Genomic DNA, 144,179 nt, shown 5'->3' with positions numbered 1-144,179 from the left:
CATAATTATTTATGCTGAATGAGTTTATGATGGTAAGAACAGAAGATAGGAAATGCCACGTGTCCTAGGTCTATTGAGAAAAACAAGAGTGATTTCAGCACATGGGTATAGGAAGTAGAGCAGGAAGAAATGAGACCCAAGTTATCCAGGCAAGACACTTAGCTATAATCAATTTGAAGTATTGCAGAAGCCTGAACTAACACGGGAACAGTAAGTTTAAGATGGGTGTATGATAAGATGATTCTTAGAAGGCTGCAGTGCTCCTGTGGGATTTGGCTGCTGTAGTACCAAAGAAATGAGAAAAGACATCTCCTGGCTTCAGCCACTGAGTAAGTAAGCTAATAATTCTCAGACAGAAGATTCAAAAGAGAGAAGTCATTAAAAAAACACCATGTATTCTTTGTTGGTCAAATTGGCTACTTGATATCCAGAATCAAAGATAAATCAGGTTATTCGAGCTAGGGAAGTTGAAAAGACTCTTGTGCAGTGATATCAAAAAAATGTTTGGGCATGTGCTTCTCCTACTCCTGGGACATAAGAACATAAGCATATTTTTTCAAGAATCTTGGAAGTAAAGATTTGCAGGAACCTGGAAAATTATAATTCAATATAAGGGCAAGCTAAGATGGTTTAGAATGCTATTGCATGTTCACTTGTCTTGACTTCTCAAGAGGATGACACGGGAAGACACTAGGTCTCTGGCTCCAAAGAGAAAAGAGAAAGTTTTACAAATTATCATGTTTATCTGATTTATTTTTCTATATGACATCTGAATAATGATTAAATGCATTTTTATCAAAGCTGAAAACCAGTCAACTAGAAAAGTGGGAACATTGCTTGGAAATACTGCTCACTATCGGAGAAATACACAATTGTTTGTGCCTAATGATTAGGCCTAAAATGCATATAATAGACTGTCTGAAGTCAGGAAAGGGCTAAAGGAAAGTGTCTTTAGGAAACCAGAGCGTGTAAAAGTGCTAGTGTATATATTGGGGAATTTAGAAAAATTTACAGACATCTAGAGCAGTAGGTATGCTCATAAAAGACATGGAAATCATAAAATTTCACCACTGGCTGATCAATGTACTCAGTTTAAGCAGGAAGTGTGTTTTGACTTACAGAAGCAAAACTGTCAATATCTTGACTAAACATTTGAGTTTAAGCACAAAAGTAATCTGTAGATATGGAGAGGTATTTGTTGCTGTTGTTGAAGCTGGCTTTTAGGAACATTGGCAAACTTATAGATACAAAGCAAATTTCCACCAATCAAAAAAAGTACATAGACAAGCTCTCATAATAAGTCTCCCTGTCATTATTGGGGGGTTGGTGATCTAAAGATAGTGCAACTCAAAAGCTTACTACAAGAATTAATATCTAGAGCATACACAAAAAATCAAGTAAATGAACTACCCAATTAAAAAAAATCAAGCTACAGATTTGTTCAAAAATGCTGAAAAAAAGAAATATGAATGACTAATTAACACTTTAAAAAATGTTCAATAGATGTAACCATTTTTAAATTAAATCTACTTTGAAATTTAATTCACCACAGTCCAAAATGTTAATATGAATAAATTAAATCTTAACAAATGTTGGCAATGATGTGGGAAAAGTGGAGCCCTCATTCACTCTTGAAAGGAATGCAAACTGGTCAAGCCACTACAGAAAACGGTGTGGAGATTCCTCAAAAAGGAACTGCCATTAAATGCAATCATTCCACTTCTGAGCATATACCAAAGCACTGCATATATTACTGCCAAGATACTTGTTCATTCACACTTATTTTTGCTTTATGCAATCAGTGTAAATTTCTACCAACTGGTGCACGTGGTACGTGTACATAGCAAAATTTTTATCCAGATGTAAACAAATATGGAAATTGCAGATGCATGGGTGAAACTGGGAAAAAATTATACTGAGTGGGGTAACCCAGGCAGAGAAAAACAAGTGTGTGTTCTCTTCCATATGTGCATTTCAGCTTTATATCATTATTTTGTGAGTTTGTTTTAGAGTTCCTGTGGATGACAGAGTTGGGAAAAGACCACCGGGAAGGGGCACCTTAAGAGAAACAGGATAGTAGATCAGATCATAGGTAATATGCAAGCAGAGGGGGCAATACATGTGTCAGAAAAGTTTAAATTGAGAGAAGATGGGAGGGTAGTGGAGAGGGAGTGGGGAGGGAGAGTCAGCTAAAATGATGGGGGTCTGAAAGACCTACAATCTTACAACAAAACAAACCACTCTAAAATTAGTCTATAACACTGAACTTATTAAGTATATATATATTTTTCTTTTCACAGAAGTTTGAGAAGGTGGTGGCGAAGTTTTCATCAACATAAAATCATGAGATACAGCTTTCTCTAATAGCCAAAATTCCTCCAAGGAAAAGACATGTCAAGATGAAATCTTGCATAGCTATTCCTGGCTACAATAAAAACTGTAATCCCCCCAAAGGTTCAGATGTTGATTTTTTTTTCAGCAAGGACATAAAATGGATTATATACAGGCATCCAACAAGATACGACACAAGGTGAGGAGAAACACAAACTAGAGAGAAGTCTAGTGTGGGAGCAGCCTGCAGAGGAGTGACTTGAGAAAGAATGCTGCAAACTTTTGACACTTACAAAGTGCTCATAGGTTTGACAATAAACTTTCCAGCCAGAAAGTCTAAGAAGGTGAAATATGGGTAGACACATTGTTTTCAATTTTTAAAAGATTTGTTTTATTTTATGTGTGTGATTTTATGTGCTTGGATGCTTGTATGTGTATTGTGTACATACCTGGTACCTGCAGAGGAAAGAAAAGCGTGTCAGGTCCCCTGGAACTGGAGTTAAAAATGGTTGTACGTGGGTGCTAGGATCCAAACTCAGGTCATCTGCAAGAGCAACAAGTGCAATTATCCCTTGAGCCCTCTCCAGCCACAGAGACTTGTTTAATTTGCATTCTCACTATGGGACTGTGTAGACCATGCTCCTAGCTCCCTGAAGGTATGATGGTGACACTGTCTGCAGAAAATGGAACAGAAATAAGTACAAATTTTCATTAAGTTTTATCTTTTCCTCTCCTGGGTGAAACTGCAGTGAAGGACTCTGGAGCTCACATCCAGGTTAATGTTCAATTCCCAGCCACTAGATGTCACTGGCTTCCCAGTCCACTCAACAGTGTGCTCTGTCTGGCGAGTTAGGAAGTTCTATGACCTGTTCCGTTTGATGTTAGTAATAGATTATTCACTTGAAAACTGTAGTGCTCCAACACCACTTGATACTACTGAGTGATACTTGTGAATGGTCCTTAACAGTGTAAAATCTAGTTACATGAGAATTGTTAAGGAAAACATTTCTCATTTTTAAAATTCCAAGTGAAATTTTAACTTTTCTTAGACTATCACATGAGTATTGTATTTACATCATTCTTACCACTCCCTCTTCTGCTTCCAACTCTTCTCATGTTAGCCCAACTCCATCTCAAGTTCATGATCTCTTCTTTAATATATATCCTGCTGGTTCCATTTGGTATGGCTTCATTGTATATGTTTTTTGGACTGACCACTTGAGATTGGATAATATATCAGGATGCTTGACCCTGAAGAATACTGAATATCCTTCTCCCAAAAGTCATTAAATGCATGTAGCTCTTCATCTAGGCCTTGTGAGATTCTCCCCCTCATTCCCCACATATATTGGCATGTTAGTTGGTATAATTTTTCAGGTCTAGTTTAGGTAACATAGTGTTGTGATTTCATGGATACAGATTCTTTGCGGTATATAGAAGACACAATTTTCCAGAAGTCTTGCTGGTCCTTTGGCTCTTAACATGCATTCCATCTTATAAGATGTCCTTGAGTGTAGGGATTGTGTTTCAGATGTATCAATTGATGTTGGGCACCCAGCATTACTTGTTCTCTTAATTTTGACCACTTGTGGCTTTCTGTAAAGATCCCCATCCTCAACAAAAAGGAGATTCATTGAGGAGGAGTAACACATTCACTTATCTATGTGCACAAGTATAGGTATTTAGAATGTAGTTAGGAAGTAGGGCAGTAGTGGCAATAGTAGGGTTTCCTCTACTTGCTGTGACCCAGTCTACTACAAGTTCTTAACTTGGTTTAGCAGACATAAGTTCCCACCTATTGAGTGGGATTTAAGTTCAACTAGTTTGGTATTGGTTACCACAAATGTATTAGTGCCACTATCATGTGCTTGGGCATATCTTGCTGTGTTGGTCATTGTTGTGATTCATAGGCTTTACAGATGGATCTATTGATTAGTTTTCAACCTTAGCAGCTTATACAGAACCTTTAGATACTAAGAGAGTCCTCAGGGAAGAGGCTTTCAGGTCAGTTCCAGCTCAATCCCTCCAAGCCCTAGGTCTGATGTTTAATTTGCATTTCCCTAACAGCTAAGGATTCTGAGCACATTTTAAAGATATGTCCTAGCCATTTTTCCATTTTAATACACTGTATTAGCTTTTCTGCTGTTTTTCAAGACAAGATTTCTCTGTGAAGCCCAGATGTTCTGGAACTCATGTTGTAGATGAGACTTGAACTCAGTATAGCTGCCTGCCTCTGCCTGCCAAATGCTGGGATTAAACATATTTGCTACCATGCCTGACTGAATATACCTTGTTTTTTTAGTTGGGATGTTGGTTTTCTTGAGTCTTTGTTGAATTCTTTGTATATTTTGGATATTAATCCTTTATCACATATATAGCTGAAAAAGGGTGTCTCCCATTCATAAACTGCTTAATTCAACAGACAAGCAATTGGCAAACATTTGAAATGGAATAAGTTAATGAATAAATTTTTGTGACATGGCAAGAAATATGAACTTGCAAGCACAGGATTTTAATCAAAACGTTTCAAGGATTCAGAATTTCTAGCTAAGCAAGATGATGAAGTTAAATGAACTGCAAACATGTAGATCAATATCACCTGAGTGAGTGTACATCACTACAGCTTTATGATATTTGATGAAGATGCCAAAAATCCAGACTGGACAAAAGAGTACATCTTCAACAAATGGTGGTGGAAAACTGGATGTCCACACGTAGAAGGATGCAATTAAACCCATATCTATCGTCCTGCACAAAAATCAACTTCAAATGGATAAAGAGCCCTATGTGTACTTTAAATTATGTGTTTTAGCCGGGTATGGTAATGCATGCCTTTAATCTGAGCACTCAGGAGGCAGAGGCAGGCAGGTCTCTGAGTTCAAGACCTACAGAACAAGTTCTAGGACAACCAGAGCTGTACAGAAACCTTTCCTGGAAAAAGATAAATATAAATAAATAGAAGATATTTTAATATGTGTGTAAATGTACATTGGTTCCCAGGGAGGCCCAGATGAGTTCCCAGAGAGTGTCAGATTCTATAGAACTAGTGTGACAGGTTACTGTGAGTCTCTCAACACAAGTGTCAGGAACAGAGCTCATTTCTTCTGCAATTAGCAGCAAAGGATCTTAACTTGCTGAACCACTCTTTCAGATCACTGAGTTCATTTAAGAAATGGAAAGCAACAATTCGCTCTCTATGGATTGTGTTAAGAAACAAGTATAGTAAAAAAATCTCTCCTTCACCACTTCTTTTACATACTCCATCAAACTGGGCAACACTGTCCTCTGTTTCAAACAGCCCGGATGTGTTCATGATCCAACTATGTGGCATACTGTAATTGCCTGGAAGGTAGTTCAGAACTTTGAAAATATGAGAACTCCTTTAAAATTACTCTGACATCTTGCCAGCAGATGGCAAGCTATGCTCAGTTGCATATATACATGACTCTGTCTATATAAAGATTTCATAGGCAGCATATAGAAAGACCATTTATTCTTGTGCTGTTAGAGTGGGGGTTTTGTTCTGCTTTTTGCTTTTGTTTTGTTATTGTTGTTTGGGGTTTTTTGCCAACTTTAAAGAAGCTAGAGTCATCTGAAATGAGGGATCTGAAATGGAGAAGAGGCCTCCATCATATTGGCCTGTAGGTAAGTCTGTGGGGCTTTATCTTGACTAATGATTGATGTGAAATGGCCCAAGCCATTGTAGGCAGTGTCACCACTGGGCAGGTAGTTGTAAGTTGCATAAAAATTCAAGCTGAGTAATTCATCAAAGAGAAATATAGCAAGCAGCATTCCTCCCTGGCGTCTGTGTCAGTTCCTCTCTCCCCCTCCTCCAGCCCCCAGCCCTGCTAACCACATCTTTTTTTTTTTTTTTTTTTTTTTTGGTTTTTCAAGGCAGGGTTTCTCTGTATAACTTTGGAGCCTGTCCTGGAACTCACTCTGTAGACTAAACTGGCCTCGAACTCACTCAGATCCACCTGCCTCTGCCTCTCCAGTGCTGGGATTAAAGGCTTGTGCCACCAACACAGCTCCGCTGCTAACCACATCTTGCTGAGCAGAACATTCTCATGCAGCCTACTTGCAGTTTTGAGAGATCCATTGTTTTTAACGACATATAACAGATTGTTTTAGCTCAGTAGAGCTTTTAAAATCTTTGGTAATGGAAAATTTTGAGACTCCTGTCCCCTTTGCCCACCCCTGCTTCGCCACAGCTGTGATTTTCTAAACCTTAACTCCTGGATGGAGCGTCATTTCAGGCACCAGCCTGCTCTCCACTGCCGGCATATGAACAACTTGACCTGACCTTCACTGGGGGGCATTCTCCTGTTCCACATGTGGGTTTCTGATCTTCTGGGGGATGGAGTATCAGTTATGATTAGCAAGAGCCCAACACCACTGGATTGCCACCTCTGCTTTTTGGGGATGTTTGTTGTTGGTTACCTGGGGATGACAAACCCAATGTGATTAACAAGAGGCCAGCATCACTGAGCTGAAATCTTCTGGAAGTATTTCCTTCTGGAACTATTGTCTAGAGAGGCTGAATGCTGTAGCTCAAGCTGGCAGCCAAACTTGGTGATGTGTAGGAGCTGTAGGATTGAGCAGGTCATGCATAGCAGTACTTTGAGAGGCCAAGAGAGACCATTAGTGAACATGCAGCCTCAGTAACAGTGGAGACCCCAGAATTGAAGGAGTCATGGAGAGAAGCTACTCTTAGCACTGTGTGCCAGGATTGGAGGCCCTGCAGTGAGGGCATGGTGAATGAAGGTACAGCCTCAATTTTAGTGGAAGTCAAGGATTTGAAGGAATCCAATGGCAGGCATGATTACACTTATGCAGTGACTTAAACTCAGTGTGCACACCGTGATTAACAGGATATTGATTATCTTCAGAGTGAAGCCAGAGGATGCTTGACAGGACACTTGTGTTACTAGCAACAGCCTGAGGTGCTCTCCATTGGCCTTAGTGTACCTGACCATGCAGTGTGAATAGAGGAAAGGGACAGGGCTCTAGGAATCCCAATAGGTTCAAGCTGCACTAATTAGAGTGAAAGCTGAAGACCCAGCATATTTTCTGAGAAATAGAATTCCTGAGGGAGGAATAGGGATGGCTCCAGAGGAGGCCATGACCTGGCTAGCCAATAGCATGAACTGATATGAGCAGACATCTTCTGTGGGTTGGGCATCACTAGGCATCAGCTGATTCATTGATTCAAGCTTAAGTTGTGTTTAAGGATAAATAGACTTTGGACATTTGCCCTTCAGAATGGCTGTCATTCTCATTTTAAGTACTGGTTCACAGCTGGATATTGAAGGGGTTGCTACTGGGAACATTTTCCTAGGTATCTGAGGTAGCAAGGCTAATTTCTCTGCCAGTTTCACCCTACCTTTCCACATGTGGACACTGGGCACTGAGTAGAAAAAGACCTTTCTGGGCAACTTGGTCTGCTTCTATGCCTGACTCCTCTTGGCTACCTCAGGCAGTGGAACCATTATTTATCCCTAGTGCACAAATGGGCTTTGGGAGCCCATTCCCTATGGAGTGATCCTCTCAGCCTAGATACATGGACTGTGTGTCAGACTTTGATGATCCCCCATGGGAGGCCTCCTCTCGGGGGAGTGGATGGCGGTTGGGATGGGGGACTAGTGGGGAGCATGAGGATGGGAGGAAGAAGGAACTGGGATTGTTTTCAATTTAAATAAAAATTTAAAAAAAGAATGCTAAGCTAGCAGAGATGAAGGCTCCATCCTCAAAGCCATGGGCTGCTGTTCTCTTGTAGTTCTTTTGGTTTCCCCAGCAGCAGCAGCAGCAGCACCATCACCATCACCCACTCTCACTCGTCCTTGTTACCCCACCCCTGCCTTCAAAGTGAATACAGGGCATTTGGGATTGACAGGTGGGTGAGACAAGGATTTTTATTTCTTCTAGAGCGTTGTTCACAGTAATGACAAGACCTGGCCTCCTAAACAGGCCTGTGCCTATATTCCTGCCCCTTAGTAGGCCGTCCTTAACCTTAACTTTAACCTCTCCAAGACGGTGACCCTGGAGGCTGAGAGAAAGCTTAGACCTCTGTTTGGAGCAATATACCACCCATCTGTGTGCCTCAAAGGAAGCTACAGACAGACTGAGAGAGGAATCTCTTGAGATTTAGCAGCTGGGGTTCCAGGGACCAGTTGCTGGGATACCTGTCTGTGCATCTTCTATCCTGGGCTCCTGGACTCTCCCCTTCCTCCTGTCCTTTGTGCCTTTTCAAGTAAGCCAGTCTTTTCCTTCTGCAACACCTCAAGGTTGACCCAGCTTCCTCTGAAGAGCCTCCCATGACCCTGTAGGGCCCAGCCTGCCTTCTTCCCATCCCCTCAACCTCTCTCACTTCTTTGTCTCTGTTTGCCACTCCCTGCTCTTTAGTTCGGTACTTTGAATTCTCTTCTTAATATAGTGGCCTCACAGGAGAACAGAGTTTCAGAGGAGGATGGCCTGGTTGGTGGTAGATTTGGATAAAGAAGGAGGGGAGGGATCCCAGCCCTCTCCCTTCCACAGTTCTGGTTCCTGGAAACAGCAAGCCCATCTTTGTGCCTAGACAGGTGCTCTTGTAGGCAGGCAGAGTGGAAAGTGGAGAGGGTAGCTAGGCTGCGTCTCTCCACAGGAGATACTGTCCTTATGTCCTGTCTGAGCCTGATATGGCCTGTGCATGCTCGGTTCTGTAGGGAGTCACCCTAGCCCCGCCCAATAGCCCTGGGGCAGGTACCAGGTGGATCCGGGGACTCGCCCAGAAGGGCATGGTGAAGGAAAGCCGGGGTGACAGTAAGGGAGCTTCTTAAGGGGCTGCACGTGGGGACCCGGGGCCCTTTTGTTCTGGCCGCGCTGGCTGGGTTCTATAACCTAGCTCTGGCCTGTGTTTTACCTTGGTGTCTTCTGGAATAAAGAGACATTAATCTTACACGGTTCCATTGTGTCGGCATCTGGTTCTCTGGCTCTCTCTGCTCCTCCCTTACCGGTTCTCTCCAGGTGTTTGTAAACCCTTTGTTTCTGTTTCTCAGCTATCTGGCACTGTTGTGGAGACAAACCTCTCTTCAGCTCAATAGGTAAAGGATGAGGATGGGGTGATGTGGGGTTGGTAGGCAGGTGAGTCTTCTTTGGGACCGTTGCTTAGGTAACAGCTGATCCAAACCACATCCCCTTATCTCCCTAGGAGGCAGCTGCTGCCCCTAGGTTCTAATGGCATCTGAGTTCCTCACATTGAACTGCTCTGCTGCTTCAGCTGCCTGCTGGTCATGCCCTGTAAGCCCAATGCCACTCTTTGCTGAAAACTGCAGTTGTTCTTGCTCAGACCCTTGTCATACTGCTGACAACATCTGAGATATCCATGGCAATCCCATGTAGGGAATACCATAACCACGCCTGCTAGGAGCTGGCTACAGGTATGCCTGACCAAGCCTGCAAGGGCATGGTCAGGGTGAAGTAGGGAAGGTTTAAGGGGCGCACATGAGGAACTGCCTTTTCCTTTTCATTCTGGGCTTGCTGTACTTACTCCTGCCCTGCCGGCTGGCTAGGTCGCTCTGTAAGTAAGGCTTCTCCCTAATAAATACCCTTATATTTCTTCCTGACTCCGTATTGGTAATTCCCACATTAGTCCCATGACAGTGCATGAACCCCATGGGACCCAGAACATCCATGCCCACTGTGCATCTCTACCTTGGGACCTATTTGAGTCCATACCAGGATCCAGAACCCTCTCATATTCCACACCTCACTGCCCTGTTTTCTTATCAGCCTTAGACATAGTGTCCTCCCTGCAAACAACCCCATCATGACTCAGTTCTCTTCCTGGGGCTACTTGTCCCTTGCTCTTTCTGGGATTTTTTCTTTCTTCCTGGGATCTTAATGACAGAAGTCTCCTTTCATATCCATCTGGGTACAGGGTCACATGGCTTCTAGTTTGGTCACTTTCTAATGGGGAAGTGCACCCATTTGCCCATGCTTCTTGCATTCTGTAACCCCATCATGGTTGTTGCAGGACTGAAATGTGACCTTGTTTTTGGAGGCACATTGGTTTGGGGAGCCCTGTAGTATCTATGCTGGACTTGCATCCTGCTCTTGGGGAAGGGCCTTGAGAGGATTCCTGCTAGGGGAAATGGAGTTTAGTAGTCAAAAGGCTGAAAACCCCATGGATTAGATGGGTTAAGTAATATGAAAATTGCTCAGAATGTGCTCAGACTAATTGGAACAGCCACTATGCAATGCAATGCTAAGGAACTGCATTCTGGTTGGCAAACTTACACCTCTGTTAATTCCTTGGTTAAAATAGTGTTATGTAATACATGACTACGTTTTAATAAATAAAATCCAACTAGTCATTGTAAAATAGGCCTCATAGGATGTGTGTGCCCTTTTTGGTGCCTGCTTTGTGTTATTAGCTCTCAGGTTTCTGCCTGTAGCCTCCTTGTCTTCTATGGGCACAAGTCTCATGTTGCCAGTTCACCATTGGATTTTCTTTTTTTTGGGGGGGGGTTCAAGACAGGGTTTCTCTGTAGGGAGACACCCTAGCCCCGCCCTGGGACAGGTACCAGGTGGACCCGGGACTATAGGAAAGCGAAGGTGATGTAAGGGAAGCTTCTTAAGACGGCTCGTGGAGACCTGAACCCCTTTTTTGGCCGCGCTTGCTGGGTTCCTGTAACCTCTCTCTGGCCTGCGTTTTGCCCCTGGTATTTTCTTGAATAAAGAGACTTTAATCATCAGTTGGCGCCCAGCAACCCTGTGACCCGGGAAGAGCCCACTGGGTGCCCAGGAGCGGCAGGGAGCACCCCGCCGAAGCATCTCCACAGTGAGTTCCCACCGCGGGGCCACCGGCACCTCTCCACCCCGCGCTGCCGCCACGGTGCATCCCCCCCTCCTCCCCGGCCTCGCTCCCCAGCCTGCCCCTGGCGCCACGCTCGCACCCCATGCCCGGTCCTGCCCGGACCTCTGACTCCCGCTGCGGTATTTCCACACCGCCGGTGTGAGTCCCGCCTGCCCACCCGCAGGAGACCCGGCCCGGCCTTGCCTGGCTCCCTGGCCGCCTGGAGAGTTCTCCTGTGCACTCACTTTAGCTACGTGTGTGCGCTTAGGGCCTGAATGCAGGAGCTGCCTGCGCGCAGAGGGTTTTCAGCTTTCATCCACAGGGAAAGCACCCTGCCACCATTCCCCTGTTCCCGCCTGCCTGTCTACACCTGCGGCCACCGTCTGCTGGGCCAGACCCTGGCAGGGTAAGCTTTTCAACTCTAGCTGTGGGCACAGCCACCTGCCTGACGCAAATACCCGCCAGGTACATTCTAAAGATTTCCTTGGCGGAAAAAGCAATTTTCTGTGAGTCCGATCCTACTCTAGATAGATGCAGCTGCGCCGCCTGCTGGCCAGACATGGTTATTGCACCCGGAAATGGAATTACCAATAAATATGGCTGCATTTCCTTTGCAGTTAGACATGTATAGCATATCTTATGCTTATATGCATTCACTGCATATAAGGGAGGAAGGCAGACTCCTAGAACGGCAAGCCGCCAGGGACAGAGTTGATGCACCCCTCCAAAAAATCCTAGGAGAAGGTATTTATGCTGACCCACAGATTCAGGCTGAATATGACGACCATATGCTGTCCCTATGCAGGACAGCAGCACTAAATGCATGGGACAAGGTTCGTGAATCAGGAGAACAACTAGAAGCTTTTGCGAAAATAGAACAGGGACAAACAGAACCATTTAAAGACTTCTTAGACAGATTGACCAGAGCAGTAGACAAACAGGTAGCAGATCCAACGATACGACATTCAATTGTGTATAGCTTAGCTTATGACAGTGCAAACCCAATGTGCAAAAGAATACTTTTGCCTCTAAAGATCAGCTCAGCTCCACTAGAAGAATGGGTTCTGCATACTGCCCATGTTGACTGTAACATACAAGATGCTGGAATCTGGGCAGAAGAAGCTGTCCCAAGAGGTTTCAACAGACAACAGGAGATTAGAAAAGATAGCAACAGAAGGACTTGGGAAGGAAGAGCACCTTACAGGGGCTCACACAGGTATCGAGAGGCCAGTGCTCATTGCCACCATGACCCAGAGCCTTGCATAGGAAGAGCACGCTCCAGGAGTCCACGGAGGCGTCAGGAGAATAGATGTTTCAGCTGTGGTAAAATAGGACATATAAGGAGAAATTGTAGACAGAGAATTTCTAACGATTCCCCACGTGACAGGTCATTGCCCTCTGGGTTATGTAGGAGATGTGGTAAGGGCAAACACTGGACTAACGAATGCAGATCAACTAGGGATTTGCAGGGGAACTTATTGGCACTGGGAAACTCGGAAGGGGGACTCCAGCAGGCCCCTGCCCCGAGGACAGTTCAATCATTCCCAGTAACAGTGGAAGACAATCTCTCGCAGGACGAAAGATAGTTCCTTGCCTATGGTGGAAAATGACACTGCTCTAGAGGGTAGTTTGAATAGTGATGAAGAATCACATGTGACTGGTGAAAATGAGAAACTCATATTTTGGCAAGCTGCTATTAATGATAAAAGGCCTCAGTTGATAGTTAAAATTAATAATAAAGTTATTTCTGGCTTAGTGGACACTGGAGCTGACGTCACTATTATCACTCAGAAAAGTTGGCCTAAAAAATGGCCGCTTAAAGAAGCAAATGTACAATTTTTAGGAATTGGAACTCTATCTAGAGTTCGACGGAGTGTTAACTCGGTGGTCTGTATTGTACCGGAAGGACAAAAAGGAATACTGAAACCTTACGTAGCAGCTATTACTATAAATTTATGGGGTCGTGATTTATTACAGCAATGGAATACTCAAATTAACATCCCTCCAGTGTCAGATACGAATTCTAGACAATCGCTGGATAGTAGAAAGGATCAGGTAAGATGCCATGGAAAATGGTTACCAACTATCCAGGCTGTACAGACACTAAATACAAATGGCAGGCCTTCAGAGGAACCAAAGGCCCTGGCATTGAAATGGCTTACAGATTAACCAGTCTGGATAGGGAAATGGCCTTTGACCTCTGAAAAGCTTGAGGCTCTAGAAAAGTTAGTACAGGAACAGCTAGAGGGCTGGTCACATAGAGCAATCTACCAGCCCTTGGAATTCTCCTGTATTTGTCATCAAGAAGAAGTCAGGTAACTGGAGAATGCTGACAGACCTGAGAGCCATAAATAAGGTAATTCAGCCTATGGGCGCTCTACAGCCTGGAATGCCATTGCCTTCCTTAATACCTAAAGGATGGCCGATCATAGTAATTGACCTGAAAAACTGCTTTTTCACTATACCATTACAAGAAAGCGATAGAAGTTTGCATTTACAGTGCCAACTCTTAATAACTCACAGCCAGTTCGGTGATACCAATGGAAGGTTTTATGTCAGGGGATGCTAAATAGCCCCACCTTGTGTCAACAATGTGTACAACAACCTTTGGAAATAATTTGTAAAAAATTTCCATTATATGGATGATATTCTTTTAGCAGATTCTAGTGAGGAAACTTTGGAATGTATGTTTAAAATGGTGAAGGAGGTTCTGCCTAATGGGGTTTACAAATTGCCCCAGAAAAGATACAAAGAGGAGATTCTATTAACTATTTAGTATATAAGATAGACTTATGAAGAATCAGGCCTCAAAAGGTACAAATTAGAAGGGACAGTTATCAAACTCTTAACAGTCTTCAGAAGCTACTAGGAGAAATTTCTCAATTACAGATGATTATTGGTGCGGAAGGACATGACTTAAAGCATTTAAAAATGGCACTAAAAGGTGATAAGGACTTAAACAGTCCACGAGTATTATCTGCTGAGGCAGAAAAAGAGCTACAATGGGTAGAAAACAGAATATTGGATGCGCATGTAGATCGGATAAACCTTGATCTAGACTGCATTCTGGTTATCTTGCCATCCAGAGAATACCCTTCTGGGATTCTGATGCAGAGGGAAGACACTATATTGGAATGGATATTCCTGCCACATAAGCAGAACAAAAAACTAAAGACGTATATAGAAAAGATTTCTGATTTGATTTTAAAGGGCAAATTAAGACTTCATCAGTTGACTGGGAAAGACCCAGGAGAGATTATAGTACATTTAACTAATGATGAAATTTCCTCCTTATGGAAGGATAATGAATATTGGCAGATAGCTCTCACCGACTTTTTGGAAACAATTAGTAACAACTATCCCAAAACCGACAGAATTAAATTCATAAAAAAGACAGTTTGGATTCTTCCACGCATTGCAAGACAAACTCCCATTTCTGGAGTTCTTACTTTCTACACTGATGCTAACAAAACAGGTAAGGCTGGTTATAAAGCAGGTGAGGTAAGTAAAGTAGTTCAAAGTCCATATACATCTGTACAGAAAGCAGAATTATATGCAATTCTTATGGTGCTTATGGATTTTACGGAACCTCTTAATATAGTTACTGATTCCCAATATGCAAAGAGAGTCGTCTTGCACATGGAGACTGCAGAATTTGTCCCTGATAATACTGAACTAACCTCGTTGTTCTTGCAGTTACAGGAAACAATCAGAAATAGAAGTAACCCACATTACGCATATCAGATCCCATACGGGTCTGCCAGGCCCACTGGCACAAGGCAATGACAAGATCGATCGTTTATTGATTGGCACTGTGCTAGAAGCCTCAGAATTTCATAAAAAGCATCATGTAAATAGCAAGGGTTTAAAGAGGGACTTCTCCATCACTTGGCAACAAGCCAAGGAGATAGTGAGAAACTGTCCTTCTTGTTCCTTTTATAACCAAACTCCACTGCCAGCAGGATGTAATCCTAAAGGCCTTCGGAGGAATGAGATCTGGCAAATGGATGTCTTTCACTTTACAGAATTTGGAAATTTGAAATATGTGCATCATACCTTTGACACATTCTTAGGTTTCCAATGGGCTACTGCTCTCAACTCTGAAAAAGCTGATTCCGTTATTACACACCTACTGGAGGTGATGGCAGTTATGGGCATACCGGCGCAGATAAAAACTGACAATGCTCCAGCATATGTCTCCACAAAAATGGAACAGTTCTTCAAATATTATAACATTAAGCATGTCACAGGTATACCACACAACCCTACAGGACAAGCAGTCGTTGAAAGGTCTAACAGGACACTTAAGGAGATGCTCCATAGGCAAGCTGGTAAGTCGAAACCCCCCAAACATAGATTGCATAATGCTTTATTAATGCTAAACTTTCTTAATGCCAATGACAGTGGACAAACAGCTGCGGAAAGACACTGGACTACGGAAAAAATTGCTGAACTGAACCAACCAGTGTATTTCAAAGATATGCTGACCTTGGTATGGAAACCTGGGCATGTGTTACATTGGGGTAGGGGTTTTGCATTTGTCTCCACAGGAGAAGAAAATCTTTGGATACCATCAAAATTGATCAAGATTCGAGTTGAGGAAGACAACCCTCTTGACAAGGATGACTGACAGGTATTTACTGAGGAACCCTCCTCCAGAAGTCAAAGGACACTACATGTGTGGATACTTAAGGAAAGAACATAGCTATAACCATTGAACAAAAGGAACGTGCCATACAGTAAAATTTACAGCTGTCTCTCAAATAACTCTATGTCTCTTCATTTCCTAGTCCCTATTCAATTAAATCGATGCTGGATTTAGAGTTGGATTTGGCTTTCCTACTCTAAAATCCAAGCAAGTTATTTAACAACATTTAAAAGTTTCTGGTTATATCAAGAAGCCAATTGCTGTAATACAGAATAAATGAAGAATAAGAGGACTATCTTTGTCTTTTCTTGGCTCTTTCTTTCAAGGCCTACACCCTCTCATAATTGTTGTTCTTCAAAAATTGCCTTTCCCAGTACACATACATGAACAAGCGAACATTTCTCTGATGACACTTATGTTTGAGTCCCATATAGCCAACAAGAACCAGCCTGACAGCAATCCCTGCATGCTCCGGAAAAAGAATTGGACTATACCTCCCTGACTGCACAGGATTCAACTCACTCCGTTTCGACTGACACTCCAACCAGAACCTCGGAGTAATGACTTCAATCAAGTTGAGCATTTCAACATAGATCTTCAATCAAACAAATCTCATCTAACATGGACTAGACATAACTCATTAGAGACTTTCCCTGTGCTAGCATTGTTTTTTCCACAGGGCCCCCACATGACTATCATCGTCCCATTTCAGCAGGAAGTAACCTAGAAGATGCTACGCCCCCGTTCCCCATTATTGTTTATTAGGGTAGTGTAAGCCTAGTTAAGAATGACCTTCTTATTGTTTAGAGTTGGGATTGGAAGAAGGTGTTCAAGTAAGATACCTTTTCCACATGACTTTAAGACTTAGCTGGAATAGACATAGGATGTGCCATAGCAGATTATTGTATCTTCTTGTATTTCACCTTTATGATTGTTAGTTTTGGATATTTTACACTATTAAGTTTTAATCCTCTTTTTAGACTAAAAGGGGAATTGTAGGGAGACACCCTAGCCCCGCCCTGGGACAGGTACCAGGTGGACCCGGGACTCGCCCATAAGGCCGTGGTGTAGGAAAGCGAAAGTGATGTAAGGAAGCTTTTTTAAGATGGCTGTGGAGACCAGAGCCCCTTTTCTGGCCATGCTTGCTGGGTTCCTGTAACCTCGCTCTGGCCTGCGTTTTGCCCCTGGTATTTTCTTGAATAAAGAGACTTTAATCATCATTTCTCTTTGGCTTTGGAGGCTGTCCTGGACCTAGCCCTTGTAGACCAGGCTGGTCTTTAACTCGTAGAGATCTGCCTGCCTCTGCCTCCTGAGTGCTGGGAATAAAGGCATGTGCCACCACCACCTGGCTTCACCATTGGATTTTGACTTTGATTGCCCTCTTCACTTCTGGCTATGTAAATAGAACTATGTCAGGCTCAACATCTCAGGCAGCTATTTTTTTGGAGTCTTCTTTTGCCCTCCTGGCTCATACCCAATCTGTTTGGGAAGATCTGCTAGATGATCCTTTGCAATGAACCCGGAATCCGGCTTTTACTGGAAAATTGGAAGCTTCAGTCTCTTCCCGTCATGGCTGTCTGGTTCAGTGCTTGCAGCTGTCCCCCTCCTAGCCCCATGCTCCTATAGTGTTCCATAGAGATGAAGTCCTGAGCCCTTAGACCACTTAGCCTTTGGGTACAGCTTGTTTCCTCTGAGTGTGTTAATAGGAATACTGAGGCAAAGAGAAAGAAAACCATTCTGTTGGCAGAGAGAAAGAAAACCATTCTGTTGTTTTGAGACAAGATCTCAATATGAAACTTACTATTAGGCCCAGTCTGACCTTAAACATTTGTTCCCCTTGTTTCCACAGTTTGACCTCTAGGACAGCAGCCAGAACCAACTATAGAAATTTTACAGCCCTCTGTTTCACACATGTGCTCACTCCCCCCACCACACATACAGTTTCTATAAGCTTTTCCTTGAACAAAAACAGATGTTAAGCTCCTTGCCATGCTAGTCATTTTTCTCTTTCTAGCACATATTGTGTTTGTTCTTTTTTGTTGTTTTTAAAGACAGGGTCTTGCTATATAGCCCAGGCTAGCCTCAAACACATAATCCTACTGCCTCATTCTTCTGAGTGTTGGGGAGCTGTCTTCTATCAGAGCTTCCATGTGGGTGGGCTTTCTGTATCTCTGCAGCCAGGTCTTGGAGCTTTCCTTCTCCTGGTGATCTAGGGACGGATCCACACTTGAGTCTTCACCAGGAGAGCCACACTACCCCAGTCTCCTCCTGGACATGGCTTAAAGTGGGGCAAAGGTCAGATTTCTTTTGCTATAGAATTAGGCTGTGTGCCTTGGACCCTCCAACTGATGGACCTTTGCACTACAACTCTGACAAAAGACTAGAGTTTGGAGACTCACATCCTTTTTCAGAAGTGGACCACTTCTCTACCACATGCCACAACAGACTGCTTGCTTAAGCATCTCCTGGGAATATTGGGGGCAAATCTGCCTGGAATACTGGGGTGGTATTTGGAGGCAACCTAGTGTAGGGTCTTCACGAGCCCTCTCTCAACAGGTGACTCCTGCACCCAGTTCTGGGATGTAATGTAAAAGTGGGATGCCAGGGCTGGTGGACTTTGTAATGAATTTGGTTATCTTTTCTGCACCAGTATTAGCACCAGATGCTGGAAACAGCTTTTGGATGGCCACTAGGTGGCAGCTGTGCTGCAATGTCTCCAGGGCTCAGAAAGGACACCATGTCTATTTATTGCAAAGTAGCCTCAGACTGTTCTCCTGAGAGGTCTTCCCCTTGTGGCTTTTCTTGGAGACCAACAGCATTCCTGTACTGCTGGGAACTGCTTCAGCCCTTCCTTCAATGACTGCAAAGGAAGTTGGTGGGATAGAACCCACAAAGTCAGTAGCATGATCAAAGTGCTTAAATGCTGGGTGTGGACAAATGTTTGACATTCTGGTTAGGAACGTGTGTATGTTGGGGTATATCCACTTCTAGGGACCAATGACATTTATACGTCACCTTTGAACTTTGACCAGTAATGAACCTAAGACTTTTACCCTTCTTGCTAAGGAAGGCCATATCTTCCACAAGCCCTGCTTTGGGTCTGATAGCCTTGCGGAAGTAACACAGTTCTAAACATATTCCTGTTCTTGAAAATATTCCTACAATTTCCCTCTGTATCCTGAATGGAAGTGGTGGCTCTCTCAGTGTTTAAGCCACCAACCAACCAGGAAGAGGTAATGTGGTTTGCTAAGAAGTCAGACTCTGCAGTAATTAGGGAAAGAAGACGAACAATAGGGAGAAGTGAGTCATTTTCTTGACATGGTGGCTGGTCATCGGCGGGCACAATGGTTCTGAGTGGATTCTGTGCATGAGTGGTCATTGGTAACTGTTGGGCCCACATATGGTGCTAGCTACACCTAGTGGCCAACATGTCTCCTGCCCAGTTTCCTTGAAGGGACTAGGACAGGACAGGAGAGGTCTTCTGAGATCCTTCCTCAACAGGAATTACGCCCTACCACAAAAAAATGTGAGCAGGCTCCGAATTTCTTCAGGAGTCTACAATATACATTTGGGGGAGATTTTAGTAGGGTAGATTAGAGCAAATATTGATTGATATTTTTTCACTGTGCTTTCTTTATTTTTGCATAGTAGCCTAAAATACTTGAGCTTCATCAGATTTTAGTTGCTCATTCTTCTGTCATTTTCAAGCAGACAAAACTGGGTAAAGCTGAGATGTGGGAGTCCTTTGTTTTCTCCTTGTGGCGAGACTGACACACTAGTTTCAGGAAAGACATAGACATCCAGAGCATTAGGGCATCTTTGTTGATGCCCAGGATTTGATTCTGGGCCCAAGGTGTGTGTGTGTGTGTGTGTGTGTGTGTGTGTGTGTGTGTGTGTGTGTGTGTGTAGCTATTCTGATTTTGGTAGCAAAATCCTTTCACAGGCTTGGGGTGGGTTGGGAGAATAGATAAAAGCAAAGATAGTCCAAAACATTAGTTTTGATTCCTAGAGTTTCCTACATAGCAATAAAATACAATCTTTGCTTGCTTGTAAATGTACTTTGGAAGGCACTACAGGAACTAGAGAGTAGGAGGATAGAGTCAAAGGCAGCAGTAGAGGTGTGGGGTGGTACCCCAATGACATTTCTGGGGTCCCGTGTGTTCCCACCATTGCTCCTTTGGTTGGCCCTACCTTTTGTGCAGTTTCCATTGAAATAGAGGCTCAGAGCCTTGCTACTTGTCTTTGTTCTTTTATGAAGAGACTCAGAATGTAGCTTAGTGGCTGGTCTACATCGAATACAGTAATTAGTAAGTCAGGTGTGATTCCAAGAGAGTTAGCAACATGGAGCTTGGAGGAAAGGCTGTTCTTGGTCAGCTTACCTGAGACTGAGAAGGATAGGTACTGATTTAATTGTAGAAAGTATAGAAAATTTGGTTATGACCAAAACAGGACATCAAGCCTCCAGTTCTTTTTGGAGCACAATGATATCCCTGTCAGCACAGTGTATGTAAATGTTACAGCTCTAGAGGGAAAGGTATCCTAGCCACCAGAACCCAGGTCACACCTACAGCTCTGCCCTGGTGGGGGATGGTTTCTCTGTAGTAATGTAGCAGTTCTGCTCCTCTCTGAGAGAACCATTACTTCTCTGCTCCACTCTGCTAAGAGTTTCCCAGCAGAAATGTGGCAGTTTTGCTCCTGCTCCAGCAAAATTTGTTATTTCTCTGCTTGGCTCCACTCCTACAAAAAGAAGGATGTCCCTCCATCCTCATTCAAGATATTTGTTAGGAGGGAAGAATCCAGGAGAGTGGCTGCCTCTGCTAGGGGATGGAAAGGCAGCTCCAAACTGCACAGGTACAGGGGTTATATAGGGCTTCTTAGGGGTTTTCCCCTAAGAAGAAACACTCTGGAGTTTTCCCAGAGTGAAGATTTTCAGTGTGGGAATTGGTCAGATCTCAATCCTGAGCTTGGATGATCTCAGAGACTGGATAGATTTCATGCTCAGGGATTGATAGGTTTTTCTGCTCAAAGACTGGTTGATTGTAATGCTGAGTTTGGTCAGGGGCAGAGTGTGTTTCTTTGGCTCTGGTTTTAGGGTCAGAATGTGTTTCTTTGGCTCTGGTTTCAGGGTCAGGGTGTGTCTCTTTGGATGACTCTTTTACCTTACAGTGTATACACTACGGTACAGTCCCAAGGAAACAAGTAACTAACAGTGAGGGCCAGGCTTAGCTGGTATGGGAGGAATTTAGCCACTGGGACTAGGTTGTGGGCAGGACCTAGTAAGCAGGCCCAGATTGGATCTTAGAAGATCTGCCTGAAGGCAGGGCTTCTCTGTTGCAGAACTGCCCTCCAGCCTAGAGTGCTGAACACAGACTTCTTGGCCATTTTCTTCAGTCTTCTGTTTTGTTCTTTTTTCTTTTTTCATTTTTTTCTTTTCTCTTCAAATGCCACCCCATCACTAGCTCCTTGACAGCAGAGTGGGAAGGGCTCTTCTCTGGAGCTGGGTGCTCATTCTCCAGAGCAGCTGTGGCAGGCTGTGCTTCTTGCTCATTAGTGTCTGAAACTAGTACTGATGGTGGTGACAATGGTGTTGATGACGGAGAGGGTTCCTGGCCTCCAGACCTGCCACTCTTTGTTCTTGAACATTAGAGACTTCCTTCATCTCTGAGGCTACACAGTGGCCTTATGCCTAGAGGTTATGTCTTCAATTTTTCTTCTTTTGATGGGTTAAAAGTTGCCAGGGTGTAACTAGGATGGGAAAATAATTTTATTTGAAACAAGAGACAAAATGATTCTGTATTCCTTACTGTGCCCGACTTCCTCTTAGAAATAGAACTGAAGTTCTCTTTAGAGTCCAACCAAAACCCTGGTTGGACTCTCATAACTCTTGCCAACCTGGTGTTTGCATGGAGGTGGCTCATGACCACTGCTTCCTATGATGTTGAATCAGTATGGGCCCAGAGCCTTTAACATCAGGACCTCTGTCTATACCACCAAATAAAACTTTCAGGAGCTGTCTGCACCAGATGTTTGCTGTGTGTGGTTGTTAGGAGAGTGGACTTTTTTCATGACCTCATTTAATATTAGTCCTCAAATTCCAAGTGTTGGGTCCAAAGACACTAATGGTTTCTGTGTATATAAGAAAAAATATACATAGTGCAAATCTTACTAGTGACTGGCATGCCTTGGGAAGGAAGAGTTGGGGTATACTAATCACTAAATAGTTGGGTACATTGGCAGACAGTCATTGAATAACTTAAACATTCCCTTCTGCAGTGGGCTGCTTACAGTAAGGGATTCTGGAGCGCTGGTGAAGAGTGATCACCATTGGCTGGGAAATTCAACAAAATCAGTACAAATTCATCTGGCAACCCTCGCCTCGGCTGTCTACTGTTTCCAGTTTAACTGCATGGCAACAAGGATTATTGTGCCTGTTGTTCTTTTTGGTCCTGAAAACGTATCCTACCAATCCTATCTTCCACTAGCATTGGACTTCCTGGATCTGTTTTAGGAAGTAGCTCCTCTCCCTCCACCCACATTCACACCATTCAGGTCTTCTTTAATTGTTTTCTCCAATGTGTGTGGATCCAGGGATCTCTGGCTTGTACACAATTTACAATAGGAAGGTAGTTGGGTGGGGGAGGGTAAAGGGGTTGGACTGGGGAAGGGAATTTTCATTTTCAAACTTAAAATACTGTAAACATGCTTTTCAGAGACCTGTGGGATTTTTGCATAAACTACAGTGAGGACAAATAAGTGATTCTCTTCATCAGGGACTAGAGACCCAGGGACATTTGACTTTCTTATGGCTTAGGGATCAATTATATTTAGTGTAGAGGAACAAGCTTCCTCACAGCTATCCTAACAAACCTCGAAAGGATTAATTGAGCTGTCTGTCAGCAGCTGCCAGTGCTCTGGCTGGGTCAGAGAAATGGGATGGTCCCACCTGTTTCTCTTCAGGTGGCAGATTATCTGCCTGGTTTTCAACCCCCATAAGCTTCAGGCATCTGCCTGTCTCTACCTTCCCAGCACTGGGATTACAAGCACAGCTCATCTGGCCTATCTATTTTGCATGGATTCTGGGGATCACACTCAGGTCTTCATGCCTACTAAACTATCTCCCCAAACCACAGTTTAGTATGTTGTATAATATTCACTACATTCTTTCAGTTAAATATCTGGCATAAAATTAGATTTATAAAGTCATCTCCATCTTTTATTGCATTCACTTTCATACTTAAAATATTTTAAAATTATCATTCATTAATTTTTCCCAGCCTAGTCACAGTTACTCTTCCCTTCTTCTTCTCCTCCCAGTCTCTTCCCCCAATATCCTCTCCCATCCCTCTCTTTCCCCTTCAGAAAAGTACAGGCTTTCCGTGTGTATCAGCCAGACAGTGGGATATCAAGTTGCAGCAAAACTGGGTACCTCCTCTCCTATTAAGGGTGGATGAGGCAACTCAGCAGGAGGAAAGGGTCCCCAAAGCAGGCAACAGAGTCAGAGACACACCCCCAGCCACAAAATTGCAACATATGTGCTGAGTGCCCAGGTCAGTCCCATGTAAGTCCCCCGGCTGGCAGTTCAGTCTTTGTGAATACCCATGAACCCAGGTGAGTTGACCCTGTGTGTTTTCCACTGATGTCCTTGCCCCCCCTGTCTCCCATAATCCACCCCCTTCCATGGGATTTCCTGACGTCCACCTAACGTTTGGCTGTGGGTTTCTGCATCTGTTTCTATCAGTTTCTAGGTGAAGCCTCTCTGATGAACAATATATGAATATATAGCTGAATATCATTAGCAATAATTTCATTGAATTTTTTTGCCATTCATGTTTGGTTCCATCTTAGGTCTCTTGTCTGTTCAGCCTTTGGGTCCTCACCCTCCAGGCCATGGGTGGATTCCCTCTTGTGGTATAGGTTTCAAGCTGGACCAGTCATAGGTTGGTTATTCCCATAATTTCTGAGCCACCTTTGCCCCAGCATATCTTGTAGGCAGGGAAAATTGTAGGTCAGAGCTTATATGACTGAGTTGGGATCTTAATCCCTCTGCTGGAAGTCTTGCCTGGTTAAACGAGTTGGCCCATTCAGGCTCAATATCTCCCATTGCTATGAGTTTAGTTAGGATCACCCTCACAGATTCCTGGGAGTTTCCATTGCACTAGGCTTTTAGCTCATCCCAGAGATGCATCTGATTCTTGTTATGTTTCCCAGTACTCTCTGCCATCATCCTCCCCCCACCTGATCTCTCCTGTTCCCATGCTCATCCACTCCCATTCAGACTTCCCCCATCCACCTGGGATATCTATTCTATTTCACCTTCACAGTGAGATTGATGTGTTCCCCCTTGAGCCTTCCTTGTTATTTAGCTTCTTTAGATCTGTGGATTGTAGAATGGTTATTCTTTACTTTATGGCTAATATCCACCTATTAGTGAGCACATACCATGTTTGTCTTTCTGGGTCTAGGTTACCTCACTCAGGATGATTTTTTTCTAGATCCATCCATTTGCCAGCAAATTTCATGATGCATTTTTAACATATGAGGAATAATCCATTGCGTAAATGTACCACATTTTCTTTACTCATTATTTGGTTGATGGACATCTAGGTTGTTTCCAGTTTGGGGCTATTATGAGTAAAGCTGCTATGAGCAGAGATGAGCAAGTGTCTGCATAATGTTGTAGAGCATTCTTTGGGTATATGCCCAGAAGTGGTATAGCTGGGTCTTGAAGTAGATTGACTCCCAATTTTCTGAGAAGCTACTGTATTGATTTCTAAAGTGGCTGTACAAGTTTGCACTCCAATCAACAATGGAGGCATATTCCCCTTGCTCTACATCCTTTCCAGCATGAGTTGTCACTTGTGTTTTGTTTTTAGCCATTCTGACAGGTGTAAGAAGGAATCTCAGAGTTGCTTTGATTTACATTTCCTTGATGGCTAAGGATGTTGAACAATTCTTTAGGTGTTTCTCAGACATTTGAGATTCCTCTGTTGAGAATTCCCTGTTTAGATCAGTAACCTTATTTTAATTGGATTATTTGGTTTGTTGCTGTCTAGTTTCTTTATACATTTTAGAGATCAACTCCCTGTCAGATGTGGGGTTACTGGAGATCTTTTCCTATTCTGTAGGATGTGTTTTGTCCTTTTGATAGTATCCTTTTGTGGTGATATTTATTATTTTTTCCTTTTTATTTAAATTCTTTAATTTCTACTCATATTTATATATCCACCCCCCATTCCCTCACCCTCCCATCCTCCCATGTTACCCCCCAACCCCCCAACCCATCCCTCAACTCCTCCCTAGGGATAGTGAGGCCCTCCACTACGGACCTTCAAAGTCTGTCATATCATTTGGGGGAGGGCCTAGGCCCTCTTTGTTGTATCTGGATTGCAATAGTATCCTTCCATAGGGAATGGGCTCCCAAAGTCCATTTGTGCTCTAGGGTTAAAGACTGGCTCCTCTGTCAGAGGTCCCATAGACTGTCTTAGCTTGCCTGATGATTGAGAAAGCCAAGGTAGCCTCAAGCTATAAAAATCAGCTACACCTTTAATCCCAGGACTCAGAATAAAGAGGTAGATGTATCTTTGTTAGTTCAAGGTTACTTCCCACTTCCTCTTCTATCAGATTCTGTGTACCCAGTTTTATGTTGAGGTCTTTGATCTACTTGGACTTGAGTTTTGTACAAAGTCATAGGTATGGATCTATTATCATTCTTCTACATGTTGACATCTGGTTAGGCCAGCACCATTTGTTGAAGATTCTTTTTTCCATTGTATATTTCTGGCTTCTTTATCAGAAATCAGATGTCCATAGGTCTGTAAATTTCTGTTTGAGTCTTCAATTCAGTTCCATTGATCAACCTGTCTGTTTTACCATGCAGGGTTTTTTTTTTTTTTTATTACTACAACTCTGAAGTACAACTTGAAATTGAGATGGTGATACTTTCAGAAGTTCTTTCATTGTACAGGATTGTTTTAGCTATCCTAGTTTTTTTTTTTTTCATCTGAAGTTGACTATTCGTCTTTCAAGTTCTGTAAAGAATTGTTTTGGAATTTTGATGGGAATTGTGTTGAACCATAGATTGCTTTTGGTAAGATTACCATTTTTACTATGTTAATCCTATCCATCCATGGAACATGGGAGATCTTTCTATCTTCTGATGCCACCTTCAATTTATTTCTTCAAAGGCTTGAAGTTCTTGCCATATGGGTCTTTCACTTGCTTGATTAGAGTTACATCAAGATATTTTATATTATTTTTGACTACTGTGAAGGGTTTTGTTTCCCTAATTTCTTTCTCAGCACATTTATTGTTTCTGTACAGGAGAGCTACTGATTCTTTTGAGTTTATTTTGTATCTAGTCACTTTGCTGAATTTTTGGGTTTACTTATGTATACAATCATATCATCTTCAAACATTGATGCTTTGACTTCTTGTATCTGTTGAAACATGCTTTGTGACTGAGTATTTGGTCAGTTCTTGAGAATGTTCCATGAGGTGTTGAGAAGAAGGTATATTCTGTTTTGGCGAAATGTTTTGTAGATAGCTGTTAGATCCATTTGAGTCATAACATGTTAGCTCCTTTATTTCTCTAATTAGTTTTTGTCTGGATGACCTGACCATTGGGGAGAGTGGGGTATTGAAGTCTCACACAATAAAAGTGTGAGGTTTGATATATGATTTAAGTTTCAGCAATGTTTCTTTTACAAATGTAGACACCCTTGCTTTTGGAGCACAGATATTAAATATTGCAGTGTCCTCTTAGTGGATTTTTCTTTTGGTGAGTATGAAATATCCTTCTTCATGTCTTTGAGTTAATTTTAGTTTGTTGTCTATTTTGTATATTAGGATAGCTAAGCCAGTTTTCTTTTTAGGTCCATTTGACTGGAAAATCTTGTTTCAACCTTTTAATCTTTGGTAATGTCTCTCTTGGTTGTTGATTTGTGTTTCTTGTATGCAGAAGAAGGAGGGATCCTGTTTTCCTATTTATATTGTTAGCCTGTATTGGAAAATTGAGTCCATTGAGATTGAGAGATGTTAATGAGCAATGATTGTAAATTCTTGTTATTTTGTTGGTAGTGTTGGTGGTATGTTTGTGCGTGTGTGTGTGTGTGTGTGTGTGTGTGTGTGTGTGTGTGTGTGTGTGTCCCTTCTTTAATTTTGGCTGGTGTGAGGTTATTTATTGCTTGTGTTTTTGTGGATATAATTAACCTCCTGGGGTGGAGTTTTCCTTCTAGTACCTTATGTAGAGCTGGATTTGTGGATAGATATTGTTTAAATTTGACTTTGTCATGAAATACCTTGTTTTCTTCATCTATGGTGATTGAAAGTTTTGCTGAGTACAGTAGTCTGGACTGGCATCTGTGGTCTCTTACAGTCTGCAAGACATTAGTCCTGGCCCTTCTGGATTTTAGAGTCTCCATTGAGAAGTCAAGTGTAATTCTAACAGGCTAGCTTTTATGTTACTTGGCCTTTTTCCTTTGCAGCTTGAAATATTCTTTCTTTGTTCTATGTATTTAGTGTTTTGATTATTATATGTGTGAAAACTTTTTCCTAGTCCAATCTATTTGCTGTTCTTTTATCTTTATAGATATGTCCTTCTTTGGGCGTGAGGGAAATTTTCTTCTATGATTTTGTTGAATATATTTTCTGTGCCTTTGAGTTAGGATTCTTCTCTTTCTTCTGTTCCTATTATTCTTAGATTTAGTCTTTTCCTGGTGTCCTAGATTTCTTGAATATTTTGTGTTAGGAATTTTCTAGATTTAACAATTTTTTTTGGCTGACAAATCTATTTTCCTATCATGTCTTCAATGTCTATTGTTCCTGTTTGCTTATCCAGATTTTCCATTTCTAGAATTCCCCCCATTTTTTTGTTGTTGTTTTGCTTCTATTTCCATTTTTAGGTCTTGAACAGTTTCCTTCACCTCTCCATTTTTTTTTCTTTCATGGCATTCTTTAAATGATTTTTTTTTCATTTCCTTTTTAAGGGCTTCTATCATCTTTGTAAAGTTGGTTTTAAGGTTGTTTTCTTGTCCTTCACCTTCATTGAACTGATCAGGTCTTGCTGTTATAGGATAGCTGGGCTCTGGTGATGCAATATTGCCCTTCTGGTTGCTGATTGTGTTCTTATACTGGCATTTAGGCATCTGGATTAGATCTAAGTGTTAGTTCTCCATGTTGTCTTTGTTGTGGATAGTTGTTTTGTTGCTTTGTTTCTGTTCCCTTTCTGGTCTTCTTGCCTAAGTGGCCAGGAGTTCTGGTGACTAGTAACTCTTCAGGTCCAGTAGGGTATCTCCAGTGAGGATTTTGTGGCCTGTAGGACATCTGGGATTTGGGTGCCAATGTTGCTGCTGCAGTTCCAAGTATCTATGTGGCCTCTGTGGTTATGAGAACCTGTTTGTTCTAAGGGATTCATAGTACAGGATGCCTCCCATACAGAAGAAGTTTTCTGGCAAGGTAGCAGGCTGGGATATGGAACTCAGAGGAAGGGGTGCTGTTGGAGGTTTGGGGGCCAGTTTTAGAGAGTGTTAGCTGCTGTGGGCAGTGTTTTTCTTGGGTCCCTAGTATCTGCCTGGCCTCAGATAAAGCAGAAGTCTTCTGCTGAAGGTGTTTGCCAGAATATTGAGCCCAGAAGAGGTGGTGCAGTCTGGGATTGTTGGGCAGGCTTTGAGAAGTGTTGGTGGGTGGTAGTTGATGTCTGGAGTCCCTAGAGACAGCCTGGCCTCTAGTAAAGGAACCAGAGGTGTGGGGCCAGGGAAGGGGTTCTGTACTTAAAATCATTTTGCAGAAGTATTTTTACTTCTTTTCTGCAGAGTGTGATGACTTCTATCACTAAGTGTCCTCTGTCAATCAATCCTCTTTGTGCTAACAGGCTGCATAGACTATCAACAGTGATTAATGACCTGTCCAGAGATCTTAGGGTTTAGATGCTATAGGAAATGCCTGTCAGGATTTCCTTAAGAGTCAATGGAACAGATTTTTTTTGCAACAGGATCACATACTATGCATTTAACTTATGCTCTTGTGTTTCTTCAGCTATCAGCTTAGGGTCACAATGAAAGCAAAATTAAGCCTCCAGGAGGTGACTAGTGTATACTTAGTACTTGTTAATAGAAACATTTCTCCACTTGCCCCAGCCATGTTAATCTCAGTGTCTATGTCTCAATGACTATGAGTGTGATATGTCACTGACCTTTCCTCTGACAAGCAGGGACAATGGTAAATCTAAGGCTTAAGCTTTCATATTGTTTAGTGGGTAGCTAAGTGGCCTCTGCTCCCTGTACCAAGAAACAGTGACTGTAGTGCCTATGGCATGGCACAAAATGAACCAGGTTAGGCATCCCAGCCACCACAACTCCACAAACATGGCTGTGAGGCCCTGCAGGTGCACAGAGAATATCATGTCCCATTTGTGCTAAGATGTCCCAGGCATGAGATGAGTGCCGCAACTCTCCTGTCGGTTTAACCAGCTACTTGGTGTCTGAGTCATAAAGGGTAAAAGAAGCATACTCTCTGTGGTGTGGTTCCTGGGACAATGGTGAAAAGCTTTTTCATCAGAGCATCTTCAGCATGGTGTGGAAACTGGATGATAAGAACACAGGCATTGTCAGACTGCCTCTCCTTTTTATTTGTCATTGTTAGCTTAGTTTTCAGTTTCTAGCTAAAGACAGAGCTGGAAGTCTGACAAACACATATTACTATTTCCCATATCCCTAAATTTTTCAAGACCCCATTCATCAGAAAAATCTTTCTGCAGACATCAAACACATGAAGATCTTTTAAGTATCATTCATTCTCCTGCCTTTGTCAAAAAGCATATTTTCAATCACATTTAATAGATCACTGACTTCCCAACAGAAGTCAAAGGAAATAAAATATTTTTGTTAAAAATTGTTTTGTTTGACATAGTATGTGAACTTTACAATGTACGTATTAGGGCAAACTCTCAAAACAGAAGCACATTTCCCGCCCCATGAAGGTCACACAGAGCATGCGCACAGGCCACTTTGAATGCAAAAACCTATATGTCAGCTTTCCCTCTTGCACCTTTCATACCAGAGGACCAACCACCAACAGGGCTGTGTGCTTAAAGAGGGAAACTGAAGCTATCATTTAAAAAAGTGCTGCAAGGTGTGTCTATAAAGAGAACTGCTGTGAGTCCTTAAGGCAAGTGGTGTGTGGCCTTCTGTAGGCTGTCCCGGGCAGTATGGCCTTATCCTGAATGTGTGGCTCCATCTTGGAAAGTAATTAGCTTGTGCTTTTCTTTGGGTTTTGTTTTTTGAGGGCACTTCTTGCTTTGACATTCTTCTTAGGGCTGGCAGCTTTGGGAACGGATGGCTTTCCCTTTGGCTTCGAGGGGTTACTACGACTAGTGCGGCTGGCTGTTCGCTTCTTGTCTTGAACTGTCCTCTGCTGTTCACGGAGCCTCTCTTCCCACTGCTGGGAGGCAATGTAAACGTAACTATCAAATACATGTCATCCTTTTATGCTGTTCAACTGACATGAGAACTGACCCGGGAGGTTTCCCATTAGGGCAGTTCCACTGTAACATCACGGCAATCAACATAGGTTCCCTATGTTGCATACTTATGTATCCAGTGGCTGGAAAGAACTCCATATGCAAAGAAGTCTAAATCCTCAACCCATTTCTTTGAAGCTCACACAGATCATCTAGGCGCCATTGTCACGATCAGTAAAAAGCACATAGAGGTTTTTTGCAGAGCCCAAAGAGCCACTAAAAGTTCTTGCCAGCATTCAAAATCCTCCAACTGTTTCTAGAGCTCAGGCCTGTCACCTGTGTGCTTCTGATGGCAAGCCTCACAATATAGTATCTCTACACAACGAAGCATGCTAAAATAGTGTTGCCATCACTAAAAGCAGGAATCTATGTAGTCTCTCTACAAAGACAGTGATTTACTCCATTGAAGTAATTACCTATACCCAAAGGAAAATAAAACGAGTAGTTCTGCCTTCTTCACTGCCTCTTCCAAGACCCCATGTGCACAATGCTGACTATGCACAGCATTTTGCTCTAGAGATGCTGTTGCTTTTGTTGTATTATGTACCTATTGTAAAGTTTAACTAATATGTTAGGCACAGGGAAATGTAATGATATCAAGAGTAAAATTGTTGCATCCATTTACTATAATAAATGTGGTCTCTCTCAAAATGTCTTATTGTATTGTTTTATATTTTTGAAATTGCCTGAAGATAAAAAAAACAAAACAAACTAACTAATTAACTAACAACAACAACAACAAAAAAAACATGAGACATAGAGAGGCAGACAAAGGGGACCTGCTGTGACCCTCTAAAGTGCCCAGACCACTGAGGAATGAGTCATCTTTCTTTTACTTTTGAAAGCAAAAGTTGTGGTATGATGTATGTATGTATTACAGATTTATTTATCTATCTATTTATTTATTATTTTAGTGTGTATGTACACACATGTGTGGAGTGTGGAGGTCAGAGGTTGAATTCCTTTCTTCATTGATTTTTCAATTATAGGTTTGTCTTGGGAACCAGAAATGCAATTCTGCTAAAGTATTTTAACTCATTACAGTGAATACACTTACCGAATAGTTCCCAAGATTCTGATGGGAGATTTACCACACACCTGACACAGTAGTGTTTGATTCTATTTTACAGGCATGCTCAGTGTTCAGATGTTTTTCCCTAAGCTAATTCTTAATATATTCCCTTGTCTTACCTAAAATTTTTATTCATCCAAACTGAAAAACTGGACAGGAATGCTTTCTTTTTTGAAGCTAAAATATAAATTCTCCTCAATATGTCTACATTTATTTTGAGGACCAAAGGTGCTTTAAAAATTCCAAACAAATTACCATTTTTAATTGCAGATGATTTTCATCTTGGGTGGGGAGAATATTATAACTGTAGCGTAACTGTCAAAGTGATAGTGATATTACCATTAAAATTATACATTTGACCACAAATGAATTTCTTTTGCTTATGATTATTTAGAGACATGGCTTACATTATTTTAATTGCAGCACAGTATGGTTAGTTGTGGTATGCATTTTACAAGTATTTGCATGTCTGCAGTTATATGTTCGTTTTAACCCCTATGAACACTAAATTTTTATACTGTTTACTGTATTAACTATGTTATAATATAATAAAAAAGAAAAAGGCCTAGTTTAACCTGGAATTAACTGACACCTTATATTTGAGTACAACTGCATTAACTATGAGGTTGGGTAACAGTTTCTGATAAGAATTCCAACTAAATTAGATATGATTCTCAACTGTAGATTCAAAAGACAGGTGCTCTTGACATTATTGGCTGTTGTGAGAGCTTGGGGAGAAGACATTGTGGGAAAATACCCAGTTTGTAGTATTTTCTTACAGCCATTTCTACCCATGCCCACCATTTTGCTAATTATACTTACTATGGACCTTCTACTAAGTTGATCTCTCCATTTTTCAACTAAACAGTTTTCAAGAAGCATCATCCTAGAAAAAAATAAATTTCTTGGCAATTAAATTTTGGTTATAAAAGTTAAGCATTTACCAATACAGAAAATCATACTTGTTTCCTCATAACTGTTTATCTACTATTGATAATTTATGGATTTTTCTTGTTCCTATATGCTTTTCTGATCACACTGCATATGTAGATCTTTTTAAATAGCCTCATTTTCATCTAATTCACTGACATTAAAATACTAATTAAAAGTAGAATCTTCTGTTTATTTGAGCTTCAGAAATACAGAAGTAAATTTTAATGTTTATTTACTGTTTGTACGTAGGGAAATTTTCTACGAGGATTTAAGCATACATTTATGTATTGTGTTTTTAATACTTTAAATGGTAATTTTGGAGAATATCTGCATCTTCATCATATCCATTACAGAGGCATACCCTTTTCTATTGGCTTTTGTGACTGTTGTACACATATCATCCAGTTAAAATGTGCACTGACATTTTCCTTTGCAGTTTCTTGCATTGATTTTGTGCTTATAAAGCACTTTGCATTTCAGGTGTCATATTTCTAATCATCTAATTTTGTCCTTTTGACCATGGTTTTAAAATGTTCACCAATTTAATCCATTTTAAATTTGTCTCTTAATACAGTGAAACAAACCACTTTTTATAAATAAATATATCTGTAACTAATACATTCATATGCAATGGTTTTATCACATCACCATCATAAAATATTCTTTTATTTGTTTAAATTATTTTCAAGAATATTTCCCTTAGCTGGATCTGCTTCTTACATGCCTATAACTCCTGCTATTTGGAACAGAGACTGATGAAGGAAGGTTGCAAGTCTGAGGTCTGGTTGGGCTACTGAATGAGTACAAGGACCACCTGTACTACATTGTCTGAAAATAAAAAGTAAAGTGGGGATTGAAGGCTTAATGATATAGAATGCTTGGCTCATTGAGCACTCAAGGCCCTAGGTACAATCCTAGGCACTGGAGATAAATAAAATAAAGGGAAAGCATTTCTTTTTCTTTATCTGTATGTCTGTTCTTAAACTACATAGTTTCAAAATGAGTAGCTTTATGACAGTTTTGTGTCTCTTCAAGATATATCTCTAATTATTTTCAAAATCTTCTTTACATGAATCACAGCCATCCAAAAATAGTTGCACTGAATGAGTCTATAATCCACTCATCTGCCTAGAAAGAATTGAATGACTAATAACCTAGTATGTCCCCAAATGAACCCTGCTTTGTTACAGCTCATATAAACACAACGAAGAAATGAGTACAGAAGCACTGGACATATCTTCAGGGAGACAGTTGTAAATAGAAGGATGGTTTGAAAGCAAAGAACATGCAGCGCTATGGGAGGGGTATCAACAACTGATAGAATACACATCTAGGCATTGAAATTATGACATTTTGAAAAATGCATTTGCCTTTTAAGTTTAGAGGAATGGAGTCTTGGGCTTTATCAAGAAGCAACATATAAGTATAAATGCCAGAAAATGAAAAGGGGGGTGTTATATAAATATGTGTAATTTTCAAAGATAAAATTACTGCAAGTTATGGGGTCTGTCCTAGGACTTAAGCTGAAAAGCTCAGTTCTATATTCTCAGGACTGTACTGATGTGTGAACAAATGACTAGGGAAAGACATGTGTTTGTTTATTCAATTATGCTTTGCTTTGTGATGACTTAATTTGACATTATATGTTCTCAGATTCAGAAACCATCTTAAAGTTTCTATGTGTGTTTGTGTGTATGCAATGTTCTATAAAAGGTACTTTACACATTAGGAAAACACAAAACTTTAGTCTAAGGTGGCTGCTAGTTGGCCTCTAAGGTACTGGACAGTACTTTAAAATTCGGACCCCTTCATGCTAAGACTGGTAAAAAGACTTAAAAGTAACTCTCTTACTCAACATAATTTACTTGTTGATTATTTTAATTCACCTGATGGATTCTGAAATAGATTTTTAATTATCCTATTTAAGTATTTTTCTAAATTTCCCTCATTCTATTAACTGGAAATTTAGAATATTCAGATAATGAACAAATTTATATTTAGGAAATACAGCAAGCCAGAAAAGACATCTACTAAAATATTATTTTTCAACAACAACTGGCATTTCTTTGACCTTTAAAACCATGACTGCTCAGTGAGATGCATGCTCTGCATGCAATTCTTCTGCTGCTTGGAACCTACCTTGAACGCCACTCATAACACATGATTAGGACATCTTGATGGGGCAGGATATGTGGACACTGGCAGGAAGAATTCGTGATGAGGGGAACTTGTGTTCGAGGTATGGGTGAGGAAGACTTGAAGATGTCTTTTACATCCACCACAGTTGTTACTTCATTGCAACCACTCCTCTGGATGGCTTTGATTTTGGCATGAATAACTGCAATTTAAAACTCAAGTAAGTGCTGTTATTGAAGCCTTTGGGAGAACTAGAGGCAGTGTTTTAGGGCCAAATCCAGAGCCTCTCTTACAACATTACTCCTGTAATTACGGTCATGTCCAAGCACCCCAAGTGCAGGCAGAAAGCCCACACTGCTAAATGCAAACATCCTATTTTTCAACATTGCCTTAAAAATTCATGAACCACATCTCAAAATGAGAGGGGAATTAGAAGGCCAGCATTAGCCTGGACTTACCGGTCAACCAAACCATGTAAACATTTTTAACTGTTTTTACTTTCCCTTCTTATGAGTTGGATGATGGCCATCAGCCATAACAGCCAGGTCCTCACAGAATGCTGGCTTTTATCTAACCACCAAACATCCTCCTATAGTCCAGTTTGAACTAATTTCTGAATATTTAGACAACCTGAGACCTAACACTAATATTTTCCAACTCAAGGAATCTCTTAAAGCTGCTGTTTTCAATTCATTCATTTCACCAACTGACAGTGATGACCCAAGGAGAGGGGAGATGAGATTGTTATTGCAGGTGGATGTTCAGGTCACCACCTTTGATCAAGTGTTAAGTTCCAGATTCTTTGGACTCTTGCTATTTAGTACTTCTAGTGGAGTCACTGATTAACTCAATAGGTCTGTTTTGGATTCCACCCAAGGAAGCTGGCCTGAGGAGGAAACAAACATTTTTCAAGTGAGCAGTTCATTGCTAAGGTGCCTCCAAAGCATGGCACCCCAAAGATAAGGGTAGCAGGGGTTAGATAGCCTCTGGTTAGACTTAGGCTGGATCTTGGCAGACAAGAATAAAGCAGATAATATTAAGACAACGTCTACATGGAACACGTTTCAAGAATGAATGCTACTCAGAAGAAAATAAAATTTCTATTGTTAAATTGTCCATAATGGTTATTTTTGACTCTCAAATATGACAGCTGAACTGCAGGTTATTTGTTCAGAGTTGCTATATCTCCCTACTTTCTTAAGTGGTAAATAATCTAAGACTTCTTATTGATACATAATTTCAGTTAAAATATGAAACCAAATTGATAAAGAAACTATACTTTTCCTGTTACTTTTCTGTTCTTCTTTTAAGAGAAATAATTTAAGAAATGAAACAAGAGATTAAATAGCCCAAGTGGACACTTGATTTGTTTTTACTTTTTCTTCTTTTCATGTATATGTGTGTATAGTTACAGTGTGTGTGTGTGTGTGTGTGTGTGTGTGTGTGTGTGTGTGTGTTTATTTGTCATGCATGGGTGGATGCATATATGTATTGCTGTAAGCAATTTAATTGCTTCAGATCTCAAATACATGTTAAAAAACACAATTAAATTTAATTCCAAATGATAACAGTGGAATAAAAAACACTTAAAACTTTTAAAATACCATGACTGATTTGTTTTTCCTTTGGAGGAAGTACTAAATGGTTTGTTCAAGTAAAAGAGAGGAGCGTTAAACATCTGTAGCATTTGATGAGAAAAAAAGATACATAGTCAGGTCTTCATCCTCTGGTCTTCAGATAATCAAATCCTGGTCTGAACTCTCGTCCTTCCTATACTGAAATAACTGAGAAAGAGAACAATGGTCCTCTGCCACTTTCTATACAGCAGTTTTCGCTGAGACAATTTCTTATGTGATTTATTTTGTTTATTTTGATTTACCCAGAAAAGCAAGAAGCTTTATGGTTGTTGTTGAGAGTTCCAGAAAACATATAATTAACAACAATAACAGCAGCAAAATCCATCATCTCCCTTTGTGCGATTAGGACATCAGTCTGATGTGATTTAAGTGCCTTAGTGTGCTAAGTCCCCAAAGCAAATGGCAATTTCAGAAGACTTACCATAGCTGTAGTTTTTGCTCAGGTATGTTGCCAAAGTTGGCTTCACCTTTTTGCACTTGCACCGATCTAAAAGAGACATAAAGTACATGGGAAGTGGGGAAGAGACATCTCCATCTCATCACTCTGAGCACAAAGCAAGGGCATCTGAGGATGGAACTCACCAGGGCTCAGGCGTTTGCAGTCAGTATCAAAGGGCCTTTCCTGCATCATCATATCTGGTGTGATGTCTACCCACTTCACATCTGAAACACAAATGGGGTCATGGCATTGTAGTCAATGACTGGGTCCCTTCAGCCAAATTGAATGAGGAATCATTAGCGGCTACAAGCCAACACAAACATCCAACTCAATATTACCACTGTAAAAAACACGATTCTCACCTGCTTTTCTCATGACACCTCAGGCTTAAGAAAGAAGTCTGTGAGCCAAAAATTTGCTTATTCAAACAGAACTTGATGTGGAATGAACATCCATGACACCAACCTAGATCAATCTCATACCCATCCCCATCCTAGCCATCCTGATACTCTTGCTCCAAGTTACTGTGTTAGCATTTCTCTGATCAGAACAAGCAGACTATGCCCACATTGCCACCTCTTACTGCCATGCAGAAACAGTCTGAAGCTTCACTACCTAAACTAAGCATAACTTCCAGGCATTTATGAGATTTACACAATTGTCTAATTTAATTTTTTTCTGATATTCTTAGTAAGAGACAAGTTTAAAACAAGGTTCACAAATTACACCAGTCCCCTGGAGTCACGTTGTGGAATCAGTCTCTTTAAATAGTGGATGATCTGCCTTAGGAGAAGCCTTGGTAAAATATTGCAACGCTATTCTTGGGTTTCATTTTAAGAAGAGAATTCATAGTGCTCCTTCCAACAAAAGCGGTAAAATAGCAGGAAAGAGAAAAGCAGGAAGTGACACAGTGATCAGAGTAAACAACATGCCACAGTACTGGGCTCAGTGACTACAACATAGGAACAGAGTGGAGTTTATCTGAGTTCCAGGACGACTACATTTGTTTGCTTTACTCCTGTAGGGGAGTGAGAATAGCTATTGTTCTTTGAGAAAGAACTTTCAATCAGCACTGAGAGTGTATTAACCACCACATGGTGGGGCTGATTCAAGCATTAGGGAAGGTGAAGGACACAGGGTTAACACTGACCCACACCCAGTAATATCTGTTTGCTGTGCCTTTTGTTTCTGCTATTTACCACAAATAAAAACACTTAAATGGTTTACCCCCAAGCAACCTTATTCCCAAGTCCTTCAGGGAGCACTGGCATATTTCCCTGCCTTGAGAAATCTTCCCCGTGAAGTAATCTTCCCTGCTTTTCACCTCCCTCAAGGCTCAGTGAATTGTGATGGGACAGGAGCTGGTAGGCTGTACGTGAGGCCACCTGGTTATCACGTGATTGTGTGGGCCCCTGGACTCTCTTGTCCTCCTGGGGTACCTCCTCTTGCCTTACCTTCCGGAAGGTCAGTGACTATGGCCTCGGGAGAGATGCACACCCCACGGTCATAGACGGGCAGCTCGTCACAGGCCAGGCTCTCTGGCCAGCTGTGGTTGTACATCTTCATGAGGGGCTCACAGTCGTCGCGTGCACGCTGGCACACAGACTTGCAGGGCTTGATGGGGTCGTGTAGGAACTCCAGGGTACAGATGGGTGCATACATGGCGCAGAGGAAGAAGCGCAGCACAGAGCTGCAGTTCACATCCACCAGCTCCTCGTACTGCTCGATGGCCAGAATGGCGTTCTCCTGCGTGCTGTGGTGCAGATGGTTGGGCATCCGAGTGATGTTCCAGGGCATGTGCCGGCACATGGGAATGCGCACAGCTTCGCAAGGTGCGCCGCGCACTCCCAGCGCCAGGCGCAGCCACAGGCACAAGGCTACCAGGATGGAGAGGAGCATGACACTGTCCTCCGGAGCTGCTGTTGACAGGAAGAACCTCTCTCTTCCAGCCTCCCTATCCCTTCACCTAGAAGCAGCGGGTGAGCTTTTCTGCAGGTCGGCACTGATGGGGAGTTCTGGAGTCTGGCCACAGATCGCCCCTGGGCGCACCGAGCACCAGCAGCACCAGCACTCAGCCTCCAGAGCACCGACCCGCGCAGGAAGCTCCAGTCTTGGACCCCGCAGCTCGGAGCATAGCCAGACACAGCCATTGCGGGACCCTATTTATCCAGACTCGTCCCCTGACGTGGGCTCAGCAGCCTTGGCAGCTGCGAGCTAAGAGTCGGCTCCCAGCAATGCTGCTCCACCCCCAGCCTCTTGTGCAGAAGTGGTGACATCATCTCTGCCTCTGGGCAGCCAAGGTCTTCAATCCTGCATTCCCTCAAAGGCCCTCCCTTTTTAGGGTGGCTAGTCCATTTTTCTTCAGATCAAAAAAAAGGAAAGTCTCGCATTCAGTCATTTGTGATACTTGACACAAGACGGCGCAGGGAAGACTTTGAGGACAGAAAAACACTCTTTGCTCAGTTAGCCTTAAAAGTTTCCCTAAATGGAGAGTTGGAGCAACCTGACTCTTCGGTCGCCGTTTAATGTGAAAACATTTGCTTTTTCTTTCCGGTAGGGGGCGAGAGATGTGCCGAGTAGTGAGAGCCTGTGGAGCCTAGAAAGCCCAGCGAAGTAGGTGTCTCAACCAGCACCAACTGGCAGGGCAGTTTATATAAGCCTCCCCCAGGCTGCTCCAGGTTGTGTGGGATTTGTTGTTGCTACTGATGTTGTTTTGTGGCCAATTGGCTTAGTTCTGGCTCAAGTTTTACCGGGCATTTGGTCTGTGCCTGCTCTAGGAACTTAGAACTGCCCTGGGGTGCAAGAGCATCTTTGGTTGGAGAAGTTTCTCTGCTTGCTTCCTTTCTCTAAATACTAATTCTTGAATCCTCCAAGAGTGGAAACCAGGAGGAAACAAAGACAACTTGAGACACATTTTGAAAGATTTCCCCAATGTATCAGTCTGCTCTTTGATAAACTACAGACTATTTTTCTCGAGTAAGAATCCACTAGCTTTGGAAAGCAAGTGTACATGTTTATTTTTCCTCTTCTTCGAATTAGAAAGAGGCAGAACAATCAACACTGCCCTCACTATTCCCAGAAGAATAGTTACTGAAGCAAGTTCATATCATATGCCTGGCAGTCAAACAGCAAGGCTTCTGGTGTAAATTTGCTGTCATCATTAACATTAAGAAAACATGTTGTCTGAACATTAATCTTTAAAGCTATGGCTGAACTTAAAATTCTGGTTTAAGGAAGCTCTTTTGCCTCTCCAAAGCTGAGAGAATCTGGCTGAGGATTAAAACAGCTGGGCAAAATGGAACAAAACACAACAAAACACAGCTGCTTTTGTCCTCTTTATTGAGTAAGGTATGGGGACAAGCACCTTCAAGACATTAATTTGCCTAAGAGTTCTGATATTATTTGGAAACTGCCCAGAGTGCCTCCAGGGCGTTCGAAATAGGTATTCTGCTTTCCTACAGACCAGGTTTCAAGTTCCAAAGATGCCAAACCAAGCCAGAAAAACATCAAGCAGAGTGGGTGGCCCAAATGACATCTCCAGCCTTTTCCAGTAGTGAAACCCCAAGTTTAAATCCCTCACTGATCAATGAAGATTTTTCAGATTAACTTCTTAATGGGAACAAGAGAAAGAGCAAAACTTCTCACCACTTTCCTGTGAGCTGTCGGGGGAGGGCACACTTGGAGAAGGCTCACTCTTAGGCAGCCAATTTGAACTTGTTGCAGATTTAACTGTGCAGGCCCCTTACCACCTCATCTCAAAGTTTCATGGGCTTCCCTGGTATCCTCTGATTGCTTATTCTTTAATAAAGAGAGGGCTAGGAATATAGTTCAGGGGTAGAGCACTGACCAACATGGGGGAGGGCCTAAGTTCATCCCACCACTGAAAGAAAACAAGCAACGAAGGAAAATGTTAAGACAAGTATTTGGGGCCGAGGGGTAGAGCTAGAGCTCATTGATGAGCTCACCTCAAGTTTACCCTCAGCCTGGGGGAAACCGTCTTGTCTTCAATGCTGTTTGTAACCCTATCAGACCCACTCTAGTCTGTCCCTTGTATTTTATAGACAGCCGTGGAAAGGACTCAGGAAACTGTCCAATGTTCTCCCAAAAGTCTGTGATTCTAGCTTTAGCACTAAAGCCACTGTCCTCTAGCTAAGTGCTTCTCTGGGGTGACTCCCTTTTGGTCCCTCTGTGCTTACTTCTCTCTCCTTCTAAATGTCTGCTGCTCTCCAGGATTGTGCCCTCAGCCCTCTCACTCCTAATTCTCCACTATACTCCAGCTTCCTCCACCTTGGCACTTGTGCAACTTAGGACTGAAAATCTTGCTCCTTATTTCCCAGCTCCATTCCACTCTACCCATCCCTAGTTCCTTAACTCAGCCAGATTCTCTGGCCTGAATTACATACAGCAGCTTCTCTCCCTGCACTCTGCCGCTCTGTTCGGACCTGCATATTCTCCCTTTGGTGCCTGAGCAAGCCTTCTAGTGCATATCCATTAGGAGGCCCCCTCCCTAGCCTTTTCTGGGCTGGTGGCTCCCACAGTCCTCAATACTAATAACAAAAACGCTTAACAGACTTAAGACCCTACGTGATGGGGCTCCGGAATGCCCTTCTGAGGCTTGAACTCCAATACTGGACCCATTGTTCTCTTGCCCCCATTCAGGAACACCCTCAATCACTTCGTACTGGCTCATTCTTCTTCATATTTGCTATTAAGTGCAAACGTAAATAAAATTGTAAAGCAAGAGTCTTTAAAAATAAACTGCTTCATCTTGTCTTGATTGGATAATATTAATCCTAACATTACTTAAATATAAAGATGTAAACCCTGAGATACACAAACCTCTAGACTTGAAGCTGTGCCATGCAGGGACGGACAGAGAAGTCTCACTGAATTGTGACTTCGAGATATTGTAAAGGCCTGAGACTGGGAACTGCCCAGCGACCACAACAGTAATTAGTGTTATTTCTTCAGGACTCACCAGGACAATTTAAATTTGTTTAACAAACAAACAAACAAACACAGGTCGCAATTTTGCCAAGAAACAAGTACAGCAGCCAGAGAAAGTGCTGCACTTCTGCTTTCTGGACCCCTTAAAATCGCCCCCAATGAGGGTTTGCGGGTTGAAGACTGCACATCTTGGAGAAATGTGTCCCTTCTTAGCACATTCCATCTTCTCTGCCCCAAACCTTTGAAATCGCGGTGCCCTTCAGGATGCTAGGTGGCATCACGGCCGCTGCGTTTCCTGTTGGCAGCAGAGAGCAGTGAAAACAAGCTTTAGTAAGCAACCGCCAGGGCAGAAAGCTCCTGGGCGATTCACGCGGCTTTCCCAGGCCGGGGTCCTGAGCCCCTAGAACGGAAAACCGGGAAAGACCAGCGCTTCAGAGCACTGCGTTCCGGAGTTCATCTTCTGCCCAGCACCGAGAAAAAGCGCCGCGCGCCCACTCCGAGCTTCGGCACCCTCTTGGGCTCAGCTGACCCCGGGGCTGCGCATGGCAATGCACGTACACGCTCCCTGCCGGGTGGTCCAGGGCCCTAGGGGCGCCTGGCTGCGGGGTGGCCTCTGGGTCTGGGCGCTGTGCGGCCTGTGCGGCCTGGGGACGGCGGGCTCAGCGGGGACCCCGCAGCCTTGTCAGGCGCCCCAGCAGTGGGAGGGACGCCAGGTTCTGTACCAGCAGAGCAGCGGGCACAACAGCCGCGCCCTGCTGTCCTACGATGGGATCAACCAGCGCGTGCGGGTGCTGGACGAGAGGAAGGCGCTGATCCCCTGCAAGAGGTAGGCGCGGAACGGCATGATGGCGCCAAGGGAACGCCAGGGCAAAGGTGCTTGGCTCCTCAGCTAGACCTCCAGACACTCCCTGCTCCTCCCTACCCCCAAGAACTTTACAGGGGCTCTTGGGGGATGGCGTGGTCTGCCCAGCGAGGCAGAGGCAGGCAAAGAAAGGGCTCACCAAGGGCAGGATGGAACAGCCAGCCACCCTAAGCCCAAGTTAGCCCCAAGTCTTCACTGCTGAGTCAGGCTCCCAGCACCTGGAGCCCCCTGCAGCCTAGGGCATGTTTTTTCTAGAAGTCACCTACAAGGGAGACACAAAATATTCTCTAACAATATTGTTTTTACAACTAAAAAATTTGAGTGTGTGTGTGTGTGTGTGTGTGTGTGTGTGAGAGAGAGAGAGAGAGGAGAGAGAGAGAGAGAGAGAGAGAGAGAGAATGTGCCTGTGTGTGTGTGTGTGTGTGTGTGTGTGTGTGTGTGTGTGTGTGTGGTGTGCCCATGTGGAGGCCAGAGGACAACTTATCAACTCAGTTCTCTCCTTCCTTCTACCATGTGGCTACTGGACAACACTGTAAAAGGAGTAGAGAAATAATTTTTAAAAGTTGCACACAAACTCATTACCCCATTACAGTATTAACATTTTTGTTCAAACCTTGAAGATTTTTTCTTTTGTAAAATTAGTTAAAACTCCCATTAGAGCACATGCAATGTCACCGTAAAACTCTCATTAGAGCATATGTACTAACTGCCACCTTAAAACTTCCATTAGAGCACATGTACTGCCACCTTAAAAATCCCCATTAGAGCACATGTATTACCACCTTAAAACTCATTACAGTACATGTACTGCCTCCTTAAAACTTCCATTAGAGCACATGTATTGCCACCTTAAAACTCCAATTAGATACAAGTATTATCACCTTCCTCCTTCATTTACCTATGTCCTTCTCTTGTCAATTTTTTAGTTGCTACTTATTCTTAACGAGCACACCAATTACAAAATGGAAGGGCATGTTATCACCCATATGCTCACATACAGACATGTACACATGCACACAAACACGTAGTAGTCAGTGTAGCTTTCCATTTTGTGATGACAGAGGACACACGTTTTTCTGGGGTGTCACCTTCTTGCTGGCCCCTTTAAGACCCAGTTTCTAATTTAAGATCACCACCTGTCTCCCTGCCTCTGCCCTCTTCTGCTCTCTCCCAGTGTGCTTCATATGGCCATGCTGGCATCTCCTCGTGGCATTTGTGCCGCAGGGAGGTCTGAGAAATGACCACGGTGTAAGACTGCAGTGGGCAGTAAGATTGGTGGTAAATGGGAACCATTAGTTTCTAGCACAAAACGAAACTTTGTAAAGCCATTTTGCCCAGAAGCATTTACCTTTGAAGTGCTTGGCTAAATTATGGAAAAGACAGAATCTTCTAAACCATCTACTTAGAGTATAAGACCTCACTTTACCAAATACAAGAGAGCCACCTTGCTCTTGGCTTCTGCTTTTGAGGCTTCAACCAATTATGGACAGTAAATATATGAAATCACATTCCATGTACTGAGCAGGTACATACTATTTTCTTGTCATTGTTCTTCAAACAATGCATAACATTTATACTGTATTTGTTATATTTATATTATATTTGTTATTTTAAACAACCAAGAATATATGGAAGGGTATTTGTAAGCTGCCTGGATTCTTTTTAATTCTTAGACCATGGAAAAAGCATATATGGATTTTGCTATCCACAGAGATCCTAGATCCATTCTCCTTGGATAAAGATGTGACACAGCAGTGTCTTTATGGATGGTTCAGAGCATGTGCAAAGACTGTCAAGAACAATGAATGTTTTTCATTGGGTCTTGAGGGACATAATGATATTTATAATTTGAATGTGTTATATAGGGTACTAGTGCTGAAACTTGGCCTGTTTTACATATTTTTGCTTAAATGTCCCAACATCACAGGATAGATTTTATGATTTCCATTTCACATAGAAACCCTAAGACTAGGGAGCTTGACAGACAGACTTTCCTTCTATCACACAATCAAGGCTTAAGGAAGCTGTGTGGATTCTTAGATCTATAATATACTAGGTACATACTCCTTCGTCCACTCTCCATCTGGTAAGCTTTTGTTCAGGGCAAACATTGTGTCAATTGTTAATGGAATAGGTTTTGATTTTAAGGCAGGCAATAGTCTGAGGGTGGAGTCTCATAAATTAATTATCCTTGTGTGGTAAGATTAAGGATTGATTAGCAAGGTGTGATGAATAGAGCATACAACCTAGGCTTTCAGAAGAAGGTAATATACCCATTTAATGGTCCTCCCAAACCTAAGTGAATCCACCAGGGTGACATATAGGAAGTATTTTGTCAGGGGGAATATGTATGTGTGTACCCCGGTTGTCATCTAGGAGTTTACAATCAGGGCCTGGTATGTTTTGAGGCCGGCAGCCCAGTCACTGTGGGAGATGAAGGCACAGAGTGTGATGGAGGTCATGCTGAAGGGGTTTGAACAATGGAATGTCATCACTAGGTGGCATAAAGATCACTGGATGCATGAATGAGATTTCATACTGAAGAGATTTACAAAAACTAGAGCAACGTGGAGTGAGTGTAGAAGTGGCTTCAAACATGGGGAAAACTGTACAGGAGTTCACATTAGGGAAGTGTTAGAGAGATGGTGATATATAAGAGCTCAAAGGTAGCACAATGTGAAGGGAGAGAGAAGAGCCAAGCAAGTTACCACTATTGGCACCCGGAGCCAACTGGTGGCCCAGAACAGGGATTGCTCTCTCCACTCAGGGTGAGGGTGAAACGCTACTCTCTAAGTGTATACGTGAAGACTATGCAATGGTTATACACTTAGTGAGTAGACATGATGAACATGGGCTGGAATGGCCAGCGTTCACTGCTGATGCTAAGCAGTGTGACCAGGAGAAGATAAGGGTTCATTCTTACCCACGAAGTATTTTGAACTAAGAAATTTGACTATATATTCTGATAGACTTAGATCTGAATCTCATTTCTGAAAGTGAGCTTTTGTAAATTACTTTAGCCTTATGGGATCTTGGTTTATTGTTTTATGAAACAGGGATACTTATAGTAACTAGTTTATTCAAAGGCTGTGATGAGTCAATAAGCTGAAATATATGAAGCACGGAGTACATGGTCTCGTCTCATAGTGCTGAGAAGGTGTGTAGTAAGTGGTCATAGCTGGTTTACTCACCACCTGCCATCATCATCCTGGTAAATTTAGTTTTCCGTGTACTACAGATTCATTGCCAGCCCCTTTGAACTTACGCACTTGATTTAGCAGCACACACAAGTATCCGTCCTCGGGGAACTGACTCAGTGCACAGACTCAAATGCTGAACTATATTTTAGCAAGTTTTATAGCTGGCACAAAGACCAGTCATCTCAAATCCACAGAGATGGACTAGATCATTCTCTCCTTGTATTCAAAACTATGTGAGGAGCCAAATTATGATTAGGAAGTGATGAGCAAAGAGTTGGAGCAAATACATGAACAAAAGCCTGATGATTGTTCTAGGATCAGTTTTCATGCACAACAGTGAGTTTTTCACCACAAATAAATGTTTTATCCCAGAATAATATTTGACAATTATCAGGTTGTGTGGGCTAGTTTATTTGTGCACTTGAAACAAGGTGATATCATTTGGGAAGAGGGAAACTCAATTGGGAACATTCCCAATTGTGAGGCATCATTTTTTTTTGATTGATGATTGATGTGGGAGGGTCCAGGTCACTTGGAGCAGCACTAGGCCTGAGAAGGTGATCTTGGATGGCATAGTAGTTGAGTTGAGAAAACCATGGGGAGCAAGCCAGTAATCCATTTCTTACATGTCTACTGCTTGATTTCCCGCTGTCAGGTTCCTTCCTTGAGTTCCGACCCTAACTTTGATGATGTACTGTGATTTGGAAATGTAAGACAAAACAATCCTTTCCTCTTCAAGTTGCTTTTGGTCATGCTGTTTTATCACATCAAGAGAAACCTTAACTAAGATAGAAAATTTATACCAGGAGGAGGGTATTGCTGGGGCAGAACTGACCATACATTTTTGGGAGGATTGTGGTGGCATTCGAACTTAGGGATGGAAGAGTTTTTGGGTGCTGTGAGCTTCATAAGCTATTGTAGAAACTGAGAACATAATGTGTAAAGCAGTGTAGACAGTGGAAGTCTGACTTGTGAAGTTTGTAGTGGAGAGTTTCAGAGTCCCTTAAAGACTCTGTGGCTGTTCAAAAATTTGAATTAATAGCAACTACAGTGAGAACTTTGCTTTGCTGGTACAATTGATTCTGGTTATCTGAGGCTAAGAAATCAGCTGTAATTAAGAAAAGACTGGCATCTTTGAGGCTAATTTTCCTGGAAAGTGTTTCTTGAGGTTCAGTACACAGAAGTATCGGTCCACAGGGGGCCAAGGTTGAACCTCATGCTGGCCGCATAATTTAGTAATGTATAAGAGTTTCTTATGTTTTACTGGTTGTGAAGGCATCAAGAAGTCATGGAGAGCAGTTAAATCTTGGCACTGTGAGAGGCCACTGGTGAAAGTTCAGCCCTATTTACAGTAGTAGAAGCTCCAGGATTAAAGAGATCATGGAGAAAAGGTGAGGCTTGGCACCATGTGACAGGGCCAGAGTCCCTGAAGAGGTCCTGCTAGCGAAGGTGCAGCCCACTTGCAGCAGTATTTTGGAGGTGACAGTGCTATGGGGTGGCCGCCAACAACAGGAGCATCTGTTAAGTAGAGGTAGCCAGAACCTATGAGATAGGCTGTGTGTGCTGCCAATGGCAGAGGTGGAGTCATGGAGCCCTTGGAGCCCAGGAAATCATGAAAATCATGTTCACACTGAGCTTTTTATGTTGTTGGACTTTGGTTTTGCTTTAATCTATTGTAACTGTGCCCTGGCTCCCTTTTCTGAAATAAGAAGGCTTTTTGTTGTTGTTGTTTGTTTTATTTGTGTTTGTTTTGTTTTGTTTTGTTTTTGTTTTTTGTTTTGAGTTTGCAGTTTGGAATTTTACAGAGACTTTGGAATTTTAGAGACAGGATATTTTAAAGAGGCTCGGAATTTTGAGTTTTAAAATAATTTAAAAAGACCAGCCTTCTTAATTGCATAAAGTTTTGAGGCCTGTGGGACTCTTTAAAGTCGGATGTTTTATATTATGATGTTAATAGTAACATAGCATCTTGGGGACAAATGAGAATGGTCATAGTTGAACAGTGGTGTGTTTGTGTGGCCAGCTGACAAATGGCAATTGTGCTAGACAGGTTTTTTTGAACTTGTCACAAGCTAAAGTCATTTGAGAAGAGGGAACCTCAGTTGATAAAATGTGCCCCCCCAACACACACTAAATTGGCCTGTGGGTAAGTCTGTAGGACATTCTCTCAATTTAATTGTTTAATTATTGTTAGAGGAGGGCCCAGCCCACTAAAGGCTAAGCCACCTGTGGGCAGGTAGTCCCAGGTAGGACAAGAAAGTGGGTTGAGCAAGCCACGAGGGAACAAGCCACTAAGCAGCACTCATTCCATTGCCTCTGCTCCACTTCTTGCTTCCAGGTTCCTGCCCTAAATTCCCTGGATGATGGACTACAAACCATAAGCTGAAATAAATCCTTCCCTCTTCTTGTTGCATTTGGTTGTGGTGTTTTAGCACAGCAACACAATTCCAACTGAGATACAGGTGCAGTTGAAGGTTGAAACAGTACATTTGTTTTCACAGTTGTGATGCTTTCTTGGAACTCCCTGTTACCCTTCAACTGGTCCCACCCACTCTGAATAGAACATAGGTCACCACCATTCAAGCCTGAATCAGGAAGTCTCTTTACTTCATAACTTCATAACTAATTAGAGAGTTTTAGACATGTATACTGTACATGTAAGTCACAGCCCAATCTTGCTGGCCTAGATTCCATGTCCTATGGTATATTCCTGTTTCTCTGTCTTCATACCATCATGTGATGGTTTCATGGTGTGGCTTGCAGAAGGCAGCTGCATTCTCTTTCTTCCCAGGTTTTTTGGCTGGGTTCTCTCTCATAGTTCTATCTTTACCCTAAGTCAGGTGCAGAAGAGTGTGTTTAGTGCATAAATACATTTTAGATTCATTAAATATAGATTTGTTGGTACAAACTCAAAATGGTTTCAAATAACAGCAGTATGGCCCAAGCAACTAGATGTTATTTGAAGAAAATATGACATTGTCTCTTTGTATTTACTAGTAGGTTGAGACATAAGTTTAGAATTGGATCCACTTCTTAAGAGCTGCCTTCCCCATCCAGATAGTTACAGAAAATCCCAATGATAGTTACTGGGGAATGACTAGGATTTTCCAGAATCTCTGTTCCCTGAGATGATGGAAAAGATTAAAATACTTTATGAGCTTCAGATAAGACAAGCCTGAATCAAAAATGGGAAATATTAGTAATTGATACTATTTTGTTTTCTGGTTCCAATTTTTTCTTCTGATTATTGGATTGAACACATGGGGGATTATATTGAGAAGGCTGAAGCAAAAGCAGTCTCTTTTTATAATTCAGTCAATATGGTGATCTTTATGTGGGGGAAGTAAAGTAGACAGGAATGAATCCTACAAGGGCATCAGTAACATGCTGCTTCTTACAAATGGTGGTTTCATTGTTGGGATTAATGACTCTACATACACATGGAGGCCAGAGAGGCATTGAATAAACATGCATAGATATAATATTTTAATAGACACTGATCTAACATATTCCATCAGAAATTTTGAATTATAAGTGATGAAAAGTATATCACAGATGGAGTAGCAAATGGATTCTCATTCAAGTTGTGTTGAATTCATGCCTGTCTTAGTTGTTCCCAGAGAAGAGAATAGCATTTATCTTCTCTTTGTAAAATGAAACTGACTGAATGTATTGGAAACTGAGAGGAAATGATGTTAGACAGCCATGAGGTATGGATCATATAATTTGAATAATGCCTAGTTTCTAAGTACTTTTGTTTAGGAGATAAAGAATTACTAATATCTTGAAAGCATATTGGTGCTTCTGTTACATCAAGCTGATTGCATCTACCATGTTATGGCAAACTTGACACAGGTTCTAAAACTTTTCTCACCCTGTCTTTTTGTGTAAATTTGTGCTTCTTTCTCTCCTCCTTCTTTTCATTTAAGCTTATCCTCATGAACAAAAGACAAAGTGGCCATTTAGTGCTTTGGCTCTGAGTACAGAAGTCACTTGTCTTCCCTGCTACTCCATTATCATAAGAATTCAATGGCTCACTTACAGGAAAACTCCTTCAAGATCAATTCTTTTGTGTTTGTGAATTAAGATAATGATTCTTTCCCAAACACACTATCTCACTTTACATTTAAATTATTTCTTACTTACATTTATTGTACAAAGAGGTTTTTCTTTTAATCCCAAAATTACTGGGAGTTCATTGGCAACCAAATATGTTCATGATCTTCAGACACTTCGCTGTGTGTTTCCTACAAGCAAGGACCTTCTCTGTACCTTCATTACAACCAAGAATCAGAAAGTCAACACTGGCTCAAAACCCAGGTACCTCCAGGTTTCCTTGTTTAACTTTGATGTTCTGTTTACAGCAAAAGAATACAGTTTAAGTTTAAGCATGACATTGAGGTGCTGAATCTTTGATCCCTTTCTGTCTAGAACAATTCCCAAGGTCTTTCTCTAAGCTGGGGCATTTAAAGATTACTGTCCTGGTGTTTTGTTCACAGTTCCTCGGTTGCCTCCTACTTATGTTCAAGTTACTCAGCATGAGATGTCTCATAACTCACACTGGTCATATTGTACCTGTATGATCACTCTTGTTTCCTAATGTTGTCTGTCACATTGCTTCATCATGAAGTGACACGTTTTTGCTTTTTAATTAATTAATAACTTTATATGAAGATATTTTTGCATCTTTTCATTCCAATTCTTCATCAAATTCTAAACCTACTATTTGTTTCAGTAAGACTCAAGGATCTCATTGTATTTCATTTGTTTTGCTTTCCCAGTTTGCCAGAGGAGCCTCTTCCAGTTGGCTTTGATATTCTTCAGAACATTTCTTATTCTTTTGAGGCACAGTAAGATATTCCACAGTCATCTGAATTTCCCCTGGAATAAACTGTTTCTCAAGTAGTCCTGGTTACTGATACTGGAGAAAAACACTTGGAAGTCCACATCTGTAGTCTAGTTGTGCTCATTGCTCTCACGCTTGCTTAGTGGAAAATAAGGGTTGTAATATACTCACACATATATACACAACCTACATATGCACACACATGCACAGGCACACTCTCATGCACTCATCCACAGATATGGACACATTTAAATCTTTTTCTCTAAATTTCCAATCCTTATTCATGAAGGTATGTCAATGGGCCCTTTCCATTTCCAGTTTGACACAACATAGTGCATTCTCCTCTTGGCCCTGTCAAGTTTATGGCGCCCTTCTCACACAGTGAATGAAGAAGGCCTCATTCTCGGATACACTGAAGACTAATTGTGCATCTAGGGTGTTCCCTCCCCATAGTGAGGCTCAGTCCCCCAGAGCTGCCTTGCAGAAATCTACTCTTGAGTCTCCTCTTTAAAGTCATTATTAGTCTGTATTGTCCAAGCAGAGGAAGAAGAAAGGCAAGTTACATTTTCCGTGGATATTTGTTTTCTCTTGAATTTATTTGCAGGCCCACAGAGAGGGTCTATGAATCTTAGGAATGTAGACTGGCATGAACCCTGATCTGCATAGATTAGATTTTCATTTTAAGAAGTCATGACTTGACTTTAAGGCTTGAGCATGACCTCTCCTTTGACCTGTGCTCCACCTCTTCATCTCTGATGGCTGGAGATAGTGTTTTGTTTTATAGGCTCATGAAAATGGACTGCTTGTGGCATCCTGAGCCTCACTGGATAAACCATGTTGATTTGCAATGTTGATGTTTTCTCAAAAAAAAAAGAGGATACTTTCTTGGAAGAACTGAAGTTTGCTTCAAGAGGGTCTAGAGAACTTGGAGCTCAAGGGTGGAGAAATAGAAATGGTCAGTGAGAAAAAGGAATAGTCAAGTAGAGCCAAGGAGAATCAAGACTAACATGAATGGAAGTTAGAGGTGGTCACCATACTATTCTGAAAATATCTTCTTTCCAACAATGTTGAGAAGTTTCTTCATACATCTCACCTTAAAGAAGGTAGCCAAGGGCCACATTCCCAAATATCTGAAAATATACCACCAATTAGCAGTTTATTTTTCCTGGGAAAAATGTGTTTGTCTTATATTTCCCAATTCCAGTAAAAACTCTGCTTTCCTCCATTCACATTTTTTTTTTACCCATCTTTAAGGAAAACAAAAGTCTCTTGAAGAATAACAGTTGAAACCTCATTTCTCCCTTCTATTTAAAGTATATCTTACACTAAGTCCAATCTCTATCCTGCTAGGCTCTCTCCAAGGCTTTCAATCAAACTGCTGTCACACTGACCCATGGAGAATGCTCTGGGCAGAACAGGAGCTCCAAGCTCTTTATCAGTCCTGATTCTCCTAATCAGCACCCACCCACCACCTAGAAGGGCTTCTTCTATTTGGCTTTCAACACATTGCTTTCCTAGTGTGATACCTTAATCAGGTTTTATGTGTGTGCTGAAATCCAAACCCAGGTTCTCATGTTTGCAGGGTGAACACTTTCCTATTCCAGTCACCTCCCCAAACTGTGCCTCATTTCACCTCTTTACTCTGCTTTGCTCTTCTTGCTGCCTGCACTGTTAGTGATGGAAGGGTCCATAGCCAGGCATTCCATCCCTTTACTTTTGGTCTAAACCCTTTGTCGTGGTGAGTATAATTTCAAAAGACCCAGAATCTGATTACACCTTCTCTATTATCCTAATCTCAACTATTACTGTTTCTTACCTGATTTTTGTAATATCCTCCTGTTATACCTGTACTTTTGCTCTGGCCTCCTTTAGTCTATTTTCAAGCATGGCAACCTAAGTGATTGTGTTTACATAAATGCTGCAATGGCGTCTGCCTTAGATTCAATGCCCTTATTCATAGATGTCTATGCAGAATCTACTCTCTGGTTCCTCCACATCTTTGCTTTCAGTGCCAGCCCATGGTCTCAGCATGCTCATCTGTTTGCAACTTGTTTTGGTCACTCCCCCTTACCTAGAAAGTCTTTTTCCTCCAGAACCACTCTGTAGGGAGACACCGTAACCACGCCTCCTAAGGGCTGGCTACAGGTGTGCCTGACCATACCTGTCAGGGCGTGGTCAAGGTGAGGTCAGGATGACTCTTAATAGGTTTTAAGGGGCTGCAAGGCACATGGGAGACTCTATCTCTGGCCTGTCTGACTTGCTGCCCTTGGCATGCTCTGGCTTGTGTTTGGCTGGTGTTTTTCTAATAAAAGGATACCCTTATTGTAAGCTCCTTTTTTCCTTAATACTACTCAGATCTCAAAATTTTTCTCTCCCCTCTCAGTGTCTTCATATACCCACTACACTGCCTTACACAGTCAAGGTATTTGCCATTACCTAAAATGTTATTTATTATTTTTGTGTTCTCTCATCAGCCTTTCTCAGCTGAAGGTCAGGGATTTCTGCCTCATTTTGCCATCTCTCCAGCATCTCAAGTAGAACCTAACTAAAATCGTTTGAGCCAATCAGTAAGGAAATGAATGACAGTGACACTATATCCTCATGATAGAAGGGTATCTAAAACACACAAACAGAAAGTCAATAATGAAAATTGTCCAATATGTCTCAGGTAGCACATTTACTACCATTCAACCTGAATATCTAAGGAGATTTTTATACTGCACACTGGATGCATCCTGTATTACACAATGTGCCATCATTGGCTGCTTTTCAGATATAGCATATGTGCAAGCACACCCAAGCTGATCAGTCCATTCTGTCATCTTGGAGGTCCTGCATCCTCTTTATTTCAGAATTTAGCCAACCAAACCCTTACTGAGGCCTTCTGTAACCACCCACCACAATCTTCCCCACCAGGTCCTCTCCATCACATCACATGCTTCTTTCCTCAGGCTACTGCTGTCGTCTATCATTGTCTTGTCAGTTAAGTTGCCTAGCCTTCCTGATACCTCACATCTCTGAAGTCAGAAGATACGTGTTTAGTTTGACATAGTATTAGATCCCCTGTACTAAGAAGTTCTGGGCAAAGAGTAAGTTTTAATAAATATGTGTCAAGTACAAATGTGATAAACAAATACATACATGATATGGATTGTTTTATGACTTTTGTATTATTGGCATTATATATGTTTCCAGAAAAAAAAAGACCAGACACTAATAAAGCCCAAGTGATTTAGTCTCAAAATTCCTCTGTTGCAGTTTCCTCAAAATTCTGCATCCAGAACAACTTCAAAGCTGCTGAAGCCACAACATACCCAAACTTAATGGGACACATGGAAAGTCTGGCATTGGTGGCAGATACCTTTAATCCCAGCACTCAGGAGGCAGAGGCAAGTGGATCTTTGTCAATTCGAAGCCAGCCTGGTCTATAAGAGCTAGTTCCAGGACAGCCTCCAAAGCTATACAGAGAAACCCTGTCTCAAAAAAACACAAAAAAAGAGGAAGGAAGGAAGGAAGGAAGGAAGGAAGGAAGGAAGGAAGGAGGAAGGAAGGGAGGGAGGGAGGAAGGAAGGAAGAAAGGAAGCAGTGCTAAGGGCAAAGTTCATGGCATTAAGTGCCCACATGAAGAAACTGGAGAATAGAAACTTAACAGCACACCTGAAAATTTCTAGAACAAAAAGAAGCAAACTCACCCAGGAGGAGTAGACACCAGGAAATAATGAAATTGAGGACTGAAATCAATAAAGTAGAAACAAAGAAAACAATACAAAGAATCAATGAAACGAAGAGTTGGTTCTTTGAGAAAATCAACAAGATAGACAAACGTTTATCATTTTAAAATTTCTATTACCTAAATAATACCCTCTAAATATCCCCCTCCTCCTCCTCATCTTTTGCTTCATCATCCTCTTCTCTGGGTTGTCTTACACTAACACCACCGCTGCATTTTTATCCACACTTTTTAAAGGGTTTCAATAAAGGTTCTTTGAAAGTGTGTGTGTGTGTGTGTGTGTGTGTGTGTAAGAGAGGGGGCAAAGGACACTTACCTACTTAAAAGTGTACGACTGACTAAAAGCCCAGCCTTAAACTCTTCCTACCCCCTGGGCCCTAGCTATAGAAAACACCAAGCTTCATGGCAACATGGGCTCCTCAGTACTAATGAGGCCATTCCTCTGAGTGTCTGGAACTAGCTTGAACTATTGCCCCAGAGGGAAAAAAAAATGCCTTTTCTCCCATTGGATGAAAGAGTATCTGTACATGTTGCCAGTGTCCATCAAGCTAAAATTTGGAAAAAAGCACTTCAATTTCTTGAGCATTTCTTCAGTCTTTTGAACTAGCGTCCAAGTACTGAAGGTCTGTCACCTATGGCTTCTTACATCACACACATAAATTATACTTTGATTTAACTTTACCTCAGACTGCATTCTTAAATAATCTAATTTTCTTTTAGTTATATGTGATTTGCAGAATGTCCTTTGAATTTTGCAAGAGTTTTTCTCTTTTGTGTCTTGTAATTACTGTAGGGTGTAACTCACACTTCATTTATGCCAGAATGCAAGTGGCTGTAGCTCAGACTTTCCTCCTGAGAGCCGGAAGATTACTAATCTATTATATTGCATGTTAAACAGATCCAAGATTTGGCCACTATCTTCCATAAAAGCCAAAGTCGTGTTGTAATCAAAATATAATATCAGTGCACTCCCTTGTCTGTAATTTAGTGTGCCAGAGATAGTCATATACTTTTGAGTAGATTAGGAATCACTGCTTCCCTTGTAGAGACTGGAGTGGGCCATAGCTTAGAGAATGGGAATAAGACTTTGAGTCTAATCTGATCCTGGTATTACTTAGTTTTAATCTAAAATGCACATTTTAAGTATTTATTTATTTTTCTTATTTCATTCAATAATTCTATCCACAGCCTCCCCTCATCCCAGTCCCCTCTGACTTTCCTCTTTCCAAGATCCATGGCACCCCCATTTCCCTTCAGAACAGAGCAGACCTCACAGTGATATCAACCAAACTTGGCTTAACAAGATGAAACAAGGTTAAGCACAGACTTCATATTAAAGCTCAATGAGGCAACCTAGTAGGAGGAAAAAAGGTCCCACAAGCAGGCTACAGAGTCAGAGACATTCCTACTTCCATTGTTAGTAATTCAACAACAACAACAACAACAACAACAAAAACTCAAGCTAAACCACAACATGCATGCAGAGGACCTTGTAACTAGTCTTTTTCTGTCCCACCAGCCAGCACCAAAAATAATGACATGGAGGCTTATTATTAATTATGAAAGCTCAGCCTATAGTTTAGGCTTGTTCCTCACTAGCTCTTATAACTTAAATGAACAGATTTTTATTAATCTATGTTTTACCCTGTGGCTTTTTACCTATATCTCATTCTGTATGTACAACTACCTCTCCTTGGCGTCTCTTCTACATCTTGATTATCTTCTCCTACTTCCTTTCTCTGCCCGGAAGTCCCACCTATACTTCCTGCCTAACTATTGGCCTTTCAGCTATTTACTAAACAAATCATGACAATATATCTTCACAGAGTGTACAAATATCCCACAACATTTCCCCCTTTTGGTCTAAATAAAAACAAAGGTTTGATTTCTAACATAGTAAAGCTGTATACAATGAGAACAATTATCAGATAAAAATTACATTCACAATATCCAGTCGATTTGTGTTTTGCATATTCAGAGAATATGTATTATTTATCCTATCTTAGTGAGCCTAAAGTTTTATAAGTAAACCAATTTTTATCATAACTTGTATTACCATCCTAAAGATATCTTTTTAGACCTAAAAACATCTTCTTAGATAAATACCTTAAGCTTTTATGTTTTCAACCTTATAAACTTTACCTCTCTTATGTAACTTTTCTTTTTGAATTTGGTAACAAGGAAAACTGTAACTAAACTATAGCATTTACAACTCCATCAGAGATCCAAGAAGTATATAATATTACCCAAGTAAACAGGAAGTGTAGAACAAACAACTTCCAAACCTATAGAAATGACAGAGACCTCTGATTGCCGAGACATTCACCCAAGTTTCCTCTGTAACTTTGGGGCATCCATATTTGGTCTAAGGGACTAGATTATCTGACATATATTTCTGTGAAGCAGGAATTTTGTAGGACTCTCCTAATTTGTTTTGGTAAAGTTTGACAGTTGCTTTCTTTTGTGTCTTGCTTGTCCAGCAAGGAAAGGGTGGTTTCTTGCCCACTGGCAGACTTTGTCACAATAAAAGCAAATTCCATAAAGAGATTCTTCTATTCCCATCATCTGTTTTTTAAAGGTAAATTGATGCTCTCAGGAACAGACATGTTTCACTGTCATGAAAAGCCTTATGTTACTTAAGCATTTTAATGCTGTATTTTCTATATCTTTGAAGTGTTTGGAGAACATCTATTTATTTAAAATATATCTCTGTTTGACCTTAAAAACATACCTAACCAGCTGGGCGTTGGTGGCGCATGCCTTTAATCTCAGCACTCGTGAGGCAGAGGCAGGCAGATCTCTGTGAGTTCAAGGCCAGCCTGGTCTCCAGAGCGACTGCCAGGATAGGCTCCAAGGCTACACAGAGAAACCCTGTCTTGAAAAACCAAAACAAACAAACAAACAAACAAAAAACATACCTAACATGACTATAAGTTTGATTGTTATACATGACTAACACTAACCAATATTTTTTAATTATCCTAATTAGTTTGTAATAATAGCTTTCAAGAACAAAAAATTACATTGTTAAATGAGCTGCATGGGTATAATACCTTAAACAAGAATAGAAACATATATACTATATAACAAAAATAACATTAAATTTGTATCAATATACAAAAATACCTTAAACAAGATTAGAAACTGTATAGAGAGAGTATGTTCTGACAAAAATAGTCTTAAATTTGTGTCAATTTGTACCCATTTCCTCAAAGTTGTTCTCCATCCTGAACACTTCAAAGCTGCTACAAAAATTCATACCAATGTAAAATACTTGAGACTACTGGTTGTTCAAAAGTAGACTCAACAGTCCCCCCATCATTTTTCTATACTATATCTTCCCTTTTCCCTTCAGAAGGAGATCCCTGAGTCTAATCTCCTTCATTCAGCTTTTTTTTTTCTGACCATGACCAATAACAACTTGTAACCAACTCCCCTAAACAATGATAAACATCCATAAACCTCTGAATGACCAAAAACCACCCATCCAACAACTTGGGAATATGAGCGTCATGTTCTCTAAACTATTACTTGTTGTCTGGGAGTGACAGCATCTTTAGGAAACCCTGAGAAAATTATAATAATCATCAAATCCTGGAAGAGCTAGCTATATTGTTTACTGTCTGTGTAATGGGAAAGTATAGAGCTTATCTGAAGTCTTGGCTCCATAATTTGCATCTCAGACAGCAGCTTTGAAGTATCATACAGAATCAAGACACCCTGTGTATTTCCCATCTTTAGAAGGCTTTTTACAAATATTGCTTTACTTTATCTCTAAAGACTTTACTATATTTTATTTATACTGTTTATTTTTCTTATGACTATCTCTATTTTTTCCCGTTTTTTAACATCTAAACACATTTTTGAACATACTGTTCCTTTTTAGAGATTTTCTGTATCTGGACCTGGCTTCTTGGGCATTTTCAGCCATACATTTTTTTTTAAATATTTTATTTATTTATTATGTATACAACAGTCTGCTTCCATGTATATATGCACACCACCAGTAGAGGGCGCCAGATCTCATTATAGATGGTTGTGAGCCACCATGTGGTTGCTGGGAATTGAACTCAGGACCTCTGGAAGAGCAGCCGTTGCTCTTAGCCTCTGAGCCATCTCTCCAGCCCCCTCAGCCATACATTTACAGCATTTTCTGACTGTGGGAGTCAAATCTTAAACTGCTGTCATACCCCAAGTACCGGAGACAACAGCTGAGTCTTATTCATCTGTGCTTGGAGGGAAGTGTGTGAATTAAGAAATGGCAGGTAGAAAAATTATAGATACTGAAGAAAAGACAGAGACATAGGATAGAGTCAGGAGGGTACCTGGTGAATACCAGGAACTATCCCAATCAAAAGGGGGGGGGGCAAAAAGACTTCCTTAGTAAGATATAAAGAACAATCAAGCATAATTACCTTCTCAATACCCCAAACATCAAGTAATCACACCCTAAACCAAATATCCTGTTGTTAAGGCAAGACATCCATTAGCCACACCCTAAGCCACACATTCTGTTGTTTAACCTTAAAAGAGCAATATTGGGTTTGTACTCTGACCTTAAGTCAAAATGAAGTGGAGCCATTTTGGGGGCCCAACAAACTGCCATGTTAGCCACCCTGTCCATAGCACTGGAGCATGGCGCTGGCTCCAGCCCACAGGCAACAGCTGGGAGCTGCATCTCTGTACAGTGCTGAGTACTGACCTGCCTCAGAGACTGCAGGACTAGGAATCCAAATCTGGATCCTTGTCCAGAACTTTCTTAGCTTTCTTAGGCCCTATGTTTGGATATCCAAGCCTCCACATTAGATACCATATGTGGTCAGATTTTTCTTTGGGCCACTAGCTCACAAATAACAATATGGTGACTTACTATTATGAAAGCTCGGCCTTAGATTAGGCTTGTTTTAAGCTATCTCTTATAACTTAAATTAACCCATTTCTATTAATCTATGTTCTCACACATACTGCCCATACAGCTTCTTCCATGTCTCCTGGCGTTTCTCTCAAACTCCTAGATTCCTCCTCCTGCTTCCTCTTTCTGCTCTGGAAGTTCCACCTGTACCTCCTGTCTAGCTATTGGCTGTCCAACTCTTTATCAAACCAATCACAGAAATTTTTCTTCACACAGTGTGCAAATATCCAACAACAGGACCTAGTGGAGACCAATGCATGCTCTGTGGTTGCCACTTTAGTCTCTGTGTGCCCCTATGAGCCTTCCATAGTTGATTCTGTGGGACATGTTCTTCTGGTGTCCTCAAAACCTCTGGCTTCTACAATCCATCTTCTCTATTTTCTGTGGGGCTCCCTGAGTCCTACCTAATGTTTGGCCGTGGTTCCAGAGAAGTTAGGTGAAAAGGAGAGGTTTAGGTGGGATCCACAGATCTTCATGGGAAGGGGCAATAGAATGGTTTTTGTGGATGGACTGGGGACAGGGAGGTTGAGAACATGAAGTATCAGGTGGGGGAGGGAGGGGTGGAGCAAGATAGTAGAGGAAGAGACAAATGAAATAGGTGGGCATTTTGGGGGCAATATGGAAACCTAGCGTAGTGGAAACATTCTGGAACCTATGAGGGTCATCCTAAGGAGCACTCCTAGTAATGGCAAATAGGGAGCCTGAACCAGCTTTTTTCTGTAACCAGACTAGATATCCAGTGTTGGGATTGGGACACCAACCCAGCCACAAAATCTACGACCCATAACCTGCCATACCTGCAAAATGTGCTGGTGGCTTAGAGTTTGTGGGGGTGCCCAACTGTTCTCACTTGAGCCCCACACCACAAGAAGGAGTCCATGCCTGACATTGGCTAGATGGCCAGGATCCAGAAGCTGCATGGCTCAGAGATCTAGTTATTGTAGAACCAAATACAGCTGACAACAACAAAAAATGTCAGTTAAAGATTCCTAATATTCTTCTGTGCTACTTGGATCAGTGTTTGGCCTAGATTCTTCCAGTAGCTAATGGGAACAAATACAGAAATACACATATTCTAGTATGTTTTTAAAGGTAAAAATGCTAGTGACAGCCAGATAAATTTTCCAATCTGTAGGCTCCATCTCAGTCCTTTTCTCTTTCTCCTGAGTACCCCAATTCAAGCAAGAAAATGATTTCCTTTTTATCTATTCAAGCAGTAGCTAGTTAGATTAACTCACTCTCCAGCTAGACTTCAATATTTTAGATACCATGATTAGCCAAGTGCTTGGGCCTTGCTCATTCTGCAAGTGAAGAATCTCATATGACTTTCATAAGGGTCCATATATGGTGTTTGTGTATCGGGGTTTTTAACTACTCCAATAGTGATGATAAACAGGTTTCAGAAAATCTGATACCTGGAGAGATTTGCAGTTCAGAATCATTTGTGACACATATTCCTAAGTTTTATGCAAAAGCTTCTTCAAAACCCTAATATTTCTTGTCTGTTGCTATTCCATTTCTAGAATGTTGTCTCAGAGTTTCCAACTGGCATACTGACTTACAAGCACCATTTCTATATCCAACAACATTCATAGACAGGAAGCACACAAAGTAGAATCAGACAGGCATGCTCTTCTTTTGTTTCTGAGAGAAATAGCCAATTATTCCTCTCTTTATAGGCTTTCCCTAAGGCCTTTGGCCAGAACCCAAAAGGCCACTAAGAATAAGTAACATGATTCCCTCACTTTCCAGTTTGAGAGGAAGATGAGGAGAAGAAGAAATGCCTATTGTACCTCTTATGAAAGTATTTGCCATAGCAGTTATGCATGGTTTCTCCATTTCTCCATTCCACCTGTACCAATTAATCCTCGTTTTTGCCACATTACAAGTTATTTTACCTGTACAAGTTAGATGAATGATTTCTTCATTGGATATTAGCTGGTGACAGTACACAAATCTGATCATATTTTCCCATCAGGCCAATGATGGCTCACATTTGTACAACCATTTAATATCCATTGTTTCTAATATCTTCATAAAAGCACCATGATTCAAATATTTGGAACACTCAGATATTAGAGACAAGGAGACTAAAATTGTAACATGACAACCCAGGGCAAGCAAATGGGGTGTCTTGGCTCTGTGACCTTAGCTTTCTGCAAGGCCTTTTACTTTGTTCAAAAGCTTTACACCAAAGTAAAACATTACTGAGTTTTCTTTCTCTTCATAGTAGGGTAAACTTCTAATACACACTTGGGTGCAGAGACATGTGTACGTCTCCACATCCAGTTCAAAACTCTAAGACCAGTTTGGGGAAAGCAGTAACATCTTATAAAAGTAGATGTTCCCATGAGCCAGCAATCCTTCTATATTTCCATTAAAGGTACTTTATACAAGAAGGTAAAACAAAATCATAACATCCAAAGTGTGGTTTGCATTACTGATATCAACAAAACTGTGGGAATCATTTAAATGACAGTGAATTGAGAACCAGCTCTCTCTCTCTCTCTCTCTCTCTCTCTCTCTCTCTCTCTCTCTCTCTATATAATATATATATATATATATATATATATATATGGGAAACTGTTAAAAGTGTTGTAATTTCTCTAGTGAATCTTGTATGGCTGTTGATCAAAAAGTCCTAATTAGCAAATAGAGCCAAATAGTACATAAAAATACAGCACAGACCTGAACAAGGGAGAGCTCTTGGTCCCCAGACTGATAGCTGGGAAACCAGCATGGGACTGATCCAGACCCCATGAGCGTGAGTGTCAGTGAGGAGACCCCAGAAATCTATGGGGCCTCTTGTAGTAGATCAGTACTTATCCCTAGCATAGGAATGGACTTTGGGAGCCCCTTCCACATAGAGGGATACTCCCTGAGCCTCTATACACCTGGGTGGGCCTAGGCCCTATCCCAAAGTATATGACAGACTTTGAAGACCCACTATGGAAGGCCTCACCCTCCCTGGGGAGCATAAAGGGTATGGGATAGGTAGGGTGTTAGTTGGGGGGGGCAGAGGAAGAGGGGGGAGAGGCAACTGGGATTGACATGTAAAACAATCTTGTTTCTAATTCAAATAAAAACATTGCTCTTTAAAATCATCCAAACCTTTGATTTAAATAATTTCATTTAAGGGATATCAAAGGGATGTTTTGTGGAATATTAGGATGCAGGAATAGCTTCTTATTTGGAAATCTCAACACATTTAATACAAGATGCACATGAGAATATTCCTTAGTCTTATGGAAAAGCAGTTGATCAAATTCAATAAACATGATTGACAGAAAGTATTTTATAGGAAATAATGACACTTTCTTTCCATGATAAATAAAACCCATGTATTTTTATATTGGGGCTATAGTCTTTCTCCCACTCAGCTGAGGACAAGGAAGGATCACTTCTACTCTTGTTTAATGATATTGGTTTAATAGCCACTGTAGCCAGAGAGGAAGCTTAGAGGGTGAGAATTAGGAAAGAGAAATAAAGAGAAATAAGAAATGAAGAGAATAGTTTTCAAAGAAATGGATGTAGTCAGCTTTGAAAATAAAAATCAAAATTGAATTCAAGCAATAACAGAATTCAGTAAGATGGCTGAGTATAAATTTAACAATAAAAACCTGTAATCTTAGCTGTGCTGTGCTTGCACAAGCCCTTAATCCCTATACTTGAGAGGCAGAGGCATGTGGATCTCTGTGAATTTCAGGCCATCCTGGTCTACAAAGTGAGTTTCAGGACAGCCAGAGCTGTTACACAGAGAAGCCCTATCTCAAACAAACAAACAAACAAAAACCTGTAATGACCTGCTATAAACAAACAGGCAAATGAAGATTCCATTTATTCTAGCAACAGAAGATAAAAAGGAATTAAAAGGAATGTGAGAAACTTGTTAGGAAAAAATTGAACATTACTAAATCATAAGAATCAAAAGTAGACATACATATTTGGAAAGGATAGAATTACTTTACATGGTGAGGATATTATTCTTTTAATAGACATTTAACTCCAGCAAGATAAAAATGCCAGAAGCTCAGGTTGTTTGATTTGTGTTAAAGGGTTCATTCTTGACTTCATTTGGAAAAGTGTTAGATTCCAAATATCCAGTATAATTCCAATGAAGAAGAAAACAATAGCTGATGCCTACTGTGAGTTTCTTTTCTTTTTTTTTCATAAACCAATGTGATTCTGGGGAACTGACATGCATGTCAGTTCCATGTCAAGAGGGACAAAAGAGTCCTGAAGTATATCCAGGCACCGCTGGAGACTGAGTGCACGGTGGTCAATCTCACATCACCACAGAAAGATGGAGTGTTCAACAGTGCTGGTGCAGCAACTTTAGCACAATAAAATTAGTTTTTAGATAGTACACCATGTGTAAAAATAAACTGCAATTTGGTTTAAAGTTCTAAATATGAGAGAAAAAACAGAGAGCATTGAGTCATCCCTTTATAAATATGAGGTCAGGGATAGTGTTTTAGGGGCAAAAAAAATCAGAAGCAATAAAAGAAATCTTACTTAAATTGTAAATATTCTATTCATTGTAAAACTATAGCCAAGAAAAAAAATATATATATGATATAAAAGGCAAATTATTAAACAGAAAATTGGAGATAAAAAAGTCCCCAAACTTGATAGCAGATGGTTGTTTTTCACAAGAAAAAAAAGGAGATGTTGCTTTGACAGGTCAAAGTTTGTTCAACTGCTCTGCATGAATGGAAATCATCTCACTCATCAGAAAGGCAGATACTGATTAGATGAGGAGCCTGATTCCTGTGGTGTGATGCCTTGATCTGGGTATGAGCTCCTAGACTATGCACTGTGTAAGTTTTCTCAAGCATTACATGGTCATCTTTTGTAAGGACATTATACATTTTTAAGGTCTAAAAAATAGCATTGGGATTCTGATTTCCCTAACCCACTTATCAGATGGGCACAAATACAAGTTTGGCAGCATCCTTTGTTGGCAGGACTGTAAAGAAAGCAGGCACTCATATGTTGCTGGTAAAAGTACAAAAGTCTAAGGGAGAGAAATCTGGTAACATTTAAAACAACCACTGACAGTCTTACCTTCTGACCCGAGTGTTCTGTTTCAGATGACGCTGCATCTTCCAAACAGCAGAGAACAAAGTTATTTGTTACAGTGCTTTTGTCCATGTAAGAATAGGAATGAACCAGAAAAATTAAGGTGGAAGCTGATTAAGAATGTTATCCTTAAGGGATGTGAAGAAGGGGAAAGGTTGGAATAGAAGAGAGATTTCCCTCAGTATGTTTCTCGGGAGCATTTTGAGTTTCAAAGCATGGCATTTTATCATGTTTAAATAATAAAATTAAACCAAAGGAGAAGAGTGTAGAGTTCCTAAATTTAGAACAAACTGAAACAAAGGAGGCTAAATGACTGTTAATCTAGAAGTGTAACAGAGTCAGCTTGTTTTGCGTGAACATGTTAGCACAGTATTTATTTCAAGCCCCCCAAAACCCAGTCTAAGGACAAAATTCCTGTGATAAAATCCCAACCTTATTCCACATTTTTACTTTTATAATAGTTTTGATTATAGTATAAAGCAATACATTATCTTGTTAATAATTTTGGAAACATTTTTTATTTTAATAGAGAAGATAGATAAATATAAAAGCAATCATGAAAATCTACAATATTAAATTTCAACTAGAAATAGCAATATGAATTTATGATTTTGTACACATAAGAAACTCTAATAGCTGAAAGGCCACCCAAGCAATGACATCTATTTCCCATGCTGGTTTCTAGGTCGATTCCCATCAAGTCTGACCAGGAGAGCCCATAGTGAGCCTGGGTTACCTGCCATCTCATAAAGTCATCAAGCATTCAAAGGTCAATTGGGTCAGTGTGAGCAGACACTGGCTGGAAGGAACTCTCAGTGACTAAGTAGGAAACCTTGCTTATCCATTTAATATATATAGCCTTGAGAGTATTGTTATCCTGCACGGACAAGGCAACATGGGCAGGTGTCATTTATTCTGCTGATAGTCTTATTATACCAACCTCTAATGAACTAATTGACTCAGGAAATGATTTTATAATTATAATTCTATAATTTCTGGGTGAAGGTTACTAAGATATTATAACAGATAAAGGCATTTGCTACCAAGCCTTATCACCTGCTTTTTCTCACTGGAACCTTTTTGGTGGAGGAGAGAACAAACTCCAGAAAGTTGTCCTCTAATGTCTCTAGGAGCATGGATTTGTATTTACAAACTAACTAAGTAACTAAGTAACTAACTAACTCTCTCCCTCCCCCCTCTTTTGTACACACACATACATACACACATATAAGCTGCACATGAGCAATAAAAGAAATAAATAGTCTAAAGAAATTAAAAGCACATAATGGGCAGTTAAGTTTGAAGCCAACACTAGATAAAGGATATTCCTAGCATCATAAAGTATCATCCAACACCGATGGCTGATTGTTCATGGAGATATCTGTGTTATCATGAATCATGTATGGTGTTCAAAGTCAGCAACGTAACAGTGAGCAACTGGATAACTTGTTTTCTGACATGATAATGCTGGAAGCACACACCTCACCACTGATGTGTTCTTTCCAAACATCTTGAGCCAAAGTCTCATCAAGCTGTAGGCATAATATCATTTGTGGAGGTGACAGAAACCAGGGCACAAGTTCAATGATACCCAAGGAAGCTTTCCAGGAAATATATAAAAGAAATACAATAAGGCAACTCTATACTCTAAGGGTGTTCAGTGTGGATGCTCCATGGGAAGTCCACTTTTCACGAGTCTGTAGACGTGGTTGTTGTTCTCAACTTTGAGTCGCTGTGCTACATGCCCCCACCCTGATGTCCTGCTTCATCACAGACCCCAGAGTAGCAGGTCCACTGGCTGGACTGAAATGTCTGGCCCTGTGAGCCAAAGTGACCTTTCTTTCTCGAAAGTTGTTGACTCAAACCTTAATCGTGCAACTGAAAGCTGACTAAATATAGCTCTTGTTTTGGACTTTACATAGAGCTCCTCTTTTCCTCGACTCTATCAGAAATGAGCACTGGTCATGGACGGGCAGCACAAAATCACAAGCCAAAAATGAAGCTTTCAAAGAACAGAGGACGGTTATCATAAACCTTTATTGGAGTCTCTGATCACCCCAGAAAATAAGGAAACTGTTGGAACCCCAGCCTGCCTGCTAGTTCTTTCTTCTTGCTGCTTTGTTCTTCAGTCTTGTCTCACATGGTGGAAATCATCTCCACAGCTTATGCGTTCAGATAACAGTTCAGTTACACAGAGAAGCTGATCAGTAGGCATCCAGCCCCACTTCTATACATCCTGGTCAGTTTGAATATGTATGGCACACTGGGTATGTGTACTCAGCCAGGCTAGGAAGCACTGGTGAGGGTGGCAAGGTCTCTGTGGGAAATACGGATGCTGGAGTGGGTTTGGGGGTTGATGGCAGTGGTCTTATGACGGCTACCCACACACATGAATATGAGTCTTTCTTTCAGGAGACAGTTTTCACTGTTTGAACATCACAGACCTAGGGAAAGCATAGAATTATGCTAGCAATAGGGAGAAACTACTCATCTGTATATCTGAGGGTACACAGCCGACTGTTTCTTGGGTGGCCAACTTGTCATTAAAAGCACCATAGATTAGGATTTGCTTATGGGCAAAGGTTCTTACATTTAGTCTTTGACTGTGCTTTCAAATTTGTTGTTGATATTTCTAAATTTAGTCAATGAATGTTTAGGTTCTATTATGTTGGAGACTTAACTGATTGTAAGATAAAACTGGCATTCCGACCAGACACTTCAAAAAGCTAACTATTCTGTGTGGGCCCCCACATGCATATCATAGAGATTAGCTTCATTTAAAATAGCGTTTATGTGTGTAGTGTGGGCTAAATATGTGATGTTTTTGTATATGTGTGTGTATGTATTTGTCAGTGTAAATGTATGTATGTGTGCATGTGGATGGGTGTGTTCATACATGTGGACACCAGAGGTGGACCCTGGATGCCTTTATTTAGCCACTCTTCACATTGTTTTGAGACCATGTCTGTCACTGAACCTAAAACACATTGACTTGGTTATGCTGGATGGCCAATGAGCTTCAGAGATCTGTCTCTCTTGTCCATATCACCCAGTGCTGGAGTTACAGGAATCCATTGTCATGCCCACTTTTATTTGAATGTTGGGGACCCAAACCCAGGTCTATCATGCTCCTGTAGCAAGCATTTTGAACACTGCATCATCTCTCCCCCATGTGTCTAGGCTGAGAGAATATCCCTCAATGGAGAGTAGGTTCCCAAAGTCCATTCGTGTATTAGGAATAAATACTGAACCACTACCAGAGGATCCATAGACTGCAAAAACCTCCTAACCAACACTCACATTCAGGGCTTCTGGTTCTGTCCTATGCTGGTTTCCCAGCTATCAGTCTGGGTCCATGTGCTCCCCCATGTTCAGGTCAGCTGTTTCTGTGGGTTTCACCAGCTTGGTCTTGATCCCTTTGCTCATCACTCCTCCCACTCTGCAACTGGATTCCAGGAGTTTGGCTCAGTGCTTAGCTATGGATGTCTGCTTCCGCTTCCATCAGCTACTGGACGAAGGCTCTAGGATGGCATATAAGGTATTCATCAATCTCATTATAGGGGAAGGGCATTTAAGGTAGCTTCTCCACTATTGCTTATATTCCTAGTTGGGGTCATCCTTGTGAATATCTGCACATTTCCCTAGTTCCAGATTTCTCTTTAAATCTACAATGGCTCCCTCTATTATGGTATCTCTTTTCTTGCTCTCCTTTATTCTTCACCCAATTCAATTTTCCTTGTCTCTCATGCTTTCCTCCTGTTCCTCTTCTCCCAATCTCCTTCTACTAACTCCCTCTCCCCTCCCCCTGTGCTCCCAAATTTCTCGGAGATTTTGTCCTTTTCCCCTTCTCCAGGGGGCCATGTATGCCTCTCTTAGGGTTCTCCTTGTTTACTAGCTTCTCTGGAGGTGTGGATTATAGGCTGGTAAACATTTGCTCTATGTCTAATATCTATATACGAGTGAGTACATACCATGTTTGTCTTTTTGTAACTGGATTACCTCACTCAAGATGGTTTCTTCTAGTTCCATCCATTTGCCTACTAATTTCAAGATTCCATTGTTTTTTTCCCACTGAGCAGTACTCCATTGTGTAAATGTACCACTTTTTCTCTATCTATTCTTCAGTTGAGGGGCATCTTCCAGGTTCTAGCTATTACAAATAATGCTGCTATGAACTAGTTAAACAGATGACCTTGTTGTATGAAATGGGCATCCTTTGGGTATATTCATAAGAGTGGAAATCCTGGATCTTGAGGTAGACTGATTCCCATTTTCCTGAAGAACTGCCATACTGATTTTCAAAGTGGCTGTATGAGTTTGCACTCCCACCAGCAACGGAGGAGTGTTCCCCTTTCTCCATATTCTCTTCAGCATAAACTGTCATTGGTGATTTTGAATTTAGCCATTCTGACAGGAGTAAGATTGTATCTCAGAGTTGTTTTAATTAGCATTTCCCTGATGGCTAAGGATGTTGAGCACTTTCGTAAGAGTATTTCAGCCATTTTAGATTCCTCTATTGAGAATTCTCTATTTTGTTCTGTATCCCACTTTTTAGTTAGATTATTTGGTATTTTGGTGACTAGGTTCTTGAGTTCTTTGTATATTTTGGAGATCAGTCCTCTGTCAGATGTGGGGTTGGTGAAAATCTTTTCCCATTCTGTGGGCTGCCGTTTTGTGTTGTTGACTGTGTCCTTTGCCTTACAGAAGCTTCTCAGTTTCAGGAGGTCTCATTTATTAATTGTCAATCTCAGTGTCTGTGCTACTGGTATATTGTTCAGGAAGCTGTCTCCTGTACCAGTTCTTTTAATGGTACTTCCCACCTTCTCTTCTGATAGGTTCAGTGTGGCTTCGTTCATGTTGAGGTCTTTGATCCATTTGGACTTAAGTTTTGTGCACGGCCATAGATGTGGCCTATCTGAAATGTTCTACAATCTATCATCCAGTTAGCCAGCACCATTTGTTGAAGATGCTTACCTTTTTCCATTGTATAAATTTAGCTTTCTTGTCAAAAATCAAGTGTTTGTAGGTGTTTTGGTTAATATCAGGGTTTTTCAATTCAATTCCATTGGTCTACCTGCCTATTTTTGTGCCAATACCAAGAAGTTTTCAGTACTATAGATCTATAATAGAGCTGGAAGTCAAGGATGGTGATGCCTCTGCAAGTTCATTTATTGTACAGGGTTGTTTTGTCTATGCTGTTTTTTTTGTTTTGTTTTGTTTTCCCCTAAAAAGTTGATCTTGTTCTTTCAAGGTCTGTGAAGAATTTTGCTGGGATTTTGATGGGAATTTCACTGAATCTGTAGATTGCTTTTGGCAAGATTGCCATTTTTACTCTGTTGATCCTACCTATCCAAGAGCATGGGAGATCTTTCTATTTTCTGGTTTCTTCTTTAATTTCTTTCTTTAAAGACTCCAAGTTCTTGTTATATAGGTCTTTCACTTGTTTTTGTTACTGTTACTACAAAATAGTTTATGTTGTTTGTGGCTATTGTAATGGGTGATGTTTCTCTGATTTCTTTATCAGCCCATTTATATGTAGCAGGGCTACTGATTTTTCTTTTTTAGTTAGTCTTGTATCCTGCCACTTTGCTGAAGGTGTTTTTCATCTGTAGGAGTCCCCTGGTAGACTTTTTCAGGTCATTCATGTAAACTATCATATCATCTGTAAATAGTGAAAGTTTGACTTCTTCCTTTCCAATTTGTAACCCCTTGATCTCCTTTTGTTGTCTTATTGCTCAAGCTAGAAATTCAAGTACCAATTAAAGAGATATGTAGAGATTGAACAGCCTTGTCTTGTTCTTGATTTTAGAGGAATTGCATTGAATTTCTCTCCATTTAATTAGATGTTGGCTGTTGGTTTGCTGTACATTGCTTTTAATATGTTTAGGTATATTCTTGTTATCCCTGATCTCTCCAGGACATTTATAATGAAGGGTTGTTGAGTTTTGTCAAAGGCTTTTTCAGCGTCTAGTGAGATAATCATGTAGTTTTTATTTTTCAGTTTGTTTACATTGATGGATTTTTGTATGTTGAAGCATCCGTGCATCCTTGGGATGACGCCTACTTGATCATGGTGGATGCTTTTTCTGATGTGTTCTTGGATTTGATTTGCCAGTATTCTATTGAGTATTTTTGCATCATGTTCATGAAGGAGATTGGTCTGTAGTTTCTTTCTTAGTTGTGTTTTTGTAAGCTTGAATTTGCTTCTTTTTGTTCTAGAGCCTTCAGGTGTGCTGTTAATTCTCTAGTGTGACTATTCTCCAGGTTCTTCATGTAGGCACTTAAATTTTCCTCTTATCACTGCTTTCAAAGTGTCCCAGATGTTTGGGTATGTTGTTTCTTCATTCTCATTAAATTCTAGGAAATCTTTAATTTATTTTTTTATTTTTTCCTTGACCCAGGATTGGTGCAATTGTGTATTGTTTAATTTTCATGAGTTTGTAGGGCTTCTGCAATTTGTGTTGTTGTTGAATTCTAATTTAAAGCATGGTGGTCTGAGAAGATACAGAGGCTTATTCCAATTTTTTATACCTATTGAGGTTTGCTATGTTGCCAAGTATGTGGTTGATTTTAGGGAAGGTTCCATGTGGAACTGAAAAAAAGATATATTCTTTTGTGTTTGGATGGAATGTTCTATAGATGTCTGTTAAACCCAAATGGGTCATAACTTGTCTTATAGCCTTTGTTTCTTTGTTAAGTTTTTGTCTGGTGGTCCTGTCTAGTGATGAGAGTGGGTTGTTGAAGTCTCCCACTATAATTGTGTGAGGTTTTATGTGTGATTGGAATTTCAGTACTGTTTCTTTTATGAATGTGGGTGCCTTTGTATTTGGTGCATAGATGTTCAGAATTGAGACATCATCTGGATTAATTTTTCTGTGATGAATATGAAATGACATTCTTCACCTCTTTGGATTGATTTTAGTTAGAAGTCAAATCTGTTAGGTACGAGGATTGCTACCCCCGCTTGTTTCTTGGATCCATTTGATTGGAAAATGTTTTCCCAACCCTTTACTCTGAGGTGACATCTGTCTTTGAAGTTGATGTGTGTTTCCTGTATGCAGCAGGAGGATTGATTCTGTCTTCTTATCCATTCTGCTAGCCTGTATCTTTTTATGGTCTCTTAGCATTTGTAGAATAGCTATCCAGGACCTTCTGGCTTTCAGAAATTGGGTGTAATTCTAATAGGTCTGCCTTTATATGTTACTTGGCCTTTTTCCTTTGCTATTCTTAATATTCTTTTTTTTTTATTCTGTATGTTTGGTTTTTTGACTATTAGGTAGAGAGGAGACTTGTTTTTGGTTCAGTCTATTTGGTGTTCTGTAAGCTTCTTGTACTTTCATTGGCATGTCTTTCTTTAGGTTGGGAAAGCTTTCTTCTCTGATTTTGTTGAATATGTTTTCTGCACCTTTGAGGTGGTTTTCTTCACCTTCTTCTATATCTATTATTATCTATATCTATATTATTCTTAGGTTTGACCTTTTCACAGTGTCTCATATTTCCAGGATATTTTGTGTTAGGGACTTGTTGGACTTAAGATTTTCTTTGGCTGATGACTCTATTTCTCCTAGTGTAGCTTCAACCTCTGAGATTCTCTCTTCCATCTCTTGTATTCTGTTGGTTATGCTTGCATCTATAGTTCCTGGTCATTTACTCAGCTTTTCTTTTCCCAGCATTCCATCAGACTGTATTTTTTCTGTTTTTTGCTATCACTATTTCAAGCTTTCATGACTTGAACTGTTTGAATTGTTTACTCCACTTGTTTGGTTGTTCTTTTTTTCTTGGCTTTCCTTGCTTTCTTTAAGAGATTTGTTCATTTCTTGCATTTTTGTTTGTTTTTTTCTTCCATTTCTTTAAGGGATTTTCACATTTCCTCTTTGAGGGTCTCTATCATCTTCATAAAGTTTTTTTAAAGGTCATTCTCTTCTGCTTCATCTGTGTTGGGGTGTTCAGGTCTTGCTGGTGTAGAGTTCTTCGACTCTAGGGGCATCATATTGGTCTTTCTGTTGTTGAATGTGTTCTTATATTGTTGTCTTCCCATCCCTTTTTCCAGTGGGTACAGGTGGGGTCTCTCCCTCTCCTGGTGGGTACCAGTCCAAGGTTCTTTTCTAGTGGGTGCAAGCAGGTCCAATACTCAGATGGCTCTCCCAGTGGGTGCTGGCGGGTCTGAGACACTCCCTCTCCTGGTGGGTGGAGGTAGGACTAACACTGCAATGTTGACAAACTCTGGATGGCTTGGTCCGACAGGGTGGGTACACCTGTGTATAGTCCCCAGGTCAGGAGACACCAAGGAGGGCAAGCAGAAGTTGTGCCTGGGACAGGCCCCCCCCACACCCACCTCTACAAAAATAATTTTACATACAGACTTTGAATAGAGAGCATGTATCCTATGTAAGCATATTTTTCAGAGCCTGAGGCTCATTCAGCAGGGATCATAGGTTGGTCACCATTTTTCCTTGTGGTGCTGGGATTGAACTGATGCCATGTGTGTGTGCTGCCACTTAGTTCTACTCACAACCCATAGCTGGCAGTCTCTTTTCACTTTTGAAAAGTATTCTCTCAGTGGCTTCACTTCCTATTCTGCCCACGCAGCACTAATGGTCTGAGTTTTGAACTGACCATGGACCAAAGGCTTTAGGAAGTGCCAAGATTACTTAGCTTTAAGAGGTGCAATACAGCATACCTAGAGACTTCTGGCTCAGATATAGATGTTAGACTTAGGATACCTTCCTTTCACCATGCACCTTCATGCATAAAGTCACTTGGGGTAGACACCACATGGGCAAACTTGCATATGAATCATTTACTCTGGAGATCCTTGGCCTTTGTCCTTGCTGCCCAGAATCCTCAGGCTACATACAGAGTGGCTTCTGTCAACAGAGCAAATCACTTGTGCAGGTTGGCCACACAGTGATGTGTAGTTACTTTGTCTGTGTTTCGGCAGTGTGTTCTGTCTTTGGGGAATATTTCGGTAATTCCTTGATTTAATGGTACAGGATCCCAACCAAAGGGAATTCTTCCTTTGTCCTTCTAAACAAATCCTCATAAGCCATCTGTGAAACTCACATGCCCTAATGTTGGTAGCCTAAGCTTGGGGTCTAGCTTGCAGTTGTTCACTGATAAGAATTCACCTCATGAACAGTCAAGTTTAACTTCTAATTTTTATTTTTTCCACAGTTGGATGGTTTGATATGAATAAAGTTTATAAAGAACAAATGATTTGCAATCATTTTAAAGTTATCTATATGGTAACTTATATCAAAGGCCTTTGGACTCTATGCTGATGAAAGACATGATGAATTTAACATAAAAGCCCTTAACCATTTTCTTTTAATCCACATTTCAGATTATTTGAATACATTTTGCTCTATAAGGATGGAGTGATGTTTCAGATTGAACAAGCCACCAAACAGTGTGCAAAGATATCCTTGACAGAACCCTGGGACCCTCTGGACATCCCACAGAATTCTACCTTTGAAGATCAGTACTCCATTGGGGGGCCTCAGGAGCAGATCACAGTCCAGGAGTGGTCCGACAGAAGGACAGCCAGATCCTGTAAGAATGGGAAGGATTCATGCATTGCATCTCAGGGTGTATGTTGGGGAATGTTGTCTTCTAAGTCCCTTAAGGAAGGTAGTCTTTAGGGAAACTTACATGCTTAGATGGGTTTAAAGCCCATGTAAGTCCCCTTGTGTATTTTGCAACTGTTTGTAACTGCTTTCTTAGTGGGTTATTGAAACAACTTCATCTTCTAGTGTCACTTGCATGTCTCTGTCACTTTGGATCTTATTGACTCACCCTACCTGTAGACTTTTTATGATCTCCATGAGGACTGTGACCCAAAAGTAATCCTTTCCAAGAATACTCCTGTATTAGGTGCCAACATTTCCTTCCCCACCATCACTTCCTAAAGCCACACTGTCCAGACCTGTTCCATTATTCTAAATGCAAAAGGCCTGCTTTGATACAAAACTATTCCTGTTAATTTTGAAATTGCTTTGAAACACGAAGCGTAAACATTCAGTCTGTGAGAAACAGTGTGGGATTTAACCAAAACATTAGGCATAAGGTTGCTATATGGTTCAGAGCATCCAACTCTGAACATATACTCAAAAGAATAATTATAGGGACTCAACCATTTAGTTGCACACCCTTGTTTATAGTGGCTTCATTCCTAGCATCAAACTGTTGGGAATAACCCAGATACCATCAGCAGATAGATAATTATGTGATGCACCCCTATAGGAGAATAGTTTTCATCCTTTTTAAAGGAGAGGATATGAATTCTTGCATATGTAGTAACATGAACAAATCTTGAGGCCATTGTGTTAAGGAAAATAAGCCAGTCAGAAAATGATAAATGCTGTGTGCATGAAGTATCCAAATCTATCAGACAGTCACTAGCATGCTGGTTGCAAGGGATTGGAGGAGAGGATGATGGGAAATCATTGAACAAGTAAGAGTTTTCAGTTTAGGAGTGTTGCACAGTAAATGGTGATAATTGTAAAACAATGTGAATGCCTCCACAATGTATCCTTATAAAGTTGAAAGGTGTATTTTCTGTTGGCTGTATTTTACCACAAAAAAATGTATAGGAATTTTGCCTATCTTCTCTCTGAAAATCAACTTATTTCCTCTTTAGATGAAACCTGGATCGGCGTTTATACAGCCAAGGATTGTTATCCAGTCCAGGAAACCTTCATCAGGAATTACACTGTGGTCCTGTCCACACGGTTTTTTGATGTGCAGCTAGGCATTAAGGACCCTTCTGTGTTCACCCCACCAAGTACATGCCAGAGAGCACAGCCAGAGAAGATGAGTGAGAACTGCTCCTGGTGAACTTGCTGGGACAGAAACAATCCTTGGCTCTTAGTGACCCTGTCTGGAAATGGATTAGAGACTGGTTTGGTTGGATGCAGCTCTTCAATGGAAATACAGACGATTTTAAGTGGATGAACCCTGATGTGGGTTTTCTTGAACATCTGGATCTGGCTGCCATTCCATTTTCAATGGAAAACTCGTGGCAGCCTCAACTGACTGGCAGGGACACTTTGCACACTTCCAATGCCTGTTTGGGACTGTCCTTTCTGTGCACGGGTGTGTAGTCTGTGCAGTAGAGTAGGAAGGGTTGACGGTAGGTACATGAAGTTTGCCTCTGCCGGGATGAACGTTTTATTATTGTCATTTCAACCTGAAGGATATAACAAAATGTAGAATGACTTAGTTTGTCTGCACCAGAGTGGCAACAGTTCCCACTGACCACACCCCTACCTTTGGCTACTGCAACATGACTCTTTAAGATTCCTTCCAGACTTAAAATTTGTGGCATGGCCCAATGAATGTAGATATTCTGCAAGGAAGTGGAAGTTTATAAGAGGGAGTAATGATTCCTCTGAAGGGAAAAGCAAGTTTTAAGCCAGAGGCTTAGACAATCTTAGAATTCACACATGAGATGAAGTAAGAGCCATGTGTGTTCTGCTTTCTGTCCTAGAGTACTGATTAGTGAGATGAACCTTATATTCTAGTAGGCAGACAGGCTTCTAGAACAGCACTGAGTTCTCTTTAACTCTTAACTCCTTTAAGTGTTAAATTCACTAGGCTAGCTCTGGCCTTGACTTCCCTGGAACTCCATTTCACCACAACTGTGTCAATGTGACTTCCGCTCATCCTTCTCAGGTCAGCTCCCATGTGACCTCTGCAAGCTGCCCCCACACCTGCATTCATTGCACCTTGCTGCTTGGCATGCCTTGCTCATTATACTCACTATGCTGTGTCAGGATTTCCTGATTACTAGAGACTGCCCTCTGCTATCCTGGCTAAGAGCCCCTTGAGTACGGGTATCATGTTCTGTTTACTTTAATATCTCCAGTATCAAGCAAGTGCCTGGCACGTAGTCCGTGCCCTCAACATTTGTAGAGTGGAGCTCACCAGCTCTGTTGGTGGTCAGTTTCCTCATCTACTAAGCAGGGTTGGGTTTTCTGATTACTAGGGAGACTTCCAGTGCCACAACTTACTATTCTAGATTCTTCTATCTCTGTGTCTGTGTTTGATTTGGCCATGTATCATCTTTAGCTATTAAGAGAAATGTGTGACACTTGCTTTATGCTGAAAACAATCTATTTTGTAATTTATACACTTAAGCAAATTTGATGACATGTCACAAATTCTTTTTCCATGTGTTTGTTTCTGTAACGAATATGGATGAACTCAATTATAAGGAAGTTAAAACTCTGCTGTAATAAATAAATAAATAAATAAATAAATAAATATACTTCCCATAATAAAAACCAAGTTGGTTATCCTCTCTTCAGAGCCCGCTAAGTCTCATATTCTGTAAAGTTCAGTTTCAGCTGCCTGGGTCAGAAGGAAGCTTCAAAGCCAGTCTTGATCTGTTTTTCTCTCTCAGTCCTCACCACTAATCAGGACCCCAGCTAATGTCAGAGTGTAGTTCTTACAGATACCACTTGTATACAGCCATCACTAGGTCTGGGTTCTTGACATTTTTGGGTTTTGGAGGAGTATTTACACTTATTAGCCTTTCTTTGGTCTGTTTTCTAGGAACTACCCCGTTCTTGTTATCTGTAACAATTCACAATTATAAACCAGTATCAAGCTCTTGCCCTCTACAGCAATAGAGCTGATTCCTGGGATCACAAAGGAAAGTGAAGAACATCCAAGGACCAAGATGAATGGCAAAGCTGCATTCCAAGAGTTCCAGTCAACAAAGAATTTGTGGCAGTGTTTGCCCACTTCCCACCCACAGAATAACCTTTGTCCAGTCCAAACCACAGATCTCTGCTCAGCCCTGAGACTCTGGGCACATCCCAGGCCATGTTCACAATCAAAGCAGGAAGCAAAACCTATCTTATTCATGGACACAGAAGGAGAATGTATTTCCCTTTTTCATTTTACCCATTCTAGTAATTAAACCCCTTCATGGAAACTAATAAATATCCCAACACGGTCTTAAATCTGATGAGGAACTCAGCATGGATCTTATGGTTCTGGGGTACTGTGTTTCTCCATTACCTAAACAGGCAGCAGAGTCCCCACAGCACAACAGACAGAGCTTTTGCACTGGGCTGCTGGTTCTGCATCATTTCTTTGAGTAGTGATGCCTGTGTGACATGTTGGGAGGGTTTCTTTAGTCAGCAGTCCATAGAAATTTGCTAGTGGCCGTCGGTAAATGGAATTCTAATTGGCCTAAATAAAAAAAACCCAGAGTCAGATATAGAGGAAAATGCTGAGAGAACAGAGAGAAGGATCACGCCAAAGCCAACTTTACCTCATTAGTTTCCCAGTGGAAAAGAGAGCCAGTTTCTGCTTCTTCCTGCTTAAATCCTCTCTCTGCCCAGTCATCTCACTTCCTATTTCCACCCAGCCATCTCTTTTCCTGTCTGTCTGTACATACCTCCAGACCTCTATGGTTAACTAGTGGCAAGCTCCATCCTCTTATCTTCAGACAAGCTTTATTTGTATAAGCAAGATATCATCATAGCCATCCCTCAAAATAAAGAGGGTTATTAAATATGACCAGTACCAGGACTGCACCTAACAAAAAGGAGTAGACAGTGAACACGGCATTGGGAGGAATATTCACATCTTCTATGTTTATCTCTGATCTATTTTTCAGAAACCATCCTAGGGTGAAGAAAACACACTCACTTCCTGGTTTATGAGGAAAACACACTTCCTGGGCTATAAGAAAAACACACTCCCCCTGGGTTATGAATGAAATAGAAGATTTCCTTTTTGCTTTGAATGGGGATATTGCTCCAGACTGGCCCAGAGCTGGAGTCATAGGGCTCAGTTGAAATGTGTAGTTTTGGACTGGACATGGGACATTTTACTTCTGAAACATGGCATTACTGATGCTAACAATGGGAGACAGCTAGGATTGGACCAACCTGGTGGACACGCTGGTCTTTCTGACTCTTTATTATGGACTGGAGCAGTTTATTTCTCCCACTCACAAGTCACCTTTGCAGTTTCTAAATTGCTGACAGTCTTACAAGTACCAGTGAATGCTCAGCCTCTAGCTATTTTCTCAGCTCTGCCTGGCTGATAAAGGTGCCTACCAAACATAGAGCCATCACCTGCTTTCTGCACCAGGCTATTGGAGTCAAGGTGCCTGCCTGGGAATTCTGGTGACTACCCGGACATTCTGGTGCCTGCTTGAACATTCTAGTTCCAATCATTCTCTCTCTGTCTCTCTCCCCCCTCTCTCTTTTGGTTTTTTCGAGGCAGGGTTTCTCTGTATAGCTTTGGAACCTATCCTGGCACTTGCTCTATAGACCAGGCTGGCCTCGAACTCACAGAGATCTGCCTGCCTCTGCCTCCCGAGTGCTGGGATTAAAGGCATGCGCCACCAACGCCGGCCCCAATCATTCTCTTATGAAGACGACTTTCTTTCTTTTTTTCCTCTCAGATTTTTTTATTTGAATAAGAAACAAGGTTGTTTTACATGACAATCCGAGTTCCCTTCTTCCTCCCATACTCCTCTACCACCCCCCCCCCAACTAAAACCCTACCTATTACATATCCTTTCTGTATGGTGAGGCCTTCCATAGGGTGTCATCAGAGAATATACAGCCTTGTGGCACAACCACTGAAAAGAGACACTGCTTTATGCCACAACGGCCAGGGGCAGCAGCCAGGGGAAGCTACTACTGAAAACAGAGGCCTACTTGGCTCTAGGGCAGGAGGCCTCAGGGTGTGGGTAGGCCTCCTGCCAGTCCGGTGCCTGCAACTAGAAACCGCGACAGTAACCGTGGGGAGGTCTGTGGAAATCTCCCAGCTGGGCAAACGGTTCTGAGAGGCTCAAAGGCAGCCTGAAAGCACATGTGTGGTGCAGCAAGTTGGCTGCCAGGTGGGAGCACCCCGATGGAACCCACAGGCTGTCCCAGAGGGCCTAAGTTTCTAATATCCCACTCCAATATCCCACTGACAACCAGACAATGTGGGAAATTACCAATATGGAGCCAGGTAGAAATACAAGGGATTTTAATAAGGAAAAAGCCTTACTTACAGAGCGACCTAGCCAGCCTGAGGGCAGCAGTCTGTACAGCAAGCTGAAAGCAAAACCGAAACTGAAACCAGCCACCTAACCACCTCTCACTCTACATCATCCTGACCACGCCCTCCCAGGCATGGTCAGGCACACACCTAAGCAGGCATGGCTACAGCTTCCCCTACAAATTTTTGCATCAGTGTTCAAGAGGAATATTGGTCTGTAGTTCTCTTTCTTAGTTGTGTCTTTGTGTGGCTTGGGTATCAAGGTTATTGAAGCCTCATAAAAAGAGTTTGGCAATGACCCTTCTGCTTCTATTGTGTGGAATACTCTGAGGAGAATTGGTATTACCTGTTCCTTGAATTTCTGGTAGAATTCTACACTGAACCCATCTGGCCCTGGATTTTTATTTATTTATTTATTTTTTGGTTGGGAGACTTCTGATGACTACTTCTATTTCATTAGGGGTTATAGGTCTATTTAAGTTGCTTATCTGTTCTTGATTTAATTTTGGTAAGTGAAATCTGTCCAGAAAATTGTCCATTTCCTTTAGATTTTCGAATTTTGAGGAATATAGGTTTTTGAAGTATGACCTGATGATTCTCTGGATTTCCTCTGTGTCTGTTGTTATGTTCCCTCTTTTCATTCCTGATTTTATTAATTTGTGTGTTCATTCTCTGCTGTTTGGTAAGTTTGGATAAAGGTTTGTCTATCTTGTTAATTTTCTCGAAGAACCAACTCTTCATTATGCTGATTCTTTGTACTGTTCCCCTAGTTTCCATTTTATTGATTTTAGCCCTCGATTTGATTATTTCCTGGCATCTGCTCCTCTGGGGTGTATTGGCTTCTTTGTGTCCTAAAGCTTTCAGTTGTGCTGTTAATTCTCTAGTGTGATTATTCTCCTGTTTCTTCATGTGGGCACTTAGCCCTATTTAGCACTGCTTTCAAACTGTCCCATAGGTTTGGGTATGTTGTGTCTGAATTCTCATTGAATTCTAGGAAACCTTTAATTTCTTTTTTTTTTTTTATTCCTTCCTGGACCCAGGAATTGTGCAATTGGGTGTTACTTAATTTCCATGAGTTTGTAGGTTTTCCGTAATTCATGTTGTTGTTGAATTCTAACTTTAAAGCATGGTGGTCTGATAAGATACAGGGGGTTATTTCAATTTTTTTGTACCTGTTGAGGTTTGCTTTGTTGCTAAGTGTGTGGTCAATTTTAGAGAAGGTTCCATGTGGCGCTGAGAAGAATGTAAATTGTTTTGCATTTGGATGGAATGTTCTATAGATATCTGTTAAGTCCAATTGTGTCATAACTTCGATTAGTCCCTTTGTTAATTTTCTGTATGGTGTTCCTGTCCAGTGGTGAGAGTGGGGTGTTGAAGTCTCCCACTATAATTGTGGGCCGTTTTATGTGTGATTTGAGTTTTAGTAATGTTTCTTTTACAAACATGGATGCCTTTGTATTTGGGGCATAACTGTTCAGAATTAAGACTGCATCCTGATGGATTTCTCCTGTGATGAGTAGTAAGTGACCTCCTTCATCTCTTTTGATTGATTTTAGTTTAAAGTCCAATTTGTTGGATATTAGGATTGCTACTCCTGCTTGTTTCTTGGGTCCATTTGATTGGAAAATCTTTTCCCAACCTTTAATTCTTAGGTACTGTCTGTCTTTGAAGTTGAGGTGTGTTTCTTGTATGCAGCAGAAGGATGGATTCTGTCTTCTTATCCATTCAGTAATCTGTGTCTTTTTATATGAGAGTTAAGACCATTAATGTTGATGGATATTAATGACCATGGATTGTTAATTCTTGTTTGTTTTTGATTTGGTGATGTTGGCAAAATTATGTATGGGATTTTATCCTTTTTTCCTTTTGGCTGTTGGTAAAGTGGGATTATCTATAGTCTATATTTTTCTGTTGTAGTTAACTTTCTTGGGTTGCAGGTTTCCTTCCAGAACTTTCTATAGGGCTGGATTGGTGGATATGTATTGTTTGAATCTGTTTTTTTTTTTCATGGAATATTTGTTGTCTCCATCGATATTGATTGAAAGCTTTGCTGGGTATAGTATTCTGGGCTGGCATCTGTGGTCTCTTAGTGTAGGTACAATATCTATCCAGGACTTTCTGGCTTTTAGAGTTTCCATGGAAAAGTCAGGTGTAATTCTGATAGGTTTCCTTTTATATGTTACTTGACATTTTTCCTCTGCTGCTCTTAATTTTTTTCTCTTTATTCTGTATGTTTGGTGTTTTGATTATTATGTGGTAAGGAGACCTTTTTTGTTTCAGTCTATTTGGTGTTCTGTAGGCTTCTTGTATTTTCATTGACATGTCTTTCTTTAGGTTGGGAAAGTTTTCTTCTATGATTTTGTTGAATATGTTTTCTGTGCCTTTGAGATGCATTTCTTCACTTTCTTCTATAGGTTTGGTCTTTTAGGTTTGGTCTTTTCATGGTATCCCATATTTCCTGGATATTTTGTATTAGGGAATTGTTGGACTTAAGATTTTCTCTGGTTGATAACTCTATTTCTCCTAGTGTATCTTCAACTCCTGAGAATCTCTCTTCCAGGAAATGTTCTATGAGGCACATACAGTTCCCTATTCCACTAAGTTCACAACACTCAAAATCTCCCATTTAGCTCTTGCTGGATTCTTCTATGACCTCTACCCTTAGCATTCCCATGATTCCTTTCAGGCACTATGCCTGTGCATTGTCCATACCACCCATGGTGTTTTCAACTTCTCCAGATACATAGATCCATCCTTCCTTCAGTCACAAAAGTACCCCAACTGAAGAAACAATGCACCTGTTATTCCTTTCTTAGTCAAATAATTCCACAATTTCAGTTGGATAAGGGAATGAGTCCCCTTAGCCAAATATTTGTGAATAATTTTTAAATGCCACTTTAAAGTCAAATTTAGTTTTAAGGATATCCTGGCATCAAAAACCATTCCATTTACAAAACTTGCCAGGAGAGTAATGATAGATACATTTTTATTTGCTTTAGAGAAGATTTACAAACTCAGCTACCATATGCAGAAAAATACTGAGCCTATAACACACTGTGCATTTTATGCATGAAGAATGACCCTTATTTCTATGATTCCCTTATTTTAAATATATTGTTTTTATTTCAGCAAACATTGACACATGACTTTCAATTTACTCTATATTTAATGTTAAGATGTAAATTAGTACCATTAATTAAAGAATAATTGACTATGAATGAAACACATAGCATTCAAGCCATCTGAGTATATGCACCTATGTTCTGTGCTGTGTTTGCAACTGTGTAATTGCTAGTGGTTTACTGTATATTTATTTCAATACACAGCTGCTCAGTTGCATAGCTAAGACTTCATTTCTTCCAATAGGGCAATATATAATAATAAAATATGTTTTCCTCTGGCTAAAACATGACTTCTACAGTTTTGTAACAATAAATCACCCCTCTAAGCAAATGTTAGATCTAAAGATTGTCTGCTACTATGTGAAATCATTTTTCAAAACCATCAAGCATTAATGAATACCTCAGTGGTAATTGGTATATTGGTCTGATTGTTTTCTTCTACATTAGTAGGATGAAGTAACCAAGGGAGGCTGCTTAGAAAAAAGGGTGTTTTATTTGGCTCAGTTCTAGAGGAGCAGAGACAAGAGGCTCTGAGTGGTGATGGTCTTCTTGGCAGAGTTCTGAGATGTCGCAGAGTATGGATTGGAAAGAGACAAGGAAACCACCTCTGTGCACATCTGTGTTGATTTATGTTAGTTTGGAAATGTCAGTGACTTTGCACTTTAACATCATGGAAGCCCTCAGAAAACAAGCTCAAGCCCAACATAGATATGTGCTTTATTATGTTTCTTTCAGGTATAATGTGCATTTGCCCCCTTCCACCATCTCCTCCCCATTCACCTACTATGCCTTAGTTAGTATTTCTGTTGCTGTGATAAAACACTACAAGCAAAATCAACTTGGGGAGGAAAGGGTTTACTTCAGTTTCCAGTTCCACATCATTGAGAGAATTCAGGAAAGGAACTCAAGGCATGAATCTGGAGGTAGGAGCTGATAAAAAGGCCATGGTGGAGTACTTAACTGGCTTAACCCATGGCTTGCAAAATCTGCTTTCTTATAGCAGCCCAGGAGGGCCATTACCCATAGTGATCTGAGACTTCCCATCCAACCATCAATCAAGCAAACAAAGCACAGTATTGCCCATAAGCCAGCCTCGGTGTGAAGGATTTTCTCAATTGAGGTTCTCTGTTCCAAAATGATTCTAGCTTGCATCAAGTTGACCCAAAACTAGCAGGATATACTACCACAAATAGATTCCTGACACTGTAACACATACCACATGACAAGTAAAGAATAGCTCTATAGAGGAATTCTAATAGATCCCAACACTTCTGATATCAGTTGCATCAGTAGCTTTGCTTAACTCAACAATGCCATTAGCATGATTATAGAAGTCCTGATGTGAACTTAAGTCTTTGATTACAACTCCAACTATCTATGTCCCAAATAGCAAAGAAATCTAAAGAAAATGAAGAAGGGGCATTCTATTTGTCATAAATTCTAAGTCCAGAAGAGTTCTGCATATTGATGGACAGACATAAGGATAGCATAGACCATAGGAAAGTAGCACCTTAGAAAAGTTCAATTCAGTTACTCCTCTTTTAAGGTATGGTGCCATAGAATAGGTCAAACTGAAATATCTTCCCTGAACCATTACCCACAGGCTTCTTTTGCTAGCAATTCAGAATCATTTCCATGTCTAAGGACCCAAATATATCACAGTGTAGGTTGTTCTTCAATGAAGAAGGAATAGCTTTAAGAAAAAAGCCTATTGGTTCCAGGCTCATGCTCCCATAATTTCAGGCCACTAATTTTTAATTGGCGTTTTTGTTATCCAGAGTAACCACAAAAGTTTGTTTTTAAAGTGTGTTCAATCAATATGTGTGAAACAAATTGCCCTACTTTTCTTTCTACTGCTGTTATAAACAACACGGCCAAAAAAAAAAAAAAACCCAAAAAACAAAACAAAACAAAACAAAAAACCCTGGGGAGGAAAGGGTTTATTTAGCCTACATTTATGTATCACTATCCATCATGATGGAAGTCAGGGCAGGAACTCAAGCAGAGACTTAAGAGGAGTGCTGATTTTTGGCTTGTTCTCCAGGCTCACATTTACTTACCTTCCTTACACTTCCCAAGATCGCTTCAGCAATCATTTCTCAAGGAAATGCCCCATTAAGGTAGACAAGGAGTGTAGAATGTGGAGTAGAGAAAGGCTTTCTGTGCTTTCTTCTCTTGTGCAGGTTGAACATTCCTAATCTAGAAATCCTAAATCTAAAATGCCCTCAAATCTGAAATTTTTGAGCACCAGCATATCAACAAACAGAAAATTCCATATTGTCCTCATGTGCCAGGTCAGACCCAAGATATAATTGTACTAACAATGTAAAAAGATTATTTTTAACCGATATATGAAAGGTATATGAGAAAATATATTTGGACTTGAGCCACATTCCTAAAACTTATTATTATGTATATTTCCATATCATAAAACCAGGAAAAAATATAAAATTCATAAAACTTATGTCCTAAGCATTTTGGGTAAGATATAATCAATCTGTAGCATTTGCCTGAACAAAGTTGTCAGAACTAGGTGGCACAAATAATAAAAACCCAGAGACAGATATTGGGGTAACAGCTGAAGATCAGAGAAGCAAAGCAGCCAGTCCCTAGATCTTACCTATACCTATACTGAAGGGGTGATCCTGTGCTCAGATTGCGTCTCTAGACTGCCTCTGTCTCTCCAAACCTCAGACTTCCTCAGATTTTATCTCTCTCTTGTCTTCTCCTGCTCAGTGTGGCTTTCAGCTATCAGAGATCCATCTGTCTTCCAAGTGCTGAGATTAAAGATGTATATACCGCTATTGCCTGGCTTCTATGGCTAGCTAGTGTGGCTGCTAGGATAAAATGTGTATGCCACCACTGCTTGGTTTCTATGGCTAGCCAGCTAGTGTGGCTAGCTTTGTATTCTGATCTTTAGGCAAGCTTTATTTGTTATATCATAAACAAGATATCACCACAGAATTACAGTGGGATGTCTCCATAATTTGATACTCAAGATATACCCTGGACTATCTCAAACCTCTAGGCTTGAAGGCTAGGTTGTGAGTAAGATAATCCATTAAGAAAATTTATAGTTACTATAGGTCCTTTTAAAAAAAGCTAACATCATCTATGGATATGCTATGGTTTGAATCATTTACCCTCAGAAGATATGTTGAAGTTCTGATCCCATAACTATGTGAATTCTTTAGAAATAGAGTGTTTCTAGGTGATTCAGATGAAGTCATCATGATGGACCCTAATCTAGTGGAATTGATGTTCTTATATAAAGGGGAAAGTTGGATGAAGAGGTGGACATGTACAGACAAGTCACATGGAGAGTCCTATTTAGTCTCCTACTTGATTATACTCAAGAAGATTCTCCATCTGAGCACATAAAAGAAACCAGCCCTGCCAACACATTAATGCTAGAGGCTCAACCACCTGAACTGCAAGGTAATATGTTTCTGTTGGTTAGATGTATGGTGCTTAGTTAAGACAACCCTGGAAAACATATACAGATACCTTCTTTAAAAATAAGATCCTTCGTGGATACAACCAACTTAGATGTAATTTTCAGGGTTTGAAGGATCCTGTGAAGCCTTCCTATTTCAAAATCCCCCATGATAAAGACAAAGGGGAGAAGAGGAGTGGCATCAGCCACTGCTTGCCACCGATCAGACCTTTGGCTAGTCACTTAAAGTTTTTTTTGACTAAATCTTCAAAAACCATAATAGTCCATACAGTTAATGGTGCATCCTTACTTCAGAGCCTACAAGATTCAGTGCCATATACAAATACCCCCACTAGGGCATGGCTGGGCTGGGGGCAGGGCTGAATTTGTTTTACTCTGATGGCAGTCCTTTTCAGTTTTTGAAAGAGCTCCAAGCATTGTGATCTTTAGGATCCGTAGCACATGATGTGTGGTTTCCCAGGCAGAGAGGGACTAAAGAGGGACCATGTTTAAAGAAGTTTCGGTTGCTTCTGAGGAAACAGGGGACAGTAGAATAAAATGGAAAAGGATTATGTAATGACTATCTCTTTGTCTTCTCTGCTTTTTCTTTCATTCCATGGCAGCATGGTGGCTTGCCATCACCAAGGATTTCAATACACAGGCATTTTCTTCCTTGCTAGGAAAAGACAGAGACAAAAACTGTGTTAGTTAAATAAAACTAATTCAGATTGATGGCTGTATGAGCAAAAACTTCAGAATTTTCAGGTTTAAATGGAAATAGTGACAAAAATGGGAAAATAAGTAAAAGAAAATTTAATTTCAGTCCCCCTGTTCATCACCCACCTGGAGCCAGACTCTACACTCTGTAGGCAGTTAGCAGCATGGAGCTTCCAGTGTAGAGGCTAAGACCAAACACTTTGCTGGACAAGACTATAAAATAAAATGGTAAAACAATCTGAGAACTGCTTACTGAAAGAATAAATCATAGGGTGGCAGTTGCTGCTCCTCAGAAGAAACTGAATTCTGAGTAGTGATTATTCTGAATAGGAAGTGAGAAATGGGATTCAGGCAGAGAGTACATGGCAACTTTCTGAGGTGACAGAGGGCAATTCCTTTGAAGTCATAAGCACTATTCTGGATAAGCTATTAACAGGCATGGAGGGTGGGAAGCATGGGGGAGCAGATTCCAACACATTAGAGACCGATGTTCTTTTGAGACAGGGGAAGCCAGTAATGATTTGAAGACAGAGTGAGCTCAGTGGAAGGTATTACCAGCTGTGCGAATTGAGCAAGTCTGTAAATCTTTCTAAGTCTCGGTGGTCTTATAATAAGGGATAATTAGGGCTGCTGTGAAGAATAAATGCATCATTTAACACAGTGCTCTCAGAACAGAAGCCCAAGAAACAGCAGAGCTGTCACTGTGACCAGAACAAGGTAGCCTGCTGAAGGCCCGCAGCTTTCATGTGCAGTACTCTAAATTATGCCTTTGTCTCATTTGTTCTCCTTTGAATTGCTCCCAGTGACCAGGGGAACAGTGGTACCTCATACATAACTCTAGCAGACCACGCAGAAGGGTGAGCAAGCTTCCTACACACTTTGTTTTAGCTTTCATCACTATCAGGTAAGTCCCAAAGTCTTTGGGTCTCTCAAAAGGGAAGGTGAAATGTTCACAGCTGGGGCAGGGGTGACAGGAATGAATGACCATCAGAGTGGGCTTTCAGTGATGAGCTGGGACCAGTGCACTGCCTTGGAGTCCTGCCTCTGTTCTCTTTGGGGACTCACAGAGACGTGTTCCATGTGTAGTTTGGAGAGATGATGTAGATTCTGAATCCTGGTGGCATCTGAATCCTAGTTCCAGATTCTTCTTTGTTTTGCATCTTATGAAAAGCCTTCAAGGTTTTTGGTTTTGCCTCCATGGGTCCAGAGGAAGGCCATGCTTACAACGTCATTTGTGCTTCACCCTCTCAAAAAAAAATACAGACAATTCAACTCACTTGAGGGTTCTGTCTTTTCTGTTTTGGGTATAAATTTTAGAGATTTTAAAATGACTGTGTGTCATGGTTCTTATGGATACTCATGGACTAAGTATTTGATTTTACAGATGTGTTTTTTCTCACAAGCCTGTGAAACTTTAGGACACCTTAGTAATTATCACTTCATGTCCCAACTCTCAACAGTCATTACAGCCTGAACTGTGAGAAGCGCAGTATTCCTTCCTGGCTCAGTGACATTGAACAGGAGACTTCATCTCACTTCATAGCTCTTTACTATGAATGGACACCAATGCCTAATGAGACTCTTAGACTGAATGCATATTTGCACCTGGTGATTAGTAATGGTTGTATATAAGTTAGTCAGCATTATTATTATACTAGAAACAATAGCAAAGTCTCTACTGCATCAGAGAAAAATTAGGACACTTTTCAAATCACTGGGATAAAACAACTATATATTACTAAGAAAAAGCTCTAAAAGTCATCAAAACAAGAATTGTTAACACTGAACGTCAACAGTGCCTTCAAAAATTCACCAAAAATAAAGATAAACTTCTGGAGCATATATGAGTAATGGTTTTCTTAAATGTTTTCCAATGAGACCTAATTCCTTTATTTTACATTCACACACCTCTGGTTTCCCCACAGCTTTTTAAGGACCCAGGTTACCTAAATAACACCATATTTGTCCTGTGTTTTCCCACCCTGGTTTCCATAATCCAGAGGCAGAGTGCACCCAGACACATTAGATGAGCTTTGCTGTCAGTAACAAAAATCTTCAGCATCTGAGTTCAGTTAGCTTATCGTCAGTCACAAATGGAATCAAGGAAGATGCAGGAGATCGGGATTTGGTGACATTCCTCAATCAGACTAAACACTAGTCCAAAATTCAGCCCTCCTTATTAGTCCCCAGCATTTCTTTGTGCTCTTTCTTTTTAGAATTGGTTTTGTTCATCCCATTCAACCAGCAAGTGTGCATCCATCATTCACCTGTAAAAACAGCCATGAGATAGTGGAACAGTTTAAAGGTAAGACCCTACGAAAGTCAGCTAGGTAATGGGGAAATATCCTTGGACTTGGCTAAATCTAGCTCCGGAGACTGAACCAATTCTTGTTAGAACAGATTCTTATAAAGCAATATCCTCTCATTCATTTGGCCTTTTATGCACTTGGCTGCTTCCCTTTCTGCTTCTCTGCCACATCACAAAATATCCAGTAATGCCCCTTTCAGAATGTAGGCTCTTGAACTTCCATAATTGTTTACTGCGATTTAATGGATATTTGACTCTGAAGTTTGGTAAATATAAGAAAATGTTAGTGTAACAGAAATCTGTTGGCACATGTGACAGTCAAACAGAGGTGAAATTAAAGAACACAGCGTTATTTTCAACTAATTTAAAAGTAACTGTAGATAACTATATTTTGATGTATTAATTCAGTATTTTCTTCAGCTAATATGTACCTAATAATTAAAATCATCCCAAAGCAGGAATATTTGATGCATATTTCAGTCTTCTATGAGACTGGCACGATCACAATAATATCGGTTTCATAGGTAGTTGTTAAAATAAAATAAAATAACTATCATAAAACAAGAGTACAGGAACTTACACAAACAAATGTTCATTGAAGGCCTCGAAGATTGAAGCTGAAACTAACTTATTTTCTCTGTCTTTAATATAGCTTGTGAAAAAAGCAAGTCCCATGAGAGTGATGCTGCCTGCAGGTGGACAGACATTTATGGGTGTGGATGGCAGCAATGGAGGATAAGCTGAGGTACTCAGAGACTCCCGGGGGCAGGTCAGCAGGCAGATGGAAGTGAGACCATGAATATTCCTGCCTTGGTAGGTGTTCATAGCTCAGAGGGATAATTCTGAGGTTATTGAATTCTGCCTGACCCATAGGTCTAGCCAAATCTTTTCTGTTTGGGGTGTTCTTCTTCCTGCAGGTGGCTATTGTTCTGATTAGCCAGATTCTGGGAGATGCAACATTAGGCATCAAGTCAAAAACTTTCTCAACTCTCCCATCTCTTTTTTTCTCAGCTGTCTATGAATCTACTCTGCATTGGGAGTAGACTATTGTTGGGGTGAGTCACTTGAGTTGGGGAAAAATGGACAGATTTGGTAATTTAGCCTGCTCTGGGAGGCAGTTACTTCAGCCCCTCCCTCCTCTACTTGGTCCAGTCCCAGCATTCCACAGAAATATCTGGGGCCAAAGCTCTAGCAAGCAATGGAAATGTGTTCCTTGTCTTGACCTTATGAGTCTTATTTATCTATGTGTCTTTGACAGAGAATGAAGTAAAATCTGGATTTTCCTTGAATTGTGACCAAAATAACAAAACATGACTTTAATCTTATATCTGTCTCCAATGTCCTCTCTAAGGATGCCAGACTCCCTATTTCTCTCTCCTGCATATAGTTAGGTTAGCATTGCCAAATGCTTGGTTTTAGATTCTTCAACTAAACTGAATATATATCAATCTGTATCAGCGGAAACTCTCTTGTCATCAGGCAAAATGATGCCATTTCAGGGTCCTTCCACATCTGTCCCCATCTGTCTGGCTCTCCAGGAGACCACACTCCAGTGGAAATATTGCTTTATACTCCTCTGGGTTGTTAGCCCTGGACTTTCAGATCTTTTCATTCTATGGTTTACGGATCTAAATTATCCATCCAATCGATGTAGATTTTATTCTATCAATAAAGGAATTTAGCATGGTTTCAAAATGTGGGACATCTAAATTTACATCATTCATTTCTGACTTTGCTAAATAAACTTGTATTAAGCATTCTACAAGAGACTAATGGAACATCTCCTTTTTGCTAAGTTTTAAACAAACTTACCTTTGAATGGACTGGTTGTATTGATTGCTCATTTACGGCAGGAATCTATCTGTTGCAAATATCTGTAGGGAGCAGAGGAATTGCTGAGTTGGTGAAGTTCTGAGTGATGTGTATTTTGACATGAACAAGGCCTGTTGAGAATTTCAAGACCAATTGGTCCATGGTAAAATGGCAAAGCTGTTACCCACATGAGCCAGGCTCAAGAGGAATGGCAAAGCTTTCCTTGGGGGTTTGAGCATTCATATTTATGAACAATTGACCAGCATGTGCAAAGAATGGCCACTGCAGATTCCTTCTCAGGGATATTTGCACATGGAGACTGCTCACCTGCAGAGATCTGCTACCAAGAATGGCTAACACCCCCCTCCCTGCTGTATCTCATAAACATCTGAAGTTCCAGGTTCCTCTGGAGCCCTAAGTGATTACAGAACCAGTCATGAATCTAGTTGCAGTGTTTGTGTGTCTGTGTATCTGTCCTTTGTTCCCTAACCAGGGTTTTTGGACCCAAGTGTGAAAGATACAGCAAACATCATGATAGACTCTATCATTCTTATGTTATCTGAACTATGAATTATGTGACTGAAGCTTTCCACTCCTTCCTACCTATTGACCCAATAAATACAGAGTTCTCATAACTAAACAGCAAAGGTGAAGCAATGTAAGAAGAATAGCATGCAATAGAAAGGTTTCAAAATCACTTAGGTGTTATCTACAGAGGAATATAATTTCCATATCATGTTAAACTGAATGTAACAGTTTACAGATGCAATCTCAGCACTTGAGTGGTGCCAGCAAGAGGATTAGGAGTTCAAGGCCATCCTGTTCTACATGAGATGCTATCTCAAAAACAAACAAACAAACAAACAAACAAAAAGGAGAAAACATGGTCTGTCTCACTCATAAGTCAATACTAGATATAAAGAGAAGGATAACCAGGCTGCAATCCACAGCTGCAAAAAAGCTAGATAACAAGCAGGAGCCTAAGAGGGACACATGGATTTCCCTGGGAAGGGGAAAAAGACAAGATCTCCTGGGAAAACTAGGGATGGGGGTGTGGGGACAGGATGTTGGAGATGAGCACATGAGGGATCAGGAAGGTCAAGCTGGTGGCAGGACAGATGGGGAGAGTAGTGTAAGAGATTCTTGATAGAGGGGTCATTTGGGAATTAGGGAGAAACCTGGTACCAGAGAAACTCCCAGGACTCTACTAGGATGACCCCAGCTAATACTCTTAGCAATAGTGGAGAGGGTGCCTGAACTGGCCTTCTCCTATATTCTAATTTCCATCATAGAACCTTCATCCAGTAACTGATGGAAGCAGATGTAGAGATCCACAGCCAAGCATTGGGCAGAGCTCTGGGAGTCCAGTTGAAGACAGGGAAGATAAATTGTATAAGCAAGAGTGGTCAAGATCATGACTGGGAAACACACAGAGATAGGTGACCTGAGCTCATGGGCACTTATGGACTCCAGACTGACAGCTAGGGTGCCTATATGGGACCAACCTAGGCCCTCTGTATGTGGGTGACAATTGTGTACCTTGGTCTGTTTGTAGGGCCCCTAAACATTAGAATCAGGACCTGTTCCTGGCACATGATCTGGCTTTTTGAAACCTATTCCCCATGCTGGGATGCCTTGATGCAGGGTGTGGTGAGGTTGGTCCTGCCTCAACTTGATATGACATTCTTTGTTGACTCCCTGTGAGGCCTGTCCCTTTCTGAACATAGAAGGAGGAGTGGTTGGGTGGGGGTAGATGGGAGGTGGGATGGTTAGATTGCAGGAGGGGGGAGAGAACAGGAAGAGAGGAAGGAGGGGAAACTGTTTGGTTTGTAAAATAAAAGAACAATTTTAATAAAAAATGAAAAAGGTAAAACTGAAATGCATCACTCGAAGTTCGCGTGCTGGTTAGTGTTTTGTCAACTTGTCACAAACTAAAGTTGAAATCCAAATGACTGTGCTAAAGAGTACTTGAATCCTACTCTCATGAAGTTTAAATTCCAGTGACTGAGATGTTCTTATCAGATAACACAAATGAATATATAATTATAAACTGATTTTGGTAGGGAAAAGACTATCTTTTGACCCAAAATGCTCTAAATTTTTTAAATGGAGTTTGAATTGGGATGGCTTTTTAAAGTCCAAGCTGTTGACCTTTAAACAAAGGTATCATGAGTCCTCTTTACTGAATGCACCGTTCAAGCTTTATACAAAGATCAGTCCTTCATTCTGAATTTCAGGAGGTCCTGTGGCCATGTCAACATGCAAGGCGCCTTACTATATTTCATAGGTTACAGGATGGAATCTCTGGAATAGAAGATTGCACTCCAGATTGTTTTACCATCATAAAAGAACAATTTATCAATAAAATAAATTCTTGAACAGAAAAAGAAATCCAAACTGAGATTAATATTAAGACAGAATAAAATTGTATAAAAGCACACACAAGGATGCTGCTCTGGTCTAGATCCCGTAGGTGAGGCTTGGACATACGGTGCTTACCCTATAACTTGAAAGATGAATAAAGTGAACTTGCGTAAAGATTGTTATAAGCAGAGGAACATAGGCACCAGGTCCTGTGGTAAGAGAAATAGCAGGGTGTTAGAGGAACTTAAAGAAAGCCAGAGTTGCGCATCAGAAAACAACAACAAAATAGAGTGAGGTGAGGCTGCAAGCCACTTGGCACTGTGACAGATTTAATCTTAGGGTTGGAGAAATGGAAACAATGGGAGGCTTCTCTATCTTACCCATGGTGATGTCGGCTCATCTTAAGAGCCCCTGCTTTGACTTCTTCAGATTCATGGAGGTGATTCATTAAAAACACCACTTCTTTCCCCACAGTCCTGCTCTCTGCCTACACCCTTTCAATGCCACTTTCTCCTTACTCGTTGCATTCTATTCTCTCTCTAAGCGATTTTCTCAGATTTCCAATCTAGTGCCTTGTTTAAACTCATCTTTCTGTGTGATTTCAGCTACTACCCTTATGCAGATAACTTCCTGCACTGTGGTTGCCTTTTCTGTTTGCTTGTAAATAAATTATGCATGGCTTTGGACACAGGAATAGCCTGTGTCTATAGCTACATGAGCCTCCCAGACTATTTTTAAGAGGTTGTTGCAAATCCATATCATCTTGGTGATTAACACCAAGGTTTATCTATAGGGGAGAGGAGAATGAGTCATCTGTGAAAGGTCTTGAACAATGGTGGAGTAAAGACCCCAGCCAGCTGTGGAAACAGCTGGCTGTCTGATCTTGTGATTGCCACTATTATGTAAAACACATGCTTTGAGTTTGTTTTATGAGGTTTCCACTCATCATCCCCAAGGGACCCTGACTCAGGCTCATGATCCCCTCTGCTTACGTCCATGTGGGCAAGGGGCATCACCCTTCCTGAGATAGTGTAGGAAGAATCCAGAAACTTAATGCATCTGAAGGCCACTGTGGTAAGATCAACCTGAGCTCTGAAACTATGACTTCTTAGAAGACTGTTGTAGGTCTGATTTTCTGATTTCTGTGTAGCTGTGAAGAAAAAGGTACAAGAAAATAAATGAGGAGGGAAAAATCTGCCACTGTGGCAAATACCAACCACGGTGCTACACTTTACAAATGAAGTTTATTTTGCCCTCTGTGCTGGCTAGTTTTTTGTCAACTTGACACAAGCTAGAGTTATATGAAAGAAAGGAACCTCAACTGAGAACATTCCTGCACAAGATCTGGCTGTAGGGCATATTCTTAACTAGTGATTGATGGGGGAGGGCCCAACCCATCATGGGTGCTGCCATTCCTGAGCTGCTGGTCCTGGTTTCTGTATGAAAGCAGGCTGAGCAAGCCATGTGAGCAAGCCAGAAAGCAGCACCCTTCCATGGCCTCTGCATCAGCTCCTGCCTCCAGGTTTCTACACTGAGTTCCTGCCCTGACTTTCTTTGAAGACGTACTATAACCTGGAAGTGTAAATTGAAATAAATCCCTTTCTCCTCAAACTTCTTTGTTCATGGTATTTCACCACAGTGATAGTAACCCTAACTAAGGTACCCTCACACACAGCTTAATGACATGGGTATTTTTGTCTCAATTTGTATAGACACCAAACCAAAAAAGGATCTCCTAAAACAAAAACAAAACAAAACAAAAAGAACAGTAGTAATTTCTTAGACAAGTTCAAAATAAGTCTTTCATTTCTATTTTATATCCTTGCAAATCTTCTGGAAAAATCTTGGATATTGATCTGGTGAATTCATCAGAACCTGTAGTGATACATATTTGGCCACCCTGGAGTCTGGGATCGGCTAGATCTCTGAGACAGTTCCTTCAGACACTAATTCTGTGCATTATAAAGCAGTTAAGGCCAGAAACCCCATTCATCTGGCTGACAGGGAGCAACTGAAGCTCTGGGTGGCACCTGCTCAGTAAGTCAGTGCCCTCTGTTTTCCCCTTTGTCTCACCATTATCATTGACTTCTACTCTGGCATCTCCCTCCTGTTAATGGCTTGGCGCATAGTCTTTGGCATTTGAATTTGTCTTTTCCTGCTGAGTGCCCTCTACTTCTTACTGGACTTACTTCATGTTCTTCAATGGTTCATGTCTCTACCTGAAAGCAAAGTTTTTTCAGCTGTCTCCTTTGATGGGACCCTCATATACTACTCCCAGAAGTCAGGGAGTTGTTTACAGATTGCTGTGGGGAGGAAAGTCATTTTTGTACTTTTTAGGGGAAGTTCCCATTCAATTAAGTTAATAGTATGCAGGATGAATTCCTTTCTGTTCAACTCACTCGGTCATTCCATTATTGGGGATGGCAGAAGATTTTGTCCTAGCTTCCACTTGTAGATGGTACTCTCCAACAGTGAGATCACCTGCCTTGCAGTTCCAATGTGTGTATATATTTCTACTTTTGATAATTTTTCTTCCCATGCTCAGAACTTTGCCTGCATTAACTTGAGCTCTGTGAATTCTAAATGGGGCTTATATTCTCAGCTATCTCCAGCCATGACTTACAAATAATGTTGATGATACTCTAGTATGAACAGTGTTCTTCCCCAGTATATATAGCTGAGGCTGATTGACACTTGGGCTCAAGACCATTATTTTCACACTCAATCAAACAACAGAAAATATGCAAGGTCATTACTACAGTTTTAAGTAGAGAGAGGGCTTAACAGACAGACCCAACTGCCATCAAAGAGCCACAGGAGAGCTTCTAAACAGTTTCTGTTTTTAACAAAATCTAAATGTTGTTTTAACCTAATTTTCAATCATTCAATTTTACCAATAAAGACTCAGGAGCCAGGTGCCAGGGTGAAAACCTGCTAGCTCAGAAGGCAGAGAAAGCACCCAGCTGACCTTTCTTTCTTGCTTAACATCTCAGAAAGAGAGCTTTCTTTTACACCATCTCAAACCAAAAGAACCACCAAACTGAATGTCCCTCCCTTCTATTTCCTGTGTATCTCTCTGTCTTCCTGACTTCCTCTTATTCTCTATGATCTTTTCTTCCTGAAACTGGTTGCTTGCTCTCCCTCTTTACCTATGGTTGACTTTATTTAAACCTGTTTACAATATTCAAGCAGAAAGCTCTTGGATTAAAGGTGCATGCTAGGGCTGAGCCACACCACAACTAGAAACAGATTTTTTTCCAGTCAATAATGCAACCTCAGGGTTCACAGTGTGATCAGACACCCTGCAACAAAGAGTCCTACTGCTTGACCACCACCTCCACAGCCTCCTTTCTCTTCTCCTGTCCTTGGTGCTCACATTCTTTTGCTTTTCCAGTTGTTCTCACTGATGGCAGTTCGGTTTTCTTTTATTTCATGTCCTTGTTAGCCAATGTGTAATGACTCAGCTGCTAACCCAAGCTCATTGTCTGGACATTTTCTAATTTGTAAAAGTTGTCATCTAATATGATAATTTTACCAGTACAAAAATACATGGAAACATCTGTTGTTACTAAGGAAGTCATGTATTCCAGTTATGCAAACATGATAATTTAATCTGTAACAAATGTAACTATTATAATCAAGATAATATTTATCTAATATATTTTATTAATATCACCTTTTCTGGACATATCTTAGAGCAAAAGATATAAAGGTCAGTGCTTACTGTTCATTCAAGACTGTGCTCATGTATTTTTGTGGAAAAAATAAAAATGACTAAATATTGGCTGTTTTTATTTTCATTACAGTGACTTCTCAGCATTTTCACAGCACAGCCATATAGTTTAAAAGATCATTGGGAGCATGAGGGTAGGGAAGAGGGAGCTGCCAGAATGAGAGGAGGAGAAGAGGAGTGGAGAGGAGGAAATGGAGGAGCAGAGATGTTGAGTTGGGGGAAGAATAGAGGAGAGCAGGATGAGAGATACCATATCAGAGGGAGCCATTATAGGTCCAAGGAGAGATCTGGCATTAGGGAGATTTCCAGAGATCTGTAAGGATGACACCAACTGACAATCTAGGCAATGGTGGAGAGACTACCCTAACTACCCTTCCCCTATAATGAGACTGATGACTACTTTTTATGCTATCCTAGAGTCCTCATCCAGTGGCTGATGGAAGCAGAGGCAGACACCCACAGATATACACTGAACTGAACTCTGGAATCTAGTTGCAGAGAGAGAGGAATGAAGATCAAACGGGGAGGTACCAGGCTGGTGAAACCCACAAAAACAGCTGGCCTGAACAAGGGGGAGCACATGAACCCCAGACTGCTGTCTGGGAGGCCAGCACAGGACTGACCCAGACCCCTGAACATGGATGTCAATTAGGAGGCCCCGCACCTTAGGGGCCCCTGGTAATGGATTAGTATTTTTCCCTGGTGTAAAAAGGGACTTTGAGAGCCCATCCCACGTGAAGGGATACACTCTTGCTGTGGGCACATGGGGGAGGGCCTAGGCCCGGCCCAAGATGATGTGTGGACTTTGGGGAGCCACCATAAAGGGCCCTACTCTGCCTGGGGAGTGGAGGGTGGATGGGGTGGGAGGGCAGGTAGGGGGTTGAGGGGGAGGGTTGGGGAGAGGAGAGGGAGAGGGAGAGGGGGAGGGAGAGGGAGAGGGAGAAGGGATTGATATGTGAAGCAAGCTTGTTCCTAATTTGAACTAATAAAAAAAAAAAAGGAAAAAAAGATCCTGTATCACGAAGCACAGCACTCTGAGGCTTGTAGACTTCTCTTTAAGTCAGGGTCTCACAAAAAAAATCAATAACTGCTCTATCTGATATTAACTAGAAATTATTTTTTAAAAAATCAATTTTTGTTTTTATCCTCATAGTTTTTATTTCAACTTTCCTACCTTCAAAATCATATCTATAAACCTAAATACAGCAGAACTACCCTCTAAACACAGGGTTAATTCAAGAAAGACAGATGCAGCTCCCAAATACACCCAAAAGAATAAATTTGTAGTCCAGTAAAGGAAAGACAAACAGCATTCCCACAGGGAAATGCCACTTGGCCACTACTGCTTTGCCCCGGTTTCTTTTAAGGTGCCCCAAATCTTCGTATCCACCTAGGGGGCTAATTTTCCAGAAACACCAGGAGAATTATCCGGGCACATTTGCCTTCTTTCTTGTGTCACAGTTGCATCTTTTGTGGACCCTTCACTACCTGTCAACTGTTTGACCTCCATTCAATCTGTGACAAGTCCTGAACTGAGACACAATAGGAAGGTCTCTATTTAACCTGCATCAGCCTCTGAGATGCCACTGTCTTTTTCACCTTGGTTTTGGGCACATACTTAATAAGTAAGGCCTCCAATGTCAGAAGATGATTAAAGACACTTGTAGTCAACCTTCTATAAAGACACATGAGAATGTTTTAATTTCTGAGGGCTGCTGGTAGCTATTTTTGTTAAAATTATTTCTTCCAGCTTTTTTTAGACTTGGATGTTTTACCAAGAGTTTTATAGACATACTGTAGGCATGATTGTGATGATTATCACTCAGACAGAAGGGGAAACTGAGGCTGGCACAGGTTAACAGATGCTCTGAAATTAAACAGAGTGCAACAAAAAGTTGAATGCTTAAAGCATCCACCTTCCTAACTGCTATGTAACTGCAAACACATAAACAAACTTATGGTCATAAAATTTAACGTTTTTATTTGTTGTGCTGTGGGTTGTACTTGGCTTCTAATCTGGAGGTCTGGCTGCGGCAGCAGACCCTCCATCAAGGTGATAATGATTGTATCCATACCCATTCATCTACCTTGTTCTATAACCTCCTTCAACAGGTTCTGTTCTCAGATTACTTTCTGTGGCTATGCTCCAGCTGCCCGATCACCTTTGCTCCAGATGCTGGATCACCCTTATATACCCTTCTTCTTCTCTACAGCCCAAATTCTACTTACTACAAATAGCCTGGCTCATTTATTAATTCCTCTTAGTAACTGAGAGTGGAAAAGAATGGCTTTTAATTGAATTATTAGTCTAGCATGTTTGGGTGAACTCGATCCTGGTGTGAGTGTGAGTGGAGAACTGTTGCTGGGAGTCTTCCTATTTGCCATGTGAGGGCAGGCATCTCCAGTTTTCCTTGTTTATTGTCACCCTAACATAGAGGAAAATAAGGATCAAAGACTAGTGCTCCAGTTACCAAAATAACAATCCTTTATACCCAGGATAAATTTTCATCATAAAGGAAGCCTGCATGTTTGTATACACAATGGTAAAGGTAGAAAAAATATTGCATTAAGTGTTTGATCTCTAATGAATTATTAACAGTGCCCTTGGACATATTGGGTTCCTTTGCTGTAAGAGAAAGCACTATGATTGCATAAGCAACTGCTGCTGGAGGCCATCATAGCAAGTGTCTTCTGTGCAGCATGAAACAATATCCTCAAATCCCAGTGGTTAAAAGCAGATCACTTGCTCACATTTACACACCAGCAGCTGCTCCTGAGACAGGCAGCTGTCCCCTAGCATCTTGTAGTCTGGACACCATGCTAGATGGCAGATGGCAGCCTTACTTTAAACATACTGCCCTTATGGCAGATGTCGAGATCAGGCTATGTCCTATTCTAAATTACTTCATATTGTATGCGACAGTCAATTTTCAGCTTGTGCTTTGCTCTAGAAATCTCCATTTTACAAGCATCTTCTGACCCTGTTTTGAGGCAGAAGGTTATAGCCCCTCCTTGGATCTAGAAACTACACCATCTTCCAGGCACCACCCACCAGAGACAGATAAATGTCTACTTTCTGAGAGTAGATAGGGAACTACCTTATAAGTTTATCAAAGAGAATTGAAACTATAGGGACACACCATAGCAGGGAAACTGGAACCTAGCAACTTAACAAACACATCAGAAAATGGAAAAGGTGTGTCTCATCTAGACCTCATAAAGGTATATGGTGGTTCCCCAGTTTTCCAGGAAATATTGCTTATAATATCTGTGACTTCTATTGCTGATTCTTATTGACCAAAGTGCACCCCCCAGATACAAATTCATGTTTGATATGATAACTCCTATTGACTAAAAATGTGACATACTTCAAGAGAGGGTTTCAAGGATGTTACTAACTTTAAATTAATTTAATAGTTAATAAATTAGTGTCTTTATAGGAAAAGAATGTTAGGGTATGGGCACAGTAGAAAAGGGACACCGGGAAAAATAGTCATTGTCAACAGAGGAGAAGGGCCAGAAATGAAATCAACATTCAAAACACTTGGATATTTTCTTGGTCTCTGGAATTGTGAGAAAGTAAATTTCTAACATTTAAGCCACCCAGACTTCAGAATTTCTTGTGGTAGTCATAGAAAATTATATAGTAATGAATAAATTAACCGATTTTATGACTCTGATATTTCTTCCACCCCTCCCTTCATTTAGATAATACTTGTGATGTAATATTCCTCAAAACCATTACATGGCTACATTAAACAGTCTATATACCCTATCTGTTTTATTTCCTTAAAACAATTCTATGGTTGTAGTAGTTCGAATCTGATCCCTCCACACATACGTGTGTGTGTGTGTGTGTGTGTGTGTGTGTGTGTGTGTGTGTGTGTGTGTGTCTCATGAGATGAATAGTTTGTCCTCAATTGGTAGCTTCATTCTGGGCGGTTCTGAAGATTTGGAGAGGTTGGCCTAGCAAGAGGAGATAGATCACTGGGAGCAGCATATTGTCCCTGACTGCTTTCTATTCTCCACTTGGCTTCCTGGTCAATCGTGAAATGAGTAGCTTTGCCACAAGCCTCCTGCTGCTATGATATCCTGCTCAAGCACAGATGATCAAACAAACATGGATCAACACTTGTAAAACAGTGTCCCAAAACAAATCCTTACTGATCTTGCTAGTTAATGTTTTTCATTGCAGCAATGCAAAAGTAATTGCTTTTATGGTAGAAGTACTACTAGTCCTCATATATTTTTTTTTGTGTGTGAGAAGATGCTCTGTGTATGCTTCAGAGTATTTAAAAAATTCAACTCAAATTACCTCACTGTAGGGAGTGGCAATCTGATTCTAGACATGTAGATTCCAAACTAGCTTCCTGCTACCACTCTCTGAGATGACAGTACTTTTCCTAGTATTTAATGAACAAAGGGAAGTTAAGGGATTGTAAAAAGGGCATGAGTGATGCATGATGTCTGTCTTGAGGACTTCACAATTCAGTTGAGAAAACAAGTTTAATCCAAGGGAGGTTAAGATAAATGTAATAAACAAGGCCCTGTCCAGAACTATTATTTATAACTTGGATGAAGAAAATAACAGCACAGTAATAAATGGTACTGAGAATTCATCTGGAAGAAGAAGAATATTCCTTGGATAATAAATTTAAAAATTTTAAATCTGATGAAAGAAAACTATCTTGTCAGTCTTGTGTAGTTGCCCAAATCAAATGAAGTGCAGTAAAAGGAAAAATAAAGTTCCAAGTCCCGAATCAGCTGAATCAGAACAATTAAAGAATATGGGGTGTTGTGCAGGAAGGAGGCACATTGCAGTTTTATTATTTGCTGCATTGTTCTTTGCCTATATATCCAAGCTAACACATATAGGGGGCCCTGTCCAGGGCATTGCAACCCAGCGCATGGAGAGCCTGACGGGAAAGGACCCAATAGGAGGAAGCCACCATTCTCAGAGTGCTTCAGTCCAGTGTGGAGACAATACACTGTCACTGCATCACAAGGGGGATTGAGAGGTCATGATTCTGAATGAAGCCTCTCAGTAATAGAAGAGGGAATAAGTAATGCTAATTTTTAATTTATTCTTTGAGAATTGTATATATGCATACAATATATTTCAATAACTCACACATTTCCTTGCCTCCCACATTTCCTGGACCCCTTCCACATTTACTTCCCAAATTAATATCATTTATTTTTTCTTAAAGGAGTACATTGAGTCCAGTTAGTTTTATTCATGTATATGTGGGTGTGGAACCACCCACTAGAGTGTGGTCGACCTACCAGGGACCATATCCTTTATGCAAACTGACTTTCCTTCCCCTGAAAGTCATCAATTCTCCATAGCTTCTCAATTAGCGATGGGGACTCATGAACCCATTCCACTCCAAACTTGAATATGGGCTGGCTTGATCTTGTGAAGGCACTCAATAGCTTCTGTGAGTTTATGAGATCTGTGGTCTTGCAATGTCCAAAAACCATTGTTTTCATTACAGTTCTCCTCAACCTCTGGCTCTTAACGATCATTCTGCCTTCTCTTCCGCTACCGTCCCTAAGCCTTAGTGTTAAGGGTTGTGGATACGGGTGTCTCATTTATGGATGAGCACTTCACAGATACTTATTCTCTGCACTTTGGCCATTTGTGAATTTTTGCATTAGCCATCATCCAGGCTACAAAGACACTTCTCTGAAGCAGACTAAGAACTTCAGTAAGCAATGGGTAAAGGAATACCCATATTTAGAAGGTATTTAGTGGGTAGCTTGATTCTAAGCCCATTTAGAGAAACAATACTTAGAAGGTTCACCCCTAGAAAACATGAGCTCTCCACCCATAGGTTCTTCACTAGATTTATAGTGCTGGGCATCAACTCAATCCTATAGAGAGGTTTAAAAATCCAACTGGAAGGGGATTGGTTACTTCCATAACTCTCATTCCTCTATTCTATCCATGAGTATGTTTTTGTAGGCCAGTCATGATTGCAGCTTGCAGCATTCACATCTGGGTAAGACTATGACTCTTCTCCCCCAGAATCCTGTAAAGCATTGCCTGATTCTATGAAAGCTAGCTGGTGGGGAGGAAGCTTCCAGACCAGCACCAGCATCATTTTCCAAGTCTGAGGACCAAAGCATGTGGTGTATTCATTGATAAGATCTTACCATAAAGTCCTGGTGGCCAACCAAGAGTAATAGCAATAGCCTGTATTATTTTGGTAGTATCTGAGATCATCCTGACCAACAACTTGAGGGGAGTTATCCCACACATGGCACTGAGCTTATGTTCCTTCTGAAGTCATAGTTGCCAAATTAAAAAAAAATGTATTTTTTAGAAGTCCTTGTGTTACCATCCAGACGCACCTTTGCCCTGTTCCTTGGGAACCTGGCAGATTGCCTACCCTTCTGCTCATGGCGAAGAGTACCCTGGCTGTATGTAGGTATAAAGGTCCCTTTAAGAGACAAACTCTGCTCACTCCCACTCTCTTTCCTGCTGTTCCCTAAAGGGGAAGGCAGGACTTTTTCTGTCTCTTCTTCTCTCTGTCTGTGTCTCTTTCTCTTCCTTTTCTCTCCCCACTCTCCCTTCACCTACTCCCTTCCCTTCCCCAATAAAATTTCTTTCTCTTGTTAAGTTCTGCCTGATGGTGTGTTTGTCATCCACCATGGGATCTACTGCCGACCCACCTCATGCCGTGTTATTACACCACAGGAAAAATGGACCAAATAGAAGAAGGATCATGGAGCATGGAATAACAAGTTGTTAACAACCTAGAGAAAGAACGGGAATGAAAATACAGCTGCTTGTATATGTTTAACGCTGGTTCTGAACATGTTGGGTGTGTGTGGCTGTGAGCCTTTGAGCTCTCTTATTTGTCTAAGTCAGTGTTTCTCAACCTTCCTAATACTGTCACCCTTTAATACAGTTTCCCATGTTGTGGTGACCCTCTACTATAAATTATTTTCATTGCTACTTCATGACTGTAATTTTGCTACCAGAATGAATCATAACATAAACATCTATGTTTCCCAATGGTCTTAGGTGATGTCTGTGGAAGGGTCATTCACTCTCAAAGGGGTTGTGATCCACAGGTTGAGAACCACTAGTCTAAGTTGATTGACACAAAATTGATACCTCTTCTGTCTCACTGAAAACTACTAGAAGGTGTGTGAGCTGTCAGCTCTTTTTCCTCTATTTAAGCTGACCAATCTAAAATGATGGAAAGGGGACCCATCCTATGTCACCAAAATATTTAAGATCCCCCCAACCCTTCAGGGGCAAAACAGATGTCAGTCCTGCTCTGTAGGGAGTTTTTGTGTACATTGGGCACACACACACACACACTCTCTTTCTCTCACTCTCTCTGGTGTCTGTGTGTGTGTGTGTGTGCGCGCGTGTGCGCGTGTGGGCACGTGGAATTTTTGTTACCTTTTGCTGCCTCCTGTGTCTCATTTTTTCCTGCCGTGTAATGCTCTAATTGGAAGGGGGAATGAACCTGATCAGGATCCCCAGATGGTAGCAAAATCAAGAATCACCTGGGAGTTTACTAAATTTATCTCCTTTCTTCTGTCTCCCATATTCCCTTTGTGATTTTATGCACTTATAATTGAAAGGATCCAGGGGTCTGAATAAAAAATAAACAGATGGCTCATGAGCCATGCTGTTGTCTGGGAAGCCTGTACCAGAGTCACGGTCCTTTAGCTATGATGTTTGCAAGAAAAACTTATAAGATGTAAAGAAAAATGAGACTGCTATGGACATGTTTTTTCTCTAACAAAAGGATTATCACTTTAGTGGTGCTCAACTCAATGGTTTGTCCTCTGTGTCTACACATCATGTGATCTAAGTCACACACATGCTTTGTGGAATGTCTGGTTGCACCTGATGCCCTTACTGCTGTGTTTTCCATGACACCCTGCAGTGCAGTCTCCCTAGGCCACTTCACTTCATGATCACTGACATGTCCCCAGTGGGAAGCACCCTGATAATTTTCCTGAACAGGAGCCATGACCTGAAAAGAATGTTCCTTGTACAAAGCCAGTTTCCTGCAAAGAGTGCAAAGGCAAGGTTGTATCAGTCATACTGTGGGTCAAAAACAAGGAAAAGTAGTGAGACATGAGAAACATTGCCCCAAATAGTTTAAAGCCTTCAAATGTTACTGGAAAACAAGGATCCATATGTATTGCCTATAATAAACTTCTTTAAGCATATTTTTGTTATGTGTGTTAAGAAATTGAGATGAACAGCATTTAAATACTGAACATCTGAAAATTTATAAAAATAATTTTATTATAAATACAACTTATAAGTAAGTGTATTGTGATTATATTCCAATGTCATTTATTTGTTGAAAGTATGTTCCACAAAAAATATTAATGCTTTTGTCTGTTATGCCAGGATCCCCAAGTGTGATTCACACGATGTGGTGAAATCTGTTTGTGGTAAACATGATCAAGAGTCAGCATTTCAAAACATTTATGTCATCTTGGGAGAACTTTATGTCTGATGGATCTAGGCATAATGAAATTGATCTCCTACTTCAATCATTTGGACTTCTAGTTTATCCTTTAATTCATTATTACATTAACAAAAGATGTGATACAGGAAAACTTGAAAAGTACATGGAAAGCCCTCACTACAGACTATTGAATACTGTTGGGAAGCACAGAAAAAACACCAAACAAACCTATCTCATAAAATCAGCAGGTTCCTGAGAGGAAAATCTGGCAGCTCATAAAAGAAACCTGTGATGTATATTAAAACATAAATAGATACTAGTAAATAAAGCATCAGTATACCACCTAGAATCAAAATATACACCAAGATGTCCTAACCAAGCAAGACATTTTCCACTTTAACTCAACACTAAAGGTGACAAAAATGCATTCTAATATTGATGAAAAATTGAGAATCAAGCTAGCCTATTAAATATTAACAATAAGATGATTGCTATAATATTTAAATGTATTCATTTATGTGAATGTGTACAAAAAGTACCTAGAGATCTATAAACCAAAATTATCAACAGTGATTGGCATTTTCCTTTGTTCTTTTCGATTCGCATTTTCTTGCCTTTTTTTTGTTTTTGTTTTTTTTTTTCCAGACACACTTTCTCTGTGTAGTCCTAGCTGTCCTGGAACCCAATGTGTAAATCAGGCTGGGTTCAGACTCACAGAGACGTGCCTGCCTCTGCTTCCCAAGTGGTAGGATTAAAGACATGTACCATCACAACCCGGCTGATACACATTTTCCTATTTTGTGTGAATCTGTTTCTTGAACTTTCTGTAAACAATATAAGTTTGTGTAAAAAATATACTTTTTTTTGATTTTTCGAGACAGGGTTTCTCTGTGTTGCTTTGGAGGCTGTCCTGGCATTCGCTCTGGAGACCAGGCTGGCCTCGAACTCACAGAGATCCACCTGCCTCTGCCTCCCGAGTGCTGGGATTAAAGGCGTGCACCATCAACACCCCACAATAAACATACTCTTATAGACATAATATGTTGCATTTTCATGGAGTTTAACTTTTTATAAAACATGTATTTTTAAATGTTTTTGGAAGAATTTTTAATCAACAAGTGATTTTGTACACATATATAAGGTACACTGTTGTTAATATAAAAAATGGAGCTCTCATCTTAAAGGGAGAAAGAGATAGTTTATCTTGGGGATATTTAGAGTGACCATGGCTTGGGAACACAGATTTAGGTTATGCCTATGTAAAAGGAGTTTCATGAAGCTTTATATCCTTACGAAACAAAGTCGTAAATCAGGCAAATTAAAAATACATTAGTGGGTACATCAGAGATGCGGTTACAGAAAGACAAGAGATGCTTCTCTTTAGGCACAAGATGCTATCTGATGACGTGATAATCTTTTGTGTTGGTGAAGATTGAGGACTGCTAAGTTAATAGATTCAGAAAAAAATTTATGTACAAGTCACAAGATGTTAGTTCAGACTAAAAGGTAGCAAAGAATGGCTATTGGGACTATGGATGGCCCCAGATAAGGTAGTTAGTTAGTCTCTGGACTTGGAACATTCCACTCTCTCCACATCACTGATGGCTTGTCAGTCAATCAGTCATTAGAAACAGTTTCTTTCCAGAAATTCTTGTTCACAGTGTGATAATTCAATACATGTATAAAATTATAAGGTTCAAGTTATGGTAATAGATATTGAGGATTTAATATTACTGAATTGGAGAGTTGAACATTTTGTTCCATAGTTTTACCTTCAGGAATGAGAAATGATAAAGAAAATGAGAAAAGGCTTTAGTGCTTGGCAAACGACTGTGTTTTAAATACATTAACTCAACAAAGTCATCATTTTTCTGTCTGACTCACCATGTCTTCTGACCTCACCACCCCCACTTTGTAGTTAGGGATGTGAGGCCCCTACTGTGGCTTGGGTATCACCACTCACTGCATGATCTTCCTAGTGTCTAACAGAATAAAAATAAAAGACATCTTTTGCTTTCAAAAGGAAGGAAAGGTGAGTATTTGCAAGCCAGTAAGCAGCTTTCTTCCATGGTTCATGTCTCTTGAATACCAGCCCTGGTTATTGGTGGTTTATGCCTTTAATCCCAACACTTAGAAGGCAAAAAGCAGGCTGATCTATGTGAGTTCAAGGCAAACATGGTCTACAAAGTGAGCTCAGGATAGCCAGGTCTACACAGAGAAGCCCTGTCTTGAAAAACAAACAAACAACAACAAAAGTCCTTCAGTGATAGATTCTGATTGGAAGCCTAAGATTAAATAAACCCTTTCCTCCACAATTTGTTTTTGGTCATGGTGTTTATCACAAGGATAGAAAAGAAACTAGACCCTTCTAATAAACTACTTCAGTGACATAAAAACAAACCAAAAGCTACTTTTTGAGTAAAAAGAACAAGATAGGAAATTATAAATTAAGTATTTAATTTTCACTCATTCTTTTTCAAAATATAGTTCTTGACATATGCACGATATCCTAACGACTATTCTATGAACTACTGATAAGGCAATAAGCAAAACATGGTTCTTAAGTTGGACCAGTCATTGGTTGGCCACTTCCATAAGTTCTGTGCCAAAAGAAGATTCTAACTCTGATGTTTTATGCATATATTCATATGTACTTATCCATATGGATATCAGTTTTCAGTGTAAAAAGAGAAGACAGAGAATGTATTAGATATTCTTCAGTATGTTTTGTATTCTACTTTCTTCCAATTTTTTTTGTCATGGCTCTACTTGTGTCCTCTTCACTATTGGTCATAAGGAACTCATAATTCTGCTCTCTAGGGGCACATCATTGGGCCCTTAGGTTCCCGAATGGGGAGACAGATCCTATTTTCTGTGTATAGCAGTTCATCAAAGTTCAGAAGGAGCGAAGACTTAGAATCAAGACCATATTTTATGGATTCCTGCCAGTTTGAGGAAATTACAAAGGTGATTGCCATGGTATGGCCCAGAATCAGAAGATGGCTCTTACTTCCAGAGTAAAAGAAATGATTAAGTTTAGCAGAGAACATGTGTGGTTGTGGGTTCTCTACAGAAGGCTCTTTAGAACATGCAAGTTAAGTTAAAGCTTGATGGAATTAAGAAAGCAAGTCATTCACAGTTCTAGTCCGTAGTATTCTAGGCACAGAAATGTATGGGTACAAAGAAAAGTTTGAAAAACAATGAAAAGGCTATTATGGTTGATAAAGAAATTGCTGGTACTGATAGGAAGCAGAGTTAGAAATTTTTTCAGGCCTCTTGGACCCCTTTAGAGGTACTTTTAATGACAAAAATGGAAAAGATGAGTTTGGATATTCTTCACAGATTTCAAATTTGTCATTTGGAAGTAACCAATTGTCATTAGCATAGAGATCTGAGGTTGTATCACAGTGCAATGCTTGGGGGAAGAAACTTAATTCAGGGTTGGAGGTGGTTAGAGGTTTTGACCAGTCATATTTGAGAAATATTTTAAAGGTGGAATTTTACTGTATGTCTTATGCAATGTGTATGTATTTGGTTAACCAGAAGAAATGTACTAAGAAATACGCTTTCATCTTTGTCTGAACAACTAGAATAATGGATTTTGTCTTACTGTAGTAAGAGTGGGGTAGAAAATGAGAGTCCCAATTTGGACCTTACTTTAGCACACATTGTATACACAATGCTCATGTACAATAAATAAGCAGTTGAATAGTTGAACTTGGGAGTAAAGGGATTGTTAAGGATTAAAAAGTAGGGTGTGTTGATGCATACAATACATAGACTCAATTTTATTGGATAAGATACTTTATAAATGAGCACTTTAAGTAAAGACAGAAGCATTCTAAGCATGAGGGAAGGGCCCAGCTCACAGGCATATGACCTGTTCATCCACAAAAATCCTTATGCTTGGAACTGACTAGACTTAGTAAATAACCTCCATTCAGTATCTTGAAACTCTTACTAATTTAGAATAATTTTAATTTTGAACTTGTCTTGCAAATTATGGAGCAGGTCTTGACTGAAACTGAAGTATCCAGCTAAAAGCAAGAGTCAATCAAGTAGACTGGAACCCAAGCAAATGTGTGGTAGTGTTCTGAAGGCCAAGTAATGAGATTATACAAAGATGAGCATTGTACTGCATGGTCTCAAAAACTACTGCAGGGTCAAGCTATCTCAGTACTAAGTTGTGATCTATGGATCACAACATGGCTATGCTAGCTGTCTAGATTGAACTGAATGAACAAGTGAAGAAGGTACTATTTTCAGGAAGAGGCCAGGCAGTGGTGGCACATACCTTTAGTACCAGCACTCTGGAAGCAGAGACAGGCAGATCTCTGTGAGTTTGAGGTAAGCCTGGTCTACAAGGCTACATAGAGAAACCCTGTCTTGTGTGGAATAGAGTCCACGGCAAAGGGCTAGAACTAACAGTAAGTGTCCATGCCCCCCCAGTTTCTTCAACTACATAATAAAGCATGAGACTGTGAAGAACAGACAAACATTAATATCTGGAGCCCCTGTTGATTGTTTCTTTTTGTTATTTTCCAAATGTCCCCCAATAGGCATATAGTACTTCCATATTTAGACTTCTGAAAGTGTTATGGAGACAAAGAAATAGAACCTATAATGTCTGAGAGGACTTAGTATTTGAGGTGTCAGTATTAGAAAAAGAAAAGGGTCCTTCTTCATTTGCCAGTAAAAGCAAATAGCTAGCAATGGAACAGAGCAGTATGTTCTTTTGAGCAGAAACGTACAAAACGACCTTGACCTGCTTTAATTGCATAGGAATCATTTCATGTCTAGAGCTGAGTCACTGGCCGTATTTCTCATCCAATGTAACAGTTTGATAGGTCAAGTGGTGGAGCCACTGGGAGCTAAGATGCTAGGTGGGCCACCATTCCTGCTTCCCACTGGTGGTGCACATGCCCATCCAAATCCTCCTTCATGGATATCCTGATCCTGATAATACTCCCTCAGGGACTTTCAGAGCATCTCATGAAGCAGAGCATCATTAATACTTTAAAATTTTTCTATTGTTTACTAAATTGGCTGAAAGTAAATGTCAAAATCTGAGGTCCTTGATATCTGCATTCAGACTCTCTCCCTCCCTTCCTTGTTTATGTCTTATTAACAGATTTGCCTGATCTTTAAAAATATTCATACAAAGATCATTGTTCCAAAAGGGAATTTTCAAAATAATATGTTGTTAAGAAGGGATCATTGCTGATTCCAAAACAAGCTTACCCTGGTAGACTCTGTAATATTAGCTCACTAATACTTTTATTTTTGATCCATGACCCACACTGGTGGTGAGTAGGGACTTTGGAACAACCTCTTAAGCTGAGTTCCTCTGAGATGTTTATCCTCCACATTCTGTTGAAATCTTTATTAGTATTATAAATCTCATCTCTCAGGGCAAAATGTGAGAATTAGATCTTATGATTGTTACATACCACATGGAGCTCAGCTGTGTGGACACAGAGGCAATGACCATATTTTGGTGGTTGAGGTGGTGAGCACTGTGTGTTCAAAACCCTAAAAGTGGCAACTGCAACATTCCAGAGCCAATAGTAGACAGATGCCAAGCCTGGAGACATGCAGAAGAAAGCACTTAGATTCTTCTAGGACAGTTGAAGCATTTAACTGAATAATGAACATTTTTATTCTCACATTCCCTTCATGAAAGATACATACTCATGAATATCTTTCAGCTTTCCATTTTCTTAATGAATGTCTTTCACTGATAAATGTATTCTGTCTTTGTTTCCCAAGTAAATGTAAATTATCTATAATTTAGTATAGTTGTTTTATTATTAATGTTATGACTATTGGGAAAGCAGATCATGAGTACTGAGCAAGCACTAAGACTGCTTTGAAATCATAACGTTGTAATCTGGGTGGTGTGAATGGAGCTGTCTTCAAGTCAGCTGGAGGGAATGGCTTGCAGCCAAGCTGTCTGTCTTTGACAGTCAATGACTAGTAAATAGGTTAAAGCAGAGAGGTGAAAGCCTTCATTATTATGGGTAAAAAAGTTTAGGGTATGCTCAGACACTGTTTTGATCTCATGAGGAAGAGCCCCAAGAATAATGCGATCAGTTTCCAGCTAGACAACAATTAGAGTTGGCTGCCTTGGGGGATAATTAGCTTAAGACAGGGAGTTTTCCTTAAGGAATGTGACTCAGTGTCCTGGTTGTCACCAGGCAGCCTGAAACTAATTACCTTGGAGAGAATCATCAAATTCCATTCGTTATATTTGTGTAATAAAAATACTTAGATTGTAAGTTTTGGGGATTTAAAGAATATATGTGTTTGCCAATCTATCTGTATCAATATCTTCTAAGACACCACAATTTATTACTGGGTTCCAGAAAGGTGGTGCCAATGGCAAGTGGTATGTTAAAATACTAGTTTTGATATAACTTAGTGAAAGAACACTTTATTAGCATGCATAAGACATTTTTCTCAGTCACTGTCAAAGTCACAGCAAAGATGATAAATAAGTAGATGGATAGATAGATAGATAGATAGATAGATAGATAGATAGATGTAAAAGTAGAACTTATTGCTTCCTAGTCCATGTTCAGAGCCAAGTACGAATCACAGCATCTATTGTCCTGTCTTCTTTCCATTGTTTAGAAACAAATGGATATTCCCTTGTGACCAAAGGGCCTTCTACCCATACCTGAACCCCGAGATTCTTTAGCACACAGTATAGAGTTGAAGATGTCTTCAAACACTGATAGAATAAAGGAATACAGTTACCTTTCCTTTCCAAAGCTGGCATCCTCATTGGATGGCACACCTGCACAAGTCATAGAAGGCCTAGCCCATCTGTTGCCTCCAACAACTGTATGTCTGTGTGGCTAGTTATAAAAGACTATCCAGAAGTCTGGCAGGTCTTGAAGAGAATCATAGAGTGATCTAATAGAAAGCTAAAGAGTGCATTGACGTGTCCTCTTCCATATCCATCACAATCTCACACAGCACCAATGACCTATTTACCTAAAACCAATACGGGTGAAATTTAACTCTATCCTGCTGTGGAACAATCCCTTTGTACATTGTGAAGATTTGTTACTGTGATTGATTTAATAAATGAGCTGCCTGGCCAATAGCTGAACAGGATAAGATTAGGTGGAAGAGCCAAACTGAGACTGCTGGGAAAGAGAAGGGTGGAGCCAGAGGAGTCACAATCCAGATGCAGAGGAAGCAGGAGATATAAATGTGCTATGCTAATAAATGTACCAACATGCAGAAGAGTATAATTAGGGAATATGGGTTAACTTTAAATATAAGAGTTAGCTAGTTACAAGTCTGAACAATCAGACAAGCATTTGTAATTAATATAAACATCTTGAGTGATTATTTGGGACTAGGCAAACTGTAAATACTGTAAATGTTCATTTACAGTATCCCTTCAGTTAATTCGATATTTAAAAATGCTTTTAGATACAGGAAGGGGAGCATTTTAAAACACGCAATAGTGCTTGTTGTCTTACAGCACCTGTCCTGAACTCTGCACATCTTCAGAAGAGTCAGTTAGTTCTTGCCCTGATGTTTTCCTATGAACACAGCTGGGGCCATTTCAGTATCCAGAAATTTCTTTGGCAACCGACTTAGGGAGGGGTGGAAAGTGAAATGGAAGAGACCTCTGGAAAATCTTTAACACTGGGGTGTATTCTCTTTCTAACTGACTCCAAGGAGTTTCCACTCATGGAATCTGGCCTATCATAAAGAACTTTTCTCTTCTGTACTTGTTTCAACTTAATAAATAGTGTCAAACAACCATGATGGATGGCTAGAGGATTTTACAATACACAACAACCTTCATAGCTAGACTCCAAAGTTCAAGATTTCTGCCACTTGCCCCCCTCCTGGGCCTGGTCTTCTAGCTCAGCTGGAACCTCTTATAATCCTTCCTTGAAACCAGTTCTTTTTCCTGAATGCCTAGGACATCTTCTATGCATTCCTCTTTTAGTTGCCTTTGTTGACTAATTTTCTGACTAAAACAATCCCTTAAAGGTTATTTCATTGTAAAATTGTAAAGAAAGTCGCATTTGCTGCTAAAGATAAATACTAATTTGAAAACACTGGAACCAGTAAGATTTAGAATGGTCAGTTTTTCTACCCTTTTTGAAAAAAAAAATCAGTGCTTCCTACTAAATTAATGATACATTATATGAGATGGTGAAAGAAGGAGAAGTGTTTGTTTTGCTTACATCCACAGTTGTCTGTGTGCTGTCTTACTGTCACACTAACCACTATTCAATCTCTATGAAGTTGCATCCAACAGTTTACATCTCTAAATCTTTTTAGATAGCACTCTGTCCAAAGTCTATGGTTCTCTTTCTAGATGTCATCCAAGGTGGGGTCTGACCCCATGCAAAGACTCTTGTCCTCTAATAATTGTGTTTATTTTGTTCCCTACTAGGCATATGCACCACAGTCTCCAGCCTTATTCTTCATAGTCACTCAGTCAGAATTCTTGCAGTTTTGCCTCACTTCCTATCTATCATGACATTGTTCTTTCCATATCTACCTCCTTATAAAGAAAAAAGTTATTATTGTTCTGTGACTTCTAATTTTTTAAAAATAGTAGAAATTAGATAATAAATGTATTTCATAATCCAAAACTAGAAAAAACAATAAAGCATAAAACATTTTTACTTTTTAATAAAAAATTTATTGATGCTATGTCCATTTAGATGGCTATCAAATTGCCCTCTAAATTCACCTGTATGCATAAATTAGAGCAGCTCTCAGACCATCAGAGAAATGTCCTTGTGCAGTAGATAATTGTATACAAAGAAACTAACTTGTGGTCAAAGTACAGAGAATAAGTGTCAGTGTGGAGTTTGACTACAATGGGACCTCTAGATCATTCCCCTCTTCAAGGGTTAGGAACTACCTCAGAAGATGGGAAAGAAAGATTGTAAGAGGCAGAGTTTTGGAGAACCAAAGTAAACAATGTCTTCTGAGATGACAGGATGGCTGTACTCAATGTTTTCACAGCAGCTACAGTTGTCTACACAAGACCTGCATAAGGGCAAGCCACTGAGCAATCTAGCATGGATTTGAGCCCCTTCCCGCCAGGAGTTATGGAAAGTTGATAAGTTTCTGGTGGAGAGAATCAGTTTTCCTCAGAGTTTGGCTTTTGGTAGGTTGACTACATCCCTCTGGACAGTCACACACCCAGAAGTGGATGGGCAGGACAAATTGGAGTCAGTTGCTTATAAAAATTAATGTGACAAAACATGAGAGGGTAGGAGTAGATCTGGATACTGTCATAAGGAGGAGTAGGAGGTGAAATTCTCCAAGAACTAATGAAAATATTTGAAAGTAAAATAAAATTTATTGAGCGTAATTTGAATGATGTTCACTTCATTATGGACAACACAGTGTTCAGCTTTATTACAGCTTGATGAATTGTTGTGTTACTTTCTCAGTTTGGATTGGCCTCCAACTATCTTCTTTGTTTTCAAAGTCATGAAATACCTCTGAGAATGGCTTTAAAGTTATATCTTTTCAAAATCTTAAGCCTTTCTTAAGCCAGAAACCTTAAGCCTTTGCATCACAGCTTTTTCATTGTGTATTTCTAAGTCTGCCTTTTAGCCATCTGGAGTCACTCAAACTGTGTTGGTATCTTCTAACAGCTCTTTCTTCCATAATTCAATTTACATTCAATTTGAATTTCAGCTCGTGTTCTTTGAGAAATAAAACCAACAGGATGTATAAATGCAAAGTTCCAACAATAGTCTTTAGCAATCACAATTTCACTAAATAAAACCAATCTAAAATATACCTCTCAGATTTTGATCAATGGTATAAATAATTATAACCAATTGTATAAATTAGAATACACATTTCTTCTTTATTTTACCTTCATCCAAAGTTATAGGTGCTGGAGAGATCAATGGCCAAGGTCCTTCCTTGTTCAAGTTCAAAAGCTTGAGAATGAGGACTGCTTGTTATCTAAGGGCAGGGAAGAATGGATAGCTTAGGTAAATTTCCCTGATTCTACTTCTTCATTGTATTGTATGATTTTTACCTACATTGATGAGGATGATCTGGTCTTTACTTGGTTTGCTGATTCAAATGTTGATATCAGACACATTAGAATGTTTTTGCCAGTTTTTCGACATTGTTAGTTTCTCAGAGCTGACTTGCAAATCTAACCATCACAGAGTTCTAGTTCTCAGCTTTTATTGTTTTATATTCCTTCATTCTTGTGGCACTTCATCTGTTGATAAATTTCTCCTTTTAATGAGCCATTTTGGGAAATGTTAATATGTTAGTCAGTAGAAAACAAGAAACAACTACGTACTTTTCTGTCAGGCAGTGTGAGACTGAATTAATAGATAAATGATAACAAGTCACTGGAAAACTTAAGAAAGTTATTTGACTGGTCTGGTCATGATTCACATATGTTACAAATAGCAATTTGTGGGTTAAAAGTATATGAAAAAGGTCCCTAACTTATACAATTCCTTATAACTATTATATGATGGTGGTCAAAATACATTTGGATATGTTTTAGAGGATTGATATGAAAAATGGTGATTACTAAAAACTGTGTTATTGGAACTTTGCTAACAAAGAATGACCCGATTTTTACAAGGGCAAAAGCTTCCCTTTTGAACTTTCATGTTTCTAATTTACCTGATACTTACTGGTCTGTATTTTGGTCTAGTATGGCTACTTCCTTTTTCGATTTAACCACACAAGGACTTCATAGTATCTTATACACATTCTTCCCCATAAACCATGGTGAAACATCCTAATCATTTTTATTTTTGGCCAAAGATATTGGCATCAGGGAGAGTATATATTTCTGAATTGTGCTGCAGCACTGGAGGGTTAAGGCTACTTTTTGTCACATATGACAATTTCTTTTTTAAAAAAAATTTTATTAATTTATTTTTTTACATTTCAATCCCAGTTCACCCTCCCTTTTCTCACCCACTCCCCCCCAACCCCCCACCTCCCATCTGCTCTTCAGAGAGGGTAAGGCTTCCCTTAAGAAGTCTACTAAATCTGTCCCATCATGTCATTGAGGCAGGACTAAGGCACCTCTCCACCCCTCATACCCCTGTGTCTAGGCTGAACAAGGTATCTCTCCAAATAGAATGGACTCCCTTAAGTCAGTTTGTGCATTAGTGTTAGATCTTGGACCCACTGCCAGTGGCCTCATATATTGTCCCATCCACACCATTGTCACCCATATTAAGGGAGTCTAGTTCTGTCTTATGCTGGTTCCCCATTTGTCAGACCTGATTCAGCGATCTCTCACTAGTTCAGGTCAGCTGATTCTGTGGTTTCCCCCATCATGGTCTTGACTCCTTTGTTCACATTTTCTCTCCCCCCTCACTTCGATTGAACTCTAGGAGCTTGGCCCAATAGTTAGCTGTAGATTACTGCATCTGCTTCCATCTGTTTCTGGGAGAGGGTTCTAGCTTCTCTGGGGTTGTGGATTGTAGAGTATCTTTTGCTTTATGTCTGATATCCACCTATGAGTGAGTATGTACTATATTTGTCTTCCTGGTTTTGAAGGCAATTTCTATAGAAGGCAAATTTGAAGATGCTGGATATTTCTGGATGTCCTGAGTGACAGCCTCAGTGAGATGGTTCTGCAAATCTGTTCTATTGTATTGTTGGTCATCTTCTCAAGATCCTCTCTCTTTTATGTACTGTAACAGTGAGCTTTACAGAAACATCCCAAGGGACCGAGGATTTATTTTGACTTATGTAGTAACGGCCAGTGCTACAATATTTCACGGGTTCCAGCGGATAGTTTGCATACTTGCATACAGGCCTAAGAGGAAAAGGAGGGAACAAGGAAGTGAATGCCTAGTCTCAAGGCAGACAGAGAACACCAAGGGCACCGTAAGTGAACCAGCAGGGTCTCAACAGGAACACCTAGTCAAGAGGTGGACAGCGAACCCCAAGGCCATCGTAGGTCACCCCACAAGGTCCCAACAGACAGTGTCTAAGGATTCATTCTGTCATGGAAGAGAGGATGTGACAGACAGAATGATTTACATCATGATATCCAGGAAACAGAAAGTGTGGTACCTGTGCTCTACTTTCTTCACTGCCCCTCCCATTCTTCTTGACCTCTCAGCCCATATGATAGTATCACCATCATTCAGAGTTAGTCTTCTTCCTTTTGCAAATCTCCAGATAAACTCTCACAGACACCTTCAGAGGTCCTAGGTGACTATAACTCCAGTGAAGGTACATGCAGAGATTACCTACACACCACCAAACAGCAAGACTTGGAGAGGGAGGTTCAATGTTGAAGTCTTAAGGTATAACACCTCCGAGTGCTTCTCAAACTTGCTTTGTAGGCAACTCTATAAAGAGATGTCTGATGGTGGATTCATCTGCTATCTCTCAAATACGAGCCTAGGAAGAGTATTTTCACCTTGGTTACTCACCCAATGATACTTCTCTCCTTGACACTGCTACGGTAAGACACCACCATCTAGTTTTTATAGTTCCTTTGTTGGTCCCTAAAAAGTAGGACAATATTTTTATTTTTCCCTCTTAAAACTTTTTCAGTGAGTAAAAGATGAATAAACAGGGAAGGCAGCTTTTTCTGTCTTTTTATTCTCAATGGCTAAAGGAAACTATAATGTCAGTCTGGGCAGCATAGCGAAACAGATGTCAGGTGCTTTCTAAGGCTGGAAGAGTACCTGTCCTTCTGGACTTGTTTTTTAGGACATTTACTCTCAGAAGCCAGCTACTTTCTGTCCTAGAACGATGGCCATATTAGCCTGTATATAGGCCATTCATAGATGACCTAGACAGTGGACCATATGAGGGCCCTACCAATAGTCAGCATGAGCTATCAGATACGATGAGACATCCAGGTGATTCCTATTCCTGGTTGAATTGTTTACCTTGTCATTGTGTCTTCCCACCTGATGCTCTGGGTATGGTTTATTAGACATAAGTAGAGTTATCATCTGTGCCATGGCAAAATGATGATATGAAAAATTTCTAAAAACAAGTTTCTTTTTATGCAGTTTCATGCCACTGAGCTGTGGGTGTTTTGTTACACAGCTATAGTAATAAGAATAGGAATCCTTGGCTCTGAAAGACACATGTAGTTACTTAAGTTGTGAAATAAGTATGCATATGTTCTAAACTTTTCTAACATTCCCACAATGCACTCACATGTGCTCAATAAGATACAATGGAGGAGTACATAGGTGGCTGTGTAACAGGAAAAGTTTGGAAGGTTGTCTAGGCTTTGTATCCTTGATGCCAAGGAGAAGAGTGTGCGGTGTCTTCGCTGTCATCCTTAGGAAGAACACCAGTAGTAAATTACTTTTCACCATCAAAGTCTTTCATATACAACCTTCTCCTGAATCATCCTAGAAATCACACTGAACTAGGAGGCAATATATTTCTACTCTCACCAAACGCTAACAAGCTATAATGACCTTTATCCCATCCCATATAGTGAAATTGTTAACCCTGAAACATGTCTCTCTGAATTCCTACTAGGTGATCCCACTCTAGACCACCCTTCGTTTTCCCATTTTACCTCCTGGTTGTGTTTGAACTGATATACTTAGAGACGAGAGACCTTACTAATCTAAGTCAAGTGAGTTAGCCAAATTATTTGAGCTTTCACAAAGATGGGGACATCTCTAAGCAGCAAATAAGGGTCAGTTCAACTGGCATCTCACCACACAAAACCACAATATTTGTATTAATAATAAGCCAATGACATAGTGGATGAGCCAGGAGTTGTTTGTTTTATTCAACTAAATTCAATACACCATTTCAACTATGCAGATGTATGTACTTAATTTATTCTAATGACCAAGTGCAATGTCATCTGAACTCTTGGGGCAGAGTTACTATCTTCAGAATAGATTGCCCTCTAAACAGGCTCTTATAGAAATTGGTTTAGGTAAGTCTCTCAACCATCAAAGTTTTAGAATTATATTCATATAATAATTCTTAGGGAAAAAAGAGCTAAAGTTTCTCTTGTGGATAAACTAAGGACCAAAAGGTTATTTCCTACAATCTTATAACCTTAAAAAAGATAGTTTCTGAAAATTAAAAAATACATATTTTGCTCATTTGGGCCTGAATAACTGGATACTAAAAAGAGTGCTGGCACCCCTATCCTTGGAGGGATAAAAAATAAAAAATAACAAAATTACATCTTTGTTATATGAGAAGCCAAAACCGGAAAGCTTCAGACAAAGGTTTTTGTGTTGGCAGCAAGCACAGCCCTTACGGCATCAGATGTCACTGTATCATATGGTATCAATAACGAGTGAGTTACTGCCAGAAAGTCCAAGGTCTGTCCACAGAGGCTCCAGATCCGGATCCTGCTCACAAATCTCAGATGAATGTTCATTCTGAACTCTGGCCAGTTCTATGACCTTTTTGCTGACCTGAAAAGATTTTGCAGCTAGAAGACTCAAATTAGTGTCTGGAACGTCCCTCAAAGTGGCCAAAATATTTTCTTTATGACTGCGGAGCAATTTCCAAGTCATGCTGCTTTCTGTACAGAGCTTTCCAAACTATCGAAATCCACAGTATTTCCCTGTAGAAATTTTGTTTTCAATTTCTGTCTCAATGTTTAAAGTAGGCTCTTTCAATAGGACCACTTTACATACCAATTGATAACCTTATGATAGACCTACTGAATTAGATTACCAGAAATGGAAGCCCATGTTTATAATCTATAATCTTTCAAAAGTCTTTTTTTTTAAGATGGCTGATTCTGAAGCTTTAACTAAAATGATAGAAAGAAAAACAGAACTTACTAGAAGTGATCTTTAAATTCTAAAGGTAAGTTATACAGGAAAAGGAAACACATTGTGTAAGTGGCTGCATAAAGGAACTATGAAATCTAGTGCAGAGGATGAGGACAGCAGTTTTTGGTAGTCAAGTAGTAATTAATTACATGTTATATTTACATATAAATTACTAATATGTAATATATACAAAACAGTAAGAGAAATATTTTTAAATCTATCTTAATTTGAACTTACACTTTAATTAAAATCCCACTTAAAACATCACACTTAGTGGTGAGTTAGTAAAGGGATTGTGTTGGGCAGAGTAGTCATTGTCATGACATATTCAACTGACTGTTATTCATTATTGTTGTAATTCTATTCCCAATGCAATATGATGAATAAAGCACAAATTAGAATTGAACATAATTTTTGACACTGATATAATTTTGGAAAGTAAAATAAATTAAAATTTAGTTAAGGGGACATATAAAGGATAAAATGGGAATTAAAATTTCTCATGAACTATTTTTTTTGAGAGAGAGAGACTGACATACCTTTACTGATAAATGTCATATTGAATAATTTAAAATTTTTTTTATTAGTTCAAGTTAGGGAACAAGCTTGTTTCACATGTAAGTTCTTTCTTCCTCTCCCTTCCCTCACCTCCATCCCTCCTCCCTCACTCCCAACCTACCCCCCACCCCATCCAGCCACCACTCCCCAAGCAGGGTAGGGCCTCAACCAGGGCTCTGTAAAGTCCACCAAATCTTCCTGTGCTGGGCCTGGGCCCTTCCCCATATGTCCAGGGCCAGAGTGTATCCCTTCATGTGGGATGGGCGCTCAAAGCCCCTTCTTACACCAGGGAAAAATACTTATCCACTACCAGAGGCTCCCTGGGATTCAGAGGCCTCCTTATTGACATCCATATTCAGGGGTCCGGATCAGTCTTGTACTGGCCTCCCAGACAGCATCTGGGGTCGTTGTGCTCTCCCTTGTTCAGGCCAACTGTTTCTGTGGGTTTCTCCAACCTGGTACAGACCCCTTCGCTCTTCATTCCTCCCTCTCTTCAACTAAAGTACAGATTTCAACCCAGTGTATATCTGTGGATGTCTGTCTCTGCTTCCATCAGCCACTGGATGAGGGCTCTAGGATGGCATAAAGAGTAGTCATCAATCTCATTTTAGGGGAAGGGCCTTTAGGTTATCCTCTCCACCATTGCCTGGATTGTCAGATAGTGTCATCCTTGTTCCAGAGATCTCCCTAGTTCCAGATCTCTTCTCGGACCTATGAACTGGTTTTAATAGAATTAAATGAATAAAGGCAAAAGTTCTTACTCATATTTACAACTCCAAAATAACTTGATACGTTCTTTAAAAATACTGAGTTTTAACTAATATGTGTAACTGTAAAAATGTTACTTAGATTAATTAATAGGTGAGAGAAATTCTGTGACTTGATAAAACATCCATTATTCACAGAATGATCACTTTGTCCTACTCCAAAGTAAATATGTAAAATCACAATTTAATCAAATAATAAACTTAATGTTTTGAAACCTGAATACTTGTGTCTACATTTCTTCTGCAAGAAGGATGTAAAGTAATGCTACACACTCTCTACTACATTTAAAATAATTACAATTAAGGGGCTAAAATAATTATAGTGTCTAATAGAAAAATGGGTAAAATATGTGAATAGAAAAGTTACAAATAAAGAAAGAAACTGAATTCTTCAAATAAAACTTTACAGGCCAGCAAGATAGCTCAGTGGGTAAAGGTTCTTGCTGAGAAGGCTGGGGATATGAATTTGATCCCTGGAATTTGCAAATCTACACAGTGGAGGGAGAGAGTTAATGCCCACAAGATATCCTCTGATATTCATTCCCACATGCACCATGGCATGATGTGATCACACACACACACACACACACACACACACACACACACACACACACACACACACACACCAGCCCTTTTTTGCTTAATATAATTTCCTTAAAGTAAAGAGTATGCAATTTAGAGTTTGTCATTAGTTCCTTTGCTCTGTTTTGCTCTGGTTGTTAATTTTTAAAATATAAGACATTTTGTGAACTGATAGCTAATGAATGAAAGGAAGAAGTGTATCTGCACTTTAATATATTATTAAACTCTACGTTAATAATTCTGCTTATAGTGAATTTTATTATAAATACACAGAACTATGAAAAGAAGCTTATTACTGTGCAGTGCACACTGGCAACAATTAGAAAACAATTATACAATGTAGCCCTTATCTCAGTTATGTGTCAAGAAACCAAACCAACACAAACAAACTTTTAATTTCTCTTTCAAGACAAAGCCCAATTAGGCACTCCATGGTATATACAATCCTAACAAGAATTCCAGGTTTTAATTTCTCTTTCAAGACAAAGCCCAATTAGGCACTCCATGGTATATACAATCCTAACAAGAATTCCAGGTTTTGTGGACCTCAACCTGAAGCTTCAGGCATCATGTGCTCTTGGACAGCTAGAAGACAAAGGTTGTGGAAGTTCTGTCTCTTGAGTGTGCACTTGGAATCTGCCTTGTGATGTTTCTACATCCTGTTATCCAGAATTCTGCCACATCCAATCTTCTGGTTATAATGGAGAATGGAAGATGTAGTACCTATCCTAGGCATCTGTATCTCTGGATACAGCATCAGAGAGTATATTGTTATGAAAGAATAGGAAAATGGATTTGGAGGGAACCACTGGTAGTTTCTACTGTGTGTCTAAATGACTAGCAATAGAAAAGTAACTCCTGATAATTACACAATGATGTGCTATGCAGTTTCTGTAATACAATAAAGTACTATTCAGTGATAAAATCCTATAATTTGCAGCAACAAGGACTGAAATGGAGGACATTGTATTAAGTGAGATAATCTAGACACAAACACTGCATACATTAATTCGTTTATGAAAGCCGAAAAACTCAATTTGCAGAAGTAGAAAGTAGAGTGTGGCTCACTAGAGGCTAGGTTGGAACAGGGCTCAACAAAAAGGTAATGTATGGAAATGTAACACATTTTTTCTTTAGGGGAGAAGTACCACAACTGTCATCTAAAATTAACATTACATGTCAGAATAACTAGAGGAAATTTCGGAGGTTCTTAACACATGGAAATCAATACTCAAGACAAAAATGTTAGTATCTATAATTTGATCATTGCACACTGAGAGTTATCAAACTATAGCACTGTCTGCCATAACTAAGTACAGATGTTATGTCAGTTAAAAAAGAATGAAGTTTATAATTTTTGAAGCATGTGTGAAAAATACCAGCTTGGATTCAGAAGATATGCAAAAGTAGCTGATTCTACATTATTTATGATAGTCTCAAACTGAAAATATTATAAATGTAACCCTGGACACAGTGAATAAAACTAGGATGTTTATCTATTGAAAAATTATAGGCAGTGAGAATGAAAAAAAAACTGTGTTGCTCCATACAGTACTAATTATGCTTAAATTAAAATTCAGAGTAAATAAGATAGGCAGAAAAAAATGACTGTAGAATTCAACTCACAGCCAAGCACAAATAACCCATTTTAGAAGGATAACAGTCTATGCAAGGGCATTAGTGACCTGGAAGAAACTGAAGGAGTCTGTGATTGGTGGTGCTGTTCTAATTCCTGAGTGGAGCCCTGTGGATGTGGCCCTGTGTGTTGGGGAACGTTCTTCATGTTCTCTACTTTGGACATGCAATTTTTAGCATACAATCTTACATCTCAGTAAAATATCTTTCACTTTTTAAAAAAGAGGAATATTATATTTGATCTCAAATTCCTAATGCTGTTTCCCAAATTCTCAAGTGTAAGGAGTACTGCTGTGAACCACCACATTTGACTCACATTCAACACCCTTAAAATAACTATCCCTGCTTATGACTTAGTTTTTCATATTTCTCTTGAAATTAAAAAAATAACTAGATCCATATGCAATCCATGAGCACCTGTCTTGGGGTTTCTATTGCTATGAAAAAACACTGTGACTAAAAGTAACTTGGGTAGGGAAGGGTTTATTTCAGCTTATACTCCCACATCACAGACCATCCCTAAGGGAAGGCAGTGTGGGAATTCAGATAGGACAGGAGCTTGGAGCCGGAACTGATGCAGAAGCCATGGGATAGTGTTGCTTACTGGCTTGCTCCTCATGGCTTGCTCAACCCACTTTGTTATAGACCAGGATCACCAGCCCAGGCATGGCACCGCCCACAGTGATCTGGGCCCTCCCACATCAGTAATCAATCAGAAAAATGTACCACAGGCTTGCCCACAGGCCAATATGGTGGGGGCATTTTCTCAATTGAGTTTCCCTTTTCTCAGAAGCTTGTATCAGGTTGATATAAAACTAGCCTGACGAGCAGCTTAAGGTAACTAAATACAAATTTGTTACGTGATCCAGAAAGGTGTTTAGTATATATTTTCTGTAGCCTTAAATGTCCCATAGATCATAAGAAGTCTCATTACCAACTACTAAGAGACAACTAAGAGTTATCAACAATAAATTTCTATACATAAAATTCTTTGCCTACAATAGTTAGTAGTTTTCATTTAAATACAGATATTAGCATGACATTAACAGTCAACTTTCCAAGATGATACAGGAAGGTCATTCTGTACACAAGGCAGTGGTCTTGATAATGATAAAAGCAGGTAGAAAGCATAAACATGCTACATATGCAAAGAAACACTGTACTCTATGCATCTGAAAACTATTCACAAACAAGCTGGAATTTTCTTCTTTACCTGTGAAGGTGAAAGTTCAACTTCTCTGCAGGAACAGTAAGGAAGCAGTTATGATCCAGAAAACATGGCTTCTAAGATGTGAAATCCACTTGTGAGCCCAAGAAACACACAGACAATGAGTTCTTAACCTTAGAGCCCCTGTCCCCACAATTGGCAGATATATGAAAATGCTCTAAAAATGTAAAGGAAACTGTATGTGACTCATGCAGAGGAATAGCTTTTCAAAAAAGCAGGATGAGTGAAATTCAAAGAAGAGAAGATGTCAGCCAGTCTGTCAGGGTTTGGGGAGCATCAGGGGTAACAGAGAACAAAGTTTCAAATGAACATGAGCTTCCCCAGGGACAGAAAAACCAGTTTGCTTTGGGAAGAAGCCAGCTTAAAGATCATGGGAGTCCTCCAGAGTTCAGTGGAAAGACAGTGGGGGATTGAGCAAGGAATTAATGACTTATGAACAAGACTAATCTTGAGACTATGCACCTCACTCATGACCTTCTCAACATCCTTTCAAACAACAAGTCTACAATTGCTGAAAGGTGGTCAAGGATCTGAAGATCAGCCTGTAGGGCATTGATAGTATATATGGCTAGAAGACAGGCAACTCTGCCTTCCATTTGCCAATAACCAAGCCATCTAACACAACTGTGTTTGGGGAATTCATAGTTCACATTAGTGCAAACTGTGCCTCTGTGTGAGTCTTTTGTCTACATGACATAAGGGACAAATGTTCCTTCATCTCAGAACTTAAGCACTCCTGAAAGAAGCTGAGAACTTAATAAAATAATAAATACCAGTTTCTCTATAGTGGCCTTCTTTTTACTCCCATTAAAGCTAGGCATTCTATTTTGAGACCTTATAAACTGGTGGAGAAATCTTCCTGATGAGACCACTTTCTACTCCCCAGAGGTCTTACTTTGTCCTTTATTTCTCTAGCATCTTCAAACCAACTACAGCTTACTTATTTTAGCAAGATGAAGTCATAGTTAAGAGACATGGTGACAGGGAAGGACAGTGAAGGAGCTCTTTGATTTGCTGGTGATGATTTTCTGCCTCCTGAGCAGAGCACTGGTACTTTGATGGGCTAAAAAGAATAATTCTGAGACTATATACAGGGTTCCATGACATTCTCCTCAACTTCTTTCTGAATAGAAAACCCACTATTGCTAAAACTTTGTGACAGTAGAAAAACAAGTCAGCCTAGTTGCTATTTTATTGATCCTGATGACCTGCTTAAGTTGCCCATTATTTCCAATGTCTCAATTAAGGCAAGATTCAGGACAACACATTCTTTGCAGGAGAAAAGTAGAAAGGATTTTTTTCTTTAATATTAACTTAGAGGTTTATTTGTCTACGGACAATGAGGAAGCAAACCCTGAGTGAAAAGTAGGGTACTGAATCTGCACAGATGAAAGGCATCAAAGCATGGCAATCAATTTCAGAAAAGAGGTGACTTCATCTGAAAATGAATGAACTGAAACAAATAGCTTTTGCTCTACAGACATGGTAAGCCACAACATGACTGAGGAAAGAAGGCTGAGCAGATCAGTGTCCCCCCCCTCTGCCCTCAGGGACATATTTGTTACTCAAATGTTAAGAAAAATAAGTCATTTAACATACAAAAAGGGGGTCTTTGGAAAGATGAGATGGTGGGAAGTCATCCAAATTGGTTTACACTCTTAAGAAATCACAGCTATCATATATGTCAGATGGCTTCCAGCCTTGCCTATTCACGGTTATTTTGTGATTTGAGCTCCTCAGGACCTATTCTGCTTCTGGATGTCATTTCCATCTCTTCATTACAGGTTTTTGAAGATTATTGTTCAGTAAATATCCAACATCTTACAGCTAAACTTTATATTGTCTTCATTATATTTGTTTTCCCATTTTTTATATTTTAATCCATATAATTATATTTTAAGCAAGTCTTTGTACCCAACATATTTTTAGGTCACAAACTTACTTCACTCAAATAAGCTGTATTATTTAATTAGTGTGTTTAAGCCACTTATATTTAGTGTAGTATTGATATTTTCATAGTTATGCTTTCCTTCTTTGGGGTTACATGGATATTTTAGTATTCAGTTTTATACATTATATACCTATTATGTCTCCACACAGACTTCTTTTCTGTTGTTTGTTTTTGATATTGTCATTTAATTACAACAGTTCTCCCCTCCCTTTCTCCAAACCTTCCCATAAACTCACCTCCATTGTCTTTAAATTTATGATTTTTTCATTAATTGTTCTTGCATACATATTTGCATTTTACATGCATATATATTCCTAAATATAGCCTGTTGAGCCCATATAATATTAATTAGTCGATATTATGTTTTCAGGGAAGGCTGTTTGGCACTGAACAACAAATCAGTGCTGTTTTCTGGGAGGACAACTTCTCCACTACCAGCTTCCTTCAGTTGCCCCATAGTACTTTGTGTAGGGTTGAGGCCTTATGGGCTTTTCCCTATTCAGTTTGGTATGTTTGTTAAGCACACATTAGAGTGGTCATGTTGGTGAAACTTTATGGGTATTCCTTCTGATACTGCTAGAAGACACGATCTCACAGACTTCTTATTGGATAATTTAGGCTTCAACATTTTATAGTTTATTTTGATTCAATATTTTACTGTCTCAATAAACATTTAGAACTATTGCTTATAATTAGGTTTTGACAATTTCCATTTTAAGTTATAATTATCATATAAATTAGACAATAAAGCTCCATTTGCCCTGTATTACACTTCTCACAGCAGGACTCTTACTGAGATATGTCTTAGCTACTTTTCTATTGATGTGATAAGTCACAATGACTAAGGCAATTTATAGAAGAGTCTTTGGGGGATTGCAACTTCAGAGAGTTAGAGTCCATGACCATCAGGGTAGGGAAAATTGCAGGCAGGAAGGTATGATGGTAGAACAGTAACTGAGAACTCACGCCTTGAGGCACAACTATGAAACTGAGAGACTCATTGGGAATGGCATGGCCTTTGGAAACGTCAAAGCCTACCCTCAGTGATATACCTGCTCAAGCAAGACCATACTTCCCAATTTTTTCCCAACAGTTCCACCAACTGCAGGCCAAGTATTCAAATATATAAGCCTCTAGGTTCCATTCTTATTCAAACCACCACAGTGTAAGTAATAGGAGGACTGAGAGGAGGGAATGAAATGGAAGTTTACCATAATCCTTTGAGACAACAGATGCTCTGAGAAGGTGATGACCTTATCATGCCCTCTGTTTCTGTTATTAGGAGCTGGGATACCCAGAGTAGATGCAGCAGTTTCCTTCACTGAAGCACTTGAATATCAAGTTCTTCTATATTAAACCATAACCAGACAGCTTCTTTAGCTCTCTTGGTCTGTGTCAGTTCCTACCAGTAGGTTTCAGGATTTCCTTGAGCCCAGACTAAAGAATATTTATTTAAGAGCAAAAAACCAAAACCAAAACCAAAAACAAAATGGATAAACTCAGTACAAGTTCTATAATAGTCTATATTTTATTTTTTAATCCCATTTCCTGTTACTATCTGTTTGGTTTAAAAATCTTCAAATATCTGCTTCAGGCATTCTGTAGCAGTTTTATAGGTACATCCAGAAATAGGATGGACTTGCCCTATCTTACTCCTAGAAAACTTAAAGAACAAACATTATATAACACAAAACAAGAAAGAAGTGAATAACTCTGCATGTAAGATTTAGTTGAAAGAAAAAAAAATCAGTGAGTGTTTTGCCTTCAGAAAGGCAAGGGGTGACAAAAACCAGATCTTGGTTCTATGTGATAGTGGGGTTTCCAATAAAGCCAGAATTCATCATTCAGAAAAGCATGTTTCCTAAGCAGTTTTGCTATCTGCTAGCAAATTATGTGTATCAGGAAATTCATTAACCATAATTTCCTCATTAGATAGTGAATTATTTTCATATTAGGTGACTTGTTTGGTGCCTGACAAATATTTCTAGAGAGATGGAAGCATGGGAGTAGAATTCCTGTATCTCTAATAGAAGTAGAGTAAGTAGGCTGACTTTCTGTAGTTACAGGTCATTCGTGTACCATAAGCAGTAGAAATATATCAGAACTCTCTTTGCTGACCATCCCAATCGCTCCTAATCATTGTAGATGCTAATTTCTCTCTTTCTGTTTGCTTCTGCCATTTTAGCTCAATTTATCTTTTGAGATGGTTACTTCTCTGGCACTGGCAGACTCGGTACAGATGTATTTTCAACTTCTACTTGTATTTAGGATTTAATGTTAAAAAGAGGAATCCCTCCAGGCCAGAGGTAGGTCTTTTTAAAACTACTGAAAGACAGGGGTAGCAAAGTCACCCCTTACAAGGATCTGGTTTACAGGAGTTAAGCTTTGAACTGTTTAGACTGAGGTGTTACCCAAGGGTCAGCCTCCTCTGGAAATGTGCTGTAGACCTCTGAGTTCTATCATGGTGTCCAGAAGAATGTACATAGATACAGAAATGACCTGCACATCCTCTGTAACTGAATTGCTTTTACATCTTTTGCTTTCTACATCTTGTGAAAGTGTCTCTCCTGGATGAAACTGTGAACACATCAAACTTCTGCTGAGGTTCCTAAGCTGCTGGAGATACAAGAACAAAGCTGAAGGGAATATAAGGATTTTTGTGTCAGTATATAATCTTTATCCTCACAGAACAAAGCATGCTTTCTATCTGGCAACCCAAGCCTTTAGTACTGTTCAACCTTGGGGAAAGCTTCTCTATTATCAGCTGATGAAATTTTCTTAAAGAAAAGGCATCTTTATGAAACATCTTTTGGAACATTTATTGACTAACAGTTTTTGCTAATGTTCTAATCTTAAACATCCCAACATGACAGGTAAAAATTCTTCCCATTGTCTGTAGGGAGACACTGTAGCCCCACCTCCTAGTAGCCCTGACAGGTGTGCCGGACACGCCTGTGAGGGCGTGGTCAGGGGACGTCTAAGATGATGCGGGGACAACGCACACTTGAATAGCCCCTTCTCTCTGGCCTGGCTTCTTGCTGCCCCTGGCATGCTCTGGTTTGTTTTTGGGCTGGTGTTTATCTGAATAAAGAAATCGTAGCCTTACGGACTACAGATCATTTTTGAGCTCATGCATCTCAGAATAATCTACAATTGTCTCTCTCAGAATCTCTCTTTTCCATCATTTATACTAGATTCACAAAATAAGAAGGAAGCTTTCATATTTCTATAATCCACAAAATTCTTTATGATTAGAGTTATTACACAAACATGAAAGAATTCATGACTATTTAACCTTGGTGCTTTGGGGATACTTGATGCTACTAGTCGTCTGATGAGTATTTTAATCCAGAGTTATGCTCTCTCATCTTTTGGTCTAATTGTCCCAACACTTACTTTTTGATATGAAAGCCTGTATTAATGCCTTATGTTCACTGTCAGCACTGTGTTGGGGAATATTGTGCCATGAAATATGAACATTAAAATCAGTTTGTACATATCCACAAAACAGCTAACTGAAAAATTCAGTATGATTGCATTGAAGGCATAAACTAAGTTAAGAAGAATAGACATTAAAACATACTATGTCTTTCTAAGCTACACAAATCTTCACAATTATTGAAACCTTTCTAATTTCTTTTCTAATCATTTTATAGGTTTCTTCATAGAAACTCTCTACATATCTAAGTATTTTAACTTTTGAGCTGTTGTAAATGGAATCTTGCTTATAATTCTGCATTTTCACTGCTGGCATCTGGGGAAGCAATTCACTTTTTAGTATGTGCTTGTGTACTGGAATTTTGCCATAATCCAAATACTTCAAGATTATCATATATATTTTGTTTCCCAAGGAGATAACTATGTCATTCTGAAAAAAAGTGTTGCTTCTTAAATTCTAAAATGTATGCTTTTTAATTTCTTCTAGTTTTCACCTTACTGCACTCTTTTGTTGAATATAAAACCAGTATTGAACTATCAGAACACTCAATAACTTCCCAACAGGAAGAAAGTAGCCATTTTGCTCATGACTGAGTATGTGGTAAGTATAGGCTTTGGTGGGAGGAGATTTGATTTTTGTCTTTACTAAGATGAGAAACTGTTTTGTTTTGTTATTTTGTTTTCTGCACACAAATTCCAATAAATAGCTATTTACCCATGTCCATACATGCAACTCTAATTAAACACACACACACACGCACATGCACACGAACACGCACACGCACACGCACATGCACAGAGTCCTGCAGGTAGGAATCTGGTTGTGGTAGTCAGAAAATAGGATGATTGCATGTAAGTATCATCACAACACACAATACACAAGAATGAAGTTGCAAAAAAAAAGCAAATTTAAAAATTTTAAAAGCACAAATAAGTATCAGATTTTGTCAAATATGTTCTGTATTTTCTGTATTTGACTGTTTTTCTCCAATCTCGAGAAACTGTTTAAGATTCTGGAGCAAGCAGTCTACTGCAGTCTGCTCTTTATAACAGCCACTTGACAGCTCCACTCCCCTACCCCCCCCCAATGCCCCATCTCTGCCCCAGAATCTCTATCACAATTTCTGCCATCTGGCAGCCTTTCAGATACAGCTAAAAGTTTTCATGACTTCTTATTCCACCTCCTTGCTCTGACATTCTCTGCAGGGTTCACTGTTGTCATTCTGTCTTTAAGGTTGATAGATCCCCACCGCATTACAGACTTTAAAGGACTCTCCAGAGGCTCAGGCTTGAGAAAACTTATGTTTCTTGGTTCTTTGGTTTTTTCCTCACTGCTTATTAGCAACAGTGTAATTTTCTTTTCTATATCATCTAAGAGACATCACAGTAACCACCATAGGTCATGATGATCAGATATGATAACTGAGGTGGAAATACTTCTATTGTCCAAGGCTTCATGTACTCAGATTCTTCCTGTGTCTTGGGACACTAACCAGACTTCGAGGGACTGGCTCAGATCAACAAGATGGCATCAGCCACCCTTTAGTATCACCATCTACTCAATGCTTTCTAAATGACAAACTCTAAACTCTGCCTGGCATGGAATGGGAGAGTGCAAGAGAGCAATTCTAGTGAGGCAAAGGCTGTATCTAAGTCAGGGAATGACTTTGTGACTCATTGTTTTCTAGAGATCCTATTAATGGAGTAAATAATTCCATCTTTGTCTCCTTTTCATCCCATCCAATCTCACTCCATTAGGCTTGAAATTGATGGAAGCATTTCTAACACTTGGGATACAAGCAGTAAAAGTCTTGTAATGCTCAGAAATGCTACCACTCACAGTGGCTGAACCCTCCCACATCAATCATCAATCAAGATTCTCTCTCACAGACAAGGCCATGTGCCAGTCTGATCAAAAGAATTCTTAAAGTGAAGTGTGTTTTCCTCTTACCAGGTAACCCTAGGATCTGTCAGGTTGAAAATTAAAAACTTACTAACACACTTATTTTATCAGGTCCTTTGGAGTTTAATGTTTTGATACTAACATTGACTTCTGCCTGGCTTGTGATATAGCTAAAAATAGGGATAAATCAGAGCAGATTTCAGCATTCACATGACGATGTGTGATTCTTGCCATAACTACATACCTTTATTGCTTTGTTATTTAACTATTATCCTCTGTTTACACACTATCTAAACTCATTGTCTTAACTTTTCATTTTTATTATTCTTACACTTATTGTATGCTCATGTGTGTGTGCACAGCCTGTACCTATGCTTGCCATGGTGTGCATATGAGTTCATAGGACAGCATTCAAGAATTGGTTCTCTCCATCCACTGTGTGAGTCTTTGCAATAAAAAATGTTTAGCAGCAAGCACCATTTCCAGCTGTGTGATCTTAATGGAATACCATTTGTTTTGATTCGATCCTGTCCCAGTTACACTGTTACACTGCTAACAGCAGTACACATCATGCTTTCAGAAAACCAGAGCATCTGAAGGGACAGTGACAATGCTTTCAGGAATTATTAAGAAGAGGTATAACAACTAATATAAAGTGTTCATATAGTTGAATGATTGGCTGGTTCTCCATCTTCATTTCAAAAGCCAACTAGGTGTGAAGGAGTGTCATAATATCATATGCAATGCTTTTTCTACCTCTGTCACAGAACCAATCATCATGAGGTGGAGATGCAATTGTGAGGTCTCCTAGAGAGTAAGTGGAGCACACACTGTTACCAATGAGCATTTATAGTAAACAAACTAAATAAACAAAACCAAGAAATGTCTGAACATCCCAGGCCTAGACCTCTGAGATCATTCTAAATACCCAGTGTGCCCAGACCTCTGCCATAAATGGCCAAAGACAAATAGTTTCTTTTCCTTAATGGACTTCCCAGGAACCTCCCATTTTGCTCATCTTATTTAACTCACTCCACCAGTGAGACTGGTTCCCTTCTTGTCCCCTCTGTCTGGATAAAACTGATGTATTTCTCTAGCTTTATGTAGCCTGGAGGTTTTCACATGTTGGCCCTTAGTATTATGCTATTTCTATAAGGGAGGCAAATAAAGTAATACCTTTACTTCCCAAAATAAAATTCTCATACAGACCTAGGTACCCCTACCTATGCACAGTTCATATTTGGTAACATGCCTAGTGTCTAGTTCATTCTCAAGACACTAATTTATGTTACTTATGAATTCTTTTTTTTGTTTCTTTTTTGAGACAGAGTTTCTCTGTGGCTTTGGAGGCTGTCCTGGAACTAGCTCTTGTAGACCAGGCTGGTCTTGAACTCACAGAGATCCACCTGCCTCTGCCTCCCGAGTGCTGGGATTAAAAAAGGCTTGAGCCACCAATGTCCAGTGTTACTCATTCATTCTTAAAGACTTGAGTAAGAGCTTTCCAGTCTAGGGTGAAATTTGCATTTTCTTGGGTTGTTTGGTAGTCTCTATGGTTTATTCCAAGGAACAAACTGGATGCTTGATGAGACAAACTTTGAAGAACTCAGACACTGTCCAGTCCCCTATCTAGATGTGTGTCTACCTTGGCCTATCTGCAACAAAGAAGATAGACTAATTTAAAGTACAGATGGCTTGACATTATCTCCACCCATTTTGCCTCCTTTTTTCTTTTCTTTATTACCCCTAGTTGTCTAGTTATGCATCCTATCCTTTGGAAAACCTGTATCCTCATTCTATTTTCCACAACCTATCATATGTATCATGCTTTTATACACTTAAACTCTAATTTTCCATTGACTAAAAAGTCTTAGCAGTCAAGAATGCATCATTATTGCATGTGGCAAGGTTCTGGTTTGATACTAAGGCTTCAGACTGGTCTGCATTTCTTTCCCCAGTGTTTGATGTTCCCTTGTCTGGCTGGCTCAGTTCTTAAGATGTTTTGTCAGTGTCTCAAATTACATTCAAACATGAACTTACCCAAGTTTACCACTTCATTTCCATTTATTCAAACTGGCAATGGCATGGGGGAACAGGGAGAAACCATAAGATAGGTGCTGTACTCACCCTTCAGAAGAAACACTTACCTGGCATTTACCATCTGTCCACATCTGGCTGTCAAGAAGAATCATTGGACAGGTTCTTTTAAAAATAGGTAATGATCCTTTAAAGGATGGAGCCCCATTTCACAACATGTAATTTTGCTAACCACTCTGTTTAGAAAACTGGCTAGTTCTGGTTTCCCAGCACCCGTAGCTCCGCTTGACGCAGGAGTTTGGGGCTGTGTTGGTCATGCCCTTGAGATTACTGGATCTCACAGGATGCTGCAAGGCAGACACACCCCAGGGTGACTCACTGAGTGGGAAGTTTAAAAAGATGGTTTTCCTCAGTCATCAATTAGATAAACCACATTTTCCAGGAGAAAAACAGTATCTTGGAAAAAGTTCTTTACAAACAAAGCTTTCTTGGTCATGCTGCTTTGGGTCTTCTCTTGCTGCAAAGGGAAGTGTGACCTTAACTTTAATTGCAATGACAGATTAGCCAGTATTTAATGCCACCCTTTCCGTTTCCCTTTCCTTCCTTCCCATGTCTCTCTCTTCCTCAGAAGGAGACGCTTGCATTTTAGTACTGATAAAATTAGAGCTTCCGTCCACTTTGCTGTGACCTCAACACTGTGGTTTTGGCCAACCATGTGGTGAATAAGCTGTAGGTGCCAGCCCGAGCTGCTTTCTCCACCAAGCTAACTCTCCAGTTTTCTTTCTTGCTTTCATCATGACTATATTGAAAATACTCTCCAGAAAAATCATTGTATTATGAACCTTTTTTAAAAAAATGGCAGTTCATATTTAAAGAGTATGTCAAGGAGAACCTGACAGGTAAGAAGCATTCAAACCTGATCTTCTTGAGTTTGTTTGTGTAGCTTGTTTGTATTTCCTGGAAATACTGTAGAGATATTGCCACTATGTTATGATTGCTGAAGAGGAAGAAAAGTTTGAAATTCCTGCTGTGCAATATCCAGTTTACCCCAAGCACGCTGGCTAACTGTCTTTCGCACATAAAAACAAAAATTAAAGGCAATCAAATATTTTGTACAAAGTCTCCTAGTTTTTGATTCACTACTGAGATCAGCATGGCAGCAGTTATTGATGTAGGTGCAAAATTGATACTCTAAGTGTTACTGTTAAGGCATTTATTTGTACTGGCCTTCATTTGAGTTTCTGACAGGATACACCCTCAGCTGCCACCACTAAGAGCAACACCTGTGAACGTTCACTATGCCACTATGTTCCCTTTTAAAAGGGTCCTGTCCACCTTCCATCCTTCTCTTTTTCTTTCATTCTTTCCCTATGTCTCTGTCTCTGTCTCTGTCTCTGTGTCTCTGTCTCTCTCTCTCTCTCTCTCTCTCTCTCTCTCTCTCTCTCTCTACCTCTCTTTCCTCTCTCCCACTGCTTCTGTCCCCAGAGACCAGTCTCCCCCTCCCCTTTCCCCTTTGTACGATTCTTTCTCCCAGTTAAAAAAAAAAAAAACAAAAAAACCCTTCATTTGAACTCTGTTTCTTGGTGTCTTTCTCTCTCATGCTGCTCTTTTAAAATCACAATACTGAGACTAAGGACCTATGCAGGTATCCTTAGATAGCCATCATCTGGATCAGAGACAAGTAGCTGATTCTCACCTCCTCATGCTCTCCTCTTCTGAGGGAAAGTAGCCCTCCAGTGTATGGTGTATGGATACTGGGAACCCAGGAACACCAACATCCCTCTGCTTATTGGACTCCAAGAACTTTATCTTCATCAGATGCAGTTTACAGTAGTCAGAAGTGATATGAGCTTAATAAATTCAAATAAAAATAGTGACAAGAGATGGGAAGTGAACATAGCCTTTAGGTCTCATAATGGAGGATAGCATTAGATCTTTCAAAAATGATAAAATTTGGGCTAAGATTGGTAGTTTGGGTCAAAGTGAGAAGCCTAGGAAGCTGTTGATCTTGGCTTTAAAATGTGTAGCCTTAAATCTCAAATAATGCTGCTTTTGACTCTAGGATTAGATATTAGATCACTTGTTTCCACTTCAATTTCATTAGTTCTCCTTTGAAAGTGATTCTCAGAAAAATCGTGGGAAAAAATACACCAAGTAGATAAGTCTGTGGTCTTCCATGGTGGTACTATGATTCCTTTGTCATAGCCACTGGCTTCACCACTGTCTCCTCTGGGGTTTACAAGTGGGAAGCTGAAGGGATTATGCAGCTTTTCGAGATAGAGCTGAACAAATCACCCATAACTTTGCTTCCTTGGCTATCATAGGAACCATCCACTGTTCTGGGGGTTTACGGGAAACACAGCCTAGGGGTCAAGTACCCACACAGAGTAATTCAGACAAATTTGTGATATAGTGGGACAATTTTTTTGTAATAGTCATTGAAAAGCACAGACTTCTGCAGTGGGATCTCATGAGCAGGGCGAGGGCTGAAAGTGGGCATCACCAAGCCCATCATAAAAGGCTCTGTGGTCAGAATGGAGATGACCAAGCAAAGGCTGAGCAACCCTGGATGCTGATTCCAAGTGCAGAGGTTTCTCACAGCTCTCCTAAGAAGGTTGGCCCTTTAGCCCCAATGAAGATACTGTACCTGTTACTTCATGCTTAAACTTCACTTCCTTTTAAGCAGCTGTCAGAAGTTAGTTTTTGTAAGCCAAAGTTGAAAAGTTTACTAGGAAGGTTTAATCAGAACCCACAGATTATTTTCAGAAAAAATGTTAGACCTGAAGAAGTTGGTGAATGCTAAAAAGTCAAATTAAAGGTCAAATTAAAGCCACATTAGATCAAAAGGATACTGATGTATTAGAGGATTGCTACATTGATTAGTTCATCACTGACAGAGTCTTACTGGAGGAAGTCACTGAAGTCATGTCTTTGAATGATGATCTTGATCTTGTCCTTGATATCTTCTCCATCTCTCTGTTTCCTGGCTGCCATAAATGTCTTTTATTTTTAAGTTTTCAGCATTTTAATTTAATTTTATGGGTATAGGTGTTTTGCCTGCATGTTTTCTGTGTACCGTATGTGTGAAGTGCCTAAAGAAGCCAGAAGGTGACATTGGATTCACTGGATCTGGAACTACAAATGTGTGTGAGCTGCCACGTGGATGTTAAGAATCAAACTTCCTTCTTTTGAAAGAGAAGCCAGTGCTCTAAGCCATTCGGCAATCTTTTCAGCCCTTAAAGAATACCCATTACACTATAATTAGTCTGTGTGTGTGTGTGTGTGTGTGTGTGTGTGTGTGTGTGTGTGTGTGTGTGTGTGTTTCCTGAGGAAGCATGAAGAGTTCAGAGGACAATCCTTAGTAATTGATTCTTTTCTTCCCCCATTTGGATTCCACCATCAAACTCAGGTTGTTAGGCTTGGTGGTACATACCTTCACATACTGTCACCTCGATGACTTAGGTTTCCTTTTTTTTTCCCACCTGGAGTTTCCTACTACAGATCCTTACCCCTGCCCACCTGCCATTCCAACTTTCAGTTCCATCCATCTGGGTGCTGCTGGGAAAGTTCCCACTCAAGACCATTTAGATCAAGTCATTAAAGTTAGTTATTCAGCTGTAACTAGAACCTAGAGAGTCCTCTTTAACTATCCTTTTAGTTTTTTTATTTTTATGTTTGACATATATATATATATACATATATATATATATATATATGGAGAGAGAGAGAGTATGTGTGTGTGCTCAGGCTTGCATGAAGAATTGCTATTATCCCGACAATGTCTGTAGTAGGAACTGTTATTATCTATATCTCACTGTCTCATGGTGTGTAAACTAAAAAGGGCCAAGTGAGTTTCTAAGAAAATAATGGCTGTGAGCAGCAGAGTTAACAGTGGCAATCTCTCTCTTATCCACACTCCAAAGCATCTGTATCCTATGCATATCTTTGTTGTCTTTTGATAAAAATAAATGTATCTCATCAGAAGCTTATATTTGTTATTTTAATTCATATTTTTGTTACCAGAGTCTGTTTTCTAAAATTCTGTGTGATGGAAATGGGAAAACTTCTCACCAGTTAGAAGCATTGGCTGTTCTTGCAGAGGATCCAGGTTTAATACCCAGAATCATCATGGTGGCTCACAAACATTATAATTCCAGTTCCAGAGGATCCAATGCCCTCTTCATGTCTTCTTGGTCAATAGGCATGCATGTGGTTCACATACAGATAAAACACCCCTACACATAAAATAAAGACGAACATTTTAAAGAAATAAAATTCATTATTATTTCCTCCTCTAACGCAAAGACACACACAGGGTAACTACATCCCTGAGCAGAGACATTGGAATTACCAAATTTAAAAACAAGTATGCTCTTGTCATGCTAAATACATGCCAATCTTCATTGTGATTGCTAATTGCGTTTTCTACTTCACTGGCCCAAGGTACCTAAAACTAGTATGGCATAGCCTATCACAAGTTATCTTAAAATACTTTGTTTGCTTGCTTTTTAATTTAGTCTTTGATTTTTCTCTAGCCTAGTCTAGCCTCAAACTCAGTTCTGAGAGGTGCGATTAAAGCTTTGCACAGCTGTGCCCAGCCAAGAACCTGGAATATTTAGCTTCCAGCCTTACCTCCACAGAGCCTCTGAAGGCAAACAGTGATTATAATTTTGCATTTTCTTTCCAAAGATCGCAGGCCACCTGTTTCTGTTTTTTGACTTTGCACTTTTTGAACCAGGGTTTGGAACAGCAATTTGCTCTGTGACAGATCCAATAAAGTTGTCGAGTTTTAGTGTGTTCTGTTTTTATCTTGTTACAAGAGTGAAACCTTACAGATTCTTTAAATCCAGGTGGGAAACGGATGTCAGAATAGAGATCTCATCTGAACCTAGAGCAGTGGCTGGAGATCTGATGGAGCTGCAGCATGAAGACCATGGCTTGGCTTTGCCATTACATCATCTGGAAGGATACATGCAGAGAAGAGGGCAGGCAAACAAAGGCATGTACAAACATGTCTGAAGTCACTGGAGACTAATCTGAAGGTGGAAAACACCACACACTTTTGTCATGGAGAAAACTTACCTTCTTAATGCTCTTGCTCCAGATTGCTACTTGCTGTTAGGTTGTGACATGGTTTCCAGTGAGATGCCAGGAATTCTGCCATGGAGATAGACATTCTGTTCTTCAGCTTCTGTCAGAAGAAATTCAGGGAGCGTTTTTTTTTTTTTTTTTCTCACAAATGGCAATGTTGGTATGAATTGATTCACCTGCTGTGCTGATTCACCTGCTAGTCATTCATTGTCTTAAAATACTCAATAGAATGCATATTTTTCCTGGTAAAGATGATTCAAAGTCAAAAGAAAAATTCACACAAAGAAAACATCAAACCCAGACAACTTTATTCAACAGTCTATCACATTCAAGGAAAAATAAGATACAACTATGCTCTTGCAAAAAGGCAAACTATTGGTAACTGAATCAACTATTAGCAATATATACTTAGTAATACATAAATAGTAATACACAATGAATCAGATAAGTCTTTTGGAAACTGTAATGATGGATTAATAATACAAAAATCAGCAAATCTGTTTGACAGTTTAAAAGCAGATGGTTTTGATAGCTTAAAACGTTGACATTTCCCAGTAATAATTAGATCAGGGAGAGATTTCCATGATTATGATTTTTAAACTTGTGTAGTTTCTATACATGCATAATTTTGTAATTGCACAGTTTATTATTACAAATGTCTAAATTTTATAAATGTATAGTTTATACGAATATTTTCTCACTCATTCTCACCCTCACATTTTGAGATTTTATAATTTGTTCTATCAAGGTTATATATAAATTCTGATATAATGATTTGAATAATCTAAACAAATCAAGAAAAATAAGCTGTTCCCAATACGATTCTTCACAGACCTTAAAAGAACAATTCTCAACTTTATATGGAGAAACAAAAGACCCAGGATAGCCAAAACAACCCTGTATAATAGTGGAACTTCTGGAGGCATCAACATCCCTGACTTCAAGCTCTATTACAGAGCTATAGTCCTGAAAAACCTTGGTATTGGCACAAAAACACACAGGTAGACTGATGGAATCAAATTGAAAACCCTGATATTAACCCACACACCTACGAACACCTGATTTTTGACAAACAATCCAAATTTATATGCTGGAACAAAGAGAACATCTTCAACAAACAGTGCTGGCATAACTGGTTGCAGACAATAACATGTAGAAGACTGTAGATAGATCCAAGCCTATTGCCTTGCACAAAACTTAAGTCAAAATGGATCAAAGCCGCACTGAACTTGTTAGAAGATAAAGTGGGAACTACCCTTGAATTAATTGGTACAGGAGACCAATTCCTGAACATTACACCAGTAGCACAGACACTGAGATCAACAATTGATAAATGTGACCTCCTGAAACTGAGAAGATCTGTAAAGCAAAGGACACAGTCACCAAGACAAAACTGCAGCCCACAGACTGGAAAAGATATTCACCAACCCCACATCTGATAGAGGGCTAATCTCCAAAATATACAAAGAACTCAAGAAGCTAGTCTCCAAAACACCAAACAATCCAATTAAAAAGTAGGGTACAAAACTAAATAGACAATTCTTAACAGAGAAATCCAAAGTGGCTGAAAGACACATAAGAAAGTGTTCAACATCCTTAGCCATCTGGGAAATGCAAATCAAAACAACTCTGAGATACCATCTTACTCCTGTTAGAATGATCAAAATAAAAAACACCAATGACAGTTTATGCTGAAGAGGATGTGGAAAATGGGGAACACTTCTCCATTGCTGGTTGGAGTGCCAACTTGTACAGCCACTTTGGAAATCAGTATGGTGACTCCTCAAGAAAATGGGAATCAGTCTACCACAAGATCCAGCAATTCCACTCCTAGGCATATACCCAAAAGAAGCACATTCATACAACAAGGACATCTGTTCAATGATGTTCATAGCAGCACTATTTGTAATAGCCAGAAACTGGAAGCAGCCTAGATGCCCCTCAACTGAAGAATGGATAGAGAAAATATGTTACATTTAGACTACTCAGTGGAAAAAAAAAACAACAGAATCTTGAAATTTGCAGGAAAATGGATGGAACTAGAAGAAACCATTCTGAGAGAGGTAACCCAATCACAAAAAGACAAACGTAGTATGTACTCACTCATAAGTAGGTTGTAGACATAGAGTTAGGGATTGCCAGCCTACAATCCATACTGTCAGAGAAGCTAGTAAACAAGGAGGACCCTAAGAGAGCATACAAGGTCCTCTGGAGAAGGGGAAAGAAAGAGTCAAGATCTCCTGAGCAAATTGAGAGTATGGGAGGAGGGGGCAAGTTGCTAAGAGAATGAGAAAGGGAGAAGAGGAGGGGTGGGGAGGACATGAGGGAGCAGAAAGATTGAGTCTGGGGAAGAATAGAAGGTAACAAGAATGGAGATGCCATAATAGAGGGAGACATTTTAGGCTTACAGAGAAATCAGGCACTAGGGTGATCTTCATAGATGACACCAGCTAACAATCTAAGCAACAGAGAAGAGGCTACTTTAAATGCCCTCCCCTGATAATGAGATTGATGAGTGAATTATATGCCACCCAATAGCCCTCATTCAGCAGCTGGTGGAAGCAGAAGCAGACACTCACAACTAATCACTGAACTGAACGGGAATCCAGATGCAGAGAAGGACAAGTGAAGAGCAAAGGGGTCCAGACCAGGATGGTAAAACCCACAGAAACAGCTGACATGAACATTGGGGAACTCTCGCTCCCCAGACTGATAGCTGGGAAACAAGCATGGGACTGATCCAGACCCCAGGAACATGGGTTTCATTGAGGAAACCTCGGAAATCTACAGGACCTCCTGTAGTAGTTCAGTACTTATCCCTGAATAGGTGTGGACTTTAGGAGCCCATTCCATATAGAGGAATACTCCCTGAGCCAAGACACACAGGGGTGGGCCTAGGCCTTATCCCAAAAGATACGATAGACTCTGATGTCACCCTATGGAAGGCCTCACCATCCAGGGGAAGCAGAAAGGATATGTGATAGGTAGGGTTTTAGTTGCGGGGGTGGAGGGGTAGGGGAGGACGGACGGGAGGGACAAGGGAACTGGGATTGACATGTAAAACAATCTTGTTTCTAATTCAAATAAAAAATGTTAAAAAATAAAAAACTCTGAAAGAATGGATACAATTTTTAAAAAGGAAAATAAGCTGTTAATAAAAGGATTCAATTTTTCCTATATCGGTCAACAGAATTAATTAATTTCCATGAAAAATGCTACAATATACATAGGCAGAATGTGATTACAAGTTCATGGTTCAAGTGGTTCAAAACATGATTTGGATAAGGGTCAGTTTGCTTTGTTTTCATTTGAAAACACATCTCTACATTTCACTATTTAATCTTGGAATCTCCAAGAATCAATCAACATGTTCCTAGAACTGCTCTTGGATGCCTGGAACAATCAATAGCATCTTGAAGTAAAAGAAAAATGTCAGAATTCCATGACTGGCAAAGATAAAAGGGAGAAAAAAACAGATAATTGGGAATTCCAGAGTGGATATACTGTGGAAGGCTGGGCAAAAGCTTAACAATTAAAGCCTATGCTCTACAGAAGGGCTACATGGGCACCACTTTATCAGAAAAATGGATTCTCATGAGATATGCACCAGCATCACTGAGAACCTCTCCTTGCTAAGGTTGGAGTTACCATTACAGAAGGAGGCCCACTGATATCAACAGGAATGATCCCAAACAATAGAAACCAAGAGTCTGGCTTACGTTAGCCATACAAATCCAGGTAAGTATATGTATCTCAATAAACAGTGGTTTAGAGTGGCAGTCACATGTAACAAAGGAAATATTTTTTAGAGTGTAATAATATCTATAATGGTCCAAGAAATGGACACTTACCTCACTCAAACCTATTGGGCATAAGCGGAGATGAGATTAAGGATTCTGCAATTTCACAGCACACAGTAGCCATTTACATAATCCATTGCAAAGTATTTTAAGCCTTTTGCCAATGGGAAAGTGGAAAACCCAAACATACTGAGGACCACTGGGCAAAGAGACGGAATTGGCATTGACATGTAGGATTCACAGTGGCAGATCATCAGAGTTAGAGTGCATAGCAGTCATGTGATGAAAGCAGTCTGCCCAGAACAAGTACTAAGTCCCCTGAGTTAAAGCAAAGGCTCTTTCTCTCAACTTTAGATTTAAAATTATGTATTGAATAGTTCTTATAACCTTGGTAGTTTAATCTGAAGAGTAACATTGATACTAGCACGGAAGGGTGCAAACAATGCTAAATACATAAACTGAATTGCATGGTTGAACTGAACAATCTCCTCCACTGGTTCACTAAATGCTAGCATAATGACCTCAAGAATGAATTCATCATGAAAGCAGGGATTGTAGTTATGCATCCAACAGCTCTGATCTAGTTCCTGCTGTTACAAGATGGCCAACCTCCCAGCATTAGAAGCCTTTCCTGAGTCTGCAGTTTGCATATTCTTCAAGAACAATAAGCAACTTAGAGGTGAGGGGATTTTTATGGGACCAGAGCAGGTTAATTGTGGAAGTGAAAGAGGGGGGATGCTTCCTTCCACTGGGAAAACAGAGTTTGACTGTCTAATCCCAGAAGAACCCTGTGATAGAGAAAATCTGATAAGGCAAAGGGCTGATGTAATCCAAGCCTCATCATCAGGGTAAGCCAGGGATGCAGTTCTACTCTATGGGCAAAGAAAAAGAAAAATATGTTTGGCCTATAGATGACCTATGGGATCATTTCTTTACACATTCTTATATAATTTATACATGGAAAAAAACCCACCAACTTTTGGAGCCATGTTCTGGATGGCATGGTAGTCAGAGTCTCTGAACCTTTTGTATGCTACATGACCTAGACAAGGCTCTGGAGTCTAAATGCTGTAATAGAAAGGAAAAATTATGAGTTACTTTCTTGAGTAATGTGAGTAATTCATTGCTTAAATCATTACATATAATCTTTAGCTAATTATATTTATTTAATAATATTTTCTATTCCAAGTTTACCCAAAGAAGAGAAATGAACAGATCCCTAAAGGAGTTTAACTGTTGAGGGATGTTCTAAAGCAGCAACAACCCAGAACCAGTACAAGGAACTGAATGCTATGTCCTTCCCAAATTCACACATAGGAACCTTAACACCCAACA

The 144,179-nt window shown here is 40.2% G+C and overlaps 3 protein-coding genes and 2 long non-coding RNA genes across 5 annotated transcripts in view; 2 read left to right on the top strand and 3 right to left on the bottom strand.

Annotated features, from left to right (window-relative positions):
- The window catches only part of Nme8 (NME/NM23 family member 8), a 53,014-nt gene extending 41,575 nt beyond the window's left edge, over positions 1 to 11,439 (top strand). The window contains exons 16-17 of the mRNA XM_027409260.2: positions 8,108 to 8,224; positions 11,049 to 11,439. Of these exons, the coding sequence (XP_027265061.2) occupies positions 8,108 to 8,224; positions 11,049 to 11,439 (508 nt within the window). The remainder of the gene's footprint in view (positions 1 to 8,107; positions 8,225 to 11,048) is intronic.
- Positions 11,440 to 29,418: 17,979 nt separating this feature from the next.
- On the bottom strand, positions 29,419 to 38,443 carry Sfrp4 (secreted frizzled related protein 4). Its single transcript, XM_027409376.1, has 6 exons — positions 37,999 to 38,443; positions 36,688 to 36,768; positions 36,527 to 36,592; positions 34,472 to 34,670; positions 32,222 to 32,285; positions 29,419 to 30,248 (listed from the first exon to the last, which is right to left on the bottom strand). Exons 1-6 carry the CDS (start codon positions 38,441 to 38,443, stop codon positions 30,057 to 30,059), a joined length of 1,047 nt encoding a protein of 348 aa, XP_027265177.1. The 3' UTR covers positions 29,419 to 30,056.
- Positions 38,444 to 41,799: 3,356 nt separating this feature from the next.
- Epdr1 (ependymin related 1) lies at positions 41,800 to 76,411 on the top strand. The gene is made up of 3 exons (XM_027409377.2): positions 41,800 to 42,317; positions 73,467 to 73,675; positions 74,763 to 76,411. Exons 1-3 carry the CDS (start codon positions 42,034 to 42,036, stop codon positions 74,957 to 74,959), a joined length of 690 nt encoding a protein of 229 aa, XP_027265178.1. The 5' UTR covers positions 41,800 to 42,033; the 3' UTR covers positions 74,960 to 76,411.
- On the bottom strand, positions 66,142 to 67,482 carry LOC118238606. Its single transcript, XR_004769359.1, has 2 exons — positions 67,424 to 67,482; positions 66,142 to 66,567 (listed from the first exon to the last, which is right to left on the bottom strand). It is a non-coding gene; the product is annotated as an uncharacterized LOC118238606 (long non-coding RNA).
- Positions 76,412 to 116,308: 39,897 nt separating the features above from the next.
- LOC118238472 lies at positions 116,309 to 120,783 on the bottom strand. The gene is made up of 3 exons (XR_004768901.1): positions 120,726 to 120,783; positions 117,512 to 117,586; positions 116,309 to 116,886 (listed from the first exon to the last, which is right to left on the bottom strand). It is a non-coding gene; the product is annotated as an uncharacterized LOC118238472 (long non-coding RNA).
- Between the last annotated feature and the right edge of the window lie 23,396 nt (positions 120,784 to 144,179).

Source organism: Cricetulus griseus, chromosome 3 (assembly GCF_003668045.3).
Source record: "Cricetulus griseus strain 17A/GY chromosome 3, alternate assembly CriGri-PICRH-1.0, whole genome shotgun sequence".
In the NCBI taxonomy this organism is placed as follows: Eukaryota; Metazoa; Chordata; class Mammalia; order Rodentia; family Cricetidae; genus Cricetulus; species Cricetulus griseus.
Note: the sequence above shows the minus strand (reverse complement) of the source record. Positions and strands in the feature narration are given on the sequence as shown.

Excerpts from the sequence above, each read along its gene's own strand:
- Sfrp4 (XM_027409376.1), bottom strand. The coding sequence starts at position 38,443 with ATGCTCCTCTCCATCCTGGTAGCCTTGTGCCTGTGGCTGCGCCTGGCG. Across the intron at positions 36,769-37,998 it reads AGTCACTGACCTTCCGGAAG|ATGTGAAGTGGGTAGACATC; the intron begins GTAAGGCAAGAG and ends TTTGTGTTTCAG. Across the intron at positions 36,593-36,687 it reads CTGCAAACGCCTGAGCCCTG|ATCGGTGCAAGTGCAAAAAG; the intron begins GTGAGTTCCATC and ends TGTCTCTTTTAG.
- Epdr1 (XM_027409377.2), top strand. The coding sequence starts at position 42,034 with ATGGCAATGCACGTACACGCTCCCTGCCGGGTGGTCCAGGGCCCTAGG. Across the intron at positions 42,318-73,466 it reads GCGCTGATCCCCTGCAAGAG|ATTATTTGAATACATTTTGC; the intron begins GTAGGCGCGGAA and ends TCCACATTTCAG. Across the intron at positions 73,676-74,762 it reads CAGAAGGACAGCCAGATCCT|ATGAAACCTGGATCGGCGTT; the intron begins GTAAGAATGGGA and ends TTTCCTCTTTAG.